At 40.9% G+C, this 144,179-nt stretch overlaps 2 protein-coding genes across 8 annotated transcripts; both read left to right on the forward strand.

The window, feature by feature from the left end:
* The first annotated feature begins 785 nt into the window (after positions 1-785).
* On the forward strand, positions 786-73,744 carry WDR35 (WD repeat domain 35). Of its 6 annotated transcripts, XM_035273138.3 has the most exons (28): positions 1,902-2,060; positions 2,762-2,879; positions 9,981-10,052; positions 11,751-11,843; positions 13,629-13,757; positions 16,801-16,934; positions 17,824-17,989; positions 18,714-18,859; positions 29,012-29,137; positions 32,024-32,209; positions 35,927-35,959; positions 37,631-37,691; positions 43,732-43,876; positions 46,340-46,409; positions 49,397-49,450; positions 51,004-51,113; positions 51,575-51,785; positions 56,417-56,497; positions 60,157-60,293; positions 60,608-60,811; positions 62,157-62,303; positions 62,709-62,841; positions 64,747-64,857; positions 65,820-65,984; positions 66,858-66,998; positions 67,707-67,863; positions 72,338-72,581; positions 72,907-73,744. In XM_035273138.3, exons 1-28 carry the CDS (start codon positions 2,037-2,039, stop codon positions 73,055-73,057), a joined length of 3,549 nt encoding a protein of 1,182 aa, XP_035129029.3. In that variant the 5' UTR covers positions 1,902-2,036; the 3' UTR covers positions 73,058-73,744. The 6 variants fall into 6 exon arrangements, with proteins under 6 accessions (XP_035129028.3, XP_035129030.3, XP_078204571.1 ...); XM_035273137.3 differs by lacking the exon at positions 2,762-2,879 and having other exon boundaries at positions 786-2,060; XM_035273140.3 differs by lacking the exon at positions 35,927-35,959.
* A 12,737-nt stretch (positions 73,745-86,481) lies between these two features.
* Positions 86,482-91,475, forward strand: TTC32 (tetratricopeptide repeat domain 32). 2 transcript variants are annotated; one of them, XM_002758008.7, is made up of 3 exons: positions 86,482-86,738; positions 90,239-90,405; positions 91,141-91,475. In XM_002758008.7, exons 1-3 carry the CDS (start codon positions 86,587-86,589, stop codon positions 91,275-91,277), a joined length of 456 nt encoding a protein of 151 aa, XP_002758054.1. In that variant the 5' UTR covers positions 86,482-86,586; the 3' UTR covers positions 91,278-91,475. The 2 variants fall into 2 exon arrangements, with proteins under 2 accessions (XP_002758054.1, XP_035129033.1); XM_035273142.3 differs by lacking the exon at positions 86,482-86,738 and adding an exon at positions 86,750-87,252.
* Positions 91,476-144,179: the final 52,704 nt, after the last annotated feature.

Genomic DNA, 144,179 nt, shown 5'->3' on the forward strand with positions numbered 1-144,179 from the left:
TTAACAATTATTTTGATATTCAACAGTTTCTTATCAAAAGACAGAAATTTGATACTCTTCCTATAGTTTAATCTCACACTCTTTAGGCTAAAAGTGTAAGTTCAGGTTCAACAGAAAGGCTTTAATATAAAATTATCTAAATTTAGTTAAATAATGATGAACTTTACATTAATACAAGCTTCTGAAAAGTACATATAATCTACTGATGTAAATATAAAATATAAACTTTAAGGAACAAAAACGAAATACACAAAGGAAATATATATTATATAAAACATATATTGTTACTTTTCAAAAGTTTTGAAAGGGCATGACATAGAGTTACAGTAGTATTTTCCATACTTGTTTGACCCCAAAATCAGTACATACATATTAATATACCACAGAGAAATGGTGGTATAAAGGAATAAATGGGAGTTCATGAGCAAGAAGGGAAAGATATTTAAAGAGAGGTGAGTTTCACTTAGCTTCAACTAATCATGTCCTGACCAGCTTATTGGAAACTCCTGGATTAGATAATACTAATTTGTCTCATGCGTCCAGTATAGGGAGCCTATGGGCAGAGGCCAATGTATCTTAAATAGATACACAGACAATGGAAAACACCGGTATTATCTGAATAGGATTGAACTAAGTTTGGAAAGAATTCCTCAGGGAGACTAATTTGTGCTGGTTGGCTAAGCACAACTCGTCTGTTAAGAGGCTAGGACCATCACTGAATATATAAAGCAGCTTGTGAAGCAGAGCCTGATGGAATTTTGCCCTGCAGAAAGCACATTGGCTTACTTAAGGTGGGGGCTCCCTTGTGAAAACATCTAGGATTGAAGGAAGATCTGATTCTGGATGGAGTTTAGATTCTCTAGGACAGGTACTAGGAACTATTGTCAGTTCTGTAATAGATTGTGCTGGGTGAGGCAAATCACCCAGGTCAAAGGATTGGAACCTTTTTTTTTTGGCCTGAGATGGGAAAAGACTCCAAGTGGGGAAATTAACTACTGATGCCTAAATTACATGCTAGATTATGGCAAAAGAGAAAACCAGAAATAAATAAAAACATGGTTGAGACCAAACAATTTCATGAGAGTGGTTCTACTTGGATTTCTGCCCTATGCCTTAGATTTTGAGGCTTTCTAACTCTCAGGCATTCAAAAAGGACAAAGGAGAACGAAGAAAGAAATAAGGTAAGAAAAATAAGAGAATATATAACAGTCGACTCTAGATGAGAAAACACCAAACGCTCAAATATTGTAAAACAGGAGGCTATGCCCAATAGCAATTGTACGCTATAATTACCTAAAGTTTATACAAATTCCTTTTAAGAGGACCCTCGGGGTTGCGGTGATAGCTTAAACTGTTAAAAAAATGTCAAAACAAGCAGAATAAACAAAATCTCCAATTCCTAAATTGCTCCAGAGGGTTCCCGAATCCCCAAAGACACAGAGGTTTGCAAGATCTCAGTACGCACATTTGCACTTTCATCCGACCCATAGCGTCAGCCTATCAAATACTGTACATGGCTTTTCTCTTTCAAGAATGCTGGAACTTTGGGGCTTACAAAATATTAAATCATTTGCTCTTATTCGAAAGGGCGCCTTTCCTCCTAGGTTTATAGTACTGACACCTGAGATGCGGCTCCATCGTAACCATCAGAGGTGTACGGCGGGAGGTAGGGCGGGAAGGGACCATGGGACAGGGCGCAGGGGGCGAGCGCACGGCAGGCGGTGATAGGTCGCCACCCAGCTTCTCGCGGAGAGCAGAAAGGCGCAGAAGTCTGGGGACGGGACGTGACAACCCCAGCTACCGCCCTGCGCCCCGCGCCCACAAACCCAACGACGTCCGCGCAGGCGCACTACGCGGGTGCCCGGTGCGAGGGCGTCACCGGAAGTGTCCCGCGGCGCCCCGGATGCAACCGGGAAGCAGAGGTTGCCAGGGCGACGGGAGCTTTCCGGAGCTGCGGCTACTCACGATTGGAGGCGTAGAACCATTACTTGTCGCGGGCTTTAGCGGCCACCGTGACCCTCTAAGGAGGTTCCACGATGTTCTTCTACCTGACCAAGAAAGTGAGTTTCCCGAGGGGTGTCATCGTTTCTCCGCTATTCCCGCAGCCTGCAGCGATTCCCGCTGCCTTCCCAAGAAGCCCTGCGGCTTCACGGAGTCCCGATCGCGGCTTCGCCATCCCGCAGCCATCCTTCCCGCCGGGTCCAGCCTCCGACCTCCTCCTGCGGTTCTCAGAGCCCGGACCAGGTCTTGGCTGAGCCTGCAGCCCAATCGCAGCACTCTCCCTGCCCCTGGCTAGGTCCTTTTGGGTGGCTCCGGGATAAATCGACACGTGCTACCCTATCTTTCCTCTTCCACTTGTTGCTGATCCACGTGATTTATAAACTCTTTGGATCACTAGGAGCCGTTGGGGAAGAGAAAAGAAGTAACAATAGGATAGCCTAAGTATTGTGTGTGTGAAAAGGAATAGGGACGGGTGGTATTTATACCCTGTCCCCACCCTGCCTTTTAAAAAATCCATCCTGTGACTCTAACGTTGGCTTCCTCCACAGTCATTAATCTTCTCTTCTGTGCACTTCTTTTCCTCTTTCCCAAATGGTAGAACCCGGGTCAGTCCAGGGGACCATGCTCATTTTCACAACAGCTCACTTTTTTGTCTGCAATGCCGTCCGTTTTTCTTCTTGGAAGATTTTCTTCAGCTTTCTGTAGACTTACTTCCCAACTCCTTCGAAAGTTGTTAGTCTGGCTGTGGTTGCTTTTACAGATAGCCATTCCCGATAAGGTGAAGCTGAAGTGTATATCCTGGAACAAAGAACAAGGGTTCATAGCATGCGGTGGTGAAGGTGGATTACTGAAGGTTTTGAAATTAGAGACACAGACAGGTAAATGAATGCAAGCGCACATATTTGAAATTGGTAGAAAATTGGCTAGTGTTATTTGTTCAGTGCGATTTACTCATGGTATCTGTCGATATGCAATTCCGATTATTTTAAAGGGAAAACCACCTAAACATTTAATGGAATTTTCCTGGAGTATGTTTGCAATAAAGTTCAGATAACGTTGAATGTAAACATCAGATGATTTTTGCTGAGTTCTTAATGGACAATGAAAAATAATGAAGAATGAAAATAAGTCACTGTGTTATGCTATGTCTAATTGGTGTACTACATTACTAGAAGTCTAATAAAAATTGTGTGAGTCAACATTGCAGTAAGAAAATCTGGCAGATTGGCTGGGCACGGTGGCTGATGCCTGTAATCCCAGAACTTTGGGAAGTTGAGGTTGGGCGGATCACGAGGTCAGGTGTTGGAGATCATCAGCCTGACCAACATGGTGAAACCACGTCTCTACTAAAAATACATCAAATTAGCTGGGCGTGGTGGTGGGCGTCTGTAATCCCAGCTACTCTGAAGACTGAGACAGGAGAATCACTCGAGCCGAGATCGCGCCACTGCACTCCAGCCTGAGTAACAGAGCGAGACTCCGTCTCAAAAAAAAAAAAAAAGAAAGAAAATTTGGCAGATTATTTACACATCTATGTCATCCTTTCTGCTTATCAGATGCATTAGTGATTATTCCCCTAGTGTCCAAAAACAGAAAATGGGATATGTTTTACGTTTTTATTAGTAGGTCTCTTGTCTATGCAGCTTGAGTTCTTTCTTTATCTAGTGCTCTGGAATCACAACAAACAGCTTCCCACTTCTCTCTCTCTCTCTCTCTCTCTCTTTTTTTTTTTTTTTGAGACGGAGTTTTGCTCTTGTTACCCAGGCTGGAGTGCAATGGCACGATCTCAGCTCACCGCAACCTCTGCCTCCTGGGTTCAGGCAATTCTCCTGAATAGCTGGGATTACAGGCACGCGCCACCATGCCCAGCTAATTTTTGTATTTTTAGTAGAGATGGGGTTTCACCATGTTGACCTGGATGGTCTCGATCTCTTGACCTCGTGATCCACCCGCCTGGGCCTCCCAAAGTGCTGGGATTACAGGCGTGAGCCACCATGCCCGGCCGCTTCCCACTTCTTTAGCCTCACTACTGCTGTGCTAGATTGAAGATCTAGATAGGGTAATTGGAGTTAAATCTCAGCTCTGCCACAGGACTACTGAGTGACTTTCAACGAGTAGCTGAGGATTTTACTACTTTTGTTTACTCTTCCTTAAAATGAAAATGTAGGGGATTAAACTGAATTACATTTTTGTATTCCTTACAACCTTGCTTCTCAAACTGTGTTAGGTATAAGAATCACTGGAAGGAGTGGTTAAGATGGATTCCGAGCTCTACCCCACAACCAAAGACCCTGAATGAGACCTGAGAATTTCCATTTTTAGTGATGCTGAGTTGCTGGTCCTTAGACCCCACTTTGAATAGCATTACCTTACAGCTTTGAATGTTATATGAGTAATAAGTACTTACTGACGGTTTTCCATATACTTGGATGTTTAACCTTCACAATCTTGTTTGACTTCACAATGAAGATCTTGAGCAGTAGGTGTTCTAGGTGAGAAAACTGAGCCTCTGAGCAGTTAATAATTGTACTAGGTCACACAGCCAGTAAGTGGTAGAGTAAGGATGTGAAACTAAGTTTGTTTCACATTCAAATCCTTGTTTTTAACCACTACATAAAGGGCTAGTAGACAGCCTAAGTAAAGAAGATAGTAATTGTTTTGCTGTGGTAGGTTAATTTTATGAAATAAAAGGCAGATTTGGAAGATAAATACTTAAGTACCAATTAAGGTTTGGCTTATGCTGTTTTATAGTTCAATCTGTCAGTGCTTTAGTTTTTAAAACTGTATTAAAAGAAAGTTTCTTAAATGTATATATATATGTGTGTGTGTGTCTGTATATACATTATGTATATTACAGTATGTAGCAAGTTTTAAAATACATTAAGAAATGCGTTCATTTTGTTTAATGTTGAAGGCTTTTTTTTAAAAAAAGCATACTGCTTTTTCTACTCTGTCCTTTTGATGAGCTGTGGCTAGAGTATTCTTTGACATTAGTGAGCAAGATGGGAAATCGGTTCTTGGGAGGTTTGGAAAATGGAGTAATGTGTTTGTTTTGGAACTTAATAATGATTATGAATTGTGCTGGAAGAGTTAGATATGAGAAATATGACTGGGAGATTCTAACAAGATCAATATATTGTATTTGATACAAATAGTGATTCAGCAGAGCCCTCCAGTAACAATCATAGATACCGCATGCCTGCTTCACCTCAAGCACTGTGTTGTGCTAGAGATGCACCATTCTAAGTATAATGTTTTATAGCTCGGCTACAGCAATATAGAACAGCAATCCTTTACATCAAGAAATCATCTTCTGGCATAATTTTAAATGTCTATTTAGTATTTCATTATATTGGTGTTAATATATTATACTTTGCTTAACCAGTTCTAGTACTGGACATTTAGATGTCTCTGCATTTTTACTATTAAAGCAGCGGTATCTTTGTATCCAAATCTTTGCATAAGTTGTTAAGACTTTCTAGGATAAATCTCTAGAAATGGCATTCACTGGATCAAAGAGTCTGTACATTTGTACAGGTTTCTAGTATGTGTAGAAGTTTGTACCAAGTTGCATTTCCAGTTTTCAGTCCCTTGCTTTAGGAGGAAAGGAGCTGGAACCAGCAGTCCGTCTTTTTATATCAGGTTTACTTCTCCCACAGGCCAGCTTCTAGTGTTTTGCTGGAACTCATCTCCCCTCACCTCCTCAGGTTACCTCTCTCTGCTAATTTATCCTCTCTTTTTCCTTTCAATATCAGTCCTCTCTCTTTTTCTCTCCCTCACCAGTGACTTTCATGTTCTAAAACTAATGGACAGCTTTTATTGACTCATCGGGATTTGACTCGAAACATTGTTTTTCAAGACAGGAGAATTCAAAATGTTTAAGTTATTGTTATGTTTAAACATACTACTTTCTCTCCTCCTTCTCTGGTCAGTCCTCAGTCTCTTTGCTAGACTTCCCTCTTCTGTTAGAATTCCTAAGAACTTGCTTCTGGGCTCTCTAGTCACTTGCTTTCTGTATTTATTCTTTTATTCTCTTGCCCTCAAATGTCATCTGTGGTATGGGGTGAAGAGCCCCACATTTATATCTCCAGTCCAGTCCCGATTTTTCAGACTTGGGTGTCTCCACTGGAGTCTTTCACAGGCATTTCATACTTAAACTGTTCAAAACTGAACTCTTGATGTTCTTCCAAATCTCTTCTTTCAGTTCTCTCCATTTCAGCAAAATGTCTCAATTTCACGCATTTGCTCAAGCTGGAAATCTTCTCTTTTCCTCCCTTAACAGCATCTGCATCAGCAATCCTGTTGCTTTTGTCTCAAAAGCATATCTTGAACCCATCCTTTCCTTTGTCTCCCATACTCTCTCTATAGCTCCAGCTACCATCATCCCTCACTTGGTCTATTGTGAGAATCAGTTTTTCTCCTTCCATTGTCTCTTGCTTACTCTTAATTGTTCTTGACACTCTAGCCAGTGTCATTTTTTTTAAAGGGACCAGATGATATCATTTCCTTGCCAAAAGGTTTTTAAAGGGCTGACAGTCTGGGTTGGAGTTGCTTGTGGTAGGGTTTAAAGGTGATGACCCTGGCTTGGAGCTGCTTGTGGTAAGGATTGAGGGTGATGACTGTGGGTTGGAGCTGCTTGTGGTAGGGTTTGAGGGTGATGACTGTGGGTTGGAGCTGCTTGTGGTAGGGATTGAGGGACAACCCTGGTTTGGAGCTGCTTGTGTTAGGGATTGAGGGTGATGACCCTGAGTTGGAGCTGCTTGCGTTAGGAATTGAGGGTGATGACCCTGGTTTGGAGCTGCTTGTGTTAGGGATTGAGGGTGATGACCCTGGGTTGGAGCTGCTTGTGTTAGGGATTGAGGGTGATGACCTTGGTTTGGAGCTGCTTGTGTTAGGAATTGAGGGTGATGACCCTGGGTTGGAGCTGCTTGTGTTAGGGATTGAGGGTGATGACCCTGGGTTGGAGCTGCTTGCATTAGGGCTTGAGGGTGATGATCCTGGTTTGGAGCTGCTTGTGTTAGGGATTGAGGGTGATGACCTTGGTTTGGAGCTGCTTGCGTTAGGATTCGAGGGTAATGACCCTGGGTTGGAGCTGCTTATGTTAGGGATTGAGGGTGATGACCCTGGGTTGGAGTTGCTGGTGGTAGGGATTGAGGGTGATGACCCTGGTTTGGAGCTGCTTATGGTAGGAATTGAGGGTGATGACCCTGGGTTGGAGTTGCTGGTGGTAGGGATTGAGGGTGATGACCCTGGTTTGGAGCTGCTTATGGTAGGAATTGAGGGTGATGACCCTGGGTTGGAGCTGCTTGTGGTAGGGTTTGAGGGTGATGTCCCTGACTAGAATTGAGCTGGCATTTCTTGCTTTTCCTGCTACGACTGCCAAGGCCTCCATTCTCTCATCCTCATGAGAGTAGAGAGCCCTGAAAGCATACATTTGCAACAGGGAAAACGTATTTCGGGCCATGCAAGCCAGCTGTAGCTGCCTGCTCAGTTTTCCAGGACCTGTGGGCAGTGACATTGCCTCAATCTTCCAGTATGCCCAGGACAACAAGATTGACCAGAAATCTCAGGTAAGGTGTCCATAGCTATACCCACGGATGCGTCCATAGTCCTTTGCAGTCAGTCATTCACACAGAGAAGCAAGGGAACCAGGTGACCCTGCCAGAGAGTCTGGAGAATATGGTACCATCTCCTCAGAATTGTATTATCCTTATGTGTTGCAAAACAGTCTTCTTTATATTTTGATTCTAGTTTTCAAGCTTATTGTGCAGCACGTAACAGGAATTTCTTTTGATATTGGGCTGCTGACAACTTCTGTGAATGCAAACAAAAGCATTGTCAGTCATGCTTTTCTAAGAGAAAGGCTCTTAGAGATTTAGTGTGCTTGGTTACTGGTGTGATTAGCAGGGTCTTCTGTTCTTCTATATCATACCTTCTACTTTCAGTCGCTTTATTACACCTTAATCTTTTAAAAGACTTCTTTGGACTTTTTGATGTTCTTTGGGTTATTGGAATAGCTGATTTCATTCTGAAATTCCTTTACATGAGTTTAAAATGCATTATATTTTGGTATCCTCTTTCAACAGGCCTTTTAAATCCAAGGGTTACTGGTATGTGCTTTTAGAAGATTTATGTCAGTATTACCAGATTTTTGTTCACATACCAGTTTGGTTTCATTACCTTATTGGCTGTCTGGAGTCTAGTAATGTAACGAATGGAATCTTGGGATATTATTGCTGGCTTTACTCTACATCATTTAAATCTTTTGGCTTTTTTATAGACATCTGAGAACTTTCAGGTGGGTTTTATGAATATTTTGTACAAGATCAAGTTATGGAGTTGCTGCCAACAAGAGACCTTTTCAGATGTGGATGATATTTGTTCAGTACATCAAACTGAATTTCAAAGCCTGTTCTTAACTGTCAGCATGTATTTTGTCAAGAGTGCCCTACCTTACAGTCCAACAGAGAGAAAACATGGGTGGTCCATTTAAATCGCATATCACCCATTTCACTTAGTTTGGTTACAGTGACACCAGAAGAATGGATTTTTCAATGCTAGAAGTTAAGAAAATTGTTTCGACCAAATATTTTAGAATATTATAATAAAGGGTGTTGTAAAATTTTTAAAAGATTAAATGAGTGAAAGAACCCTATGTTTAAAAAAATCATGTTCAGCCTCGTGTGTGTTGGCAACATTTAATCTTAATTGTTTGACAGATGATTGCATTGTTAAATTGTACGCGTGTACTCTTGGGTTAAGAAAACAACAACTGGGTAATTAAAACTAGTGATTTTAGAGGAAATGAGATATTTTTTCCTGACTGTTTTCAGAAAAAGAATATTTTTCATAATATTTTAAGATACTTGCTATGTGAAAGTAGAATTTTCTTTAGCATTGGAATAATTCCCATTCTCACAATTCTTAAAATCTTCATAAAATTTGTATTTCAAATGAAAGTTTTAAATGCTATGTTTTATGTGTAACAGATTTCTAAGCAAAGATTAATTTATTGAGATGACATTTTAACATTATGCTCTGTAGGATAATTTTTTAAGATGTCTTTAGAGGTTTTCATTACACTTTCGATAAAATCTCAAATTCTTATTGTTTTCTACAAATACTTCATCATTTTTCCTGTGCCTATCACTCCAGGCTTGTTTAATGCAATTTTCTCCCCTGTTTGTCCAAATAGGCCTTCTTAGAGTTTGTCAAGGGTTCTAAGTGCCTACCTCAGAGCCTTTGCATTGCTGTGTCCTAGCCTGAACTACTCCCCTTCTTTCTTTGCCTTTCCTGGCTATCTCCAGTTTACCAGCCCAGCTTGGGTATCAGGTCTTCTGAAAGCTTTCCCTGGTTCCCCGTCAATCTATAATTAAGTCACTTCTGTTGCTGTTTCTTATTATGCCTTCATGTTCCCAGTTTATAGTTACATTTATGGGGGTGTGAGTGTGTATTTAATATTGGTCCTTCAGACTGTAAGCTCTGAGGAGAAAGGGGAAATGACTATTTTGTTTGTCATTTTATACAGAGAACCTTTTATAATAAACATTTCACATTCAATATACATTTGTTGAATGAATGAATACATGAGTGGATATAAGATTCTGTGTAATCTAGTAAAAACTCATTTCAAATTCTATGTTGTTTTGATCCCTTGTAAGCTGTAGAGTTTTCAGTCTGTGGTCCATAAATATTTCTATTTGTGGTCTTTTGGAAAGGAATAAGAAGCAGTGATGATTATTAATATATTTAATGTATGAGTAAACAATGTTCATTTATATATTTTGTTTTATTTTACGAGAATATTTTTGCAAGAGGTATAGGTTACTGTTCATATTTGTACCATGAGAAAAATAAATCAGAATGAGATATACTTAAAAAAATGATTAATACTGCCCAAGAATACAAAAAAATGTCAAAGTCTTATACTATGTCACTTTTAGATATTTAACATAGTAGTTTGTTTTGTTTTGTTTTAGATGATACAAAATGGAGGGGTCTTGCGGCCCCAAGTAACCTTTCTATGAATCAGAATCTTGAAGGTCATAGTGGTGAGTCATGCAATTTCTTTTAAGGCATGATTGAGTGGTATTTAGGCATTTAGAAAGTACCTGCTTAATGCAGAAATATCAACATTTTAAATAATGGTCATATTTCAAGTACAGATGCTCTTTGACTTACAATGGGGATATGGTCCAATAAATCCATTGGAAGCTGAAAATGCATTTAATACACCTAACCTACTGAACATCATAGCTTGGCCTAGCTTACCTTCAATGTGCCCGGAAAACACTAGTCTGCAGTTGGGCAAAATCATCTGACATAAAGTGTATTTTATAATAAAATGTTTACTATCTCATGTAATTTATTGAATTCTGTACTGAAAGTAAAAAACAGAATGGTTGTGTGGGCACTTGATGTGCGGCTACTACTGAATGTGCATTGCATTCCCACCACCGAAAAATCATTTAAGTATTACCATTGTAAGTTGGGAGCTATTTGTAATCATTTCTGTTGAGTCTTAAGTAATATAACTTAGAGTCATTCAACTTTTACATGAGTAAACAACATCTTAAACAAATCTAGGAGAAAGTAGCTGTTATTTTATATATTGAAAATACTCCTGTCTATGAGTGTTTTATATGTATAATAATCCTTTTTAGAATCTGTCCTATGATTCCAGATTAAAGGAGACTGAAGAGACCAGGCATAGTGGCTCACATCTATAGTTCAAGCACTTTAGGAGGCCAAGGTGGGAGGATTGCCTGAGGCTAGGATTTTGGAACCACCCTGGCAACATAATGAGACCCTGTTTCTATCAAAAATAAAAAAAATTAACCAGGCGTGGTGCTGTGTGCCTGTAGTCCCAGGTACTTGGGAGGCTGAGGTGGGAGCATCCCTTGAGCCCAGGTGCTTGAGGCTGCAGTGAGCCATGGTTGTGCCACTGCATTCCAGCCTTGGTGACAGTGTAAGATCCTGTCTCAGGGGGAAAAAAGAAAGACTAAAGATTGAAGACACATAACAACTAAATGCACTGTATAATCCTAGATTGGATCTTGGAATGAGAAAAACAAGTGTCTATACAGAACATTATTTGGACAATTGGTAACATTTGAATATGGACTGTGAGTTAGATAATAATAGTGTATTAGTGTTAAACTTCCTAATTTGTAATATGATTCTGAAAGAGAATGTCTTTATTCTTAGGAAATGTACACTAAAGTATTTAGGGATTAAAAAATTAAAAGTCATCAATTATTCATGTACCCTAGAGCTTTAAGATATGCCTAAGAGTATTTTACTAATAGAATGGAAAACAGGGATGAGGGGTTGGCAGAAGAGAGATTATAGGGCATATCTACCAAAAAGGATTAACAAAAATCCCTTAAACAAGTACTTAGTATGGTGTCCTTTGGACAGCATTGTTTTTGGGAGTCAGGCCAATTGGGTAAACCATGCTTGTATTTGTTTCTGTCATTAGATATGTGGTAGTTCTTGTAGCTAGCCATGATAGGTGTCTTCACTGGCATGAAATAAGGATAGATATGAAAAATAGTATTATGCACTGTTATAGAAAAATAGTGATATCAATAACTGCATCCTATGAATATTTTTGAGGAATATAATAAAGACTAGTTAGCTGTACAGGAACCATATTGATTTTAACTTGATCTTGGTGTTCATATAAAAATATAAATTTGAAATTAATTGCAACCTTTAAGTTTCTAAATTGTTTTATAATGTTCTAGGTTCTGTTCAAGTTGTAACATGGAATGAACAGTATCAGAAGTTGACTACCAGTGATGAAAACGGGCTTATCATTGTGTGGATGTTTTATAAAGGTATACTATACTAGGAGAGCTTATTTCCTTTTTCACAAGTTGGCATCTGGATCACAGTATTTGGATGGGTAAATAACATCTCCAAAATAGACCCCTTTTACTTAGCAGGAGTGCATCCTGACTGTGCAGTGATGATATTTCTGGACTTATTGCTGCCTGCTTTTCACTTTTTATTTTTAACTTTAACCCTGTATTAAGAAAGTGAATTAGCTGACGGTTGGCTATCTCCAAAATGAACTTAGACTCTTAGCAGAAGAATAGCTTCTACTTGAGATAGCTCCTTCCCCCCACCAAGATTTCCAATAAGAATTACTTCCTAGGTAGTTCCAGTTTATAATTACATTTATGTGTGTGTGAGTGTATATTTAATATTGGTCCCTCAGTAGACTGTAAGCTCTAAGGGGAAAGGGGAAATGACTATTTGGTTCATCATTTTATATGTAGAGCCTTTTATAATGCATAGCACAGTGTACACGTTCAATAAATATTTGTTGAATGAATGAATAAGTGAGTGGCTGGAGTTAGTAGATAACAACACATTTAGTAAGAAGTCAAAGACAATAATTCATTTCTTGCATGGGCCAGTTAGCTTCCTTTTCTTTTATGGATATAGATTTTATCTCAACTCTGATTACTGGTTCACAATTTGTGCCTCTTGTCTACAAGAGAGAGGGAGAATAAAGGAAGGATTAACTTAGATATACCACTTTTACCAGAAAAACAGCTCGTAATACATGGTCTCCTGAGGCCTGTAGTCATCATCTTCAAAAGGGAAGTGTACCTTAGTTCATGTGTGCTGTTTTAAATGGTAGGGCATACCACTGAAAAAATCTTCATTAAAGATAGGCTGTAATACTTTAATTTTTTAAAAGGATGTCTGCGTTTGTGTGTGTGTAGGGGATAGAATGTTAAAGTTCAGTGGACTGGAGTAAACTTTGTCTGTTTCCAAGGTAGGTCTTCAGGTCTTCTCTGGGTCTCAGTCTTGATTCTGTTACCCTGTGCTGCCCAGTTATTCCAAATTATGTGATTATTTGCTTGGCTGCAGGTCAGAGTTCCCTATGTCAGTATGTATATAAAAAAGCCTTTAAAAAAAACAAAAACAAAACAACCTACTTTTTTTTGCCTCTAATTTGGTTGTGCTACAAGACAAGTTACATGTCATTCCTACCCTGCATATAAGTAGAATATTTTTGTCATTCAGCATTAGAGATGTGGTAGCATTAATGTAATATAAACTGATTACTAGTTTTTCAAGCAGGCTTAGAGTTTTACCTAATATGCTGTGGATTTTTTGCCCTCATTCTCTTTATGATGGTAACTAATATGTTGTATTTAATATGCTTGTAGTTAACCACTGGAGAGTTTATGTGTACGTATAAAGTTATTGTTACTTGGGTTTTTTTTCTTGGTTATGATCTGAACCATATTGTTCAAGTGGAAAAAGTTAGGGTTTCAGAAAGATTAGTAGGTTTGGCTCCGCAAAAGCAAATGAAGTTTATTTTTTAATTGACAGAAAGAGACAGGAAAGAAAGAAAGAAGAAACAAAGGAGGGGCATTTATTATGTTTTCTATGATAATCTTTGAAGCAATGATTAGTTAAGCCCAAGTTAATTTTTCATTTTGTTTTTGTTGGATTTGGAAGTTTTATAGTTTAATGTCTCAGGTTGTAGAAAACTTTGCAGTTATTTATCCCATGGTGTACTTTATGGAATGCTTTCAATTTTTAGCTACTGTTTAATAGATGTGAAAGTTTTGACTTGTAATTTCTTAAATTTGTGAAAACAGGCACTTGGATTGAGGAGATGATCAACAATCGAAATAAATCAGTTGTTCGCAGTATGAGCTGGAATGCTGATGGACAGAAGATCTGCATTGTATATGAAGATGGGGCTGTGATAGTTGGTTCAGTGGATGGTAATGTGTTGGTCAGACATAGACTTAAGATCGATATCTGGCTGACAGTTTTCTGTAGAGATTTAAGTTAATTATCAAATGTTAGCATTCTGATTGAAAAATAGACATAAAAGGGAAAATATTTGATATCCAATTCGATGACACTCAAGAACTGTTCTTTGGTTCTAACCATCTGTTTTTATATATATTCAAGGAAAGTCTATTTTTTGATTTCCTGCAGTAGCACTGAAAAAAGTGAATTAACTTTTCAGCATTATTTTAAACATATCTGCCTCATTATGTAATTTGTCTTTATATTGGTTAGTCTGTATACATATATAGACTTTAGTTTCAAAAAGTGTGTGGTCACTTTCAGTAGAACTGAACATGTCATTGTTGGTTGTAGTTTATAGCCTTAAAAACCCATATTTTTCAAATTCTAGTAATAGATAAAACTGGGTCTTCTGAGAGTCTGCACCTTTGTTTTAACTTGAAACTCTATAGAGAAATAATTTGTTTTAAAATAATTTTCATCTCTCTCTCTCTCTGTGTGTGTATGTGTGTGTGTGTGTGTGTGTGTGTGTGTGTAAAACTTTACATAGTCAACAAATGTTTCTGAGAGCCTATTCAGCAATAGGTATCATTTTATGAACTAAGGGTACAGCAATGACCAGACCTAGATCAGGAGAGATGCATAAGTAACCAAGCAATTACAGTACCCTGTGATAAGCGCTAAGATGGGGAAGACACAGGAGCATGTAGAAGTGCCACCTAATGCAGACTTGGAAGGAACAGGAAAGGCTTCCTGGAGGAAGTGATGCTGATGCTGAGGCAGTAGCCATATGGTAGGTTAGTGCATAGAACGTCTCAGCCCTAAGAAATAGCATTTGAGAAGGTCCAGAGGAGTTGCACTTAGCTATGTCTGGGCTATTGGAAAATGTGAATATCAGTAGGGTATAATACTAAAGGTGAAGAGTAGTATGTAATGAATCTAGAGAGAGAAATAGAGGCCAGATCATGCAGATTATAAATTATATTAAGGCATTTAGACTTAAGTCTAACAGCACTTGGGAGGCCAATGAAAAGTTTTAAGAATGGGAATGAGATAAGATTCTTTAGAAACACCTCTGTACTACATATAAAGAATAGAGAAAGGAAAGAAAGATAATGGGCAGCTGTATCAGGAAATTTCTCTGGCAATTCAGGGGAGAGATGACGTTGGATGGCAGCCATCCAGGTAATGACAAAGGGGATGGAAGTAAGTAGATTTTAGATATACTCAGGAGGCAGAATAGATAGGTCTGGGGATGAGAGGATGGAAGTCCCCAGGGCAGTTTCCAGATTTTTAGCATGGGCAGCTGGATGGATGGTAATGCCTTTCATTGAAATAATGTGGATATGCTGATTTTGTCATGCCATAGGCCATTCCAGCAAATATATCCAGACCATAGTTAGACATACATATCTGCAGCTCAAAAACATCTGTACTGAACACAAAATTTTGGAAACCACCAGCATATGCTTGGTAATTTAAACCTTTGGAATAGTTGAACAAAATTAAGGGCCATCTTAGAGTTAAGAATCATCAACATTTAGGCTGGGCACGGTGGCTTATGCCTATAATCCCAGAACTTTGGGAGGCCAAGGTGGGAGGATTGCTTGAGCTCGGGAGGTTAAGACCAGCCTGGACAACAAAGCAAGACCTTGTCTCTGTTAAAAATAAAAAAATTAAAAACCAAATTATTATCTGAGTGTGGTAGCACACTCCTCTAGTCCCAGTCACCTCGAAGGCCAAAGTGGGAGGATTACTTGAGCCTGGGAGGTCAAGGCTGTAGTGAGCCATGATCTTACCACTACACTCTAGCTGGGGCAACAGAGTGAGACCCTGTCTCAGGGGAAAAAAAAAGTCGGCAACATTTAAGGGATGGGCAGAAGAAGGATGTTGAAAAACAGAAGTCTTGCAGATAAAGGAGTATATGGGCTAATGGAAGCCAAAAGAGTGTCAAGAAGGAGGGACTGGTTAAAAAAAAATGTATCAGTTGGCTTTAGCAGCAGGCCATCAGTGACCTCCATGAAGGCAGTTTCTTTCTTTCTTTTTTAAACAACAGAAATTTATTTTCTCAGAGTTCTGGACCCTAGAGGTACAAGATCAAGATGTCAACAGGTTTGCTTTCTTCTTTTATGTATTATTTTTATAGGTTTAGGGGGTACAAGTGCAGGTTTGTTATGTGGATATATTGAATATTGGTGAGGTCTGGCTCTGGACTATTAGCATATAACCATCACCCAGATAGTGTATGTTGTAGGCAGTTTCAATGGAGTTGTGGGGCAGAAGCCAGATTGGGACGTGTTAAGGGTTGAGTGGGAGTTAAAGTGGAGACTGTAGGTGTGAAGAATTCTTTCATGAAGTTTGGTTGGGAAAGGAAGGGTAGAAACAGATAGGGAACTTGGTGTTAAGAAAAGTGTTTATTTTGTTTTATTTTATTTGAGATGGTGGTTTCAAAGAGAAATAGATCTGTGTGTTTAAATCCACACAAGAAAGAATGAAGAATTTAATGAGAAAGAGAAAATGAGAGTAGTCATTAAAGTGAGACCTTTGCAAAGCTAGGAAGGGATTAGATCAGAGAATACATAGAGGAATTAGCCTTAGGTAGGGATCTGCCTGGAGAAATACCTCTTCTTTTGGATTAGAGGGCAAAGCAGAAATTGTAAGCATGGATTCAGTTATGTTCTGAATGGCTGAAGATAGGAAATGAAGAATTTGTTTTTTGGGTGCTTTTATTTTCTTTCCAAAGTAGAAGATGGGTTCAACTGCTAATTAGGAGTGAGATCCAGTGTCAGAGTTTAGAAGAAAGGGGAGAAAATTTGAAAGAATTGCTATTTCAATGTCTCTTTAGGTATTTGGCACATATAGGCACTCAGTAAATGTTTATTGACCAAATAAATTGAATGAATGCATGAATGCTGTGAGGAATTTGAGAGACCTTTAGGAAAACAAAGATTTTGCAAGCAGTTGTTCGAGGGTCATGATTCTCTAACAACTTTTAATAATGTTTTGTTTTAGGCAATCGTATTTGGGGAAAAGAACTGAAGGGTATACAGCTATGCCATGTATCATGGTCTGCAGACAGTAAAGTCTTACTCTTTGGAATGGCAAATGGGGAAATACACATTTATGACAATTTCGGGAATTTTGTAGTAAGTCTGTGTATTCATCAGTCTTGTTTATACAATTTTATATGATTATTGTACATGTCATTCATGTTTGTATGCACATTTATTTGTTACAATGCTTTCTGTAATTAAAGTCTTCAATTCAGATTTTTTCTTTTCCTAATCATCTACAATTTTTTAAAATTAAAGTCTTGGTTTTCTCAAGGCAAATTAGTGCAACATGTTAGAGTGTCACTTTTAGTTCCAATTTTGTTGGTAGGTAGAAAGGACAAGACGTCAGTGCATTGAAGCAGAGGGATAATGAGTAGGACAATGTGCAGTTTAAGTTTTTTAAGTGTCTTCTGGTATCTCAAGCCAAAGTTTACATTTAGATACCAAAGTTATTTTTGTAGCAAGCTACAAAAATGGTTGTTTGTAAAAAGAATGAGAGACTTAAATTGTAAGAAAAAATCAATCCCTCGAAAGAAGGTAAAATAGAATAGGCTCAGGCAGCATAATCTGCAGAAAAATTCTGGCTTTGCAAGGTGTAGCTATAATAGATCTATGATCTACTGATGGGGCAGTTCTGTTTTTTAGCAAGGGCTAGGACACTAAGTAAATCCACTCACTGGTGGAAGAAAAATACTGAACTTTTGTATGACATTTTGCTGTTTTCAGAGTACTTTCATATACTTGTTATTTGAGTCTCATAAAAACTCAGTATTTTTTTAATCCTCATTTTTTACATGTGGGCAAAATGGGGATTTAGTTGATTTGCCCAAGGTCTGTATACTAGTGGGTGATAAGATTTTTATTTGCAACCTGATTTTTAGTTTGTGTTTTCAGTGTTCTTCCTACAGAGCTCTATTGAGTATTGTAGCTATGCTGCTCTGCTTTGAAATGTAAAGTATTAAACCTAACCAATTTTATTTAGATAAAAATGAAACTGAGTTGTTTGGTGAATGTCACTGGAGCTATCAGCATTGCTGGGATTCATTGGTACCATGGTTCAGAAGGCTACGTGGAGCCTGATTGCCCTTGCCTTGCTGTTTGCTTCGACAATGGAAGATGCCAAATAATGAGACACGAGAATGACCAAAGTAAGGAATATTTCTGCTTTAAAAAATTTTTATATTTCTAATTTTTTTTTTTTTTGAGATGGAGTATCACTCTGTTGCCCAGGCTGGAGTGCAGTGGTGCAATCTCAGCTCACTGCAACCTCTGCCTCCTGGGTTCAAGTGATTATTTTGCCTCAGCCTCCCCAGTAGCTGGGTCTATAGGTGCATGCCACCACGCCTGGCTATTTTTTTGTATTTTTAGTAGAGACCGGGTTGCACTGTGTTATCCAGGATGGTCTCGCCTTGGCCTCCCAAAGTGCTGGGATTTCAGGCGTGACCCACTGTGCCTGGTCTTAATTTCTAATTGTTAACTTTTTTTTTGGTGACAGGGTCTCACTCTGTTACCGAGGCTGGAGTACAGTGGCACGATCTTGGCTCACTGCAGCCTTGGCTTCCCGGGCTTGAGGGATCCTCCCATCTCAGCCTCCCGAGGAGCTGGGACTACAGGTGTGCACCACTACCCCTAGCTAATTTTTTATTTTTCATAGAGACAGGGTTTCGCCATGTTGCCCAGGCTGATCTTGAACTCCTGGACTAAAGTGATCTGCCTGCCTCAGCCTCCTAAAGTGTTGGGATTATAGGCGTGAGCCATGATTTTTTTTAAATGTGGAAAGTTTTAAAAATATTTAAAAATTGTTGTAAGATTATAATGTTCTCTAGGCTAAGTATTTTCCCACAGTCACCTCGTTTTTCTCTTTTTAACTAGATCCCGTTTTGATTGACACTGACATGTACGTAGTAGCCATCCAGTGGAACCACATGGGCAGCGTATTAGCTGTGGCAGGCTTCCAGAAGGCAGCCACGCAGGACAAAGATGGCAACATTGTGCGGTTTTACACTCCGTTTGGTGAGGTAAATACATTCAAATTGGATCTTCTTTCTTTCTATTTAAATGTGCAGTGAGTAGTAAGGTAGGGGAAAAAAGAACATGGTGTAAACTTGTCATATTTTCTTTTAGGGACATTTTATCTTTGTAGTATAAATCTTTGTTGTATTTTATTATGGAATTTTATAATCTTATAATTATAAAATAAAAGTTACAATTTTATACATTCAGAAAACCAGAAGTTTGACATAAGGAATCACCATGCCGTGATCTGAATAGATGCCTCTTTTCATAGCCAGCTTTTCAATAGTATTTAGTTTAATATACTTGTTTCAGATGAGTTTTTCTTTGTTTTAATGTGATATTTTAAATGTATATAGATATTAAACATACATATCTATCTATCTTTCCTCCAAACTTCTAATACTTTTAATTTGTTGCAAACTAATAAATTATTTGAAGAAAATTTAGTAATTATTCTTGGGTGATGCTACATTAAAATACAAGGATTGTTTTCATAAATGTACATACAGATATTATCTTTCTCAGTAGTATTTTTTTTAAATTTTTTATTGCATTTTAGGTTTTGGGGTACATGTGCAGAACATGCAAGACAGTTGCATAAATACACACATGGCAGTGTGTTTTGCTTCCTTTCTCCCCTTCACCCACATTTGGCATTTCTCCCCAGGCTATCCCTCCCTACCTCCCCCTCCCACTGGCCCTCCCCTTTTCCCCCCAATAGACCCCAGTGTTTAGTACTCCCCTCCCAGTGTCCATGTGTTCTCATTTTTCATCACCCGCCTATGAGTGAGAATATGCGGTGTTTCATTTTCTGTTCTTGTGTCAGTTTGCTGAGAATGATGTTCTCCAGATTCATCCATGTCCCTACAAACGACAAAAACTCATCATTTCTGATTGCTGCATAATATTCCATGGTGTATATGTGCCACATTTTCCCAGTCCAGTCTATCATCGATGGGCATTTGGGTTGATTCCAGGTCTTTGCTATTGTAAACAGTGCTGCAATGAACATTCGTGTGCATGTGTCCTTATAGTAGAACGATTTATAGTCCTTTGGATATATACCCAGTAATGGGATTGCTGGGTCAAATGGAATTTCTATTTCTAAGGCCTTGAGGAATCGCCACACTGTCTTCCACAATGGTTGAACTAATTTACACACCCACCAACAGTGTAAAAGTGTTCCTTTTTCTCCACATCCTCTCCAGCATCTGTTGTCTCCAGATTTTTTAATGATCACCATTCTAACTGGCATGAGATAGTACCTCAATGTGGTTTTGATTTGCATCTCTCTGATGACCAGTGACGATGAGCATTTTTTCATCTGATTGTTGGCCTCATATATGTCTTCTTTCGTAAAGTGTCTGTTCATATCCTTTGCCCAATTTTGAATGGGCTTGTTTTTTTCCTGTAAATCTGTTTGAGTTCTTTGTAAATTCTGGATATCAGCCCTTTGTCAGATGGGTAAACTGCAAAAATTTTTTCCCATTCTGTTGGTTGCCAATTCACTCTAGTGACTGTTTCTTTTGCCGTGCAGAAACTGTGGAGTTTCATTAGGTCCCATTTGTCTATTTTGGCTTTTGTTGCCAATGCTTTTGGTGTTTTGTTCATGAAGTCCTTGCCAACTCCGATGTCCTGGATGGTTTGGCCAAGAATTTCTTCTAGGGTTTTTATGGTGCCAGGTCTTATGTTTAAGTCTTTAATCCATCTGGAGTTAATTTTAGTGTAAGGTGTCAGGAAGGGGTCCAGTTTCTGCTTTCTGCACATGGCTAGCCAGTTTTCCCAACACCATTTGTTAAACAGGGAATCCTTTCCCCCTTGCTTGTTTTTGTCAGGTTTATCAAAGATTGTATAGTTGTAGATATGTTGTGTTGCCTCCGGTGCCTCTGTTTTTTTCCATTGGTCTATATCTCTGTTTTGGTACCAGTACCATGCTGTTTTGATTACTGTAGCCTTGTAGTATAGTTTGAAATCCAGTAGTGTGATGCCTCCCGCTGTGTTCTTTTTGCTTAGAATTGACTTGGCTATGCGGGCTCTCTTTTGGTTCCATATGAAGTTCATGGTGGTTTTTTACAGTTCTGTGAAGAAAGTCAATGGTAGCTTGATGGGTATAGCGTTGATTCTGTAAATTACTTTGGGCAGTATAGCCATTTCACGATATTAATTCTTCCTAACCATGAACATGGAATGTTTCTCCATCTGTTTGTGTCCTCTCTTATTTCGTTGAGCAGTGGTTTGTAGTTTTCCTTGAAGAGGTCCCTTACGTTCCTTGTGAGTTGTATTCCAAGGTATTTTATTTTTTTTGTAGCAATTGTGAATGGTAGTTCGTTCTTGATTTGGTTTTCTTTAAGTCTGTTATTGGTGTAGAGGAAGGCTTGTGATTTTTGCACATTGATTTTATATCCGGAGACTTGGCTGAAGTTGCTTATCAGTTTCAGGAGTTTTTGGGCTGAGGCGATGGGGTCTTCTAGGTATACTATCATGTCGTCTGCAAATAGAGACAATTTGGCTTCCACCTTTCCTATTTGAATACCCTTTATTTCTTTTTCTTGCCTGATTGCTCTGGCTAGAACTTCCAGTACTATATTGAATAGGAGTGGTGAGAGAGGGCATCCTTGTCTAGTGCCAGATTTCAAAGGGAATGCTTCCAGTTTTTGCCCATTCAGTATGATATTGGCTGTTGGTTTGTCATAAATAGCTTTTATTACTTTGAGATACGTTCCATCGATACCGAGTTTATTGAGGGTTTTTAGCATAAAGGGCTGTTGAATTTTGTCAAATGCCTTCTCTGCATCAATTGAGATAATCATGTGGTTTTTGTTTTTGGTTCTGTTTATGTGGTGAATTACGTTTATAGACTTGCGTATGTTGAACCAGCCTTGCATCCCCAGGGTGAATCCTACTTGATCATGATGAATAAGTTTTTTGATTTGCTGTTGCAATCGGCTTGCCAATATTTTATTGAAGATTTTTGCATCTATGTTCATCATGGATATTGGCCTGAAGTTTTCTTTTCTTGTTGGGTCTCTGCCAGGTTTTGGTATCAGGATGATATTGGTCTCATAAAATGATTTGGGAAGGATTCCTTCTTTTTGGATTATTTGGAATAGTTTCAGAAGGAATGGTACCAGCTCCTCTTTGTGTGTCTGGTAGAATTCAGCTGGGAACCCGTCTGGACCTGGGCTTTTTTTGTGTGGTAGGCTCTTAATTGCTGCCTCGACTTCTGCCCTTGTTATTGGTCTATTCATAGTTTCAGCTTCCTCCTGGTTTAGGCTTGGGAGGACACAGGAGTCCAGGAATTTATCCATTTCTTCCAGGTTTACTAGTTTATGTGCATAGAGTTGTTTGTAATATTCTCTGATGATGGTTTGAATTTCTGTGGAATCGGTGGTGATTTCCCCTTTATCATTTTTTATTGCATCTATTTGGTTGTTCTCTCTTTTCTTTTTAATCAATCTGGCTAGTGGTCTGTCTATTTTGTTGATCTTTTCAAAAAACCAGCTCTTGGATTTATTGATTTTTTGAAGGGTTTTTCGTGTCTCTATCTCCTTCAGTTCAGCTCTGATCTTAGTTATTTCTTGTCTTCTGCTGGGTTTTGAGTTTTTTTTATCTTGCTCCTCTAGCTCTTTCAATTTTGATGATAGGGTGTCAATTTTGGATCTCTCCATTCTTCTTATATGAGCACTTATTGCTATATACTTTCCTCTAGAGACTGCTTTAAATGTGTCCCAGAGATTCTGGCATGTTGTGTCTTCGTTCTCATTGGTTTCGAAGAACTTCTTTATTTCTGCCTTCATTTCATTTTTTTATCCAGTCAACATTCAAGAGCCAGTTGTTCAGTTTCCATGAAGCTGTGCGGTTCTGGGTTGGTTTCTGAATTCTGAGTTCTAACTTGATTGCACTATGGTCTGAGAGGCTGTTTGTTATGATTTCAGTTGTTTTGCATTTGCTGAGCAGTGCTTTACTTCCAATTATGTGGTCAATTTTAGAGTAGGTGTGATGTGGTGCTGAGAAGAATGTATATTCTGTGGATTTGGGGTGGAGAGTTCTGTAAATGTCTATCATGTTTGCTTGCTCCAGGTCTGAGTTCAAGCCCTGGATATCCTTGTTGATTTCCTGTCTGGCTGATCTGTCTAATATTGACAGTGGAGTGTTAAAGTCGCCCACTATTATTGTGTGAGAGTCTAAGTCCTTTTGTAAGTCCTTAAGAACTTGCCTTATGTATCTGGGTGCTCCTGTATTGGGTCCATATATGTTTAGGATCGTTAGCTCTTCTTGTTGTATCGATCCTTTTACCATTATGTAATGGCCTTCTTTGTCTCTTTTGATCTTTGTTGCTTTAAAGTCTATTTTATCAGAGATGAGAATTGCAACTCCTGCTTTTTTTTTGCTTTCCATTAGCTTGGTAAATCTTCCTCCATCCCTTTATTTTGAGTCTTTGTGTATCCTTGCATGTGAGATGGATTTCCTGGATACAGCACACTGATGGGTTTTGGATTTTTATCCAATTTGCCAGTCTGTGTCTTTTGATTGGTGCATTTAGTCCATTTACATTTAGGGTTAATATTGTTATGTGTGAATTTGATACTGCCATTTTGATGCTAGCTGGCTGTTTTGCCCGTTAGTTGTTGTAGATTCTTCATTATGGTGATGCTCTTTAGCATTTAGTGTGATTTTGGAATGGCTGGTACTGGTTGTTCCTTTCTATGTGTAGTGCCTCTTTCAGGAGCTCTTGTAAAGCAGGCCTCGTGGTGACAAAATCTCTGAGTACTTGCTTGTTCGCAAAGGATTTTATTTTTCCTTCACTTATGAAGCTCAGTTTGGCTGGATATGAAATTCTGGGTTGAAAGTTCTTTTCTTTAAGGATGTTGAATATTGGCCCCCACTCTCTTCTGGCTTGTAGTGTTTCTGCCGAGAGATCTGCTGTGAGTCTGATGGGCTTTTCTTTGTGGGTGACCCGACCTTTCTATCTGGCTGCCCTTAGTATTTTCTCCTTTATTTCAACCTTGTTGAATCTGATGATTATGTGCCTTGGGGTTGCTCTTCTTGCGGAATATCTTTGTGGTGTTATCTGTATTTCCTGCATTTGAGTGTTGGCTTGTCTTGCTAGGTGGGGGAAATTTTCCTGGATAATGTCCTGAAGAGTATTTTCCAGCTTGGATTCATTCTCTTCATCACATTCTGGTACGCCTATCAAACGTAGGTTAGGTCCCTTCACATAGTCCTACATTTCTTGGAGACTTTGTTCGTTCCTTTTTGCGCTTTTTTCTCTGATCTTGGTTTCTCGTTTTATTTCATTGAGTTGATCTTCGACTTCTGATATTCTTTCTTCTGCTTGGTCAGTTCGGCTATTGAAACTTGTGCACGCTTCGCGAAGTTCTCGTATTGTGTTTTTCAGCTCCTTTAATTCATTCATATTCCTCTCTAAGTTATCCATTCTTGTTATCATTTCCTCGAATCTTTTTTCAAGGTTCTTAGTTTCTTTGCATTGATTTAAAACATGTTCTTTTAGCTCACAAAAGTTTCTCATTATCCACCTTCTGAAGTCTAATTCCGTCATTTTGTCACAGTCATTCTCTGTCCAGCTTTGTTCCCTTGCTGGTGAGGAGTTTTGGTCCTTTCTAGGAGGCGAGGTGTTCTGGTTTTGGGTGTTTTCCTCCTTTTTGTGCTGGTTTCTTCCCATCTTTGTGGATTTATCCACCTGTCGTCTGTGTAGTTGCTGCCTTTTTGATTGGGTCTCTGAGTAGACACCCAGATTGTTGATGATGGAGTATTTCTGTTACTTGGTTTTCCTTCTACCAGTCTAGCCCCTTCACTGTATGACTGCTGAGGTCCACTCCAGGCCCTGCTTGTCTGGGGTGCACCTATAGCAGCTGCGGAACAGTAAGGGATGCTACCAGTTTCTTTTTCTGCTATCTTTGTCCCAGGATGATGCCAAATGTCAGTCTTTTGGATATAGAGGGGTCAGGGAGCTGCTTGAGGAGACAGTCTGTACAATTGAGCTCAATTGCTGAGCTGTGAGCTGTGTTGTTCATTCAGAGCTGTTAGGCTGCTATGTTTAATTCTGCTGCAACAGAACTCATAAAAAAACCCTTTTTTTCTCAGATGCTCTGTCTGTGGGGGTTGGGGCTTTATTTTTGAGTGTTCGTTGTGCTGTCCTGCCCAGCTAGGAGGCAGTCTAGTCACTATTTGCCTGCCGAGTCTCCGCCCTGCTGGTGTGAGGTTCGCCCTGTTGCTGCAGGCTCTGCCCTTCTGCTGCGGTCTCCGCCCTGCTGCCATGGGGTACGCCCTGTGGTGGAGTCTCTCTGTTGTAGCGGGTTGCCTCGGCAATGGCAGGCTGCGTCAGCAATGGGTGTGTACCTCAGTAGGGGCGGTTTTCCTCGGTAATGGCGAACGCCCCTCCCCCACGGAGCTGCGCTCTCAGGGAACCTCTCCACTGGGAGCGTTTGGAATGCCGTTTTGTTTGTCCCACTGCGCTACCCCAAACGCTGTGTCCCTGGAATCTCCTGGGCTGGCTCACTGTCCAAGTCCCATTCAGTCTCAAGTTCAGCCCTCTCAAGTTTCAGGTTGCCGGTTCAACAGGGCACCCAGACCAGTGCGCTTTGTGCGGAGTGCTGTGGAGTGCTGCTACAGTGCAGGCCGCCGCCGCACCGGCTGCCGGCTGCACCAGCCAAAACCTCTGCCTGGCGTCCCGCATCTTTTTTATACCTAGGAATTTCCTCGTTCTGTGGGCAACAAAGATCCATCTCGAAATGCGGCCCTGACTCACCCTCTTTGCGCATTGACCGTGAGCTTCAATCCTGGATTGTTCTCACAGCGCCATCTTGAGTCCTCCCCGCTCTCAGTAGTATTTTTAATAAATTTAATTTTAAAAGATAATTTTCAGAAGTAGCATTGGAAAATGTCAAGTAGGGGAATTAACATATTGTGAATTTTAAAGAATTTAGAACGTGAGAGCTTATTAATAACTAAGCTTAATACATTTTGAATATCTTATTTTCTAACCCAGTACTATATTTTGTCCCTTTTGGATACCCTGTTGGTTTTTATAAATTCACCAGGTGGAGAATACAGCCATCTTTAACTACAAACCAGCCAGATGTGGCAGCAGCAAGGGAAGAAAACCAACTTTGAGTAAGCTTTCACTACATGCCAGGCACTGCGCAGGCATATTCTCATTGTAATCTCCTGTAATCTTTACAACAGCAGCATGACGTACTGCCTTTATTTCTGAAAATAAGTAAACCGTGTCTCAGAGGCTAAATAACTTCTCTACATCAAACGATGCTAGATATTTAGTGTTTTTTTTTTTTTTTTTGCCGCATAAAAGCCTGTACCAGTTGTTTTAATATTATTATTTTTATGTATTTTAATAGTTTCTGTTAGGATAAGAAATGATATCGTCTGGTGCTTTTGAATCAGTTATTTGAAACTTACCCAGTAGAATATACTGTAGGAAGTAGGTGCTCTCTGTACACAGTCAACCAACTATATTTCTGGTAGATGTAAAAGTGAAGCAAAAAAAGGCATAGTTTTCAAGGTTCCTAAATAATTAAAAATCTGCATTCTAATGATTTCTCTATTTAGAGCCTCCTTCTTAATTCATGTTCTTTACTGGTTATTTTTGTTGGTTGCCATTTCCTTATTTATCATAATGTTTTATTCCTTATTTATCATAATGTTTTATCTGCTTATTTTTGTTAGTTCAGGCTTCCCCAAGTAGAAAAACATGGGTTCTAAAATCTGTTTGTTTATCTTGCAAAACAATGTGTTAAGTGTTAAACTGAAAACTGTACCTGGGTTTTGGTCCAGCTGTAACTAAAAGTATCTAGCGTAATTCCTCAGGGCATAGTAGTCAGTATTTTTTCAGTGAGTGAATATATGGGGAATTTTTTTTGGGATCTATGTTACTGTTAAGGTAGGAAAGATAACTTGGGTGGAAGTTATCTAACAATTTAAACTTAAGAAAACCTCAGAGAAGAATATGCTTCTGAATTGTGAGGGCCAGGGACTCCTGATTTTTGCACTGTGGTTTTAGCCATGGTAGGAGATTGACAGAGTACAGGGTTTATAGTCAAGTTGACCTGGCATTGAATTCATTTCCCATAGTGTAGTTTGATGTAGAGAAGTTATTTAGCCTCTGAGACACGGTTTACTTATTTTCAGAAATAAAGGTAATACGTCATGCTGCTGTTGTAAAGATTACAGGAGATCACAATGAGGAGATGCCTGCGCAGTGCCTGGCATGTAGTGAAGGCTTACTCAAAGTTGGTTTGCTTTCCTTGCTGCTGCCACAACCTGGCTGGTTTGTAGTTAAAGATAGCTGTATTCTCCTCCTATGGATGAGTTGATCCCAAGAGTACTGTAGAGAGCTTGCTGGTTCCCCTTGAATTTTATACATGTAGCAAGACAGATAGGTCACACCCTCCTGGGTTAAAACTCTGGTTTTTTTTTTTCTTCCATTGGTTTTCTTGGCAAAATGTTGCTCAGTACATTTGTCTTACTCTGTTATGTGCTGCTATAACAGAATACCACAGACCACTTAGTTTATAATGAACAGAAACTTATTGGCTCACAGTTGTGGAGGACGAGAAGTCCAGTATTGAGCTGCTGACATCTGGTGAGGGCTTTCCTGTGCATCACTGCGTGGTGGAGGGAAGAAGGGCAAAGAGAGTGCAATAGAGAGACAAGAGGGGACTAAATTCCCCTTCTTATAATGGCAGTAGTCCCAGTCATGAGTGTCCTCATACCCTGATCACTGCATAAAGGTCCCATCTCTTAATATTGTCGAAATGGCAATTACATTTCAACATGAGTTCTGTAGGGGACAGACATTCAAACTATAATAACATTAAACTTGACCCAAGAGGATATCTACTTCAGAACAAGGGGTACCAGCCAAGTTCATTGAGATTTTTGAGATTATACTATTCTGTCAAATAAAAGGCATAGATTAAAAATGTTTGTTTGTTTTATAGCCACATTAAAAAAGTATTTGCTTTCATTTATTCCCTTGTTAATTCAGTCATAAAAAGTACTATCTTAGTATATGAAACAATTAATTTGAATATATATTTATTGAAGACACTTATTGAATATCAGTTTATCAAATAATCTATTAATGGAAAGGCAAATAAATGTGAATATGATGCAGCTAGTACAATTAAGGAGCTCATTCTCTATTTTCTGGAACCATGGAGCAGAGGAAGAAGGCAGGACTCATTGAGGAAGCAGGATTTGAGCTGTATCTTGATGGATGAACAGGAGTGCGCCAGAAGGACAAGGGCCAGTAAGGTTAGGGGAGCTGTGAAGAAAGGATTCAGGCAGAAGGGATAATGTATAGGCTGAAGCTGTGGCGGTACAGTAGTTCCTTCATGAGCCGGCACACAGCAGTTACGGCTAAATAGTGGGGTATTAAGCCACATAATATGGTTTTGGACTAGATGGGAAAAGGCATTGTATGCCATGCTAAAGAATGTGATGGTGGGGAGTTACTGATTTTTAAAAATTATTAAACTTTTAAAAGAGCAGGGTGGGTTATGATCAGATCTGTGTTCCAGAAAGATAATTGTGACAGAGACTGAATTGGGAGGGCAGAGGGTGAGAATCAGGAAATAGATGAAAGCTAAGAATTGAAGTCTGGAAATTATTACCACAGTTCGATCCATTAAAAAGGTAACTGTAGAGAGTGGAAAGGGGTAAAAGCAATAGGACTTGGTGACTAGTTGGTTGTGAGGAGACGAAAGAGAAAGACCAGACGTTATGATTGAATTTACTAATACAATATCTCACTGATTCTAAGAAATACAATGCTTTACAACTCTGAAATGAGGAGGCATCTTATAATCAAAGTTGCTATATTTTAATTAGCAATGTGTTTTCTTCCTTTCCTTAGTTGTACATAAAAATAAAAATGTCAGTCTATGTCATTTTAGATTTGATGAAATTTACCATTGAATTCTTTGGATATAGTTTGTAAATTTTTCTTACATGTATGTTTTTTATTATAAAAATTCAAAAAAAGTGATTTTAAAGTGAGTAGTAACTTTTCACAAAATAATGATTATACCACTTTTAATCTCTATGAAGTGATTGGTGGTAATTTGTATTTGAGTTAATTGTTATACTTTAGGTTAAAGATAAATTTTTTTCAGCAACTGGGTACTTTGAAAGTTCCTGGAAAGGAAATATCTGCACTATCTTGGGAAGGAGGTGGATTGAAAATTGCACTAGCTGTTGATTCCTTTATATATTTTGCAAACATTCGACCTAATTATAAGGTAAGTATTAAGAGCAGCTGTAAAATAAACAGTGTTTTTTTACTAAATAATTTTGCTATAGCTCAAAGTATATTCAAAGCTATCTCATTTTAGAAGCTAGCAGAAAGGAAGCCTTTTTGTGTGGAGACCTTAGAACTAGTAAACTTTTCTAGAATACTATATATAGTTAGTAAAATCACTCCATTAGTCAAGGTCTTCGCCAGAAACAGATGGTACACTCAAAGGAGTAATTGAAGGGAGATTGATAAAAGGCTTATTACAAAGACATGGGCGGGGTTAAAGGGAACAGCAAGGGATGATAAAAAGCAGCACCCAAAGATTAGAATCATTGAGAAGCTATCACCAGCCCTGGGCCTGATGGGGCAAGACAAGGGAGTAAGGCTCCTGGAACCCATAGGAGCTGTGGCTGTGCAAGAGGGGCTGCTCTGCAGGAGCCCAGAACCTGCCAATCGGCCCGGCAGAGGGGGATTTGGGGAATGAATCTTCCAGCTCACCTCTCCACTTGCTGGTGTTTTCTATTGGCTGAACCCAACTGGGAGCCAGATGACAAGGTAGCCCAGGTGATAGAGTTCATGGAAACTGGGCTCCAAGGCTCACAGGAGGCTAGAGGGGCAGATAATAGATTAGAAGGAAAAAATGAGAATAAGCAACATTAATATATAATCAGTATTTTATCTTGAATTTAACATGTGATCTAAAACAAGCTCTGAAATACAAGATTAATCTGGTAAACTATTTGTTATAAAAAATCTTATACATTTAATTTTTAAAGGTAAAGGACCTTAGAGAAATGACTGATTCTAGGACTAGGGCAGGAAAAATACAAGGTAAGCCTGGAATAGTTTATAGTCCCAGCAAGTAAGGAAGTTCTCGGGTAACAAAAGGATGGGGGAATGTCAAAAGGACATGGCTGAAATAGCCTCCCAATGGCCAAAGCTGGAGGACTTTGAAGAATAAACTAAATGATGTAGCATTTTATTGTGACCTAAATTATAAATGCCCAAGAGTTGTGGCTGATATAAATGGATTATTTGAAAAATAAATAAATGGGAGAGAAGAAGCAAATCTTCCTTACAGAATTATTCCAGTTTGCTTAGGTATTGCCTTCTCCAGGAGGTGGAACATAGCCCCTTGTTCCCTTGGCTTGAGTGTGGCTGCACTTAGTTTCCAAAGAGTAGGGTATGGAGAGGGGGAAAAAAATAAAGTAGCTTTATATTGGAGAAACTTGGCAATCATACCTTGGACAAGTGATAAAGGTTGATATCATCAGGAATGTCATGTGCATATCATATACTCCCTGATATGGCATGATAAAAAAGTACACTTCACTTCTGTGCTGGTCTTCCTGAAAACCTGCAGTCCAATCTAAGCATGAGAAAAATATTAGACAAACTCAAATCGAGGGACAATCTACAAAATGCCTGACCAGTACTCCTCAAAACTGTCCAGATCATTAAAAAACAAGGAGACTGAGAAATTGTCATACCCCAGAGGAGCCTAAGAAGACATGACTAAATCTAAGTATCCCAAATGGGATTCTGGAATAGTAAAAGGACATTCGGGAAAAGTGAATGGAATCTAAATAAAGTATGATGTTTACTTAATAGTAATAGTAATATAGTTAATAGTGATGTTGATTTCCTAGTTATGACAAATGTACCATGGTAATGTAAAATGTTAACAATAAGGGAAATGGATGAGGGGTATATGGGAACTCTGTGTTATCTTTGCCACTTTTCTGTACATCTAAAACTATTTTAAAGTAAAAAATTTATTATAGAAAGTAATCAGGGTATAAAAAGCTAAACATGGCTTAGCTTTTTATGTGTTTGGTAAACACAATCATAATATCAACACAATATTTTTTATTCAGAATTAAACGTAAGCATGTTAGGTGAGTTAGGGGAAAGCTGTAAGTGTGTAAGTTGCATAATCGATAGGTAATGGGATATGGAAATAAATACCAGAACAGTTGCAGTTAGAGGAGTTCTGCGCGGCCATTCCAGAGAGGAAGTTTGGCAGGGGGTTCTGCATTTTGTTTTTGTTTGTTTTATATAAGCCAGATAGGACTATTTGGCCATATACGATGTAACTATGTTACTCTGATTAAAAAATATATAAAAAATATGGATGGGGGTAAAAAGGCAAAGTGACTGTTTTTCAATTCCTACTTGGGGATCCAAGATTGAAACTTTGACAGGGATCATGCCACCTGTTGTCCCCTCTTCAGCAGCTATTATTGATTATCAAAACATTTTACCATTGAAGCTTAAATCTTACCAATTAAAATAAGGACGGTTAGGCCAGGCATGGTGGCTCATGCTTGTAATCCCAGCATTTTAGGAGGCCAAGGCGGGCAGATCATGAGATCAGGAGTTTGAGACCAGCCCGGCCAATGTGGTGAAACCCCATCTCTACCAAAAATACAAAAATTAGCGGGTATGGTGGTGCGTGCCTGTCGTCTCAGCTACTCAGGAGGCTGGGCAGAAGAATCACTGAACCTGGAAGACGGAGGTTGCAGTGAGCTGAGATTGTGCCACTGCACTCTTGCCTGGGTGACAGAGTGAGACTCTGTTTAAAAAAAAAAAATAATAATAATAATAAAATGAGGAAAGTTAGACAAACTAAATTTATATTTGCAATATATTCTTTGCTTTATACATATCTTTATTATTTTTAAATATTTTTTATTTTACTGAGCAAAAGATATTAAGCTGAAGATTGAGTCCTGTCTTCTATTTCTGAAGAATATATTTTGTCAGCAGTGATAAACCATATATCTGCAATATTTCTAGAGTAAATAATAAAATAGGATTTTCCTTCCCAATGCTGAATATTTCTTCTGGTTTTCTATCTCCTTCCCTTCCTTCCTTCCTTTCCTCCTAGTGGGGTTATTGCTTAAATACTGTAGTTTATGCGTATACCAAACCTGATCGTCCAGAGTACTGTGTTGTCTTCTGGGATACGAAGAACAATGAAAAGTATGTTAAGTATGTGAAGGGTCTCATTTCTATTACTACCTGTGGCGATTTCTGCATTTTGGCTACAAAAGCTGATGAAAATCATCCTCAGGTAGGTGTTTCTTGATATTTTAAGATATAGATGGGTTAACTGCTTGGCAAAACGGGTTATAGTTATCTACCTTCTTAAGCATGGCCTCTACACTGGCAAGTACAGCAAAACAGTGGGTCTGTTGGCCCTATCGGTCTAGACCAATTTTAGAAAACTCCATGACTCCATTGATGCTGCATCCCTGATTTTTTTTTCTTCAAGCAGCTAATCACATGGCAGTATATATTAACTGGTTCAATACTGAAGCTTTTTGTCTCTGAAATATATTTACAATATCATAATCTTTTTTTCAGGCTGAAATTTTATAAGTAAAAAGGAATACCCAGATATCTACTCTGCATAAATGCTGAAGAAATTATGAATGAACACTTAAAACAGTTTGGGCAGCTTTTGACATTGAGAAATCTAATTTTATTTTGAGTGAATTGCTTTAAAAATTAATATAGTATAACAAATAATACAAATATGTCTTTTCAAAAAGTATACTGACAACTTAAGTATTTGCAGAAGTATGCAGATATTTCTGAGAAGGACTACCCATGGAAAAGTATAGAGTTTTTTGTTAAAGGTGACTCTTTGAACAGCCACGTTTGGTGGTATTCACTCTGAAACTTGCTAAAACAACAGTAAAGACATTTTTTAAGAAGTCATAAGCCCATAGAGACCAGAAAGGGAAAGGAAATGACAGCAAAATTTCGTAGATTAGAGAGTAGGTGAATTAGTGGTAATTACCTTAGCAGACCTAAGAAAGCTGAATCATAAACCATTCAGGGAGAAAACAGAGGCAACTGGTTTACATCATGGAATCCCAAGAACCACAGGACTTGGGGGTACCTGGTGGAAGAAAGAAACAAACATAAAAGCAATTTGGAAGTACCAGTGATTATGCATAAAAGAGAAAACTTTTTTTAAAAAGCCTAGGAAGAAGGAGATCCCACTCCCCTATACTGAGTCCATAGGCAGCTGCCCTTCCGCCACCTACGACTGGGGTTTACTCTCCAGAGAGGATCAAAGAGTCGCTGCACTGAAGAGCATCAAGCAGAGCTGAGAGTGGGGGATTTCTGCTGAAAATAGGACAATTAATGTTTAAAGTTTACTACTCAACGTTACGCCAGTCTTCTTTTCCCACTTGGTTCCCAGAACACTGGCAGCCAAGCATTGAGCTTTGAGGTGGGAGTTTGGAAGTCTTCTCAGGAGAATTCCACCTGTTCAAGAGAAAAGCCCTCTAAAGATACTGAGATTGGGAGCCCCCAAGGAAGTAGCCCTGCCCATCACCTTGCAGTAAAGACGCCAGTCAGTGTCAGTGAGGCTCACTTATAGACAACTCTGTTCCAAACAGCTTTCAGTGTCTGACTCTTAAATATAAGCAGTTAGACACGGTTGCCAGACATTTGAGAAAGGCATCTAAACACAAGCAGAAAAGAACTTGGAAGAAGCAGAGAGACTATGCAGGAAGGACACTTCTAAAAAACATTATTTCGAAAGAACCATCAATATCGCCTTCAGAGAGTTAAGAGATACTACATCCAAAAATAAGAAAAGGGTACTATAGAAGAGGAAGTTTTTAAAAATGAAAAATATGATGACCACAATGAAAACTGGCTGGAGGATTAGAAGATAAAATGAAGGAAAACACCTGTAAAGCGAAGCAGGACAAGGAAATGGAAATAGCGGTGAAAAGATAAAATTAAATTACTAGTAAGGGAAGCTTAGCATTTCTATCTTTCTTTTTTTTTTTTTTAAAGACAGAGTCTTGCTCTGTCGCCAGGCACCAGGCTGGAGTGCAGTGGCGTGATCTTGGCTCACTGCAGTCTCCACCTCCCGGGTTCATGCAATTCTTCTGCCTCAGCCTCTCGAGTAGCTGGGACTACAGGCGCGTGCCACCACGCCTAGCTAATTTTTGTGTTTTTTAGTAGAGATGGAATTTCACCATGTTGGCCAGGATGGTCTCGATCTCTTGACCTTGTGATCCACCTGCCTCCAGCCTCCCAATATGCTGGGATTACAGGTGTGAGCCACTGCACCCAGCCAGCATTTCAATAATATTTCTAAAAAGAATGAACAGGCAAAAATATAGGGGAATAAATATGAAAAAAAATTCAGGAAAAGTTTCCTTGAAGGTCTGGATTGGAAGTGCCTAGCTCATTGAATAAAAATATTTCCACATCAAGAAACGTCATTGTGGAATTTCAGAACATTGGGGAGAAAACAGTTTTACAAGTTTTAGAGAGGAAAAATAGATTTCATAACATCAGGGATCATAAGTGGTATTCTATTTGTCAACAGCAGTGCTTTGGAAAATTGCCTCAAAATTTGGAGGGAAAATGGTTTTCCATTTAGAATTCCATAGCTTAAGTCAACTACTAATTAGATATGGGGGTATTCCAGCACTTTGGGAGGCCAAGATGTGCAGATCACCTGAGGTCAGGAGTTTGAGACTAGCCTGGCCAACATTGCAAAACTCTGTCTCTGCTAAAAATACAAAAATTAGCCAGGTGTGGTGGCGGGTGCTTGTAATCCCAGCTACTTGGAAGGCTGAGGCAGGAGAATCACTTGAACCCTGGAGGCAGAGGTTGCAGTGAGCTGAGATGCGCCACTGCACTCCAGCCTGGGTGACAGAGCAAGACTCTGTCTCAGTAAATAAATATATAAATAAGAGGGTAAGAAAACACATTATTACATGTGTAAGTCACTAAAAATTTCCCTTCCAAGCTTCCCTATTTTAGGAAGTAACTTCACGAAATAGTCTAACAAAATGAGGAAAAAACCAAGAAAGCAGAATAAACAGGAGAGTGGGACACCAATGGGGAAGAGCGTACCAGCTGACCGTGACGCGGTATGTCCAGTGAGTCAGATGAGAGAACGTCAGAAGACTCCAAGAGAACTTCAAGGGGATGACATTAATAGACTACGTGATATATTTGAGCCCTTGCAGCAAGATACACATAATTCAAGGATAATTGGGGATTTGTGTTAGTAATAAGCCCATAGATGACTAAGCAGAGAGAAAAAATACAATTATCAACTACAGAGAAAGCAGAATATGCTTGAAAAGAAAATAAATCATGATATACTTGATGGCTGAATTGTGAATAGCATTTATATAGTCAAAATGATGTAATCATCCTTTTTTTAAAATTAAAAACCTTTTAATTGAAGTATAATAAACATACTCAACCCTAAATTCTGTTCTGACAAAATTGTATTAAAAACAGAAAGAGAAACGGATGGAAATGTGCCCCTGTGTGGTAGGGGTGGGTGGGCAAAATGAAGGAGAGAAAGCTAAGCACTTGTCATTTGTAGAGGGAGACAATAGCTAATACACTAAGTTGAAATAAAACAAGTAGCAGTATAAGCATGTTATTTAGATTTATGGAAGTAATAGCAAAAGGATTGGTTAAAGGGAGCAGGAATGGGAACTTAGGGGGAACTGCTATTTTTTAGTAAGAAGCCTTGTGGTTCTATTTGATTTTTGAAACTACTAGCATGTATAACTATGTAGAATAGTATTCTTAGTGCAAGATACAGAAACAGTAAGAAAAATGAAGTGATCACTTTAGAACAATGTGATGTAAAATGTGCATTGTGCTTATGTTCCTAATATTGATCATTGATGATTATTCGTATATAAGCCATTTTCATTAGGTTGGATCATGTCTTTTTTTAATTAACTGAATTTTTTTGAATTTCTCATGTCATTTATATACTGCTTCAAAGGAGGAGAACGAGATGGAGACTTTTGGTGCAACGGTAACAAATGAAATTAGCTCTTACATAGCTGATCATAGGAAAAAAATGACTTTTGATGTTATAGCTCATCAGAAACTTTAGAAAGATGAGGGGACTTCAGAAGGTTCATGGAAAAATGGAATTAGGAGATAAAAATAAAAATAGAAACTTTATTTTTCAACGTAAGCTCCATCAAGAACAAGACATTTTTGTAAGCAATGATACCAGACATTTAGTCCATCCCTAAAGAACCGAGGGCCTTAGGAATTTAACCATATCAACGCATTTACACTCTTAACTAAGGAAAAATGGGTACCCTTTAAGGAATTTTTAAGATTAGGAAACAAAAGGAAAGCTGGAGCCAAATCAGGACTGTAAAGTAGATGCCTAATGAATGTAAGAGTTGAAACTCTTACAAAATTGCCTTTGTTTGATGACTGGAATGAGCAGGAGCATTGTCATGGTGGAGAGAGACTCTGGCGAAGTTTTCCCAGGCATTTTTCTACTAAAGCTTTGGCTAACTTTCTCAAGACCTTCTCATAATAAGTGGATGTTATTGTCCTTTGGCCCTCCAGAAAGTCAACAAACAAAATGCTTTGAGCATCCCCCAAAACTGTCGCCGTGACATTTGCTCTTGCCAGTCTGCTTTTGCTTTTTGACTGGACCACTTCCACCACTTGGTAACCATTGCTTTGATTGTGCTTTGCATTCAGGATCATACAGGTAAAGCCATGTTTCATCTCCTGTGTGGTTTTTGAAGAAATGCCTCAGGTTCTTGATTACCCCGTTTGAAATTTCCGTTGACTGCTCTGCTTCTGTGTGCAGCTGATCTGGGTGCAATGGATTTGACCCCCATTGAGTGGAAAGTTGGCTTAACTTAAAATTTTCAGTCAGAATTGTCTGAGTTGAACCAGTTGAGATGTGTATGGTGTTAACTATTGTTTCTGCCTTTAATTGTTAGTCGTTTTCAATTAGGGCAGAAACAAGATGAGGTTAACTTTTTCCTTGCAAATTGAAATGGATGGCTTGCTCTTGCAGGTTTCATCTTTCCTTTGTCTTGTTCCTTCTTAAAGTGAGTTGTCTGTTTGTAAACTGCTGATTTCTTTGGGGCATTGTCTCCATAAACTTTTCATAAAGCATTGATGATTTCACCATTCTTCCCCCAAACTGCACCATAAATTTGATGTTTTTTCTTGCTTTAATTTTAGCAGAATTAGTATCGCTTTGACAGGGCTTTTTGTTCAAACTGCTACCATCTCCTTCTTAGTGCTTCAAACTAGATCTTGTTTAGACATCTTTTAACAAGTTAGTACACATTTATTTTGATGCAAAAAATTTTAAATCCATTCATAATTTTTTCATAATACACATTTTCCATAAACTTCTTGAAGACCCCTTGTATAAATGATGAAAAGAAACCAGAGTACTGTGTTTCTTGTGTCTTCTTAAAAACCACAGTGTTCCCCATTACACTGAGAAACCAACCTTGGTTTAGTATTAATTTATCTTTCTTTACATTTAATGCTGTCAATTGACTTTCTTTTTGTCTGCTATTTTTGTACCTAACAATTTCATCAGTTGTTTTTTAGTTAGCAATACTTGAAAAAGAGATAAACATGATATATATTAAGCATATTTCCTTTATTATTTGTAATCAGGAGTTCTGATACTTTTTGTTTTATTTGTTCGCAGTTTGTGCTAGTTCTTTGTAATTCTATTGGTACACCCTTGGATCCCAAATACGTTGATATTGGTAAGAAAATATTATTATTTATTTCTTTTCCAATCAGGTTTTATTAGTAACACGAATTTAAAAACCTAACATTGGTATTTTTAATTAGAATGGTGTTTTATAAAAGGAGGATGACGATTCTTCCTTCTTTGTCAGATGCAGAACTACTTTTTATCTGCTACCGTGGTAGAATTCTTAATACCCCATTTTACTCCGAAAAGCATCCTGGTTAAGGCAATGAGTTATAAAGTTACTGTATCTAAAATCCACTGTAATTTCACAACTGCTATAGTACCATCATTTGCTTTAAATGGGAAATATAATTGTGTAGGAATAGGTATGCAGTGTAATGATTAGTATGTAGTAAACTGGGGATTATAGTAAGAATTTTCTATTAAACCACTTTTATTATTAATAAACTGCTTGTAAATACCTCTCTTCCATAAAAACACTTTAGCTGCTTGTAAAAGTGAGTTTGCCCTTTCCAGATTTTTCTAATGAAATTAGTATTAATAAGGACAGTTAAAAAAATTCCTGACTTTTTGTTTTCAAATGACATTTGTTACTTTAGATTTACCATTCCCTGTGCCCAATAACTATGAAAGTAACCCATTAAAAATTCCAAATCTTATTCTAAGTAGATTATTAAAAATTATTAACAAGTATTTTGTTGCCATTTCGCTGTAACTTCTAAAAGTAATGATTTTCTTTTAATGTGTATGGTAGTATATTGGATATAGTATTGCAAAAATTATTAAATCTAAGAAATTAAAAACCCATTGCATGGTTTGCTGACCCTGACAACCTGAGAACTAGTCCCTTTTTTTTCAGATTGGACATTTAGTCTAAGGGATTAAATATTAATGTCTGTTGCCTTTGAGTGTTTGCATTTTGCTAAGCTCTTTGGGTGATGAAAGCAAATATGAGAAATAATGACCTCAAAGACTTTATGCTCTATGGCTTAGGGTCTTGGTAACTTACTCCCTTAAATATATTGACACATTTCGACTTCATGTCTTACATTTATTGCTACATAGGTATGTTTATATGTTTTATATGTGTATATGTTTATATGCACATGTACATAACATTAGTGTTCCTTGTTAAAAAGCTTAGCTTAGAATTACTATAAACTCTCATCACATAAATATCTCGTTTATTAGAAGCATAACAGTCTTTAAGAGGTAAATTTTGTCAGTCTTCAGATGATATGCTTTTTCTTTTAATATGTGACGTTAACATAGAATCATAATGGTGATAGGGTTAATCTCGAAGTAATTTTTATCACAAGTAGACTGTTTTTAAAAACAAAGCTAAATGCAAATCCTTCCTCTTCATAAAATGGCAAATACTCGAGGGCATGATTATTTGTATTTTAGAGTCTCAAAAAAATATTTTTTGTAGTCTCACTGGCTGAGATTTTAACAAACAGTTCTTTCATTGGCCTGCAGCGAACACAGCCAAAGACTCAACATTTTTGTTTCACACATATCCTGTAAAATTCCTTCTTAAAGTTTCTGTGTCAAATTTTTATGAGGACTGGAGACTAAAACAAAAAAATGTATATGAGTGATACTGTTCTAGAATTTATTATTTTTGTTTTGCTACCTACTCTTTCTCTTTACAATTTCTGTAGAAACTTTAAAAAAGAACTTTATAGATTATTATGGAAGTGGAGTTTATGGGACTCTGTTGCACTCTACACGTGAGTTAGGTATCCTTTTCTGGTGCTCTTTTGTTGAGTACTCATAATACCTTTGGTGTACTTCCATCCAAAATACTTCTTACCCTGCACTGTGCTTAATTTTCTTATCTGTCTTCTCCACTAGACTTTGAGCTTCTTAAAGATTTATGTCAAATTAACTTCTGTATCCCCATGACGTAACACTGCTTGGCCTGTAATAAATGTTTATTGAATGCATGGAAATTATTTATTTTCTACCATGTAAAAAATCATGATTCATTTATTGAGCAAACTATCAATGAATATATACTGTTTCAGGTACTGTACTGGTCACTGGGAATAATAAATTATGACATTTCCCTTGGGATTTCTAAACAAATAATTGAAACCTAGTTCATCCACTGAACAGTGATTTATTTCTTCCCTACTGCGTACTCGGTATTGCTCTAGGTGCCAGGTGAATGGATATTGGTGCATAAGGATGTCAGGAACACCTTTCTACTTACAGAAGGTTTCATTTGAGCTGAGTTTTAAAAGATAAGTATTTCTTTAGGTGATATTTTAAGGAAAGAAAATGGCATTTGCAGAGGAATGAAGGCATGGAAAGTAGCCCAGTTTGCCTGTGCTGCAGCCATTTTAGTGGGAGCAGCTTTCTAATGATGGTATCTAACATGTGCACTTGGCTTTCCATATATTCCAGAGACAGTTAATTTGATGAAAACATTTCAGTGAAATTTCAGTTTACCAGCACTTGAAAGGGCTGTGAAATGAAGTGAATGGGAAAGTGGGTGAACATTACAGATGTAGGCATTTATTTCAGGCCTTAGCATTGAAATATTACAAGCAGGTTTTATTTATATGTGAATTCCAAGATTGTTTTAAATTATTTTACATCCTGGCTTGGCTAGTAATGACTGCCTATTAGCATTACAAAGTTTGGTTAATAAAAGCATAATTATATTCTTAAAAATTTTTTTTCCCAAGCCATGTACAGTGGCTCATACCTGTAATCTCAGCACTTTGGAAGGCTGAGGTGCATAGATTACCTGAGGTCAGAAGTTTGAGACCAGCCTGGCCAAAATGGCAAAACCCCACTTCTACTAAAAACACAAAAATTAGCTGGGCATGGTGGCATGCATCTGTAATCCCAGCTACTCGGGAGGCTGAGGTAGGAGAATTGCTTGAACCCAGGAGGCAGAGGTTGCAGTGAGCCAAGATTGTGCCACTGCACTCCAGCCAGGGTAACACAGCGAGACTCCGACTCAAAAAACATAAAAATTCCAATAACCTTTCTTTGTTTTTTTATTTCTATTTTTTTTCTTTTGAATATTGAATAATTGAAAAGGGCATAGAGGGCTTTCATCTTGGCTGTGTTCTTTTCCTAAAACATTCTAGCTATTAAAATTTTGTTTTGCTTTTCCTAGAAACTTAGTCTGGATGGAATGAATTTTAATAAAGATCCAGCAAAATATATATAGATAGGATTATCTACCCATACGAATTTGCTGAAATTACCACCTTACTGATTCAGAAGAACATATTTTTCAGATGTATTTGTCTTTTTTGTAGGAACTGAGAATTTATATATGGTTTTATTGTAAAAACCTATGTAGATGATGAAAGTAAAAATAATAGCAACCATGTCTAATCTTCTTAATCCTTAGAGGGTCAGTCTGCTCTAGTAGTTAAGAGCAGTTTCTGGAGCCAGATTACCAGATTTGTCCAGCTCTACTACTTTCTAGCTGTGTGATATGGGCAAATTCACATGCCTCAGTGTCTGTATCTGCTAAATTGGGATCATAATGACTACCTCATAGGGCAGTTGTGAGTTAATATATGTTATATATTTAGAACACTGTCATATATTTTAAAAATTTTGATAAATACTGTCTTTTAAATTGTTACTAAGCATTTACTCTGTGCCAGGCACTGTGCTATGCTTTCTATTTGTTATCGCTCTTAAACTTTCAAATAGCTCTGTAGGGTTGGCAGTGTTAGTGTCCTCAACTTACAGTAAGTAAACTGAGGTTCACAGAGAACAAATAATTTATTCAAGGCCACGGAATTAGCAGGTGCCTGTTATTTGAATCCAAGAAGTCTGACTCTTACCTTGAACCCCTAACATTATAATTCTGAAGCAATCAGGCTAATGATAAAGTCTTGTGAGTATTTGGGATCTATCAAAAAGAAAGGAACATGAGTGTAATTTATAATTGTAGATAAACATTGGTTGGAAGAATATTTTATATACTTAGGAAAAGATAATATTTTATTAGAAAGCAGTTAAAGTCTACCTATGTAACAAACCTGCATGTTCTGCACAGGTACCCCAGAACTTAAAGCATAATAATAAAAAAGCAGTTAAGGTTTGCAGACTTGCTTCAAATCACATTAAGGGTGTAATAGTTACCAGCATTAGAGTATCTGTGGTGGAATTTACTAAACATTTAACATTTATCTTAAGATTTAGTGAAGACCAGGTTAGGGAAAGAAGAGCGAAGCCTGAGCTGGCAGGAGTGCACCCTGGAGGCTTTGCTGTCATTCTCCATGCCTGGCTTGCTGCGAAGTGTTCCTTCCAAGAAAGGCTTTGAGCTCCCTCCGGAGGTTGATAATAGTACACATTTTGAATGAAAAAATCTTGATGGTTACAGTGAAAAAAGTAAAAACAAAAATTGCTCAGTTGGACTGAGTTATTTAGCATATAAACATGATTGAATTTGAATCCCTGAGTTGTTAGCACACTCAATGAACATCATACCATCAGACTAGTTTCTAATTCTTCGTTAGTTTCTAAGTCTCTTATTGCTTCAAATTTCCTCTGTCTGCACTCTGGCAAGAACTCTATAAATGGTATCTCCTAATAACGTTATTTCTTTATTCTGGCCATATTAATGATTACATTGCTAGTATTTATAATAGAAAAATTAAGTTGTACACTGTTTTGATTGTTCATGAATTTAGAAAACAGTAGTATAACCTGCTTATGAAGGAGTTTTTTGCTTTTATGTATTTTGTATGAATGTTTAATTTTATGTTGTTTATTCTTAGTTTTTTGACCTTGGGCAAGTTGTTTTACTTTTTTAAACCTCTGTTTATTTATCCATAAGATGGATTCGATGAGACTCTCTACTTCATAAAAGGCTATACAGTATACAGTAGGAGCTCAATTAAATGTTCTCTAAGAAATGGGACAGATAAAAATAATTATTTGTTTAGGAGAATATATTTTCAATGCATATTAGAAATAATAAAAAGTATTTGTTTAGAAGAACATATTATTTAAGAAGAGACTTGGGAGATTTTTCGTTTCTAAATTAGAGTAGAAATGTAAGATGTGAGATGAGAAGAAAGGATAAAAGCCTGAACTAAGTAATAATTGGTAGTGAACATGGGAAGGAGAAGAAGTGGGATTTTGTTTTTCCATTTTTCAATTAATGTATGTTTGGGTTCTTTCTACTTTTGATTATGATAAATAATGTTGTTATTAACATCAGCATTGGAGTTTTTGTGTGGACATGTTTTTATTTCTCTTGGGTATATACCTAGGAGTGGAATTGCTGAGGCATATGGTAACTCTATATTTAACATTTTGAGGAGTTGCTGAAATGTTTTCCAAAGTGGACACACCATATTATATTCCCAGATTTCTCCAAATCCTTGTCAACACTTGTTATTGTCTGACTGTTTGATTCTAGCCATCCTAGTGGGGGTAAGGTGGCATCTCATTGTGGTTTTGATTTGCACTTCCCTGATGACTAAAGATATTGACCATCTTTTTCATGTGCTTATTTGCCATTTGTGTATCTTCATTGTAGAAATGTCTATTCATATCCATTGCTCATTTTTAAATTGGGCTATTAGTCATTATTATTGAGTTGTAAGAGTTCTTTATATTTTCTAGATACAATTTTTTTTCCGATACATGATTTGTAAATATTTTATCCTGTTCTATGGGTTGTTTTTTTACTTTCTTGATAGTGTCCTTTGAATCACAAATGTTTTTAATTTTGATGAAGTCCAACTTACCTAATTTTTCTTTTGTCATTTGTGTTTTTGGTGTCATATCTAATAAGCCAATTATTGCCTGACCTAAGGTCACAAAGATGTACTCCCAAGTTTTCTTTCAAGTGTTTATGGTTTTAGCCCTTGAATTTGAGTCTTTGATCCATTTTCAGTTAGTATTTTTGTGTGATTTTACAAGCTTTTGATTCTTTCGTGATTTCAGAGAGTTATTTGAAATGTGGGTATTTCGAGACTACATGGGGGTATATTGTCTATAAAATGAGGGTTGAATTCAGTGATTACTAAAGTCCTTTGCAGCACAAACATTCTGTGATTCTGTGTAACTGCAAATTATCTTAATGCTATTTTTAACAGTACCACTATTTGTTGCAATGACCAAAACCCATGTGATAGCAGCCTCGAAAGAAGCATTTTATACTTGGCAATATCATGTGGCAAAGAAGCTCACGGCAGTGGAAATTAATCAGATCACACGGTCTCGAAAAGAAGGAAGAGAAAGGTATGTCCTTTGATACATACTTTTTAGTAACTCAACCATATCACATTTAAGTCAGATATAGTAATCGTAAATTGTCGTGCTTGGTAACTGTAAAGTGTCTTGATTAGTAGAAAGGCTTTTTTCAATTAATTTATCTTTAAAATTATCTTTTTTCAATTAATTTATTTTTAAATATCTGTTTAAATTTATTAAAATTAAAGAGAGGTAGTATGGTGTAATTTAAAAATCCCTTAGAGATAAAGATTGCGAGGCTGTGTTTTTATTAGGAAGTGGCTGTCCTCACTCACCCTTCCCACTAGATTAGGGTTAATATGCTATACTAAAATATGATTATTCACCTGAGAGCCAAGGATCTAAGACTTTATTCCTATACCTTAGTGGTGTAAGTCTTCCCAACAGGGTCGGTGTGATTCTAATATCAGTGACTAGAAGAAAGGCAGGCCTTTAGACACACATATGGAAGAAATCTTTAGGTGGGGTGGACTGAGGACTCAGCTGCTTCTTCTTGCCCTGGATTCCAAGGAGTCTGGAGTTGGAAATAACTTTACCTCTAGTAAGTGGGGTAAAAAGGGCTCTGCCATATAGAGAGGTTAGGAGCCAGAATAGAGGATTCCTCCCAGTAAGTCTCAAAGTTATGCTAAGTTATATTGTCTCCATTACTGATACCCCATGTTTGCTGTTCTTCTGTTGTTACTCTAAGCCTGTAAGTAAAGCATTTTGTTGAATGTTTTAACCTAAGGATTCTTAATGGGGACATGGCCTGTGTTGGCAGAAGTGAGTGGTAGAGTCATGACAGAAATACTAGGTTACTTTTTCAAGTCATCATCCTCCCTCACACCCTTGAGATCTTAATGCAGACTCCCCTTGCCTGCCCTTTAAGATTCACTCATATACTAAGATAGGACATGGATCCCCAGTAAAAGTATTTTGGGCATGTGAATTCATGTAGAGCCAGGAAAAAACATGTGAATTCATGTGGAGGCAGGAAAAATGTTATATCTTGTGTTCTCAGTGGTGCTGGAAGACCAAATGTAAAGAGTCTTTGGCCTCTTTGAGGACAGCATGTGGTAGTTCTCATGCTAGTAGAACTTACCATGGCAGCAATAATAAGCAGAGGCCTGCAATCTTGTGGGAGAAGGTAGACCTTAGGACAAAGTTGGGGCAAAAAGTTTAGCCTCTCCAGAGTGTCTTCTTGTAGCTGCTTAAGAGATTCTGACTGTTGTTTAAATCAAGAAGGCAGCATTTCCTTATCTTTCTATCTGGAATATGTGTACTAGTTTGAATAACTTTGGGCAGGTTCCCCCCTAGAACTCGGTTTCCTTATCTCTAAAGTACAGTTGATGACGGTGATAACAGCTAACATTTATTGGGTACTTCTTATGTACCAGACACTTTCATAAATCTAATCAGTGCTCTTTATTCTTGTTTTGCAAAGAAGAAACAGACACATGGGCTGTTTGCCAGAGGTTACCAGTGAAAGCTAACTAATGTATACACATAAACATACAGTGTGAAATAATAGACACTGGAGACTCAGAAGGGTGGGAAGGAAGTGGGGAGTAAGAAACGAGAAATTAATGCGTACACTTGGGTCATGGTTGCACTAAAAGTGCAGATGTCACTACTGCTCAATATATCCATGTAACAGAACTGTACTTTTGTAATTCTTAAATTTATTTAAAAAATAGTGCACTTTGGGAGGCCAAGGCAGGTAAATCACGAGGTCAAGAGATCGAGACCATTCTGGTCAACATGGTGAAACCCCGTCTCTACTAAAAATACAAAAAATTAGCCAGGCATGGTGGCACGTGCCTGTAATCCCAGCTACTCAGGAGGCTGAGGCAGGAGAATTGCCTGAACCTGGGAGGCGGAGGTTGTGGTGAGCCGAGATTGTGCCATTGCACTCCAGCCTGGGTAACAAGAGTGAAACTCCATCTCAAAAAAAAAAAAAAAAAGTAATACAGGGACAGGTACTAGAGAGATAGTGGATGTCCAAAAGTGATACCTCTTCCCAATACAGGAAAGGGCAGGAAAGACTTCTTTACTTTAGAGCAGAAGTTCCATTAATTAAAACCTCCTAAATCCACTTGTTTTACTTTTATTAAACACACGATAGAAGAGAAATTACAGAGAAACAACAGAGAAAGTTAGTGAATTAGATGTTGCTCTTCACTGATGTTTAGATGGAGAGTAAGGTAAAATATCTCTCTGGGCTTAAAGAAATTCATCGGGAACATATGATTCGATGTTCAGATATGTTTTTGGTTCAGCTTTCAGGAACATATCATTCATGTAACTAGTAAATACCTAGTAGATAGTTTTTATCTTCATTAAGATTTAACTGTGTTGAGAACTCTAAAATAATCAGAATTTTATATTAAATAACAGTATTAGTTGATGTCATCCAATTATGAAATAGTATAAACTATACTGAAATTTTCCTTGAAATTCTGATCTTTGTAGAATTTATCATGTTGACGATACCCCTTCTGGATCAATGGATGGTGTGCTTGATTACAGTAAGGCCATTCAAGTAGGTGATTTTAATTTTTTCAGAAAATGTTAACATCTATAGATTTGAAAAGGCTGTAATTTTGTTTTGAAACCTGAAAAATAATTTGTTTCCAGTGAATAGGATATTATTTTAGCAATTCTTTAAAAAAATTCTCTTCTGAAAACCTTTTCCTATATCTTAAAAACTCTTAAACTAAAATAAAGGTGGTAGGTGGTGATAAGTAGTTAATAGACTACTTAGGAAAGCATAATATCTAAAAATATTAGAAAACATAACCCCTCCTTTCCTCCTCACACCTTCCCATCTGATTGGTCTGTCACCCCTGGAGTATTAGCGAGTGCACATATTTTGAAGATAATATAGTTAATTGTTCCTTTATGAAAATGTGCTTTTGTTTACAAACGAATATAATTTTATATTGCAGTAATTTTGGACATGATTTTCTCAGTATTTAAAGCAGTGCCTATTGTTTATAAAACTTTTGTCTGATTTTTTATCTGATGCTCAAAACTGTAAGTCAAGCAGCATGTCATCTTCTCTCTTATAGTTTAGAAAACTGGTAGAGAAGTTCACTGATTTACTTAGGATCATAAAATAATTAAATAACAAAGCAAAGGTGCAAGCTTAATTTTTTTGACAGCAGATCTAGTGATGTAGCTACTGGAACATGCCAGAGTTCGTCTAGTCATCTACATATCCATCCATTTTTTTCAATAAGTGTTTTTTGAATTTCTATTATGTGTGAGACATTGGAATAGATTCTGGGAATCTACTGGTGAATAAGAAACAGTTTCTTTTATTAGGGAACTTTTAGGAAATTGATTCACCATCAACCAGCTTTTTCCCTATACCTATATCTAAATTAAATTAGATGCCATCTTAAAAACGACAGAAGTTTCCATTGTCAGCCACATATCTTCTTTCAACTACTGTCCTCTCTCTTTGTCCTTTCATAGCTGAGTATTTTGAAAGACTGTTCTGTATTCATCTTTCTCCTACTGCTCATTCCATCTGCATTTCATTGCATTCTGGTTTCCAGAGGACTTTGAATTGCCAAGTCCGATAGGTCTTTTTCTGTCTTTATATTATCTGATCTACACATTACATTTAAAATTTTTAATGACCACCTTTTTCTTCTTGGCTTTCATGAAACCACACTCCTGGCTTTATCTCTAGCTGACTTTTCCGTCTCAGTCTTCTTTGTCAAGGGTTCATCTATGCATCTCTTTTTGTGGTATTCCCTAATGTCTAACCCTAAATTATCTACTTTTTTAAAAAACCTATTAATACACTCTTCTTTGTGTTCTTATTGAAATCCAACCCTTTAACCATATGCCATTGACTTTAATATGTATAGTTTCAATGTTGAGTTTTTTTGATTTCTGAATGAATATTTCTTGCAATCTGGATAGCAAGACATTGAGCAGCTCAAAAGCACCCCAAGTTTAATCTGTCTGAGGCTGAATTCAGCTTCCCTCCCATATATTCTGTTTATCAGTGGTTGGCTTCACCACCTATACAAGAATCATGAGAACTCATTTTCTTTTGCTTCCCATGTCTGATAAATCACCAAGTCCTCTTGATTCTGTCTCCTAAATTTCTCTCAAACTGGCTTTCCTCTTTCCATCCCTGTGTCAGTTACTAGTTTCTGCCTAGATCACTTTAATAGTTTTCATCCAGCACTGCCCAATAGAACTTCATGTGATAATGGAAATACTGTATATCTTTGTTATCCAGTGTGGTAGACTCTAGCCATATGTGACTACTGAGTACTTAAAATGTGGCTAGTTCAACTGAAGAAATGACTTTTAAATTGTATTTCACTTTCATTAATTGAAGTTTACATTTAAATGGTGATGTGAAGCTACTGACTACCATATTGAACAGTACAGAATAGTCTCTCTACTTTCATTTTTCCCCATCCCCACTATGGCAATCTATTTATCATACTTCTGGCCACTGGAACCTTTCTAAAATATAAATCTGGTCATATTACATATAGTTCCTTCCCTCACCAATTATAAACTTTCTGTAAGTTGCCATATTTTTCAGAATCAAGTATAAATAGCCATAACCACTCCGCCTCCCTGGCCCTCTTCTCCTCTCCAGCACATTCCTCAGATACCAGCTGTGGCAAACAACTTGAAATTTCCTGAATGTATCATGCTGGCTTAAAAAAAGTTTGTTAAAAAACATTTTATCTTGAAATGGTTGTAGGCTAATAGAAAATTGCAAAAAGAGTCCCTTCACTCAGCTTTCTTCAGTGGTGACATCTTACGTAAGTGTAGTAGAGTATCAAAACCAGGAAAATGACATTGGTGCAGTACTGTAACTAGACTGTGAGCTAATTCAGTTTTCAGCAGTTTTTACATGTGCTAATAGATGTGTGTGTAAGTTTATCTAATTTTATCACCATAAGGGATCTTATCTCATTCTTAATTTTCTCACCCACTCTCCAGCCCCATCCTTGCCCCCTGGCAACCACTAATGTGTTCTCCGTCTGTAGTGTTGTCACTTTGAGAATGTTTTATGAATAGAATCATATAGTATGTCACCTATGAGATTGCCTTTTTTTCACTAAGTGTAATGCCCTAGAGAATTGTCCAGGTTGTTGCAGTGCCATGCCTTCTTACATTTCCTCAATTTAATATGTGCTAGACCTTCTGCTGTCTGTTTCTCTTATAGGCCTGAGCTCAGGTTTTTTTCCTATCTTGGTGTAAGTGCTCCCATAACCTCTGTTTCTACCTCTTCTTTTATCATACTGTCCTGAAATGAGGTGTTTAGTTTACTGTCTTCTCCAGTAGACTTTTGAGTAATCTCTGAGGCTAAAGATTTCATCTGAGTATCTCTAGTGCTTAGTTCATTGGTTGGCACAAAGTAGGTGCTCTGTAAATAAATGTTGGCTAAGTTAATAAATATTGACTGCTTAGTGAATTACATACTACTTTGTACCAGATTTTCCATAAATGTTTGTTGAATAGTAATGACTGATTAATTTATTTTAGGGCACAAGGGATCCAATTTGTGCCATAACTGCATCAGATAAGATATTGATTGTGGTAAGTTTTGCATAAACTTATTTTATGAATAATTGTTTAAATTATAAAAATATGGTGGGAGCCAGGTATGGTGCCCCATGTCTGTAAATCACAGTTACTCAGAGGCTGAAGCAGGAGGATCACTTGAGGCCAGGAGTTGGAGACTAGACTGGGAACATAGCAAGACCCTGTCTCTAAAAAATAAAAAAAAAATTACAGTAAAGCAATGGGTGGGTTCTGGATTTGAGTATCATCTTGTGGGCACCCCAAGTTTTACTATACCTTGAATATAAATTCAGTGAAGGAAATAAGAAAGTTTTAAAGCTTTCCTCACAGATTATTAACTGTTTGCAAAAAACAGCTATTTATGAAAGCAGCAGAGTGATGACCAGCCGAGAAGACAGAGTACACTTACAGTTTCTCACACTGGCTGGAATGAGCCCTGTGGAAGACTGATGGATGTGGGGCAGATTGCATGGTGGTAGTTGGTCTTAGAAAGTTTCCTCCTTTGTGTAGCCTGATGTTTTATGTTGGAGAAAGTGCTTTGGCTCAGCTACTTTCATAACACTTAGAATGATGAGGTAGCATGTTTGCCAGCCAGTAAAACATAGAGAAGCCTATGGCAAATTTCAGTTGAATTTTTCAAATAGAATCAATGGCATAGTGTCTTTTCTTGAGCTCTGAGATGTGAAAATATTAATTTTAGAAATAAATGTTTACTTTAATACAGTAATCCTGCTGAGGTTATTGCATTTGAATTATGTAAATGAAACCTTAATAATACACTTTCTAGTTCTAGTTACATTCCTCAGCCATAAGCTAATTTTATGGGGTGGGGGAATGTCAAGAGCATAGTATTTCTATAGTATTTCCTCCTTTCTGATAAGCCCTCATGAGACTCATGCTGCAAAAGCAGTGGTTCTCTGATTAAAAAGAGGAGACTTAAAGATCAGCCGTGTGGAGCCTTCTACTCTGTCCCACTGCCATGGCCTGAGGCAGCCAAGGGTCTGAAACCCGCAGTTTTCTCATGGCATTGTACTTACTGTTGATCTGTCAGCCTCAGGATTTGCCCTGAGTTGTGTAGAAAATTACATGCTGCTTTATTTTTAAACATATTTAAATTAATACTCATGGTATCACTGCATTCAGATCATCTTTTCTTTGCTAAAAAGTAGTATGAGATAGATGACTACAGCTATTTCATATGACCTTCTGTTGATTTTTCATATACATATGTAATTTAACTCAACAAGTACTTTATGCTTTAACTTTTAATGTGTCCTGAATATTAACCTGGACAACAGATATAAATAACTTTAGATTTTTTTCCTTGTGATGTAAGAGTTCGTTTATTACCAAAGTGCTAGGTTTCTGACTCCTTTTTTGAACATTACATGAAAAAAAATTAGAATGCTTTCAGCTGTTTGAAAAAGGTTTAATTAGTAAGAACATGATTCATTATCAGAATTGAGAATTTGCTCTGGTATTAAATGTATAGACATATAAAGAGATAGTTGTAGTTTAATATTATTATGATAAACATATGCTTAAGTAATCAAAAGTAATTTCCATAGGGTCGTGAATCTGGCACCATTCAGAGATACAGTCTACCTAATGTTGGTTTGATTCAAAAATATTCCCTTAATTATCGAGCCTACCAGTTATCCTTGAACTGCAACTCTAGGTAAGCCTGAAAACTCTGCTCATGTAGATGTTAGACTTAGAAATTATCAGTTGGGATTGTTGGGCTTATATGTAATAAATGTAAAGATGGGTGTGTCTATTATGAACTTGCCTGAAAATTTAGTATGCTTTTATTTTATACTGCATTTGGCAAGTGGGCATATGGAAGTCCTAGTACAATTTTTTACTCTTAAAGCTTAAAAGTTAAAAGCATTGAGGCTATGTTATATTTCATACTAGTTGGTTTCATCTCTTTGGGTACATTTTCCTCAGAAGAGAGCAAAATGGAGAGTAGTCCATATCTTGTATCAAATTTATTTACAAAAATTTAAGCCATTTCTACTGTATTCCAGGTTTCTGGTAATCTGATTTTGAAGAAGAATGGCTATAGGTAATTATTCTCATGATTGCCGATAGTAGTTCTACGGTTTTTTTCCTTTTCTCCAACTGCATGATTTGCAGCCGTCTTGCTATCATAGACAGCTCAGGAGTTCTAACTTTCTTTGACTTGGATGCTCGAGTAACGGACAGTACAGGACAGCAAGTAGTCGGCGAGTTGTTAAAATTGGAACGAAAAGATGTCTGGGATATGAAGTGGGCCAAAGATAATCCTGATTTGTTTGCAATGATGGAGAGGACAAGAATGTATGTTTTCAGAAACTTGGATCCTGAGGTAAAAACAAGAAATGAGTGTTAACAGTCTATAAATAATGAGCCGAATATAAAAACCTGGATGATTCCCCTTTGTTTTTTTTAAGAGGTTTGTTGAACAGCAGTGCCAACATGGCTGCATGAATTTCTGAAAATAAATAGAAACATTTCTGTGGATTTAAAAAATATTTGGTCTTATATGAGAAAAGACTTACCTTTTAAATATTCTCTACTTTCTCTGAAAGGTACTTCCCAGGCATTTATTTATCTGTTCTTTTTAAAAGGTGGAACCATGGTCACTAGTCTTTTTTTTCCTTGTCAAACTTAAGAAAATCAGTAGTCTTATTTACCGGAATTTCTTAAAACAACCAAATTAAAAAAAAATACAGTTTTCAAATTGCCTTACCCATTCATTCTTTTCTGTCTCTTTGTTCACTTTATTCTCTGCTTACTTTGTCTTATTTCTATTTATGTTTACCATACCACTCACAAATCTGTGTTCTTTCTTAACCCAGCGATACTTACAAATATGCAGGTACAGGCGGTGGTCAGTCTCTCTTTTGGGTATGAGGAAGCCCCCTTTGTATGCTCTGGATTTTCTTGTCACATAATCTACTCCAGCCACCTGTCAACTGTTGTATTTAGGAAATACAAAATAAGTTGAGTGGTAACCTAATCAGAACATCATTAAGAAGATAAACCTTTTAAATGACTTTTGAATTAGTAATGCATTTTCAATTTGGAATTTTCTGTACTCTAATCTTGTAAAGAATAAGGAATAAGTGAATAAATGCTTTGTATCATTCATTTCCATTTGTTTGCATGTATAGCTTCCTTCTTGGGAAGGAATTGCATGCTTGGGCCCCTGAGCAGCCAAAGGGCTTCTGGAGTAATTTATTTAATGGTAAACTGTTTGCCCCTTTAATATCTAAGTTATTTTTACATTTCCCCATTTGAGCCCTACTCAGGAATTTTGGATTGGCAAATGCCCAAGTGCTCTCAAAGGCTCTGTTAAAGCTTTTACAAGTCTTAGGATCTTTGTGATTCTTTGACCCTGAGAAATGGTTCAAAGGAAAGGCATTCAGATTCAGGGCTGCTGCATTTGACCTGTAAGCATGGGCTTCTTTCAAGGGTCCAAGGGAAATTTAATTTTTGCCACAAAACAATTGTGAGAATTTGACAGGTAACCACAGGATAACCTTGAGGATGGGGGTAGAATACTTTTTGAATGTTAGAGTCTTTTTCTATGCTTAGCCCCACTCATTCTAACTCACAAATCTTATGCCTGGAGAAGTGAGAATGTTTGTTATATCTGGCTGCTCATAATGTGAATTTAGCACACACGATCAGTCTGGTACCAAGTGAAATCTTTGCCTGGTGAAAAGAGTTTCTTAAGTAGTTTTAATAGAACAGCCTTTTAAAAAACAGACTATTTTTTAATTTGAATTTGTTTTCTGGTTTGGCATGTAGTTCAATTTCTGTTAGATTCAGAGCTACTGTCTGGATTTCTTTATAAATGATGCTGTTCTGTTCTGTTCATTCATGAGGACACTGGCTCGGTGTGGTCACAGCTGGTTTAGCTACTCTGCTCATTTGCTCTTCTAGCTGCTTATTGACCATGTAAGAACATGATCTCTTCAAAACAGAGAACATCTGTCTGTTTTACTGGATCTTCTGAGCTGTAGTTAATAGTATGTTCCTTCAGGACATAGTACTCTGTATTATTATTTAGGAGATAAGTTAGTGTTTGACAGCTAATAACAGAATATATTTTTCTCTATTTGAGTGTTGTTAAGAAGCCTAGATTCATACCTTTATTTAAGTTGTAAATCTCATTATTTGAGAGAAAAAGATGCCATCTGTATGCAAAGTTTTAATTAACCGATAAAGCACATTTCCTTCGAGAATTAGGAGATGAATATTTAATGCTGATATTTCCTGCTTGATCACTTTCATCTCCATTGACCCTCTGAAGGTACTGATTGCACTTTTTTGTTCTTTTTCTTGGTTCTTCCTTCTCATTGGCATTGCAATTTCATATTCATGTTTCTTTCATATTTCATAATTTCATCAACCAGACTCTCATTTTTGTGTATTGGCTTATTTTTCAAACAAGGGGCTTCAAATTTTTGAATATATGCTCTTATAATAAATATTTATTTATAAATTATTTACATGACCAGCCATATTAATATATTATGAATCATGTCCCAAAATAGAAATTTTAAAAGAATGAGAAAAATAAATTTTATCAGATGACATAACTTTATTTTTATATGTCATGCTAATTGCTATGGTTCATACTACCATTAGTTAGTATATCAGCACAATGCACATTTTAGAGCAAGGTTTTGTTAACTTAGTGGATGAAAGTCTCATGTTTCAAATATTCTACTTGATGATTTTGACCTTTTAGCTGACTTTTGGTCAGACTTGATAGGATTGTCATTGTTTTCACGCTGTAATGTGACTGACACAAGGTTTGGTGCTGGGGTCAGAGAGGTGTCAGTTCTGCCTTTCCTTGTTTGTTTGTGCTTGCATTATCAATATTTCTTTCCATCTACAAGTTCTTCACAAGAAGCTTTTGAAGCCACTTGTCCAATTTGTGAGGGTTAGCTAAAATTAGGTGATATAATCCCTAAATTCACTTAGTTAGGTATATGCAAACGTCAGTATGTCACAATATGCTAAAATTGTAGGACAAATTAAGGGTACTTCAGGATACTCATTATATTGTACATGTTATGAGGCCTTCTGACTTGTGTGCTGAATAAAGGTGCCAATATTTCTCGGTATAGTATAGACTATTAAAGCTTTGGATACTTTTTTGATAAAAAGAAGTATCTTTCATACTGCTTAGGTGAGTGTACCTTGCTCGTCTGAAACTTCATATTTAAATGAAGTGTGTAGATGGATAGCTAATGAATTTTGGAAACTAAAGAAAATTGGTTAATCCAAGCAGAAGTTGAATTTTAAAAAGATGAATTACATAACTGTGTATATTTACTTATGTACTAATAATCAGATTTTTTTTTTTTAAACTCTTAGTTTTTTGATCTCTCTCTCCCTCTTTCTCCCTTTCGTTTTGGTAGTATTTCTTTTTCGATAGATAATCTTTTATGAATTTATATTTTGATTATCTTGTTTTGTTGCACTGTCTAGCGAAAAACAAAAAAAAAATTTAATGATACGCACGTTTATACAAATATATTTGGTTTACATATAGTATCAAAATAATCAAGGTACACAAAAGGTCCCTATACTCTATAAGAAATATCTTACTACATGCACTTTTTTGAATTAAATTTTGTTTTGATTCTTTGTTTTTTGCTCTTAAAGCATATTATTTACCTTTATATAATACAACCCTTTTTAAAGGTAATAAAAGGGTTTTATGAAATTTTCTTATATTACTTGACTATTTTATTTAACAATTTGCACTTTTTAAAAGAAAAACCACTTTTTTATTGTAATTTTTTTTTACAGATGGGGTTTCACTGTGTTGGCCAGGCTGGTCGCAAACTCTAGGCCTTGAATGAACCTCTTGCCTCAGCCTCCCAAAGTGCTGGGATTAAAGGCATGAGCCATGAAAAACATTTTAAAAACCCTCTAAACTCTCATAGTAGATATACAAGAGCCTCATGCTTAAACATACTGCAGTCAAACTAAATATGATTGTTTGTAACCTCTTGTTTTAATCTTTTTGCTATCTTCTTTTCATTATAATTTCTGAATTATATGTGAAGGACCAACTTTCAGAATTATAAATCTGAAATGTTATTTCATTTGGATTTTGGTTACTTTCTACTTTTTTATATATATACACACACATCGTTTTAAAAATTGCAATCTGATACTATTTCTATTACCAGACATTATTCTAATTTTTTTATAGTATTCTTAGAGGTATTAAGTATATCGGCAGTTTATTTATTTTTGTCTATATAATATTGATACCATTTTTTTCTACTGAAGATCTAGGGCAGCTACTTTACTTTATAATATGCATTTCTATTCTTTATTTCAACAAGCCTGTATAACACTAGGATAACAGACAGACATATAACAGTCTCATGCACTTTCATATTGGCAAATAAATCTTCTTATGTAGGAAATACATCAGGAATGCATTCTGGCTCATGTTAGAGGAGAGACTGTTCAGTGTGGTATGGGATTTCTTTGACAGATGGGCTTACATACAAATATAGCATTTATCAGTTTTATGAAGAATTAACTTTAATATTGAATTGCATGAATTAGAATTTTCAAGCTATATAAGACTTTATTAATTGAGAAAATTGAACTGAATATTAGATGCTATTAGATAATTAATATTAATTATGTAAGGTGTGATCATAGTAATGTGGTCATGTAAGAGAAAATTATGTTTTAAAGATATGTACTAAAGTATTTAGGGGTGAGATATCATAATGTTCATAATTTACTATATTTACTTTACAATACTTCAGCCAAGAAATTAAATGAAGCATATTTACCAAAATGTTAATTATTTAGGTTATGGGTTTATGGGTGTTAATGACATTCTCTCTTCTGTTTACCTGAAAACTCTGATAATAAAATTTAAAAGCATGATTTGTTAAAAGAGAGGAAATTTTGCATAATGAAACATAACATTTGCTTTTGTCTTTAAAGGAACCCATTCAGACCTCTGGATATATTTGTAATTTTGAGGATTTAGAAATTAAATCTATTCTTTTGGATGAGATATTAAAGGTAATTCCTAAAAAGTTAAATTTCTGTTGCTAGCTTGACTGGGGATTATGTATTTCTGGACCAGGCTGTGTAAAAATCCTTTAAAAAAAGATTTTTAAATAATCTTCTTTTAAAAAATTGGGTTTTGCCCCAGTGTATGGCCTGATTAAGTGTGGAGCCATGGGTTCCTTTCCTGTAAAATGATGATAAAAATGTATGAGTCTTAGTTATTGCCTTTATAAGATATGGATAATAATCATACTTATAGGATTGTTATTATATAAGACAATATGTGAAAAGCAATTCACACAATGCTATAATATAGCCAAGTGAGAGCTAAAAAAAAAAACGAGTGCCATTTGTTGTCATTATTTTTGCAGTAATAACAAACAGGTACTAAAGAAATATTTAAGAGTTTAGCTGTTTTCTAGTTCTAAGATATTGAGTAGCTTTTTTTTTCTTTTTTTTTTTTTGAGATGGAATTTCCTCTTATTGCCCAGGCTGGAGTGCAATGGTGCGATCTTGGCTCACTGCAACCTCTGCCTCCCGGGTTCAAGCGATTCTCCTGCCTCAGCCTCCCAAGTAGCTGGGATTACAGGCATGTGCCATCATGCCCAGATAATTTTTTATTTTAATAGAGACAGGTTTTCTCCATGTTGGTCAGGCTGGTCTCGAACACCTGACCTCGGGTGATCTGCCTGTCTCAGGCTCCCAGTGTGCTGGGATTACAGGTGTGAGCCACCGCGCCTGTCCAGTAACATATTTTTAGAGACCTATCTCCATTTTTTCCAGGTTTTATAAATAATCCTTTTTTTAAAAAAAAATTCAAGACATGATTTTGAACCCCTGCATTGGCCTTCTTTGACCATCCTCTGAGAATTTTTTTTCTTTAAGAATATACTGAGAAAGTTTTAACTTCATTTTAGCCAATGCATTAACTTTTTCTGTGTAATATAGATAGTTTTTGAATTGAGACTGTAGATTTAAAATTTCCAGCAGTTAGTTGCAATTTGGAATAGGTTTTCATATCTGGGTTTGATATGTAAATTATGGCTCTTTTATTGTGAACCCGTTTCATTTTTCTGTATTATAATCACCATGTGACAACAGGTGGGCCCCCACCCAAAATTTGGTTTGGATGTAAAGCTTGGTGATACCATAGACACACCAACAATGTATCCTCCATAATGAGGCTTTTAGGAGAGAGAAGGGCAGGCTTCCCAAGCTGTCTGAAATAGCTCCAGAGCATTTCAGAGGGAAAGGAGACTAGCTTGAGGGTGTTGCTGTTGTTGCTGTTTAGTAGTTAGGGCGTGGGTCTGGGTGAGGATTTTAATGGGTAGGGGCTTATGTGGTTTGAAACTCACTGGCCCCAAAGGAATGAGCATCTGGGCTTTCTCATCAGCTTGCCCATGTGAGGCAGAGGGGAAGAGAGAGGGGTGAAGTTTAAAAGCTGTCAGCAGCCAACCATCAAAAATGGAGTCGGGCTGTTACTACCTAGGATTACATAACCTCCAGATTTGACTATTTGACCTTTCTCGATGTGGATAGCACTTTTATTGTCCCTGTTTAAGGTATACGACTTGTAAAACTAATGAACTTATTTCATAGCCTGTTTAACTTGAATACAGTCCCACCAGATAATATTTTTTCTTTTTTCTCACATGTGAAGAAAGATGTCTTTTTTTTCTTTTTTTAAAGCAGGGTCTCTCTTTATTGCCCAGGCTGGAGTGCAGTGGTGCCATTGTGGCTCACTGTAGCCTCTGCCTCCCGGGCTCAAGTGATCCTCCCACCTCAACCTCCTGAGTAGCTGGGATCCCAGGTGCAGGTCACCATGCTTGGCTAATTTTTTGTATTTTTTTGTAGAGATAGGGTTTTGCCATGTTGCCCAAGGCTGGTCTTGAACACTTGGGCTGAAGCGAAACTCTTGTCTCCCAAAATGCTCAGATTACAGGTGCGAGCCACCATGCCCAGCCAGAAGATGTTTTTCTGCTTGTCTTCTTTCCCGAAAAATTTAGGGAGAGAAGACATTATTGTTATTATTTATTTTTGAAGATGTGGTTTTTCCAGTGCCCTTTAAGAAAACGGTCATAAGTCAGTCATAAGTGTGTAGAATCAAACTGAGGTGATTGAAATATCTTGTCTGTTTTTATATATTTAATGGTGTGATAGACAGTGAGCTTCTTGAATCCCTAACATTTAGCAAGGGTCTGATACAGAGTTGGTTTTCAGAAAGTGTTGGTTAAATCAGTGTTTTAAAATGGTTACTGTATTGCTTTAAAAAAGTGGCAGAATTATATAGAATTCAAGCAGTACAGGAAAGTACTGAAAAAAGTTAAAAAGAAAAACCCTAAATTCCATCACTCAGATATTTTAGTCACTATGGTTAAACACTGGAACATTATTCCTTACAGCTGTAAGTTATATATGGAAATACGGATTTGATAGAGTTAGATGAGTAAACAGAAGTAATTTTATAAAAATGGTATCATTGTACAATCCACTTTTTTGGTGTTAATTTAATTAGATAAGCTGAAAGTGAGTTTAAAGGAATTCTAGAGTTTTAGATAATATTTTTCTACTACAAACAATACCATTTTCCTGAGTTGAGAAGAATTATGAAAAACCAAGAAGTTATTAAACTATATTTTAATATTTAAAAGTATTGTCTTTCCACTCTAAAAGATCACATTCTTACATTTCTCTTTCTCCTTTTGTAACTATATTATTTTTACATTGTCAAGATTGAGAACATTTTAATTTTGTCTAGTAATCCTTATTTTCGGTTGTTTAGTCTTAATATATTTAAAGACTTAACATATTTAAATATTAAGACTAAACAACTGAAAATAAGAATTCAACGTTATTACCAGGCTTTTTACTACATTTTCTCTGTACATAGTTCTTTATTTTGATTAATCTTTCAGTTGGCCGGATTTCATCATTAGTAGTGTTTTTCAAGAAAGGCCCATAATTTCTGATTGCCAGAAACTCTAGAATGCTTGAAAATACCTGTGGTGGTGTTGCTCTAGTTGATGATTATATTGAATACTATGAAGTTTTTTAGGTAAAGAAGACTCTCAATGGTAAAATGATTTAATCAAAGTTCATCTATTCATTAATTCAGCAACTGTTAATTAAGAGCCAATAAGACGCAGTTCTTGGCCTCAGGTAGAGGAGTCGAAGAGATAGAAAAGTAATTCAGCAGCAGAAAAGAGTTGGGAGTGCTGTGATTCAGTCAGGATGGTATACCTGTTCCAAATCTTGCAGGAGAGCATTAGGTCATTTATGAGATGATGACTATTGAATACTGTGAATAGTACAGCTGGGCATTGTGCTGAAAATTTGAGATATATTATCCCGTTTAAGGTGAAAACCCAATTTGAGCAGAGAGAAACAGGGATGCGTAACTGTGAAGGACCCCGCCTGCCATTTTCCTCTGTCCCCCTTTCCTTATAGGCCGCCTGATTGTCTCAGGAGGGACTTTACTTGTGGGTTTTGGGTGTTTTCCAAATAACTCAAAAGACCCAAAGATGAGGATTTATCTTCCTTATTTTGCTCACAATACGATGCAGTTTTTTTTCTTGTTTTGTTTTGTTCTGGTTTTAATTATAAAAAAGAAACACATACTCTAAAGGCAAGTATTTGAATTTTTTTGTTGTTGTTTTCATCTTTACTTTTAGGATCCAGAACATCCAGTCAAGGATTACCTAGTTAACTTTGAGATTCGGTCTTTGCGAGACAGCCGAGCACTGATTGAGAAGGTTGGAATCGAAGATGCATCTCAATTCATACAGGACAATCCACACCCCCGACTTTGGTATTTATAAAAAGCAAACTCTCCCAAGATGTCAGGTGTAGGTTTTTAAAGTCCCAGCTCTGTGTCTCTGCTCCCCTGCTACCCTCCTAGTGGGAATAGACTTCCATTCTTGCTCTTCTTTTTAAAATATAGAAATTCATTTTAGATTTGGAAGTCCTCAAAATAAGCAGAATATTATTTGAAAAATGTTTGCATGAGTTACTTTTCACCACGTTTCTCTAGAAACAAAAGACATCATAATTGAATTGTGATTCAAGACTAGTTTATCAGTAATTTGCAACATACATTTAGTTTTTGTTTCTTTTAAAATAAAGGCGCCTACTGGCTGAAGCAGCTCTTCAGAAACTGGACCTACACACTGCAGAGCAAGCATTTGTGCACTGCAGAGATTACCAAGGCATTAAGTTTGTGAAGCGGTTGGGCAAACTACTGAGTGAGTCAATGAAACAGACTGAGGTTGTTGGCTACTTTGGCAGGTTTGAAGAGGCTGAAAAAATGTATCTTGAGATGGACAGAAGGTAAGTTACGAAGGTACAGGCATCCCTGAGTACTCGATCAGTTCATAATTTTATTTTTTACAAATGGGGAATATAAATAAATTGGGTTTATTAGACAGTTTCTTTTAGAAATTCATTTTAAGATGGATTACAACCTAGATATTCTACATGCCCCTCATTCATTTGTGTTTCATAGTCTGGAGGCAGTCTTCTTCTCTGTTTTTACATCTAATAATGGCTGACTATGGGAGATTTTTTTTTTCATTTGGTGGGAAAAAAATGATAGAACAGCAGAGACTGGGAGCTTTTATATTTATGACATAGCTCGTCATTCCAGTTCGTTTGTTTGTTTAGAACATTATTTAATTTTCTGTTCTCAAGAGGCATAAAATAAAAATCAGAAGTAGTTAGGGATTGAGTTTAGTTCTTTATATTTCATTTTTAATTTACATAAACTAATGTATGAATTTCGTAAATATTTCTTCTTTTAAATTAAAGAACTATAAGTCCTGTTTCCCTGGCCAGGAATCAAACCCAGGCAGCAGCTATGAAAGCAGAGAATCTTAGCCACTGAACCACAAGGTGGAGAGTCTGTCTATTTCAGCCGTAAACATTGTCATTTTTATTAATGTTATTTATACTTCCAGGAGATGTCTAACAACTTAAGTTCTGAAAAGAAATATAAAACCACATGTATTTACGCTCTGTTTTGTTTTGAAATGAACCTGATCATGTCTAAGAAGGAATGATTGTTATTTAAATCATAATTTTGCTAAATAAGTTGGAAGTCTAGGAAAATAAAGGCACAACATTGTTTGCTTTTCCCTATTCTGGTATCTTAGTCCATTTGGGCTGCTATGACAAGATACCTGAGACTGGATAATTTATAAATAACAGAAATATTTTTCTCACTGTTTTAGAGACTAGGAAGTCTAAGATTAAGGCGTCAACAGGTTTTAGTGTCTGTTGAGGCCCTGTTTCACTTCCAAGATGGTGCTTTGAATGCTATGCCTTTACAAGGTGGAAAGTGAAAGGGCAAAAGGGGCAAACACCCTGAAGACCCTTTTATAAGGGCATTAATCAACCCATAAGGGCAGATATAATGACTTCCCCAAAACCCTGCCTCTTAATACTACCACAATGGAGATTAAGTCAACATGAATTTTGGAGGGGAAACACATTCAAGCCATAACCTCCAGGTGCTCCTCATTTCCTCTTATTTAGTCAGGCTAAGTTTCTAAAATATTTGGAGAGTCACATTGTCCATTGCTCTGTAGTCTGAGCACCTAGAACTGCATCTAGCACATAGCAGGCTCTTGGTAAATATTTGTCAAAGAGAGGAATGAATGAATGCCTTTGTTTGTAGGGATCTTGCTATTGCCCTCCGGTTGAAACTGGGGGATTGGTTTAGAGTACTGCAGCTCCTGAAAACTGGATCTGGTGAAGCGGATGACAGTCTCCTGGAACAAGCCAACAATGCCACTGGAGACTATTTTGCTGATCGACAGAAGTGGTATGTAACTCACCTGGAGCACCTCCAGCATTCATGCAACACTTTGTAGCCGCCTGAGTACTGCTTAATGATGGGGAAATAGAGACCATCTTCTTTAATTCTAAAATTCAGATAGCTCTAGATTCATCTTGGAAAGCCAGAAATCCTGTGAAGTTGTAAGATGAGCACTATAAAAATTTGGAGTGTATAAACACAAAACCTGTACTTAGTTCCAGGCAGCTTTCTACTGTTGGAGACTATAGTCTATAATTCTAAGATGTTTTCTGATTTATTTCTGAACAAAGTTTAAAAAGTATTTTTATTTATTATATGTTATTTTCAGAAATCATTGGCTTTTGTTCTTTTCATTTTGAAGTATACTTATTTATGTCAGTTTTAAAAGTTTCTCCTTTTTTCTTTCTGCAGGTTGAATGCTGTACAATATTATGTACAAGGGCGGAACCAGGAACGCTTAGCTGAATGTTACTATATGTTAGAGGATTATGAGGGATTAGAGAACCTTGCCATTTCACTTCCAGAAAACCACAAGTTACTTCCAGTAGGTATTGCAAAGTTTAGCTTTTGGAATTGTTAGGTTTCTTTATAAAATTTTATGTTATAGTCAGAAAATACCTTCCACAATAAAGAAAATTAAAAATCTGTAATTTTATGGTTTCTTAGACATGGCATGATGCTTTTATTTTAATTATATAGCAATATATAAAAAATACAGAATAGTTGAAAATGGAGGGGAAAAGTCAATCACATTCCTCCTACTTTAACATGATCACAATCTTGTGTAGTCTGCTATGGTTTGTAAAACTGCTTTGTAAATGTTAGCTAAATATGTGAAAATTTAAATGATATGTTGTAGGGATTTGCCTCAAAATAATCTGAAATTGTTTGATATTTGCTATAACTTAAGTTTAAAAAGATAGCTTAGTTTTTATTATATTCGCAATAAAGTATTTAAAGTTAAAAGAGAAATCAAAAGAGTTCTCTTGCTTTCAAATGTTCTTCTAGAACCTCTTAATTAATTGTTGAATACCGTAAATATGCTTTTATTTTATTTGTTTACCATATAAATCACTGAGCTGTGCAATACTTGTAGAGCTCGCAGCTTTCAACTGCAGAGTCTGGACATATATCAGTTGTGAGTTTTACTTCAAAAATGTTGCCTGTTAGTTAATAGATAAGTATAGAATTATGGTAATTCAGTTTTCCCTATTGTGAATTTGAGCAGTTATCTCTGTAATAATGGCATTTTCACTCACCTTTATTTTCAATCCTGTGGATTTTCTTGAGTAGGAAAGAAACTGGAATTATTTAGAACCCTGGGTATAGGGAAGAATGTGTATGCTTCATTAGTTCTGTCTGTCAGATGTGTCTGATGAAGCCGAAAAACATTTTGCTGTAGGATATCCAGAAAAATAATATTCCTGAGTAAATACTAAGTAATTTTAACCATAATAACAAATAATAAAATAATAAATTTTAGATTGAGTTATAGAGGAATGTTTAATAATATGGGAAAGTATACCTAATATTTAAGTAGGAAATACAGGATACAAAATTATGTATTGTATGACCGTGTACAACACAAACCTATACATATATATTCATAGGGCAAAGATGTTAAGAAATCACCCCAGAGTATTGATAGAAGTTTCTTATGAATGGTAAGATTATGAGTAATTTCACTTTTTTGTGTTTTGTAATTCTTTTTTTACCATTAGAATGTATTTCCTTATAATCAGAAAAATATAAGCATTGTTTTAAAAAAGATAGTTGGATATAAAATATGCTTTCATACTTCCAAAAATATTGTAGAAGGGTTAGGGATGGAAAACCTCTGGCTAATTAGGTATTCTGAAAGGAAAATAATGACCTTCTGAAAATGGATAGTGCCCCTGAACAAGTAAGATTTGTGGTTGTGGTGGTGGTGGTGGTGGTTCTTCCTCACTGCCACCCCTTTCCAAGGAAGCTCTGTTTTGGGTCTAACTTCCTAAACTGATTAATGGCAGACTTCTCTAGGACATTTCTTTATAGAGGTATTTGACAACTCTGTGAGATTTCCCTTAAGTCTCTAGTTAATGGTTAACACTGATGATACCACCAATTGACGTAAAGGTTTTTTTCACCCACTGGTGGGGGATTTATTTTGGAGCTTGACATTTCTGTATACTAGCTACTGAACTGAGAGAAGAAAGGAGTGCAGTGTTTTCGGGACCTGGTTAAAAATCAGATCCACAGCCTGAGCCAGTGAAGCTCTGGTTTCATAGAAGGTGATGGATGCCTTAGTATCTGTTCTGATTTGTATCCTCTGCCCTTGTGTCTGTTTACAGAAAACTCTGTAACTACCAGTAACTTTAATACTCATGTGTCCCTAGGGAGTTTTATTAAATTAAAATATAAGTAATTTCCTTGGTCTGTGAAATCTGACAGTATTGTTTTGTTTGTACAGGAAATAGCACAGATGTTTGTCAGAGTTGGAATGTGTGAACAAGCAGTGACTGCATTTTTGAAATGTGGTCAACCAAAGGCAGCGGTAGATACCTGCGTACATCTCAACCAAGTAGGAACTGAAACTTATTGTCTGTGCGTCTTGTTGTCTTAGGAATTTTTAAGTCAAAGCAAAATTAAAGTCACCATAGTGATCTTTTAAAGATTATTGCCAATGTAAGGGTGGGAGAGCTTGACATGATTTTTATGAAAGGAGCTAAGTAGGTATTCTCTTAGTTGAGGACCAAGAAAGTTGCACTTACCTCTTAAAGTGCTACCATGAGGGGTGACCCATTCATAACCAGCTCAGTCTGGGAGCATGAACAAACCCTGTGCTTTTAGTCTGGTAAGTTTTTATCTGGAAGTAATTTCATAATTTTCTGTGTTTTATTAGGGTTGGGTTTTGTTTCCAAAGAAGGACCATTTAATGGCCAGTCATTGCCTGAGGAAGGAATTGAGTTACTTTGTCAATATTTGTTTTGGCCAATCTATTTTACTTTTCCTTTATAGAAAGCATACATTTGATATTTTAAGGGCTGAAATTAAACTAAAAGTACAGAGTTATTATAGAAACTATTGACTATCAATATATTCTTTTAATATTTTCCTTAAAGTATTTTTTTAAAACCCCATTTGCTTTATAAAAATAATTTTAAATGTCAAATCTGATAGGACATTTTCACAACTGAAGTTGCATATCTTGTTTTACTATAAAATATAAACAAGTGTATCTTTTTCTTACTTGAAGTTTTGCAAAATTAGAATTACTAGATTAGTATGATTATAAACTTTGAAACTTTCATTTTTACATGCATTTCTTAAGCAAATCAGAGTCTTAGAGATCATTTCATCATTTTGACATATGCTTAGCTTATAGAACTTATGTTGCTGTGATTTTAAATGCTATTTTAAAAATATACCAGTTTTGAATTTTGAAGCAGTGTTTTTAATTATAAAAAAGCTTTATTGTGTGAATTTTATGATATATGTAACTGTAAATACTTGGGTGACTGAATAGTGTAATTTTTCTCCTAGTGGAACAAAGCTGTTGAATTGGCTAAAAATCATAGTATGAAAGAAATTGGATCTCTGTTAGCTAGGTATGCATCTCATTTACTGGAAAAGAATAAAACGCTTGAGGCCATAGAGCTCTATCGGAAAGCCAATTACTTTCTTGATGCTGCTAAACTGATGTTTAAGGTAATGTAAAGATCTTGGAGAGTATTTGATTTGTTCCAGTCACAATTTTTTAATATATGAAAGAGCACATTCTCTATTTTCTTTGGAAACAAATATTTATTACAGCAAAACCACTCTGGTTTTATTACTACTGTATATGTTATTTTAGCATTATTGCCTTTACAAAGCTGTTTATTAATATTAGCAACTTACTAATACCTAAACAATTGTATGTTGAATGCTGGGGTTAACAAAGAGTTAAAGAAATTGCTGAGACTACAAAGTACACATTTCTACAATAGGGAATTAAATTTTGTTGATTAAATAGAGTTTTGAGTCTTTTTAAATGTACAAATTTTAAATATTATACTTTATATAATATTTATTTGGAGGGAAAATAATTAGTACAGTATTAATGCATGCACACTTTACATTCTATTTTATTCCCATTTGTTTTAATGAAAAAGGAAAAATTTATCTCAAAATTATTTAAATAAATTTCCGCTTCTGAAGGATACACCATGTTAACACCATTGTATCTTTATGTACTTGGAACATTATTTTAAAAATCTCTGTGCTTTGGGAAATACCAGTCGTTTCATCAGTACTTCCTTTATTCGGAGTTAGTCATTTAACGGCACCTCTGTTTTCCAAGATTGATCTGAGTTCCAGCGCCTAGGGCTAAATATTAAGGAAAGAACTAAATACTTATAAGTACTAATGAAAAGAAAATGAGTTTTTAAATATTTATCTTAAATAGGTGGTATATATATTTCTCCTTACTGATTTTCCTCCCTTTTTAGGGAATCAAGTTTGTTAGTTTTTGAAATGATTATATTTGTACAAATAAAGATAAGAAGTAACTTCCCTCAATTTTAAAAAATGTGTTTAAAGATTGCAGATGAAGAGGCAAAGAAAGGAACAAAACCTTTGCGTGTCAAGAAGCTGTACGTACTGTCAGCCTTACTTATAGAGCAATACCATGAACAGATGAAGAATGCCCAGCGAGGAAAAGCTAGAGGAAAAAATTCAGAGGTAAGGTAGCATGTTAAATAACATTAAACCATCAGAAGTATTTAAGAAAATAAAAGGAAACTATCAAACTTCTCTTGTGGAGAGGTCATTTCATTTGCATGTCTGCAGTTGTTTTCTTAAATGATATGAATAAAAAGAATGACTGATTTAGAATTAGTATTCACTTTTGGAAATTTCTCCTTAGAAATACTGAAATTGTTTTTCTGTAATACTTATCTATAGTCTTTGCTTTAGTGTCTTGTTTTTGTTGAAAAATTTTACTTACCTGGGAAATCCTTGTTTCTAATCAGTGAGTTTAAAAAACTTTCCTAGATATATTATTTTAATGTGTAAATGTCTTACTAACTTAAAATGTAATCAGTTCTATTTTAAAGTTTATTTATACCAGTTTAACAAACTGAATTATAATAAAAAATTAAGTCTGTTTTGGATGCAGTGGCTTTCGCCTGTAATCTCAGTGACTAGGGAGGCTTAGGTGGGAGGATCACTTGAGCCCGTGTGTTTGAGACTGCAGTGAGCTATGACCATGCCACTGCGTTCCAGCTTGGGTGGCAGAGTAACACCTCATCTTTTAAAAAGAAAGTCTGTAATCATAGTTTTGTAATGATAAAATCTGCTTGTTTAGATACCTTAGTGACTGTTGTTATTTGGGAGTTGGTACTGTGTGTGTTTGTGCTGATGAAAAGTGTGGGCTGACTCTACTTGTAGGCCACTTCTGCCTTGGCTGGTTTTCTGGAAGAAGAAGTTCTGTCTACAACAGATCGTTTCATAGACAATGCATGGAGAGGGGCTGAGGCTTACCACTTCTTCATACTTGCACAGAGGCAGCTCTATGAGGGATATGTGGACACTGCACTGAAGACAGGTGGGCCTGTTACCTGATGTGTATAGTATGTTTGAAAATTATAAATCAAATATGAAGGCCCAGCTTCTTCAATTTGCCTTTATGTGGCCTTCAGTAACATTTTTTCCTATGGATTTTTTCATATGTTTGAGATTATGCTATATATAATTTGTCCTATTCATTCCCATTTTGAAATTTTTGTTTGTTTTTTGAGACAGAGTCTTACTCTGTTGCCAAACTGAAGTGCAGTGGTGGGATCTCTACTCACTGCAGCCTCCGCCTCCCCAGTTCAAGCAACTCTCTTGCTTTAGCCTCCTGAGTAGCTGGGACTATAGGCACCGGTCACCACACCCAGCTAATTTTTGAATTTTTAGTAGAGGCAGGGTTTCACCATGTTGGCTAGGATGGTCTCAATCTCTTGACCTTGTCATCTACCTACCTCGGCCTCCCAAAGTGCTGGGATCACAGGCCTGAGCCACCGCACCTGGCTGAAGTTTTTTTTTAAATACAGAAAAAACACATAGTTCACGGAAATGTCAGAAATTTGAGATAAGCAAAAAGAATGTGTATAGCATTCATCTGGCTAGCCATTCAAAGTTAAACACTTGATAGCCACTTTCACATTTTTTGGAGAAAAATATATGTGCAGATATATATTTATAACATATCAAGATAATTTTGTTTTTTACAGTTTTGGGCATATAACACAACATACTTTTATGTACTTTTTGAAAACCATGTTTTAAAATGTTTCCATATTTTACATATATATGTCTATAGCTTTCATCTTGTGTTTCATAAAGTGATACTTATCTAATAATTTCAACCAAAACAGAAAAATATGAAAAAAAGTAAAATAATCTAATAATGTATAAAATAATCCTATCCCTCAGAGATAATCATTGCTAAGGTTTAGGTAAACTTCCTTTTAGATGTTTCTACATGCTGGCGCGTGCTTTTCCCCTTAGCAGTATATTGTAGTTCTTGCCTCATCCTTAAACACAGATCTGTGTAAATATTCTACCTAATTCTCCATGGTATTTGTGTACTGTTACTGATAGAAGATTATTTACATGTAGTATCAGGATCTCAATTTCTTAACAAAAACAGTATTCTAGAGTTTAGAGATATGAACTCCAGAGAGCATAATTCTGATAATTATGTTATAAGCCACAGCATATGGATCACTGCGTCATTACTGGTCTTTCAGCTTGGCCATGGCAAGCACTGTCGTGATCACCTCACCCTTCCTCTGTCACATTGGTGACATCATTCATTTGCTGCTCAGATCATCATCAAATGCACATCACACTCTAATCCTAATAGATCATGAATCTGTTTTCCAATGGCATGATCTTAAAAAAAAAAAAAAACTTTTAGAGAAATTCTTTTATTTGACTATTTCTGGAATTCTATAGGGATGATTTTGATTTTTAATTATTTTTATAAGAGCTCTTTAGAGACCATATGTAATAATCCTCTTTCACATACATTGATTTTCCCTAGCATTTATAAGTTATAATTACTTAATCTTTCTAAGCTTCAGTTTCTCTTTGCGTAAAGAGAGGATAATAGTATTTTCATCATGTAGTTCTTTTAATGATTGAGAAGTTCACAAAAAGAAAACTCACTTATTACGCTGCCCGCTGCCTGGACTTCGTGAGCTCTCAATAAGTGGTAGCTGCGATGATGATATGAATAGAGTATTTTTATATCGTCATATCAGTCTTTTACTTTATATTTTTCTTTCAGGAGCCATGCTTAGGAATTCCTTTAAGTTTGTTAAATATTGTTTATTATAACAGTTAAGTTATCCTGAAACCATGTATCGAGCTTATTCTTTCTTAACAGATTTGAAATTCTACCTTCATGAAACTAAATTTATACATATTCTTAATCTCTTCCTATTTTCTATTCATGTATTTCTGTGCCACTACTGGCTTCTTTACTTTTACATTTTAATATCTGGTATTTAAATGCACCTTCATTATTCCTTTTTAAAAAATATTTTTTGAATGTTGTCTTGTATTTGTTCATTTAGATCAACTTTACAGTCTTTTTTTAGGGTTGGAGAGGTTTTAATGAAGTCCTATTGGATTGGATTAGAATTGCATTAATATTAATATTGGACTTATTTTTTATTTCTTTTTCTTTTTCTTTTTTTTTTTTTTGAGAATGAGTCTTGCTCTGTCGCCCAGGCTGGAGTGCAATGGTGCAATCTTGGCTCACTGCAACCTCCGCCTCCTGAGTTCAAGCAATTCTCCTGCCTCAGCCTCCCGAGTAGCTGGGATTACAGGCACGCGCCACCGTGCCCAGCTAATTTTTTGTATTTTTAGTAGAGATGGGGTTTCACCATGTTGACCAGGATGGTCTTGATCTCTTGACCTCGTGATCCACCTGCCTCAGCCTCCGAAAGTGCTGGGATTACAGGCATGAACCATTGCATCTGGCCTATTGAACTTGTTTCTGTGTTTATAAGTTTTCTCATTCAGAAGCATCATTGAAAATTTTTTGTTTTTTATGGATACATAATTGTACATATTTATGGGGTACAGGTGATATTTTCCTACATATAATGTGTAATGCTCATATCAGGGTAAATAGGATATCTGCCATCTCTATCACCTCAAACATTTATGATTGCTTTGGGAACATTATAAATCTTCTCTTCTAGCTGGTTAGAAATATACAGTAAATTCATGTTAAATATAGTTAGCCTACTGTGCTACTGAACCCTAGAGCTTATTTCTATATCCATTAAGCAACCTCTCATCATCACCCGTACCCATCCCAGCCTCTGGTATCATCAGTCTATTCTACTTTCATGAGGTCAACCTTTTTAGATCCCACATATGAGTGAGAACATGTGATATTTGTCAGAAACATCCATTTTAAAAATCACTTGTGGCCGGGCATGGTGGCTCACGCCTGGAATCCCAGCACTTTGGGAGGCCAAGGTGGGTGGATCACGAGGTCAAGAGACCGAGACCATCCTGGTCAACATGGTGAAACCCCGTCTCTACTAAAAATACAAAAAATTAGCTGGGCATGGTGGCACGTGCCTGTAATCCCAGCTACTCAGGAGGCTGAGGCAGGAGAATTGCCTGAACCCAGGAGGCGGAGGTTGCGGTGAGCCGAGATCACGCCATTGCACTCCAGCCTGGGTAACCAGTGAAACTCCATCTCAAAAAAAAAAAAAAAATCCCTTGTGTATCTGTGTTTCTGAAGATTTGTAGCTTTCTTCTTGCAGGCTCTAAATGTTTATTTTTCAGTTTATTTCTAATTTTGTTGTCATTAACAATGAGGTTGAGGTTGTAAAGTTTTTTTCCTAATTGGTTATTAGTTATATATAAAATTATTTTTTATTTTAATGTTTATTTTATAACTTGTAACTGCTATCTGACATAAATTATACACTATTTAAAATAGTTGTATTATATACAATTTGTATACCATTTCTAGACTTAAAAGAACAATTAGATCTTTAACTTGAGATGCTTCACCTACTGGTGAAGATCTCTATTTGCCCCCCCCCTTTATTTTCTCAGTGGTAAAATGATCTGAAACAATGTACCCCCTGTAAATTATTAACCTTGAACCTATTGTCTTTTGGGTGTGAAATTAGAGGATATTGTTTATTGTAACTGAATGGTTACATTTTATATACATTTCTTCTACTAAACTTTGTTGTAAATACTTGACCCCAGACCAGTTTATAGGATTCTGATTGTAAAACACAAGAATATGTTGTTTTAAGCTTGTTTATGAAATTTTTGATATACTATAACAAAGTATTTTAAAGATTTTAAGGTCTAGAGAAGAAAAAGATTCAAATTGGTTACAAATCTAATATTAAGTCTATAGTGCATTTTAAAAAAAGATTGTATTTCCAGTATAATTGCAAAGAAGATGTTGTAACTTGAATTATCCAAACTGACAACTTGGAGACTAATTTTCACTTTTTCTCAAAATCCCTGTGTTTCTGTGGGACAAACAACAAAGCAATAATACGAAAGCAATATAATCTGTCCAAAGAAACACAAAGAAAAAAACATACGATTTTATACTGTTTTGCTTTTTTTTATTAACAAAAGGAAACATGGTATTATCTTACAGTTTATGACTGACATAGTATAATACTTGCTTTTTCTGAAGTGCCATAGAACTTTCTAACATAATCGAAGAAAAGGTGGGTGTTTTGACACCAAAATTGTTCGTGTGTGTGTGTGTGTGTGTGTGTGTATTTCTGAGTTGGCACAGGCATGTGCAGCATTTGGTGGTGGCTCTTTTCACAGGCTGCTGAGCTGTTAGCCAGCTTCACAGAACCTTGGATATCATGTAGCCTAGTTCCTCCTCCTAGTGCTCCCATCTCTCAGCACTGTTTGCTTTCAGTCTGTTAGTTCATGCAAGTTCAATGAAAACACCTTAACTGAGATTCTTCCTTATGCATATTCATAATTATTTTAAATAACCCAAATTGCCCTCTTTTTCTTAGCTTTTCACCTGAAAGACTATGAAGACATCATCCCTGCTGTGGAGATCTACTCTCTGCTAGCACTCTGCGCATGCGCCAGCAGAGCCTTCGGGACTTGCTCAAAAGCTTTCTTAAAACTTACTTCTTTAGAGACTCTCAGTTCAGAACAGAAACAGCAGTATGAAGACCTCGCTTTAGAAATCTTCACCAAGTATACTTCAACAGACAACAGAAAATCTGAATTGTACGACAGCCTTATGGAAGGGTAGGCTAATTTTAATTAGTGGATGTCATTCTGCCTTATTAGAAGCTTGGATTTCTAGATGTACAATGTTTAATGTAGGACTTAAGCACTAAATTTTGAAGCAACTTACATTAACATTATACCCTCCTTTATTCTTACAGCTGTATTTATACTTTATTGTTTCATCGTAAGAAAGTGTTTTTCTTGAGAACAGTTTTTGAAATGACAGTAATTGACATTAATCTTGAATTGTTTTATTCGTTATTTTTTAAAGTATATTAAATACATTGTTAGATTAATTAGAAGTTTTAAAGTGTAATGAATTGATTCTTGTCTTATTTTACAGTGGAGAAGGGAAACTGCCAACATGCGTTGCCACGGGAAGCCCGATCACTGAGGATCAGTTCTGGATGTGTGGTGTATGCAAGCACTGTGTCCTTGCTCAGGCAATAAGCCACTATAGCTTCTGCCCCTTATGCCACAGTCCAGTGGGATAAAGGAATGATGACCTGTATATCACTGTAAAATATATGTAGCAAACATACATAGCAAGAACTGTCTATGTAATAAGGTTTATTTCTATGAGTTTTGTATCAAAATCAGCCTCATTATTTATAGTTGAATTTTTGCACAAAATATGTTAATATAATTTTTTTTACAGAAATACAACTGTGAAATAAGGCTGATTTTCATATAAAATGTATGAAAATCAACCATATTTTCTCTCTCTTTTTCTTGTATTTGATTACATGATACCATGGGAATATTCCAAATAAATATTTTTTCTCACAGTGTCAAGATAACTTAATTCATTGAAAAATCTTAAAGGGAGTGAGAAATGGGGGAAGCATGGGAATGGGAAAAAGTTGAATTTAGAGAATTTTTATAACACATATGACTAGGAAGTTAATTGTAATAGTGAAATGAGCTCTCTCTGTAGCTGTATTTAATGAAATAAGCATCGAATGTCTTCTTTGTTATATTTTCAGAAGTGAGGTGATGGCATTTGAAGAATTTTCTTTACAGTTTGAATTGCTTCTAGTAGCCCTATTCTTCTATTTTAAAATCTGTCCTAAAAATCTCATTCAAGAGATGGCATTTGGAATTTACACTTTCATACTATTGTGCAGAAAACTTTGCTCTATTTATAATGAAAATAAACAAAAGTATCAATTTTGTAGTTATAGCTTCTGTTGAAACATTGTTACTAAGCTGGACCCTTCGTTTATACAAATATTGCTGAGGGAGTGATTCTTTCTTGATATGCATCTGTTTTCTTTCTCTTTCTTTCTTTCTTTCTTTCTTTCTTTCTTTCTTTCTTTCTTTCTTTCTTCTTTCTTATCTTTCTTTTCTTTTCTTTTTTCTTTCTTCTTGAGATGGAGTTTCGCTCTTGTTACCCAGGCTGGAATGCAATGGCGCGATCTCGGCTCACCGCAACCTCCGCCTCCTGAGTTCAAGCAGTTCTCCTGCCTCAGCCTCCCAAGTAGCTGGGACTACAGGCACGCGCCACCATGCCCAGCTAATTTTTTGTATTTTTAGTAGAGATGGGGTTTCACCATGTTGACCAGGATGGTCTTGATCTCTTGACCTCATGATCCACCCGCTTTGGCCTCCCAAAGTGCTGGGATTACAGGCATGAGCCATCGTGCCTGGCTCATTATTAATTTAAAAGATAAACAGTTGTGATCTGGAATGGATCATTTTTTATGTCTTTTATATAGCCAATAATGTTCTCTGTTTATTTGTGATGAATTCCATTTTGTGCCTAAAGATCAAACCTTTGCACTATTTCATCAAGATTATTTTATTGAGGTTTGGCTTACATTTAGTAGAGGCAATACATACAGAGAGAAATGCAGCTTTGTTATTGTAGCTATAGTACACGTCTCAATCTGATTTGTTTTTGTCTTGTAGAGACAGAGACAAGTTCAGCATGTTGCAGATTGGGAACAGTGAGCTATGAGAAGAGATTTAGAGCCTAGATGAGCTTAGGATAGATAGTGGGCTCATGGGCCTAAGTAAAAAGAGAAGATCAGAAGTCTTTGAGGTCTCTGTCTCTGTTCATGCACCTTGTGGAAAATTACCTTGGTACATGGGTAGCCTCCAAATAAACTATCTACCAGCTATACCAGAGGTCATGGAACAGAAAACCTTACGAACCAAATAAAAATTCTCAAAATACATTGGTTTGTTGAACCAATTTCCAATACACAGTGAAGAACAAGGAGAAAGCAATGATAGATTAACACTGTTAGTATAGGGTGTCAGTGGGGTAGAAAGACTGTAACACCTGAATCCTGGGTTATGTAATGTTTTTATGTCCTGATGTGCACTCTGTCATACTAGCTTTCTCCTAATAGTGGGGTTACAAAAAGGGTCAGAGTGGCTGTTTGGGCCAGAGGACTCAATCAGATGAAATGTGCCGGAGGCCAACAGTGTACACTTGCTCTATAGAAGGGTCTCAGGGGCAAGTACGGTTGGCCACAGCAATAGCTTGCCTGTTAGGCTTCTGAGCAGTTGTGAATTTTATTGTATTTCTTGGGTAAGGTCAGGCCAGAATGAGTGTCACCAGTGGGTAATTGAACCAACTTCTCATACATATTGAGGCTTTTATATGTCTTATGTATACCTAGTGTGTCATGAATATTTGGTACCTTTGTGGCTTTTCATATTTTTAGTGCTTCATGAATATTTGGTATCTCTTGCTCCTTTCATCTCTATCTGTGGTCACACATACATGCTCTATTAACTTTGTCTAACATGTCTCCTAAGTTACTAACTTATCTAAATTTAACCCAATGAATTCCATCTTTCTCATTTGTTTTCTTCTATACCAGAAAGGGAGATTTCCCCAAATCAGAAAGTCACATCCTAACAAAGAAGTCTGTCTAAGACAATATATCTCCTGTTGAAATTACTTCTTTCCACAGGACTTTGTTTCTAGGGATGAGACTATGACTTCATCAAGGAAAGAGAAATGTTCAGGGTTGTAGGGATGGCCACTTACTAGCTCTGCCTGTCTGAAAGGTTCATGCAGGATGGCTTGGTCAACGCTGCCACCGCTGCAATTCTTGGTCCATGGTCTAATGCTTGAGTATCTCTTGTTCCCCTTTCCTATCTCAGGAATCAGCTGAGAATTCATTCGATTGTCATGTCTCTTGCCCCTTACCGTGATGTGTTGGTTACACTTTCATTTGTTTTAATTCTAGAATCACCTGTTGATGCCTCAGACTTCACCTAACTTATCTTTTGGAAACTGTCTTTTGGAGCCTTCCCCTAATTTCCCCCTAATTCCATGCTGCCTGAGCCCTAGAATTTTCCCACCAACTAATTATTCCAGATAGATCCAGAGTTGCTGAATCTCGCTGATATTTCAACAATGTCTAGTTGATATTTCTAGTTCAGTTGGATCCAGAAACAAGTATCTCTGAAACAACCTCTCATACCTTGTGGACCTAATTATCATATATGTATATGTGTGTGTGTGTATGTGTGTTTGTGCATGTGTGTGTGTGTGTTTGTGCATAGGTATACAGAAAAACACATCTGTTTTACTTTTGTAAAAGCTTATGCCTCTTTGGGATCTATATCTGTGAAAGTTTTAATGATCTGCCATGATGTTTTGGGGACCTTTGTCTTGTATGTAAATGGTACTAGAGAAAAAAACCTGTATTATGAGTTGATCCCGGTGGTTTTATTCGACATGAAGGAAATGTCAAAATAACGCTGACAAACTCTCCCTTGATTAGGAGGACAAAGAAAAGCAAAACTGACCATAAGAAACAATTACCCAGTGAGAAGTGCATAAACAGAATTTGGTAGTGTATTGAAGACAGCATCATGAAACAGTTATGCTGTTCTTGCAAAAAGCATGTACTGATTCCCTTTGAGTGATGCCAAGTTGTTTTTATTATAAAACTTGCCCTGAATTACACGTTTCAAAGTGGTGTGGTGTGTGAAAGTACTGAAATGATGGAAGTGACTGATGAAGCTGTACAACTAAGCGGTGTGCCTAACGAGCAACACAGCAGCATTAGCGTGCTATAATTCACAAATGCCAATTTCATATAAATTATAAAGTACATTGATATTGAACCCAGATCCAGAACAAGTAAACTTAATAAACATTTATAGAGCTCTCCACTTTAAATACATAAAATACACATTCTTGTCAGTGCCACATCACACCTACTCATAGGTTTAAAAAAAATAAAAATAAAGTATATTTTGCTAAAATATACTTCGAAATTACTTTTCTGTATTCTAAGAGCTGAGATCTTAGATTTTATGTAGTGTTAAATGAAAAAGTATGAAAATTATAATAAACACCAAGGAAAAAATAACTTGTGTTTATCCCATGTTTTCTTTATAACTTATGGAGAACATGGTGTTTGCTTTGTCTTCATTTAAGTGTTCCGATGGGGGTTGGTTAGGAGGTATTGGGCTCCAGGGCGGAGAAGGGGAAAAGGGAGCAGGAGGTACAATAGATATACAATACCACTTTTGCAACCAAAACAAGAGGGAAAAAACCCCAGCAGTCTTCCGGAGGCACTAGGCAAATGTCAGATAATTGGAGGCTGCTGTGAACTACTCCTTAATGGTCATGCTGAGTTCTCATTTAGGAATGAAGGAAATTATGTCTTACTAGACCTATAAGAGAAAATAAAGAATACTAAATTTGATAATATTGTAGCTCCAAGTTTTTCTATAGAGTTTCAAAATAAAAATAGCAATATTATGTTGCCTCTACTGTCTACTTTAAAGACCATTTTCTCAATTCATTTTTTTCTTTAAAAAAGTAATATTTTTCAGTATAAAACCAACAAATGTTCATGGTAGAAATTTCCAAAAATACATAATAGTATAGATGAGAAAGTAAAATTAGTCTTAATAATCTTTATAAATAAATATTTTAGTTGAATTTAAGAGAAGAAAAAAAACTGAAGTGACACTGAAGAAATTTGTATAATTGTTTCTTCATACCAAGAGCTATATTTGTTCTTAAGAGATTTCTTTAAAATTAAAAGAAAAACATTAAAAGGCTTAGGGCTATTATTTAACTCATCATTTATTGTTTGGCATAAATTTTTAGTTAATAAAATTAAGAGAGATTTAGAAAAAATGAGATGCTTCTACACACTACAATGGGTAAAATTGACAAGAAAAATGTTGGGGGGGGTATAGAGCAGTTGAAACCCTCATGTATTGCTGATGAAAATGCAAAACACTACACTCACTTGGGAAAAGTTTGGACGTTTCTTCTAAATTTAAATATACACTTAACATGGAACCCAGAAATCTCACTCTTAGGAATTTACCCAGAATAAATCAAAACACATTTGCACAAAGACTTGAATGCAAATGTACATAAGTTTTATTTATGGTAGACAAAAACTGGAAAGAAGCCAAATATCCATTAATATGTAAATATATAACATAAACAAATTGTGGATTATCCACACAGTGAAATGCTACTCAGCAATAAAAAGGAATGAATCACTGACAGAAGTAACAACATAGATGAACCTCAAAAGCATTGTGCTACGTGCAAAAAGCCAGACATACAAGACAGCATACTGTATGATGTTATTTATATAAAATTCCAGAAAAGACAAAATCATAGCTATAGAAAGTAGCGCCTGAGATCAGGGAGAGGGGGAGGTGATTGACTTCAAAGGTGTACAAAGGAGCTTGGTGGGATGATAGAAGCTTGGTGGGATGATAGAAGTGTTCCTTACCTTGGTTTTGGTGGCGATTACGTGACTCCACGTTTGTTAAAACTCATTAAATTGTTCACTTAACATTGGTAGTTTTATTTTTTAATAAGATTTCTATTTTAGTTGAATTTAACAGAAGAAAAACACGTAAGACAGAATAAATTACTGTATTAGGTCATTATACTGAGAGTTATCAGCTCCTAAGATATTTCTCTGAAGTTAAGAAAATTAATGTAAATTATACCTTAAGCTGATTGAAGTCCACCCTTTCCATGCTGATAGGCAATTTATATGAAAAAAATCAAGTCCATATATGTATGTAACAGTTTCTCATTTCTTTTTCTATTCTGTTGATCTGTTTGTCTTTCTTTGGTTCAAAGCAGAATGTCTCCATTATTATGGTTTTTAAAATACGTCTGCTTTGTTTTTCTTCTGCAAAAATGTTTTGTCACTCAGTCCGTTGCACTTCTTTCTACATATACCACCATATAACCAGTGTTTACTGACAACTTTTTGTTATATACTTCTCAATCTTCATATCTTTTATTTCTTTTAAGCATTGTACTGCACTGGCTAGGATACGCAATACAATGGTGAAAAATTAAAGTGATGATATTGGCTATCCTTGTCTTATTCTTAATCTCAAAGGAAATTCTTCAATATTTTAATAAATCACTGCTTATATTTTCTGTAGATATTTTGTCAGGTTTTAATAAGTGTGTCTTCTTGTCCTAGTTTGCTAAGGAGTTGAATTTTATTAACTGCCTTTTCTACATCTGTTGAGATTTTTCTTCAATTTGCTGATGTGGTGAGTTAAATACTACAAGCAAGAATGCTTTATAATGCTAAAAGCTGGTATTCACAATGAAAATGTAATATGTAAACGTATCTGTAGACATAGATATAACACCTAATATCTATGCTCATAGCAACTACCCTTATAAAGCACAAATCACAGTGGATGCAACAAAACCAATGGATAGAAACACAGTAATCATGACTTCAGTGCAATGTTGATGTGACGATCTCTTATAGAAAACACACTTGCCACTTGATTTTTCCTTATTTTTTATATTATGAAATACACATAAAATTTACTATCTTAACCATTTATAATTTTTTTTTTAATTTAATGTTTTACAAGACATGGTCTAGCTCTGTTTCCCAGGCTGGAGTGCAGTGGCACAATCATAGCTCACTGCAGTCTCAAACTCCTGATCACAGTAATCCTCCCACCTCAGCCTCCCAAAGGGCTGGGATTACAGACATGAGCCCCTGCACCTTGCCTATCTTAACCATTTTTAAGTGTACGGTTAAAGTGGTATTAACTACATTTATTAAGTACATTCATATTGTACGTATTCCACCACTACCACCACCCCGCCCCCATCCATCTCCAGAATTCTTTATCTTGCAAAACGGAAACTGTATGCTCATTGAACAATAACTTCCTATCCCCCTACGGCTTTCCCTGGCAACCACATTCTACTTTCTGTCTCTATGAATTTGACTACTCTAGGTACCTCATAAAAATGGTCAAAACTCCTGTGCTGATCAGTAGTAGGATCGCACCTGTGAATAGCCACTGCACTCCAGCCTTGGCAACATAGTGAGACCTCGTCTCTTAAAAAAAAAAAAATGGAATCCTTTAGTCTTTTTGTGACTGGCTTAGTTCACTTCATGTAATGTCCTCAAGGTTCATCCATGTTGTAGCACGTGTCAGAATTTCTGTTCTTTTTAAGACTGAATAATATTCCATTGTATGAATATACCACATTTTGCTTGTCCACTCATCTGTTAATGGACACTTGGGTTGCTTCCACCTTTTACCTATTGCGAACAATACTGCTATGAACCTGTATGTGTAAATATCTCTTTAGGACTATGTTGTCAGTTATTTTGGGTATATACTTAGAAGTGGAATTGCTGAATCATATAGTAATTTTATTCGTAGTATTCTGTAGAAGTGTCATGCCATGTGGTTGCACCATTTTACATTCTCAACAGTAGTGCACGAAGATTCCAACTTCTTCACATCCTCACCAACACTTCTTAATAGTTTCCATCCTACTGGAATGGTGTGAAGTGGTATTGATTGTAGTTTTGATTTGCATTTCCCTAATTATTAGGGACGTTGAGCATTTTTTCACATTCTTATTGGCCATATGTGTATCTTCTTTCAAGAAAATTATATTCGAATCATTTGCCTGTTTCTGCATCAGATTGTTTTGCTTTGTTGTTGTTGTTTTTAGAAGTTCTTTATATATTCTGGGTATTAATTGCTTATCAGATACGTGTCTTGTAAATATTTTGTTTTATTCTGTGGGTTGCTTTTTTAATCTGATGGTGTCTTTTGATGCACAAAGGTTTTTAAATTCTCACCAAGCTCAATTTGTTTAGTTTTTTTCTTCTGTTGCCTGTGCTATTGGTGTCATCCACAACATCATTGCCAAGTTCAATGTTGTTAAGATTTTGTTGTATATTTTTTTCTAAGACTTTACAATTTTAGTTCTTACATTTAGGTCATGACTTATTTTGAGTTAATTTTTGTATATGGTGTAAGAGTCCAGTTTCATTCTTTTGCATGTGAACATCCAGCTTTCCTAGCACCATTTGTTTAAATAAAAAACTGTCTTTATGCCAATAACACACTTGTAGTAAGTTTTGAAATCAGGAAGTGAGTTCTTCAACTTTGTTCTTTTTCCAAAATCGTTGTGGCTATTTGAGAGCCCTTGTGATTCCACATACATCTTAGGAGGGAGTTTTCTATTGCTGCAGAAACGTCACTGAGATTCTGATAAGGATTCCATAGAATCTGAAGATTGATTTATATAACACTAACATCTAAACAATATTAAGTCTTCTAATCCATGAACATGAGATGTCTATTTATTTATGTCTTCTTTAATTTCTTTTAGCAATGTTTTATAGTTATTTTTCCAGTTATGTTAACTTTAATAGGCTGGCGGTCTCAAAAATCTTTCTAGTCTCCAGATGTTTGCAAACCTTTTGGCCTTTGAGCTTGAACCTGGAGCTTTACTCCAACTATAATATGATTTTCCTAGTGCATTCTGAAGTTCTTCTTCTGAAGAAGCCTAACCCAACCCAAACCTCTGTGATAGCCAGTCTCCTTGTCAAAAGGTAAAATACAATTTCATAGATGTCCAAACTGTGCAAAGTGTTCTCAGCTGACTGCACACTTCAGTCTAAAATTTTTCTCACAAAAGCAACCGGCTGACTGATATTTCTACACAGCACCACAGCACCTCTTGCTGCTAAGGCCGCCATCTTTAGACTCTGTTTTATAGTTTAAATTGTACAAATCTTTTACTTTCTTAGTTAATTCCTAAATATATATATTTTTGATGCCACTGTAGGTGGAATTGTTTTCTTTCTTTTCTCTCTCCTTCCTTCCTTGCTTTCTCTCTCTCTCCCTCCCCACCTTCCCTTCCTCCCCGCCCCCCGCTTCCCTCCCCGCTCCTTTCCTTTGACTGAGTCTCTCTCTCTCTCACCCAGGCTGGAGTGCAGTGGTATCGGGTGTGATCTTGGCTCACTGCAACCTCCACCTCCCAGGCTCAAGCGAGTCTCCTGCCTCAGCTTCCTGAGTAGCTGGGATTATAGGTGCCTGCCACCACACCTGGCTAATTTTTGTATTTTTAGTAGATATGGGGTTTTGCCATGTTGGCCAGGCAGGTCTTGAACTCCTGACCTCAAGTGATCCACCCAACTTGGCCTCCCAAAGTGCTGGGATTACAGGTGTGAGCCACCGTGCCTGGCTGGAACTGTTTTCTTACTTTTGGGATAGCTCTATTGTTAGTATATAAAAATGTGACTACTTTTTGTGTGATTTCATATCTCCCTACCTTGCCAAATTCATTAGTTATTACTGTTTTTAAAATGGAATTTTTAGTGTTATCTGTACGTTAAGAACGTATCATTTACGAACAGAGATAATTTTACCTCTTCCTTTCCAATGTGGATGACTTTAAAAAGATTATTTTCTTGCTTAGTTACTCTGGCTAGAACTTCCAGTGCTATGTTGAATAGGAGTACAAAAGTGAGCATCCCTGCCTTGATTCTGATTTTGTAGAATAAGCTTTCAGTTTTTCACTGTTGAGTATGATGTTCACTATGTGTTTTTTATATATGTCTTTTATTATGTTGAGGTAGATTCCTTCTATTCCCTGCTTGAGGGTTTTTGAAATGAAAGGCTTTTGAATTTTTGTCAAATGCTTTCTCTATCTAAATGGCAGTGATCAGACAGTTTTTTTTCCTCCATTCTGTTACTGTGCTGTATTACATTGCTTTTTTTCCTCTCTGCCATTGGTTGATTTTCATGTGTTGAATTATCCTTCCATTCTAGGAATAAATTCCACTAGGTCATGGTGTATAATCCTTCTAATATGCTGCTGAATTCAATTTGCTACTATTTTGTTGAAATTTTTGCATTTATGTCATAAACTGTATTGATCTGCAGTTTTCTTCTAGTTTCTGTGTTTGGCTTTGGTGTCATAGCAGTGCTGGCTTTATAGACTGACTTAGCATTTTCTTTTTAAATGTTTTAGGAGAGTATAAGAAGGATTGGTGTTGGTTCTTCCATAAATATTTAGTAGAATTCATTAGTGAAGCCAGGGTCCAGGGCTTTTGTCAAGAGGTTATTTTTAAATTACTCATTGAATCTCCATACAAGTTACAGGTTGATATAGTTTGTCTGTGTCCTCACCTAAATCTCATCTTGAATTGTAGCTCCCATAATTTCCACGTGCTGTGAGAGGGAGCTGGTGCGAGATAACTGAATCATGGGGCAGTTTCCCTCATACTGTTCTCGTGGTAGTGAATAAGTCTCACAAGATCTGGTCGTTTTATAAGGGATTTCCCCTTTCACTTGGCTCTCATTCTGTCTTTCCTGCCACCATGTAAGACATGCCTTTTGCCTTCTGCCATGATTGATTGTGAGGCCTCCCCAGCCACATGGAACTGTGAGTCCATTAAACTTCTTTTCTTTTTTTTTAAATAAATTTCCCAGTCTCAGGTATGTCTTTATAAGCAGTATGAGAGCAGAATAATACACAGGTCTATTCAGATTTTCTATTTCTTCATGATACAATCTTGGTAGGTTTTTGGTTTCTAGGCATTTGTTCCTTTCATCTAGTTTGTCCCATTTTTTGGTATACAATTGTTCATAGTACTCTCTTAAATCCTCTTTATTTCTGTAGAATTGATAATAATGTTCCCATTTTCATTTCTGATCTTAGTAATCTGAGTCTTTTATCTTAGTCAATTTAGCTCAAGTTTTATTAATTTTTGTTAATCTTTTTGAAGAACCGGCTTTTGGTTTTGTTTCTATTTTTCTATTTTGTTTTATCTATGTTTTAATCTTCTATTATTTTCTTCCTCTGCTAGCTTTTTGTTTGCACTTGTTTTTGACAGTTAATGTTAACAAAAGTATATATTTTTTCTAAATATGTTAATATTGTTTTTTAAATATAATTTCCTTTGTAGTCCTGTTTTAAATACACCTGAAAACACTGCAACGGTTTCATCACACTTGCAAAGGTGCCATAGCACAAAAAAGATTAAAAATCTTACTCCTGTCTAGAACCCCCTTTCCCAAATCCCCAAATTCCATTACATATTCTGCTATTTTCCTCTTAGATAACTGGTTTTTAGACACATAAATATCCCTGTTATTCCTTGAACAGAACAAAGCAAAACTTCTAGCCAGGTGCAGTGGCTCATGCCTGTAGTCCTAGCACTTTGGAGACTGAGGTGGGCAGATGTCTTGAACCCAGGAGTTGGAGATTAGCCTGGACAACATGGGGAAACCCATCTCTACAAAAAATACAAAAATTAGCACGGAGTGATTAACCTCAGGAGGCGGAGGTGGAAGAATCACTGAGGGACGTTGAGGCTGCAGTGAGCCTGCGCCACTGTACTCCAGTCCAGGTGACAGAGTGAGACCCTGTCTCAAAAACCTTCCACTCAGGGCTTTTACACTTGCTCTGCCCGTTATTAGTATGGCTTTCTCCCTTACTTGCTTCAGGTTTTTACTTGATGTCACTTTTCCTTTGAAGTCTCCATCCATCCGTTATGAATTAGAAACCACCTTTTCTCTATTCCCTGTACTGTTTTTTCTCCATAGCACTACTCACCATCTGGTGTGTGTATGTGTGTGTTTTGTGTGTATGTTTCTACTAGGCTAAGTTCAGAGATGGCAGGGACTCCTTTTTGTTCACTGTCATACTCCAAGGTTTTAAAATTGTGTGGCATATATATATGCTCTATAAATATCTGAGAAGAAAGTTCACATATGTTAAAGATGGCAACTGTTTTTGCAAGTTGCAAATTTCTTTCTGCCTTTTATAGTGAATTCTATCAGATGCTTTATAATCTTTTTTCCTTTCTTTTCTAGGCTTAGCAAAGCCAGCCTCTATTTAAGACTTTTCTTCTTTTTTTTTTTTCCCTTGGAGTCCATTTTTTCCCCTCCATTTAGGAGAAATACCCTCCCAATGCCCACCTTTTCTTTTTCTTTTGTTTATTGAGACGGAGTCTTGCTCTGTCTCCCAGGCTGGGATGTAGTGGAGCAATCTCAGCTCACTGCCAACCTCTGCCGCCCAGGTTCAAGCAATTCTCGCGTCTCAGCCTCCTGAATAGCTGTGATTACAGGCACCAGCCACCACGCCCAGCTAATTTTTTGTATTTTTAGTAGAGACAGGGTTTCGTCACGTTGGCCAGGCTGTTTTCGAACTCCTGACCTCCCCAAGTACTGAAATTATAGGCATGAGCCACTATGCCTGGCCATCCCCACCTTATCTGCCAAAAGGATGAACATCCCTGGCTTTATGTAGAATGGTGCATACTGCCACATCACCCTCCTCCATCTTTTTTGCAACATCTCGTCTTTGTTTTTGTTGCTTTCCCCCAGAACACACACTTGGTTTTGTTCTATCCTATACTTCGGATACGTTTATTTATTTTGTTTTCATATTGAAAAGATGACATTGCCCCAAGAGGCAAAATGGGAACTGAAAAAACGTTTTATTTTATCTTTTCATTCACCTAGAATGAATATGTCAACTGGGAGCTGAAATGCTTAAATATATTTTTCTCCAAATGGTTAACTAATCCTCCCAATAGCACTCATTTAAATAATCTGTGTTTTCCTCATGTTACATGTCTTTTACAAAATACAGCCTATTTGGGGCATGTTTCTGGGCTTTTGTTCTGTTAAGCTATCCGTTTGCTTACACCAGTAGTCATGCAATTTTTAAATTTCTACTACTGGGTTTTTATTTTACAAGAATCCACTGTATTTGTATTTTTTCAGTGGTGGTAAATGGAAAACATTAAAAATCGAATGAAAGCAGCAAAAAGCACACAATTTATGCCCTGTTAAGACTTCCGCATGCAAGTATGCTCCAAATATATTTTTTTCATCTTTAGTTTTCCTGTGGAAAGGGGCTCAAGTACTTTGGGAAGTTAAAACAGAATTGAGGGACCCGGAAAAGGCGCAGGGCAGACATGAAGGGTAGCGTGGCTACCAATTGTTCTTAATTTTAATTTTAATTAAACGTAATGTACTTTTTTTTTTCGAATAATTTAATCATCAAGTATATTAGCTGCCGGCTACTTACAACGTAATGTACTTAATTACTATTTGGATTTCCCTTCGGCATAAACAGCGAGGGAATATAACATAAAAAATCCCAGACTTTCGACACAATATACTACTGATCGTAACACAATTCTAGAGGGTCAAAAAGTTAGAAAGTTTGGACCTTGAGACAAAGACCTGGTGGAACGTCGACTCTGCGTCTCAGGGTAGCCAAAGCCTACTCAGAATTCCCTAAACGCGGAGTTTTGCTAAGTGGGGACGCTGAAAGGCTAGGGACAGACAGGAAGTCCTCAGGCGAATTCGCCATTCAGAAACAGAACCGTGACTTCTTTCACCTCCAGCGAAACAAACGGAGGTGTTACAATCCGCTGTAACAAACGGCTAGCGCCTTGCCGCATCAAACAATGGACTTGGAAATCAGTTTGCGACCACGCATCTACGCGTCTTCTGGTAAACGAGGCAGTGAGGTCCAACGGTACCAAGGACAGAATCGTATCTCTCGGGGATCACTGCAAACGCCCGCCTGCAGCGGAAGAGTTATCTCGCGAGACGACGGGTCCCCAAAAGGCACAAACCTAGCGCCAAGGTTGGCTGTGAAGGTAGATTCCAGGGTGCGGAAGTGGATTTGTGGTGCGACCTCTAACCGCTCAGAGGTCAACCCCCATTCGACACCGAAAACTAGGCCTTGCCTGCTATGGAAGGGCAGCAGGGGCAAGAAAGCCCCGCAACCCTAGCACTCGCCCAGGCTCATTTCAACAAGGGCGACTACGCGGAGGCCGAAGCGCTATACTCCGCTTACATTCGCCAGTGCGCCTGCGTGTCCTCCAGCCGCGTGAGTCCCGGGAGGTAACTATCGCGAGACCTGGGGCCGCGGCGACCCCGGGGTTGGGGTGAAGTTGCGGCCGTCTGGGCTTCCAGCTTTGGTGTTGGAGCTCACCGGCGACGTTTATAATAACCCAGCACTAGGACTGTACAGACTGACGTTCATTTTTCTAGAAAGGCCGAGGCAAGGCCTAGGACGAGGGCAGCGAAGAACGCGGGGAGGGAGCCCACCCGCGAGGAGCCATCTGCCGGGCGGTGCGGACAGCTTCCGGGAACCGAGCCCAGTACTTGGTCCTTGGGCGCGGGCCGCCCCCTCTCACCCCGCTGTCTCTTCTACGATCTATACTGCCACCCAGAGACTTAGGACAGATCGGGATTTTTCATTCGAGTTTTTAGCTGGCGGGAAATCTGCGACCTGGGAAGGGAAGGGGTCACGGCGGGTAGGGCCACCACAGTGTCACAGCCCTGGCTTTTGGTGGTGGTCTTCACTTGTTATGAAAAACAGATACAGGGAAGAGAGCATAACGAAGGAGTTTATGTAGGTGTTTATCACTTGGTTTAAGCATTATCCGTTTACCCATAGTTCTCATCCTTGGATGCTTCAGAACGAACCACGACGTCATCATCACGTAGCTACTTAATATGTGTTAATAGTCAGTGTTGGAACCTTTCTGATTAATAAGGTGATTTTTTTTCTTTGGTTCACTTTTCCCAGTTGGTTCAAGTCAGGATACACATCACGTCTTTTTAAGTCTCTTCTCCGCTTTGCCCCCGCAAGTTTTTCCTTTATTTGTTGAGGAAACGGATTCTTGTGTCCTTTGAATTTCCGTGTTTTGGACTTGCTGACTGAATGTCTTCTGTCATTTAATGTGGTTATCTGTCTCATTGCTCGTGAGTTGGTAGTTAAACCCTGAGGTTCGATCCAATTGAATTCAGATTCAATATCATGGCAAGAATACTTTCAAGGTGTGGATGTGTACTTTCATCAGGAAGCACATAATGACTGGCTGGCTTTTTTTTTTTTTTTTTTTTTTTTTTTTTTTTTTTTATGTTAGCAGCTTCACCTGCTACTATCTGCTTACCCAAAGCATCTTTTTGGCTTGTGCCTGGATGTGTAGCATTTGCTTTTACTCCCAAGTCTTGCCTTGATTGGGATTGTTGTTGGTATGGAGTGGACCAGGATGAGAAAAGAACAGAGGGGTTGGTTGAACAGCTTTTTGAACAGTTGTGAGTTGTCTGTTGTGTATTTGAGTTTTCTGGGCAGGATGCCAGCTTGTCTTTTGTATGAGGCTTAACTAAACACCAAGGACTTGATTCTTAACCTATTTCTTACACTCATATGGAATTAAAGTAGAACGATAAAATTGTCTTCTCATTTCAATAACACACCAGAATAATGAAGTTTCTGAACAGGCAATAAGATGATACCATCATCCTTTCCTCAATGCACCTCCCCCATAAAAAAGATAGTAAACATAGAAAACGAAACTATTCATGTTTCAAGCTCTAAGAATATACTTATCTAGTAGATTTCAGAAAGTATTCATCCGCACCAGGTATGCTGATGCTGTCTAGTCTTGTTATTCTTTCTTTGCACACATCTCAGCAAAGAACACATCTCAGCCTAAGAACACAAGTGTCTGTAGCAAATATAATAGCTATACTTTACCAGCACAGGAAAAGACAGTTTCTCATAGCGCAGAAGGGAGTTCATCATACCTGAATTCCAATCTTGGCGCTGCCGCATGGCTAATGTCTCGGCCTCAAGTTTCTCATCTGTAAAGTAAACTTTCAATTTCCTGATACCTCTAAAATTCTAGGAACTCATAGATTAAATTCTGCCATTTCAGCTTTTTCCCTTCAGTTTATCTTTTGGCGCTTACATTTATTTTTAAAGTGTTGGGTCACTGAATCATTTTGAAACAATATTTGCAATTTTTGAATGCCTTTCACTCTGAATGGTTTGTGACATTTTCTTTTAATAAGTATAGCTTTAGTCATAAATCTGATTTCCAAAATACTATTTTTTTGCGAAAGTTAGCAAATCCTAAAAGTCCACATTTGGATTAGGTAACTTGAATGAATTCCATTATAAGAAATACTATCATTAAAAAAATTTTAATATTACAAAAAAATTTCAGCTTCCACTGTTAGTCCATTTCTTTATAATATGAAACAAAAGTTCCACGTGAAAAATAGTCTTTTAGAATTTGATTGAATGAGATCTAATTCTAAATCTAACATTCTATGATTCTCTGAATATATTAATATATAATCATTAAAAACTTATAACAATAAGTTTGAAGCTTTGATTTAATGACCTAATGACTAAAACCTTACTGGCATTCTGAGATTTCATCGTGCGTTTTTCTTCAAACTCTCTGTTGGGAGCAGTTCAACTAGGGTCATGTCAGACATAGATGAAGGGGAGTGGTGCCCTCTTGTAATCCAGGTTTTAACAGGGGTACTTAGTGGCATCCAGAAGTATCCTTACACCCAGTCTCTATCATGGCTCATAAAATAGACATTTTCTAAAATTCCAGCAGTTCCTCTCCATCATTAGCAAACTTGGTTTGAAGGAGGCCCTTGGGCTGTGAGTGCCTCTCAGGGTTAGCAGTCGTTACAATTCCTGTCTGAAATCTCAAGGATCAAGATATTAAGAAAAGTAGCTTTTATTTACACTAACTGCAGTCACAGGTATTTTTGCAGGACTATACTTTTTACTACGGGGTACTACAAAGAAGTGACAGATGAGTTCTGTTTGGTTCTAATTTGAAAACTGCTTTGGGAAAAAAGAAAGGGAAACAGAGTCATTTCTGACTCAGAGCAGAACCACTACTGTTCTCTGTGCAGACTATTTGTCCTGTGCAGAGAAAGGTTCAGGGCAGCCAGGGTTTGTGACCTGTTGAGCTGGTGGTTGGTCAGAGCTACAGCCAGCCTGGCATTGGGGAGGATGCCAGCCGAGGTTGGACGGAGGGTAACTCTGTCCCCAGAGATCACTTCCTGGGGATCATAGCATGTTGAATTTTACCTAGCATTAACTTTAGTTCTTGATTGGTGGAAAGTAATTTCAAATCTCATTGTTTTAAGATCACTTAAAAATTTGAGAATGCAATTGATTCACATTGTGACGTGGCCATAGGAAACTTGGGCTTTGGGCTGGCTTTTCCTCTTTGTTCAGCATTTATCTTACTTGTCTTCTGTGCCTTGCTGGTGAGTGCTTAGAAAATGAACAATCATTTTAATGTTATATTCAGCAGAACAAGTTGGCAGTAAACACACTATGAAGTTAGTATGCTTTTCAGGTTGACATTGTAGTAGTTTAACCCTACAAAAGTAGATAACAGGGTTAAACAAAATTGATTTCATTTCTTTCTTTGTACGTTTTTTCTTCAGCTTGGTTTTTCAGGGTTGATGCTGCATGTTATAGGCTGTGAAGTTTGACAATACACAAAAGAGAATAAAAGTGGAAACGGGAGGAATTTGGTAACACGTTGTTTTTAATGTGAACTTTTTGTTTAAAGCAAATGCAGCCCTGAGGATTTGGCTACTGCATATAACAACAGGGGGCAAATCAAGTACTTCAGGGTTGATTTTTATGAAGCCATGGATGACTACACATCTGCCATAGAAGTCCAACCCAAATTTGAAGTTCCGTATTACAACAGAGGGTTGATACTGTATAGGCTGGGTAAGAATTTTTTTCTTTTTGGCTTTTGTCATTGACTGTATTCTGTTATTTCAGAGCTCTCAAATGTTGTAAAACTAACATGGTAATCAAGTTTTAAAGTTATGTGAAATTTAAGTTTAGAGCTTGGAACAAAGGAAGCCTCCCTGAGTTTATTTTAGGCTTTTGATAGGTGTTATAGATCACAGTAGAGCACTGGGGTGGGAATTGGACCTGGGCACAGGAGTCGGGGTGACCCCATTATTTTGTGTTTGTGCATTCCCAGCTGTGAAATGAGGGCAATTCAGAGGATCACCTGTGAAACTTTTCTGAGTTAAAATCTTCTAAGACATACAAGACAATAGAAAGTGAAGTTTAGATTCTTGGATTAAAGGGACCATAGGTACTCTTTCTCATTTAAAGTGTCAAAAAGAAAATTGGTTTCCTGTTTCTTAATTTTACTGCAATTATGTAAAACAGGCTATACAGTTTTGTTAAAATTTAAAATGACTGCTAATATTTACCTGTTAAATCTCAATAAATAAACCCATAGCTAATTTTAGGTGTCTTATTCCTTAAGGGCACACAAAACACATCTCTATATTATCATTAAGATAAAAAAATTCCTTTACTAGAAGTGATTGAAGGCTTATAAGTAAATATAAAAGCAAAAGTATGTGTACCAAAGCTTTGCCATGAATAAATGTATAGAAAGACTCAGTTTCTTTTCTCTTTTCCATTTTTTGGGTTCTGGTACAGGGTATTTTGATGATGCTTTGGAAGATTTCAAGAAGGTATTAGACTTAAATCCTGGATTTCAAGATGCTACTTTGAGCTTAAAACAGACTATTCTAGACAAAGAAGAAAAACAAAGAAGAAATGTTGAAAAAAATTGAAATGGTTAATTCCTTACATCTGCATCGTTATCAGTAATTTAAAATAGATATTGAGCTATTTTGATTTATATTTAAGAAATTAATACATTAGCACTGAAAGTTAATGTGTTTAAGGTAGTTAATTTCAGGTTTAATGGTTTTTTTATGAAGTGTAAATACCAATGTATATGTGTATATTATTAAATATTACAGTAAAAAGGAATGTGTGGTGTTTTCTTCAGTAAAACTATTTTTGTGATTTTTTTATTCTCAACTTTTTATTTTAAGAATGTTGTATCTACAGAAAAGTTGAAAGTATAATGAAATAGAAACTCTTCAATTAGATCCATTAGTTGTTAACATTGTGCCACATTTGCTTTTTCTCTATATTTAAGTATATAACTTTTTGCTGAACCCTTTGAAAATAAGGTGCAGAGATCACAGTACTTTGCCTCTAAACTTTCAGCCTACATTTTCTGCAATTGAAGACATCCTCCTTTATAACCACACCACCATTGTAATACCTAATAAAGTAAGTAATTCCGTAATGTCAGCCATTCCAGCCTGTATTCCAAAGTGTATAGATTTTTATTTGGATCTAGAGCCAATAAGTTTCATTGCATTTTTTTTTAATGTCTCTCTCAGTTCTTTTAATCTAGTTAGTCCCTGTCCATTTTCTCCGGCTTAAAAATAAACATGTCCTACAAGAGAATAATTTGAAAGAATTACACTTGATTTCCTCAAGTAATCATTGATAAAATGCTTTATGATTTAAATATTGAACATAGTTTTCTGTCTCTGGATAATGACAATTATCATCAGCATTTACTGAATACTATAAGCCAAGCACTGTTCAAATCTTTCTATAATAATTTGGTGATTGGGTAGGAATGTATAGAGAGGTGAGGAAATTACAAAAAGCACTTAGTAAATATAAAGCTTAAAAAAAAATCTCTTCTATTTGGGTGCTGCCAACAAGCAATTAGGCCCTGATGAGGCGATCAAAAACCGGGAAGAACTTGAAGAGAAAGCAAGCCAGAGCCAGCCACATGCCATCTACATGTTTTGGTGTTTATTGTTTGGTTTCCAGAGATTTAGACCATGCATCTCAGATCTCCCAAACTAGTTTTTTTTTTTTTTTTTTTTTTTTTTTAAACTCTGCCTCCCAGGTTCAAGCAATTCTCTGGCCTCACTCCCAAACTGGTTTTTTACTGCTATCGAAAAGCAGTAGAAATTACCCTACCTGTGGTAGAAATTACCCTAATCAGGAGAAAGGAAAGTGTCTGCTTTGTGTCTCCAGAGTCACTTCTGGCCTCAGATGCAATCATCATCAGCAGCCTTAAAATATTTTTTATGTGTTTGAGTGATCTCATGAAGCAGAAAAGTAATTGCCTTGTTTGAAACTCATAAGTAATATCTGGCAAAATACATGGAGAATTTGGGCTGTAGGTAAGTGAATATTAAGAGGAAATTAGGTTTGATGGCCTAGAAACAAAGTCTCATTTTCCAAAATGGTTAATCTTTCTATTTGTTGGAAATCTAAAAAAAAAAAAAAAAAATTATAAAATCGCATGAAAATGTAGAAAAATCCCTTTTAGGAAAACTTTTTTTTTTTAAAAAAGCAAGTTCCCCAGGCCTTGGGAGGGAGATCTTTAAGCCATGACACCCAGAGTAGCAAATGCTTAACTTTTATTTTTATTTTCTCTAGACTCATATTCTCTTTACTCCTGACTGGGATCAGATGGAATATAAAAAGGAAAAATTGTTTAAAATTTTCATGTGGTTTGTTAGATTTTATTCAAAATTTCTTCATCCTTTATCAGTAAAAAAAAAGTTACTGAAGTTCTGAATCAGCACTGGCTGACTGGAGACCCAGGCACTTATTTTCTCTTGTCTTGTTACTGGAAATAACTAACGAATAATTCATTTACCTTGTTGAGCTTTGACACTTTAGGCGTTATTCAGATTCTTAGTTTCTGATTGACCAAATAATACCTTTGATGTTTACTTTGAATGATATTCAATTCCCCATCTCAGTATTTCTTATTTCCTTTTTCTACTAGAAAAATATGTTTTTTTTTTTTCTCTATGGAAACAGAATTGTGGTTTGTTATTTCTCTTTCACAAAGGGAGGTAAGATAGGATAAAATGGATTTAAGTTACTTTTAAGTTTAAAAATGACTCCTAACAGTAGTTGAAAAGTGTGGAGCTGTTTTTTTCTGAAATCGAACTGAATAAAATCCACAGATTTCTTTATGATAGCAAAGCAAATATCCAAGTCAGCTTTTAGTCATTATCTTTTTGCTCTTTTGCTCTGTCTTTTTGGTTTTGTTTTTCACTGGCTTCTCTATGCCCTCAATCCTAAATGTAGTCTTGGCTCCCTGCTATTTTGCAGGCCTTAAATCTTTCTCGATGGGCATGATATAGTTCAACCCTACCTACCACTCAGAGTTTACGCTGATTCTCGTCTCACTGTCTCCCTTCCTGCCACGTCTAACTCCCTTAAAAATTTAACTCGAAAGTACAGTTTGTGTATAAGCCGTAATAGCATGGATTATTTTTTCTCTTTAGAGGCAGGGTCTCACTTTGTTGACCAGGCTGGGTTACAGTACATGATGACATCTCACTGTAGCCTTGATCTCCCTGAGCTCAGGTGATCCTCCCACCTCAATCTCCTAAGTAGCTTGGACTATAGGCATGCACCATCATGCCCCGCTAATTTTTGCACATTTTGTAGAGATGGGGTTTCATCACATTGCTTAGGCTAAGCATGAATGTTTACTACGCTAGTTTTTTGTTTTATTAAGATATAATTCACATATGTAGTTCACCCATTTAAACTGAACAGTTCAATGGTGTGAAGGTATATTCAGAGTTTCTGCACCATTTTTCAAGGTTTTTGGATATTCTGGTCTTGCATGCAAACTGCACTTAATAAAGTTATAACACAGAAAAACTTGTGTGCAAATTAATGACTAAACAGGAGAGTGCTTCAAAAACATATCAGCTCAGCCGGGCATGGTGGCTCATGCCTGTAATCCCAGCACTGGGAGGCTGAGGCAGGTGGATCATGAGGCCAGGAGATCGAGACCATCCTGGCTAACGTGGTGAAACCCCATCTTTACTAAAAATACAAAAAAATTAGCCGAGCATGGTGGCGCACAGCTGTAGTCCCAGCTACTTGGGAGGCTGAGGCAGGAGAATTGCTTGAACCTGAGAGGCAGAGTTTGCAGTGAGCCAAGATCGTACCACTGCACTCCAGCCTGGGTGGCAGAGTGAGACTCCGTCTCAAAAAACAAAAAACACAGATAAGAGTTTTAAAAGGTGCTGCTTCTGGATTCATCCAAATATGTGGCACAATTCCGGTTTGTCTCATGTGATGTTCTCTAACTACAAATGTGTTGAGTAAATCAGAGAGCTCATCTCTGCCTGAAACTGATGCTGAATTTATTTAGTGTGTAGTGTCAACAATTTGTTAAGCACAGCAATATGTTTAAGTTAACTAATACTCTGGTTTAGGTTAACATATCGCAGTGCTAAACAAATTGTTGACAAATGTGGTATAGCTTTTCAAGAGCGTAGGGAAAAGCTGCTTATTTTCTGTGTAAGCTAGGTGTGTAATTTTTAACAATTTCTGCATCAGTTCACATTGGTGTTTTCTGTATTTCTCAAAAATGTGACAGTAAATTGTGAGAATAGAATGCCCATAATTTAAAATGGTGGTTGGTAAGAGAGGGAGAGGGAGATTTGTTAAATTTCACATCTAATGTTAGGGGACCTCAAAGGACACCATTTCACTCTACAGAAAGCAAAGAAGGATGGTAAGTATAGTTATTTCTGTTTTTGGAAAAACAAAGCAATTGATACAATTAAAACACATAGTTTATCCTTTTTAAAATCACAGGAAGGTTAAAAAAAACACGTCATGGCCGGGCGCGGTGGCTCAAGCCTGTAATCCCAGCACTTTGGGAGGCCGAGGCGGGTGGATCAAGAGGTCAAGAGATCGAAACCATCCTGGTCAACATGGTGAAACCCCGTCTCTACTAAAAATACAAAAAATTAGCTGGGCATGGTGGCGCGTGCCTGTAATCCCAGCTACTCAGGAGGCTGAGGCAGGAGAATTGCCTGAACCCAGGAGGCGGAGGTCGCGGTGAGCCGAGATCGCGCCATTGCACTCCAGCCTGGGTAACAAGAGCGAAACTCCGTCTCAAAAAACAAAACAAAACAAAACAAAACAAAACACGTCATGTAGCAAGACAAATTATAAAACAAGCAACCTATAAGGAAGCACTGAAACAGATTATGAATATGCGTGTAATAGTGAAATAGCACAACAGTGTAATCCCAGGTTTATATTCAGTAACTCGTGCAAGGTTATGTCCAAAATCCATATAAATATTTAAAACTGCAATGGGTATCAATGTTTGTGCTGCTGGCATCAACTCACAGCAGATACATAGACTTTTGTTTTCTTTTTTTGGTCCTGATACAAAATTTAAATTGTTCATAAAATCTTTTAGTGCCCAGAAGAATGAGTATCAAAACAATGTTAAAGTACATTTTAATATAATGGAATAGTATTACAATGCCCACATGCTTGGTGGTCATTTTTCTCATTAAAAACAGGCACAAAAGATGATGAAAAGCAGATTAATTTTAAGAGCAAACTCCATTTGGAAACTAGAAAGCTGCAGCTGCCAATATGTAAAATTTTATCTTTTGTCAAAAAAAAAAAAAAGCATCCAATACTTAAAAATAAGGCAAAAGGATTTGCATGTCATTTCAGTATCATGCCAGCAGACCCACTCAGCAACTGTTTAATTCTCTCAGGGGGCAGTGTGTGTACCTTTCTTTGCTTTTCTATTTACCCTTGATTAGGCCCAGCCTCTGTGAGGTTGCATGTAACTTGTAGATTTTTTCCAGAGGAGATGCAATGAATTCTGTCTGGTACAAAAGATAACCCCAAAGGGTTTGACTTTATTGCCCTGAAGAACGTTAACCAGTTTTGTATTTAACCTAGCAACTTGATTCCCAAATTCTTTCTTCATGGGTCATAAGTACTCAGTTATTCTAACGCTGTTTTACCACTCTGGTGGTTCTCTATTAATGAGTTAAACATTTTTCACATTTTCATTCTATATTCTTATAAGGACCATACTTAACTTTAAAAAACATTTTGGCACTACTGCTGAAGAAACAACAAAAAACGCTTGGTATGGTTTGGCTCTGTCCCCACCCAACATCTCCTCTTGAATTGTAATCCCCATAATCCCCACGTGTCAAGGGAGCCACCAGGTGGAGGTAGTTGAATCACGGGGTTGTTCCCCCATTCTGTTCTTGTGATAGTGAGTGAGTACTCAGGAGATCTGATGGTTTTCAAGAGTTTGGCAAGTTCCTCCTTCCATCATTCTTCCTACCTTGTGAAGAAGGTGCCTTGCTGCCTCTTCCACCATGAATGTAAGTTCCCTGAGGCCTTCCCAGACATGCTGAACTGAGTCAATCACACCTCTTTCCTTTATAAATGACCCAGTCTTGGGCAGTTCTTTACAGCAGTATGAAAACGGACTAATACAACCCTTAAGAAGAATTTATTATTACATAGTCACATTATTTCTAGCAGAAATAAGAGTAAAGAAGGACTGAAAAGTTTCAATTTTTTTCTATTGCCTATTTTTTTCTTTTTTTGAGACAGAGTCTCACTCTGTTAGCCAGGCTGGAGTGCAGTGGTGTGATCTTGGCTCACTGCAGCCTCTGCCTCCCAGGTTCAAGGGATTCTCCTGCCTCAGCCTCCTGAGTAGCTGGGATTATAGGTGCATGCAACCACACCTGGCTAATTTTTATATTTTCTTTTCTTTTTTTTTTTTTTGAGACAGAGTCTCACTCTATGGCCTGGCTGGAGTGGAGTGGCATGATCCTGGCTCACTGCAACTTCCGTTTTCCAGTTTCAAGCGATTCTCCTGCCTCAGCCTCCCCAGTAGCTGGGACTACAGGCATGCAACACCACACCTGGCTAATTTTTTGTGTTTTTAGTAGAGATAGGGTTTCACTATGTTGGTCAGGCTGGTCTCCAACTCCTGACCTCATGATCCTCCTGCCTTCAAAGTGCTGGGATTACAGGCGTGAGCCACTGTGCCCGGCCCGCCTATTTCTTTAAGCTATTCAACAATTCTTGTTTGGATATGTGGAGGCTTAATTGAGCTCTGGGTGAAGCAAAGTATAAGGAAGGCCATCACATTCAATTTAAACACATGTAAAAAATACTTTTAAATGTGGCAAAACCTGCAGAATGTAAGGTAAAGAGCATTTCCTATCTATCCTTCTAGACCTTTTTCTTTGTACAAATACATGGGCACATGTATGCAGATACATGTACAGAATTAGGGTATACATATCATTATTCAGTAACAACTTACTATTTTAAACTTTTTTGTGTGTAATAACTTAGAAGTCATCTTCATTCTGCTTTGACAATTTTTAAAGCTGCATGAAAAATTATTGCCAATTTCTTGTTGTAAAATTAATACACGGCTGTGGTAATAAAACAGTACAGGAGGTAGAAATAAAAAGTAGGACTGCCCCACCTTTCGTGTTTTTCTCTAGAGCTAACCATTTTTAACCAGAATAACTGGAAACAAAGGGTTAAAAGGCTCCCTTTCCTATTGCTGCTAGTCACATCTTGAAAGAGTTACTATCAGTTCTGTTCACCGCCTGAGTGGTTCTTTTCCCTCTAGGCAATTTTGACTCCTGTGTACCAAGAATACCTTTGAATATATTCTTTTGGCACCACATTTATTTGAACCTATTTCCACTTCATTGGAAAGCTTTTTTTAAGATCACAGGGTTGATGTGCAAACTTACAGCATCCTAACGGACCTTCTGGTTCTCTCCCATTGCAGCTCTGGTGTCTAACTGTCCTGCATCTCAGGCCAGACTTGGTCCCAGTGATCCCCAGCAGCAAACACCGTGGGTTCCTACCTTGAAATGGATCCCAATTCCAGCAGTTTTCATCTCATCTGCTACCACCCAAGGCGAAGACATCAGCCCCTCTGTATTGTAAGTCTCTTGCTTTGTCAGTTTACCTCCAAAGTCAGTTTTAACACAGCCACCAGAGTGAAGGTTTGAGAGCGTGCAGTGGCGTCTCTCAGTGAGAAGTGGAGTCCACATGAAGGCTCACGCCGGGGAACTTTCACGCTGTTTTCTCCCTGCCTTACCACGTGGCCTTATCCTGGCCCTTCTCTGACCACTCTTTTTAAAATAGCAAATCCTCATCATACTTATCTCATGTTGTTGTTGTTGTTTTTCCTGTTTACTCACACCATGTTCTTATTTTATCTGTCTTTTCCCACTGGAAGGCAAGCTCTGGGAGGGCAGGGATTTTTGTCTGTTTAATTTACAGTTGCATCCTCAGCACCATGGCCTGGCTTGCAGAAGGACCTTACATGTGTTGAATGGATAAATGAATTCGTTATCACAATCTACGCAGTAACATGCTATTTAGAGCTTGCAGATTCATCACTGGCTAATAGGTGTGGGGTGGATAAGTGTTTGACCCCTTCTCAGCTGACCTTGAGAATAGGGCCTGATTTATAGTTCAGCGTTGATTTTATTTAAAATGGGTCACTATTCTAGTTTAATTTAGAGGGAAAAGCCCCCCTAAAAAACAAGGTCAAATTCAGCAGAGAATATACCTTTATATAAATGTATCTATAAATGTATCTGTTAGGAGTTGAATTGGGTCCCCCAAAAAGATATGTTGGAGTTTCAACAACCAGTACCTCAGAATGTGACCTTATTTGGGAAAAAAGTTATGACAGATCTAATTAGTTAAGAAGATGCAGGTGGAGTAGGGTGGGTCCTTATAGATGGCTCATGTGACTGATGTCCTTCGAAGAAAAAGGAAATTTGGACACAGACACTGGGGAGAACGGCTTCTGAAGACAGAGGTGGAGACTGGAGTGGTTTTGCCAAAAGCCAAGGAACACCCAGGGATGACAGAGCCTGGAAAAAGAAAGCAAGGAAGGGTTTCCAGCTCCCCAGGGGTGAGGTCCATCCCCTAGAGGCTTCGGAGGGAGCATGGCCAACACCTTGATTTTGGACTTCTCAGTCTCCAGGACTGTGAGAGAATAAATTTCTGTTGTTATAAGCCACTCAGTTTGTAGTACCTTGTTACAGCACTGCTGGGGAACCAAACAAATAGGAATTTCATTTTCAAATGACAGGCCTTTTGCACATGAACGCTCATGTTCCTGCACCTGCAAAGGCAGCGCTATTGAAGAAAAGGTGAGCCTTTTGTTAGAACAAACCTGAAAACAAAAGACTTCCAAGGCAGGGGAGGGGAAAGAGGGGGCTGTTATTCCTTTATTTGGTCATGACCCTCACTGGATCAGGAGAGGAACCCATGACTAAACACCGTACAGAACATGCTGGTTTGCTCTGGCTGCCTGCTGAGAAATTCATAACCACCCCATGTGGTTTCGAGACACTCAACGCTTGGAGAACTGAGGCTTCTCTGACTTGAGCTTGGAAATGAAAAGTGGGAGTCACTTCATGCTGCCAAACAACAAACCATTACTAACAAGCCAGGTGAAAAAATAACCCACTTGGCTGAGCAGGCAGGATTGGGAGCTGTCGGTCTGGGACTTGCAGAATAACAATTATTTCCATTATGAAGACCGGCTGCCAGTAGACTTCCTGGAACTGCACCAGCCTCTTGCCTGGGGAGGGTGGGGTGGAGGCAGATGGAGCCAGGCGCCTGCATCAAGGCCCCAACCTCGGTCTGTCACTCATGATCTGTGGCAATGGCCAGTGTCCACTCCTCTATCCTTGCTATTCTCAGTCCCACCATCCTGCCTGTGCTCCAGTTTCTCTTCCAGAATACAGCCTTTTCCTCTTCATCACTGATTTAAATCCTGCTCCTTCTTCAGGGTCCAGCCCAAGTCCTAATAACTACCATTAAACCTTCCCTACCAATAGCAACTGAAACTCATCTCATTGTCTAAGTTCCATTGCACTCTGGTCTAGATGGAGCATGCTTGCTACTGAACGGGGACCACAGATTGGCGGCATTGGCATCCCTGGGGAGCTTGTTAGAAATGCAGACCCCCAGCCCTGTATGGGATGGACTGAATCAGAGCTTACACTTTACCGAGGCCCCCAGGTTGTCCATGTGCACACTAAGGTATGGGGAGCACCGTCTGCAGCGCTGGTTCTCAGAGCATGGTCTATGGACCAGCAGCACCTAGGACCATGTTAGAAATGCAAAATTTGGACCTTACCATAAACTAAGTGAATCTAGCTCCCTGGGAGTGGCTCCCACCATCTGTGTTTTAACAAGGCCCCTGGGGAGTCTGAGGCACACTCAAGTTTGAGAACCACTTCCATATCATCCGGTCCAGCATCTAATTCCAGGATGCTCTTCCATTTCATGTGAGTGTCTCCCTCTTCAAGACGTGGACCCTGAAGGCAGGAGCCATGTTGGTTGCTTGTCTCTCTGACACTGAGAGCAGTTTCAACAAGGTGATTGACATCCCTGGGTAACTGATCAGTTTTCCTTCCCACTCTCTGCTCTATGCAAGAACAAGGGAGGCTGAAGAGAAAGAAAGAGGAGGAAAGGGCCAGTGGAAGATAACCTTTTTTTGTTTTCCTGAGTCTCTGAAGGGTTTGAGTTTTCGTGGGAGGTTGGGCCGCATTATGCTGCTTCTCTCAAATTGGAAACCATTGTTAGCATGTAATTTTATGTGGTGTCCTGATTTGATCCACAATTCTGTCTCCAATAGTTTTATGTGGGTTTTCTCCCTGGAAAATGTTTTTATTGAGATTGAGCAAATAAAGCAATGCTGGCTAAATGTTCCCTTTTCTGGATCGACATGTCTTTCATCTGGGCAAGCGGCGGTGGTCAGCTTCCCTGGCTTGCAGGAACAGCAAGGAAGATTTTCAGACGTGACTAATGTATAGGTTCTTTGGACTTCCTACTCATGAACTCTCATAAAACGCACTTTGTTCCATCATCATCAATTAACGCGGCAGCAACCAGTCCTGGGCTGGGGAGCAGCTGGTCCTCACCTTTCGTGCACTTCCTCCTCAGGCTGGCTGTGAGCTTTCAGATAGCCAGACATAATTCCTTTGGAGTTGCTTAATGGACATACAATTTTAATCAGTCAGAGGACACCTGATTTGGAAGGAACTGGAGAGATCATCTACTCCTTTGTTTTACAGGTAAAGGTTCTGGCTTAAAGGTTATGCATTGGTTAACAGAATTATGACCCATCCTGCCCTTCCAGTTCTCCATTTAAGAATAACAGTGACTTCCAGTTAGTGAAACATTCCCCAGTGTACACTTATTTTCATTAATCCTGACGGCAAACCTTAGACTTATCTGAAGATTCAATTCTGTGCCCAGGACCATCCTCCCAGATTGGAGTCCCACTGGCCCAGCCCTGTGATGAAATGTGCAAAGTCCCAGAAACCTGATTCAGAGAAGAATGCTGTGGACACTGAAGTCATGCCCCTTGAGGCAGACAGGACGCCCCACGGCACAGCTAAGTTGCAGGGAACATGTCTCAAGCTGGAGCTGTGGGAATGAAAGCTGGCGTAAAGAATTTTGGGAGAAGGGGCACAGACCTAACCACATTTCCATCTACTCAAATGCTGCTTATAATCTGACTTACAATTATGGGAAGGAGAATGGTGATTTCACTTAAAACCCCAGGTACCGAGGACAGCAACCTACCTGGAACAGGGGTGGAGAAACTGGAGAACCATCCAGCAAGGCGCCTGCCATTTCCATGTGTCCTCATTTAAGCCTCATGATTCTTTCAAGACTGACATTATTTCTATTTTACTAAAGGGACAATCAGGGAGTTAAGTTAGACTGGAGTCAAAGCTAGAGGGCTCCAGATTATTTTTCCTGCATCTAAGCTCCTTTTAGGGTGAACAACTTGCCGCAGTTGCCCAGGACTCAGTTTTGAAGCTGAAAGTCTGGCATCCTGGGAAGCCCCTCTGCTCATGGCAAGCCTCGGTCCTCCCTCTTCTTGCCCTGGAGGGAATAGGAGTTCTTGACAGGCGCCATCCTGGCCTCGCAGGGCCGGAGTTCAGTCTGTTTTGCTCAGCTGATCGGCGCCTGGCACCAGGGCAGGGCTGGCTGCTTGGTAGAGAGTGGTGGAGGGGGATGTGGCCCTCAGCCCCAGGCCGGCAGCTGATCTGCCAGCTGCTGTCACACCCCATTTTACTGTGAAACGCTGGCCGCCAACAGGAGAGTGCTGCCTGCCTGGTTCTACTCTAATTCACACCTACAAGAAGTGGAACATGAGGGAGAAAACAGGAAGACAAGTGACTCAGCCAACAGGGAAGCCAGTCCCTGCTGTTTCTGCCTTGGGCCAAATTTAGGTGCAACGGTCAAAAACTGACTCAGAATTAGCTCAAGTCAAAGGGACATTAAGGATACGAGTTTCATGGAAACAGGAGTGAGCTTCATGTCCAGGCAGTAGGAGAGTGTAGAGGGGCAGCTCGCCCACCAGTCCTCCCCAGCCAGCCTCCCTCGTTCTTGAGAGGCCTAGTAACCAGCTCTGGGTTTCGAAACCAAACAGTAATGCAGACAGGCAGATCCAGAGGGGATGCTGGGCTTCTTTGGGAATAGGACTGGGTTGCAGGATGCAGCTTAGAGGGGACACTTGGACATGATCCTGGAGGGTGTGGGCAGCGGCTGCTGCTGCCCAGGTAAGGTTTATGGTAAGAAGGAGACAGGGCTGCACATACTCTGAAAGCAGGTACCCCCACTTGTGTGAGGGGAGTGACCAAGGGGCTGAGCTATGCAGTTGTTCTTTTTCTTTAACTAACCTACAACCTACCCTCCCCCAGGCAATCAGGGAAGTCACTGTCTCAGGGTGGGGCAAAGAAAGAGAGGGAAGAGGCAGAGAGATGGTAGGAATGTCATAGCTAGTAGAGGTCCACCCACATGGCAGGAGATAGGAGTTGGGGAACAAGCATTTCTCCTCCTCCCCTGTAGTTCTTGGCCCCGGACTCCAGCTGTCATAGCCTTGACTCCTGGCTGACACCTGTACTACTGTGTGTTATGCCCTTGGCTTCTCTTGCTTATAGAGCTCTGACCTGTCGAGGTAGCTCCAGATTACAACTTCCTTACTGAAGTCTCACTCTCCTTAGAGGTGTCTTTTCTTCTCTGTGTACTTATACCCATCAGATTGTACCAAGGGCCTTTTGCTTTTTAAAGCAGTTCAAGTTCTAGTCCAGTGAGGACATGCAGATTCTATCTTATTGGGGGTCCCTTAAGGGCCTCTTCTGTTCTGCCTTTTGTTTGATGCTTTTGGTATTTCTAAAATCCTGATAATGAACTGGGGCCTGAGGTCCTCAATGGGGAGAAGCCAGCATACTGAAGCCTTCATGGCCCAGCAGGAGTCCCAGCTGGCTGTCTTCATCACCAAGGCCAATGGATACATGCCTCCAACCCACTTCCCAGCCCTTACAGCTAACCAGTACCTGATGCTCAGCTAGGTTAGCAAGAGGGACCACCCGCTTTAACAGCAAGAAACATTGCCGTTCTGAGAAGTCTCTGTGGGCCAGGAAAGAGTGTGGGCTGAGTTGAGATCTCAGTCCATTACATCATGATCTGGAAAGGAGGCAGGCTCTGTAACTGGGCTCGAGGGAGCCATTCTCACCATCCTCCTTGGTGGCTGCTTCAGGGCCTGGCCAGGAAGGGCCCCAAACAAGAGGCTTACATCTAAGACCATCAGTGTGCACACTGGAGAAGAGTCATGCCAGAGTCTCTAAGTCAGACTGTGTTATTCTGTGGACTCCCAGCGTGAAGCATTTTCTCCGGGGGGTGGAGATGGTCACATAGATGTCACTGGAAGACTTGTGTGGAGATTCTTTGGGAATAGGACTGTGTTGCAGGATGCAGCTGGGTTTGGCAAGTAGGACGAGACATAAGAAAGAGGAGGCTTTCTTATGAAAGGGAGGCTTCAGGCAGACGTGTTTCAAGTGCTCATTGAGAGCTCAGAATTCAGGCAGCACTTAGGACTGTGGTGGTACCAGGGCAATTTTCTCCTCTACTAGGTGCCTCTAGGATGCAATGACCATTCTTGCTGCTAGCTTTCTTCCTTGCTAGTAATAGGTCTGCTGGTACGTGAGAAGCCAGACAACACGGCTTGTCAGGCATCTCATTTCACTAAAATTCCAACAAGCTTCAAGGACATCTGCGGCGGACTGCCAGGAGTTGTCCTGTATTTTAGGAGGGGCACGATCATTGAAATAGAACACTTCCAACAGAGCAGCGGGGCTGACGTGTGCTGGGTTAAATGTGCTTATAGAACTGGGAATATGTTATCACATGTCATTCATGGAATGATGTACAGGTCATCTTGGACAGGACCAGCACAGCAGCCACCATGACCAGGAAGCGAGATGGCCAGCCAGGGCCACAGTCAGGATCTTCAGGCACTGTTCCTTAAGAGGGAGAGAGTTTCAGGGGCAGCAGGGGCTCATGTGACATGCTTCCCGCAGTTCCCACTATGATCTCGATATTCTGGCTTGCGGGCATGTAAGTCCTGGAGTCACTGAAACCAGACCCAGATATTCAAGTGCTCTTTCCTGGCCTGAGTTCAAGATGTGTATGGGGTGAGGGAGTCACTGAGGCAGGAAGACTAAGATCTGGGTTCATCTGACCTTTATTCTAGGACTGTCTCCTAGAAGGGTAATCAGACTTGTTAAATGTTTCATAAAACGCCTGTAAATTATCATAGCCAGACACTAGGCAAGTGTGATGGGCAAGATCCAGGCGTTTTTGGCCAAAATTGCTTTTAGAACTCACCCAGCTCTGCAGGAAAGGCTTCTTCAAGAGTTCCTCAGGCTGAGATGTGGGCATGATATGCAGAGTGCCATCCAGGGACTTCTGTGGGAGGGCGCCGTCTGGTCAGGACTTGGGGCAGCTTTCAGAAGCTTGGTTTGTTTGGAGGGATGGAGAGGGAAAGTGCAGAGGACTTTGTGGGCAGGACCTCTAGAGTAGAGCTTCTCAGTGTTGCTACTGGACACATGGCTAGGGGCCTGCTCTTACCTCCTCCTCTCTCCTCTGGACAGCACTGGCCTCCACAGTGCCCATCAGGGTCCATGTGCAGGCAGGATTGGGTCAGGTGGTGCAGATACGCCTAAGAACAGAAGCAGGTGAACAGCAGAAGACTGAGCATTAGAGCAGGACAAACTTTAAGGGGCCAAGGATCTGGAAGCTTCCACAGTATCTCGAGCTCTGTGCAGGCAGAGGCCATTTTGTTCCAGCAGGAACCGAAGTTCCCATGTCAGGGCTTCGGCAAACCAAGAGTGACCCAACACCAGTTCCTTCCCACCCACACTTTTTCCTAAGACAAAAGCCTTATGGGACCTCATCCTAACTGGGTTTAGTAAGAGGTCATGCTTTCTTCAAGGAGACAAGAGAATAGGAGGCGTTAAAGTATTAGAATGGGCTTGGCAAGATAATGAGCTTCCTCCTGCATCTAGGCATGAAGCGGAGTTATTCTGAGGGTGTTGGTCAGGAATGAGTCCGTTTCCTTTCTTATTGGGAAGTCTACATATTGGATGCTTTATCAATATTTCTGAAGTCTTCAGTGACTAACATTAATGCCATTTTGCAGAACGTGGTAAGGTTCAAAAAGGAGACATGACTTGTTCAGATCATACAGACAACAACTGTCTAAGCAGAGGACCAGCTAGGGTCCCGCTTATGCTAGGTTGCCCTCCCCCCACCCTCCATGCTTAATCTGGCTACCAGTTGCCTTCTGTCAGGCTTGACTTCTAAATGTTGGTGCCAAGTCACCAAGCAGGACATGTCACCCAGATCTCTTTATGGAAGTCTAGGAAGTACTTGTGACTTGGGGATCTCAGGGACTTTGCTCAGTTTCCCCATACTGGCCATATAACTGGGAATCTTGGTTCCCATTTGGCTCTTTCTGGTTCTCTGAGATCTCACCTCTTTGACTCTGGATGCCACAACCTTCACCAGCCTCTTGACTAATGAGGGGTATGGGACTCTCTCTCCCTGGGAGACAGGGTAAAACCTACCTCCAAAGGTTATTGTCTTTTTTGCAGCTGTCAGAAAGAATTTGGAGACAAACAAGGAGTGAGGCACTCTGGAGAAACCCTATGTCCTTTTCAATATTATCCCAGGACTGGTGAGGACTGGCTGGCCCTTTTGTACACACAAGGAAGTATGAGGAGGACTGGGGTGGGGACTTGAGGCTGTTAGAAGACAAGAGAAGTTCCTAACTGAGAAGCTTCATAGAAGTGATGGAAGTCTTTTTCAGCAGGCTCAGACGACACTCAGACCTACTGGGAGACTGGGTCCCATATTAGTCTCTTCTCACACTGCTATGAAGAAATATCTGAGACCGGGCAATTTATACAGGAAAGAGGTTTAATGGATTCACAGTTCTGCATGGCTGTAGAGGTCTCAGGAATTATGGTGGAAGACAAAGGAGAAGCAGGCACCTCCTTCACAGGGTGGCAGGACAGAGTGAGTGCAAGCAGGGGACATGTCAGTGCTTATAAAACCATCAGATCTCATGAGACTCACTATCATCAGAACAGCAGGGGAAAACTGTCCCCAAACCTCCACCCTTGGCCCCACCCTTGACACACGGGGATTGTGGGGATTATAATTCAAGATGAGATTTTGGGTGAGGACACAGCCAAACCATATCAGGTCTTCACTTTGGAGATCTTGCTCTGGCACATGAGATATTCTTACTGAATCTTGGGCTATATCTGGTAGGACTGGGGTTCTGGGTCTGCCCTCTCAGCTGCTAGCTGAGGATACGTGCCTATTTTATGATGTTCCACTGGGGGCTGCCATCAATTCTGGTGACTCTGACACCCAACACTTGTCCAGGAGTAATTCTGCTGAGGTATCTGCAAAGCTCATCAGTTCTACCTCAAAGAGTGTTGACTATGGCTGATTCACAATGGCCATCACCCCACAGTGAAACTCAGTGAACAAGTCATCTTAATAGAGGAAGGACTTGGTGAACTCACGGACAACTTTCTTCTTCTTCTGCCCCTCTTCCCCCAGAGTATACCTCAGAACACCCTTACCTTTAGCTACTCTTGCCTGGATCTCCAGTGTCTGCCCGCTCCCTCCGAGGCCCTGCTGAATGAGAGAGTGTGAAGCCTAGGGCACCCAGGCAGAAGTACTCAAAGTTCTCCCTCTGTTCCCTGGTCACCCCTTGACCTCAAACCTGGGACTGCTATACCATCGAGCCATCTTCTGGTGGCAGAACAGCTTTCTTCCTCCACCTGTCCTTGTGCCTGACTTCTTGGGCCAACGTTTCCTTAACTTAGTAGCAGAGCAGCATCAGCCTAGGACAAGCAGGGAGGCAAGAACAGCCTCACTGGTTTGTAGTCTAGGGCTCAGGTGCTGGTGTCCCATGTAGAGCTCCCAATAGGAGAGCAGTCAGTTGCTGGGATCGCTAAGTACAGGTTCTCACTGTCACAGGTGCCAATGGCCTGGGGAAGTTCTGGGAAAAGTACAGAATGGGTAAATGGGGCTCAGGTTGGGGCCTGATTCTCCTTGTTGCCCAGCTTTGGCATACCAAGAGTGAAGAGTCTTGTTGATTCTCTCCATCCATTTATCATCACTTTGGCCCTTTTGCTTTTCCACTGGAGCCCTAGTGTGAAGGCCATTAAGTGAGAAGGCTTTTATTTTTGATACAGGGTCTCACTCTCACCCAGGCTGGAATGCAGTGGTGCGATCATGGCTCCCTGCAGCCTCCATCCCCTGGGATCAAGTGATCCTCCCGCCTTAGCCTCATGAGTAGATGGGGCTACAGGCATGCACCATGCCTTGGTAATTTTTAAATTTTTTGTAGAGACAGGGTCCCACTATGTTGCCCAGGCTGGTCTTGAAACCCTGGGCTCAAGCAATCCTTCTGCCTGGGCCTCACAAAGTGCTGGGATTATAGATGTGAACTACCTTGCTCAGTCCAAGGTGCCTCCTTTTTTTGAGACAGGGTCTCACTGTGTCACCCAGGCTGGAGTGCAGGGGTGCACACAGGCTCACTGCAACCTCTGCTTCCTGGGTTCAAGTGATTCTTGTGCCTTCTGGGTTGCTGGGATTACAGGTGTATGCTCCCATGACCGGCCAATTTTTTTTTTTTTTTGTATTTTTAGTAGAGATGGGGTTTCACCATGTTGGCCAGGCTGGTCTCAAACTCCTGGTGGAGGGTGCCACCTCGGCCTCCTAAAGTGCTGAGATTACAGGTGTGAGCCACTGCACCTGGGCAAGAAGGCTCCTTTTTAAACAAAAGTCTTATCCCTTGGGAAGTCAGTAGGAGAGCCAGGGATGGGGAAGTGGTGCTGGTGCTGGATCAGCCATGGCAGTTTCTCAGGTCACAGCTGCATAAGGTCTGTGCTCACAGCCTTGGGTTCTGGAGTGTAAGCTTTCAGCAAGGACAGCTGGGAGACAGGAGACCTGGCCCAGCTCCATACCATACCAGCTGTGTTATGGAGCTTCTCTCAGAGCCTAATGCCACCTTGAGTTCTACCCATCTCGCAGAGCTGTAGGGCTCAGAGGTGAAGGACTCAATTTTTGGAAAGCATCTTGGTGTTCAATATGCCTTCACTCTTGCCTCCTTAGAGGGGGCCAGTAATTGGGGCAAATGGGGACTGGATAATGCTAAGTTCCTGGTTTGCAGTGGAACTAGGATTCAGACCCGTTAGATGGCTCCCTGAAAATGCTTTGGGGATAGAACAATGCTGTCTGTGTGGCAGCAAGCCTTCAACAGTAGAACCCTAGTGACCTGAAGAGGATGACACCTAGCAGAGATATAGGAAGGAAGACAATAAACCTGTTTTCTTACTTCCTGGAGCTGTAAAACCTATAGGCAGGCCTAGTCAGAAGCAAAAGATGACTCACCTGGAACTTCCCTGTTCTTCTAATATCCTTTCCCTGCTATCTCTACATTGGGCACTGAATGACCCTGCTGGCAAGAAGGCCATGTCTGATTTCTACCAAGGTCTCGATAGCACTGGCTACCCTTACCATGGCGTTGATGAGAGAAGTCTACTAAGGTTAACATTTCAGGGCTGGTGGCACCTGGGAGGGAAGACTGTATGGGGCACCTTGAGTCCTGTTCATGTCATTCTTGGGGTGATTTAAGTGAGGTCTCACTGCTGATGGTATGAGCAGCCACCCATTCTCTGTATTACTTCATATCTCTGGCAACACTGCTTCTATACTGGGCTTCCAATCCCAGCATGCAGACAAGCCACCCGCGAGGAGTTACTTTTGTGTAGCCCCAGTGGGAGCCCCCATGGGAGGGGCTTCCACAGCCGTTGTTTGGACAGAGCCAATGCAATTGGTTGGACATGAAGATTGTCTGAGTCCAGGACCAGCACCTCACTTGATGTATTACCAACATCCTTGAAAGTCTATTCTATCTGTGCAGGTTAGGAGAATGGTTTCCCATCTGGACCCAGGCTCAGTGTATAGTTCACATGGAGGACGCAGTGGGTTTCATTCCTGTTCATGTGCTAGAAGACATCACAGGGACAGTCTGTAAGGGATGGATAGTGTAAAAATACGTAATTAAAAAAAAAAAAGAAGTGATTCAAAGTCTAAGCTGTTAGAACCTTAACCTGGTTCTAACAAAACATTTGGGGTCTTCAGGGAATGTGATTATAGGACCTGAGTCAATAAACAGGCAGCTGTAACCTTTGTTTCTGATTACAGATTGGTCATTTTTCTTACCTGCATGTTTTGCAGAAGGTTGTAAATGACTAAAGGGTGCCAGGGAAGACCCCCTCCCTCTTAACTGTTGATCTTCATTATAGATTAACTTCTCTGTTTCCTCTTCCACTCGCAGACTTCATGACTAGCAGATTGTCTAAGATGGAATGTTAAATACTCTTAAATTGGAAAGGAAATGAAAACAAGCTGTAAAGAAAACAAGCTGTATAAAGAAAAAGCAAACTAAATTGTTGTAACTCATAAAGCAGCTTTGTATAGAAAATGATCAAATCCTACTAAATTTCTTTGTTTTCTGCCTATATAAGCAAGACCTTAACTTTTAACTTCAGAGCACTTACTCCGTTTCTCTGAAGTCTGTTTCCTGAATGGTCATTCCCAGCTTTTTGCTTGCATTAACTCTTTCAAACTGCTAAGTTCCTGGTTGCAGTTTTCAATTATTTTAGGTTTACAATAGCTTAGAGCCATGCTGGGCAAAAGGCTGCCTGAATTTACAAAGCCACTTCTGGATAGTGACCCTAGCACAGTCTCCTGCCCCTCACAGCATCTGCTCAGGCTGGACAGCATAGCAGAGTGGGCCCTGTCCTTGTGTGCCCATCACCTGATGGGGTCTTGAGACCTTGATCCAATGAAGATGTGCACTCCGGTCACGCACTCGAGTGGCTGCTGGTCTCTCCTTCACAGTCCTTCAAACTACTCCAGCCTGCCAGGCTAGATTAGATAAGACATGCTCCTGTAATTTAATGACCTGTGAGGGTGGGGTGGGCGAGAGCCCTGCCTGTGAAGTGTGTTACCTGCTTTAACACGACTTGGTAAACTATCTGCCAGGCAGAGGCTCTGTCCATACCGACAGCTTCTTACGTGGACATCAGCCCCTAGCTTACCTCTTTAATCACATTTGGCTCATTGAGGACACTTCAAGCACAAACCCTTGTGCTCCATCTGGGAGGGGAATTTCCCAAATCTTTTACCCAGGTTCCTCCACATCTGAAATAGGATAGAGCACGGTTCTGATCCCTATTGCCATCAACTGGTCACCAGGGAAGACAGCTCCAAGGTGATGTTAAAGAGTCTTGTTCCAGGAACTGTGTCTGTTGGCAGTTCTCACCTGTTGCAGGCCTGTGGTTTACTGGCAACAGACTCTCCCAGTCTCCCTTAATTAAGTCCTTAGAGTTAAGATCATCCTGTTTTCTCTTGCCCATGAGGGGACTAGAAAGGACTAGGGGTGTCTGTGTTCTTCAATAATCTTCTCCCTTTTCCCTCCAAAGATGCTCTTGCCTCTTAAAGAGTCAACCCTTCTTTAGCCAGTAACTCAAGAACAAGGCCGAGTGGGAGCCACAGAAAGGATGGGATCAGTGAGGTCCATTTTGAGAACATAAGCCCATTCATACACCTGAGGGCAACCCAGCAGCATGGGTCAAGAATTGCTAGCCATTCCTTATGCAAATAACCCCTAACATACTAGCCTTTCTATCCAGGTAAGAGTGCAATTGACCCAGCTTTGTCTCTTTTTATATTGACTTAAGTAGCAGCTGAACATTAAAAAAAAGCTTGTACGTGAGGACTAACTACTGTCTTCTTTGTGTAGATTACAGTCTGATGGAGGTCAAAAGAATCCCTACTAGTGTTGTCTTTTCTCAGGACCGAAAGTTATCCAATGAGAGTCTGAATAATAGCCTTTTTTTTTTTTTTTTTTTTGGAGACAGAGTCTCGCGCTCCATCGCCCAGGCTGGAGTGCAGTGGCATGATCTTGGCTCACTGCAAACTCCGCCTCCCTGGTTCAAGGGATTCTCTTGCCTCAGCCTTCTGAGTAGCTGGGATTACAGGTGCGTGCCACCACACCCAGCTGATTTTTGAGTTTTTAGTATAGACAGGGTTTTACCATGTTGGCCAGGTTGGTCTCGAACTCCTGACCTCAGGTGAATCACCTGTCTCAGCCTCCCAAAGTGCTGGAATTACAGGTGTGAACCACAACACCTGGCCTGAATGGTAGTTCTAAAGGAAGGTCTATATCATGTTTTTAAGCTTTAATCGGATGGTAGGCTAGAAGTTGATATTCTAAGCTTTTACTTCTAAAAATCAAGATCATGCTTTTGACAGAACTCTAAATCCACTTACCCAGCCCTTAGTTACAGCCTACAAATGATCAGAACCCAAACTGAATCAGTCTATGGGCCTATTGAGGCCTAAAGGTAGAAGCTGGCCCAGATGGGTTGGGCTGTCCTTGCAAAAACTTGAGCTCTTATGCCAAGTTAGTATCCCTGCTGTGCACACTAAGACGTACCAGGTACTCTCCACATGGTCCTCTCTGGGGCTTAGTTCACACCAAAGGATCATCCTGAGCCTGCATGCCTTCATCTGAAGCAGCAGGGAACATAACTTGATGACACTGAAACTTGTGGGGAAGAAAGGGGTTCTAACTGTTTTGACCACCATAAACTTAGTCACATGCCAATCAGCGTCTGATCACGTGTGCTCCAAGAAAGGTGGATGCTATAGCTTGCACCATAGATGTTGCTCTAGGAGAAACAAGGAGGCAGAAGACGAGAGGTGCACTGTGGATGAGGTGCTTTGCCAACTGCCTTCCCTAGAAAATCAGAGCTGGCCACAATCCCACTACTGGATATATACCCAAACAGTTATAAATTGCTCTATTATAAAGACATATGCACATGTATGTTTGTTGCAGTGCTATTTATGATAGCAAAGACCTGGAATCAATCAAAATGCTCATCAATGATAGACTGGACAAAGAAAATGTGGCACATATACCTCATGGAATACTCTGCAGCCATAAAAAATGATAAGTTCATGTCCTTTGTAGAGACATGGATGAATCTAGAAACCATCTTTCTCAACAAACTGACACAAGAACAGAAAATCAAATACCACATGTTCTCACTCATAGGTGAGTGATGAACAGTGAGAACACTTGGGCACAGGGAAGGGAACAACACTGACTGGGCTAGGTGGGGAGGTAGAGGGGAGGGGAGGGACAGCGGGGGGCAGGGCAGATGGGGAGGGATAACACTGGGAGAAACGCCTGATGTAGGTGATGGTGGCAGGGGGGTGGGCGGGAGGGGGGATGTATGTACTTATGCAACAATCTTTCAGGATTCAGGATGTGCACATGTACCCCCAGAGCCCAAAGTACAATAACAAAAATGCAAAAAAAAAAAGAAAAGAAAATCATAGCTGGCCACCCAGTTGTGGTTGAGAGAAACATCTAGCTGGAGTTACAGTTGTGATGTTATACCACCCCATGAGATCACACCTGGGTCCTACCCAGGGGCACTCTTTACAGAAACGTAGGTATCGAGTTATGTGGAAACCTAGAGAGGACGATAGAGCAGTTGTTTGAGATGAAATAAACTTCCTGTAAGTAAGACCAGATGCCTCAATCCTGAACATGTTAATCTGTTTGCTCCCTGGGACATGACCAGTTTTGGTTAGAACTGCTCATAAAGACAAAAGCAGACTTCAGCTGTTTGACCAAGCTGAGATTACTTCTGCACCAACCCAATAGTCCTCTGTGCTCAGAGCTCACAAATGTCAGTTAAAGAGCATCCTCCTGACCTGTCCCCTCTCTCACTCTCCCAAGGATTAGAGTGGGGTAGAGGAAACTCACCCAGGTGACTTCAGCCTCGTGGCTGGAGTAGGGCTAACGCAGGAACATGTGGGCCCCAGAGCTGCTGATGCCATAGTCCAGCTTGGCCACGTGGCTCACCAGCATAACCTTCTTCCCTGTGAGATGCTGGAACACCACCTGCCACAGCTTGTAAGTGGTTCCTGAGCCTGGCAGACAGGAGTGGGGTGGACAGTGCAATCAAGTTTGAGAGCTAAGGATTTGCATGCAAGGCAGGAAAGAGGCATAGGTTCTCCCTCACTTGTTCTTACAAAAGAGCAAGAGATACTTGCTTCTCTCACTTCCTCTCAAATGCAAGGCAACCAGGTATTTTACTAAGCTGAGAGGGCAGAACACCAAAAGGCCCAAAGATCAAGGCCGACCAGAATCTCCCCCTCAAAAATTCTAGACACAGGGCCACTGCTGGGAGTCGTGTTGGCTGTCGAAGCTGCGTAGCTGCACTCAGCAACCCTCACTGTCCCTCCACCCCCTGGCTTGGTATGAGCAGGGCTCAGAGGAGAGGACTGGCAGAAGAGGCTCCCAGTTGGAGGCAAGACTGTCAAAGACAGGGGCACCTTCCCAGATAGGCAAGGTGAGAGAGGTGGGGCTCCTGTCTCCAGGATCTCAGTAGGCTGCAGGGAATTTGAAGGCTGTGATGTGGGCTGGCAGACTACCTGCACACTGCATGGGAGAGTGGTGGGCAGGTCCATCTGGGCTGGCCAGGGATTGCTTGGTCAACCCTGAGTCCTACTGAGGAAGAATCTGCCAACAAGCAGGCTCTTCATGTAGAAGGCACAACAAAGGGGAGCCCCTCCAGCCCTGCCCAACAGGCTACCTGCAAGGCTGAGAGGCTTCCTCAGCTCTGTCTCCTGACTCCCCTCCCCTGCCCTCCCACAGTTAGGAGTGTCATAGCCTCTCCTTTGGGTTCCCTCCACCACATGGCTATAAATGTGATTCCCAGGACCTGGCTCAGCAGATGCCCACACAGGCCCAGTCATATCTCCTGGAGCAGGAATGCAGCCTAAGGTCATGTCATTCATAAGAATGGCCTTTCTTGCTGGGACCTAGGTTCTCCTGACATGTTGTAAGGACTCACTGCCTGGTTGGGGCACCAGCTTTGACGCTACTTCTGAGCCCAAGGCAACAGCAATGAGCCACATGCTGGGTGATGACTGTGCCGCCCACCTCCCTTTAGGCCTGTGTCTTTCCTGAACTCTCCCCTGCCGACCTAAATCAAGATTCGAAGTTTTGTTTTTAATTGACACATAATACCTGTACACATTTATGGGGTGCAGTTTACAGTGATGTTTACAACGTGTAACAATCTAATCAGGGTAGTGTGTATCCCTCACCTCAAACCTTTATCATTTCTTCATAAGAGCATTCAAAATCTTCTTATAAATACACAATATGAATATTATAAACGTGCAATACACTGTTTTAACCATAGTCACCTACGGTATAATAGAACAGAACTTACTCCTAACTGTAATTTTGTACCTTTTATCTTTCCAACACTTTCCAGCCTCCTGGAGCTATTCCATAGTCTCTACTTCTGAGATCAGCTTTTTCAGATTCCACAAACGAGTGGGGTCACATGGTATTCGTCTTTCTGTGCCCAGGTTGTTTCATTAACACAATGACCTCCAGGTTCATTCACGCTGCTGCAAGGGACAGGATTTCATTTTTTTTTAAATGGCTGAACAGTATTCCTGTGTGTGTGTGCGAGTGTGTCTCTAATATATCTATCTCACATTTTATCCATTCAGCCACTGAGGGACACTTAGGTGGATTCCATATCATTGTGAATAGTGCGGCAGTGACCACAGGAGTGCAGAGATCTCTTTGACATTCTGATTTCCTTTCAACGTAATCAAATCTTGTTTCCAGGAAAGGGTCCATTTCATGGCTAGGGCTTAAGTACTAAGGGACTTGGTTCCATGGAAATGTCAAATGTGGCTCAACTTCATGGAACAAAGGAGGTAGTTTCAGCACCAGGAGACCCAGCATTCTGGCTGGGGTGACCTGTGTTCACCTCCATGTAGTTCTCTTCAGAGAATCTCCCTGGAGGCCCATGAGAAATAGGGACGGGACAGGGTGTAGCTGTAGGGGTCTCTTCACCAGGTTCCATGAACCCGGACACCTTGATGCTCACACTGAGGGAGAACCATCTATTATCCTGGAAGAAGGGCAAGAAAGCACCAAAGTCCCAGGGAAGATGAGGCAAGAATTGAACAGAGACATTTGGCCCAGTCCCACCTGGCTCAAGGGACTTTGGTACAGGTCTCTTGTCAGTAGAGAGGTGGCTGGAGGTGTGCAGGGAGTGGATGGAGCACGATGAAATAGAGCAGGTAGAGAGGTAGAGAGGCACAGACAAGACTCAGGATTTAGCGATCTGACGCTAATCTCACCTTCCCACTAGCTCCTATACCTTTAAACCCCTAAATCCAGGCATGGCTGGGGCTCCAATCTCCCTGTCCACCTCGCAGCCAGGTTAAACCCTGCTATCCCACCTGAGGCTCCTTCTGATTGCTCACCTGCTGTTCCACCCACGCCTCACCTGAGCGCAAGGTGCCTGCAGGCTGCTTCTGCTAATCCTCCTGCCCGGCTCTGCAGTCCCCAGCTGTGTCAGTTATAGCCACCTGGAAATGCTCATGTTCTTTGTGTCCACCTTACAAAGGTACTCTATTCATTAGAGGTCAACCCCGGCAAGGCAAAGGTGGAACTGTGGTCTCTGCTCTAAGACAAAGGACGACTCAGAAGTCATGAACACAGCCTGTGCCAAGCAGAAGCATCTGCATTCAGGAGGGGACGCTGGAGTCCCCAGATGTCCTCAGTGCTGAGGGCAGGGCCAGATTTCTTCCATATGAGTTTTGTTCACCTGTTTCCTGGAACAGTTAAACGAGGGCATCTCAGAAGCTTGCTCACCTGGTTCACCACATGACAGGACAGTACAGAGGCCCTGAGGACAGGGTTTCCCAGGTGTCTTCGGACAACAGGTAGCCACAGGGGTGGGGAGGTACAGGGGTGGGGGGCATGGGGCTGGGGCAGCTGGGCATCCAGGGGTCTGCAATGGAAGGAGTATGGTCACCTGCTAGCCTGGAGGAGCCTGCGGATCCTCAGAGTCCCTGGCACCAGGATCACTTAAGGCAGAGCTGAAGGCTGATCCCAGGGAAGCAGACCCAGGGCGTCACATGCCGGGTGGGGACGGGCAGATGAGTGGGAGAATTGATGTTGGGAGGCAGGCTGTGGGGAGGCTGCTCTATTCTCTATCCTTGCTGGACACCAGGCAGGCCGTCTTGCTGGGTTGGGCGGGCTGGCAGGGAACCTGGGTGCGCTGGGGGCCAGGAGGTTGTTATGGGGACTTTGGGCCGCAAAAACCCACGAGCCCTTCCCCTGTCACCAGTAACTTCCACGCGGAAGGCTTTGTGGTCTAGATAGCCTCATCTGGAATATGCTGGCAGGGCATCTGCTCTCCACGAAGCCAGTGAAGCCCGGGTCGGTTCGGGTCAGTTAGTGAAGGCCCCTCCCTGCTGTCCCCATGGGAACTCCACGTGGGAAACGGAGGCCTTGGCGGGCACTTCCATCCCATCCTCGTTGACCTGGGGGGAGCGAGAGGGTTGCCTGGGCGACAGGGGCAGAAAGTAGAGCCCACGGAGGAGAAGCGGGCAGGTTGGGCACCGCGAGGAGGAGGAGGGAGTAGGGAGTGGGAGGACCGGGCCACAACTACCCTGCGAGCAAGGGCCTGCGGCGGGGACTCCACACCTGGGCTGGGCCGGGGCACGCGCTGCCCGGGGCTTTAACCACGAGGCCGCCCAGGACTCCACCAGGTGTGGAAGCCAGGCCAGGTGCGCTGGGCCAGGGTGAGCTGCACTTTGCCGCGGTACCCCAGCCTTGAAAGTCACCTTATGGTTCTGCGAGCCCTTCGTGGCTATGCCTTAGGTGGACTTCACATTTCTGGGACAACTTAAGAGTGTCCTAGAGTTCTTGGATTCACCTCTTAAAAAGAAAAAAAAAAACAACTTCTGTTTTTCTTAAAATATGTTTTAAGCATAAAAGTGCAGAAGGCAAATGCACAGTGGAAGGAAGTAATTCTACAGCAATCGCGTCATGTTCTTGATCACCCACAGCAGAGCACTGCTGCCCCCGCAACCTCCCTGCCTCCTCCTCAGTGGTCCTGATTTATTCAACTCGTTTTATCCATTCTGGTTTTAACATCACTTTCATGGATGCACAACGTCTGGGCAGAATCGTTCCCATTCTCTTGGATGCTTAGGTGGTTTGCACTTCTCAGATCTTATAAATAATGCTGAGACAAATGCTTGTTCCTAGGATGATTTCCTTAAGATAAATTCTCAGTACAGATGTGGAATTTTCAGCCAATGGCCAGCTTTATTTTCAAGGTTCTTGGAATATGTTGCCACAGTTTTCCCCAAAGAGAGTTTTGCCAATTTACTATCCATCAGCAAGTCCAATCAATAAGTACCTCCCCTGAGCCAGTCCCAGGGAGGAAATGGCAGATCCATGTTTAAGACTTAGTTCCATCGCATCCTTGCCTGCACTGGGTTTTAGTCTTCTCAGATTAAACACATCAAAGATTGGTTTTTGTTTGTACTTCTCTGATGTTAGCGGCAAAATGCCCATGTGTGCCTGCTTACTAATCAAAGCATCTTCCAATCGTATGTGCGAACTGTCATTTACTTGTTGGGTTGTTGATGTTGACCTGACCCACTTGGATGCATTCTTTCCGTGGTAGAGATAGTTGCCCTTTGCCATTTTCGTGTCAGTTTTTAGAGCTGAGTGAGACCTGGAATTCACTTGGTCCAAACTCCTTACCATGGGTTGAACAGTGCACCACCCCCCACTCCCCAACAACTCTGCCCCAAAGATTACCCAACTCTTAGAACCTATGAACGTGACCTTATTTGGAAAAATAGCCTTTGCAGAAGTAGTTGAGAGTTTGAGAAGAGGAGTTTCTCCTGGGTTATCTGGGTGGATCCTAAATCCAATGTAAGTGTTCTTTTTTTCTTTTTTGAGACAGAGTTTCACTCCTGTTACCCAGGCTGGAGTGCAATGGTACAATCTCAGCTCACTGCAACCTCCACCTCCTGGGTTCAAGCAATTCTCCTGCCTCAGCCTCTCGAGTAGCTGGGACTACAGGCACGTGCCACCATGCCCAGTTAATTTTTTGTATTTTTAGTAGAGACGGGGTTTCACCATGTTGACCAGGATGGTCTCGATCTCTTGACCTCGTGATCCACCCGCCTCGGCCTCCCAAAGTGCTGGGATTATAGGTGTGGGCCACCGTGCTCGGGTGTAAGTGTTCTTTTAAGGGAAAGGCAGAGGAAGACTTGGGATAGAAGAGTGGATGACAGGGGCGTGCAGACGGAGGCAGAGGCTGGAGTTCCTTTGCTGCAAGCCAAGGAACACCTGGATTCCGCAGAAGCTGGAAGAGGCCAGGAAAGACTCCCTGAGGCTCTGGAGGCCCTTTCCACATGTCAGTGTCAGATTTCTGGCCTCTGGAGCTGGGAGAGAATACATTTGTGTTGTTTTAAACTGCCAAGTTGTGATGCTTTGTTGTAGCAGGCCTAGAACAGGGCCACAGCCACCATTTCACAGGTGGGAAGGAGATGAGCGGGCAGGCTTACTCAGGGTCTTCACTGAGTCCAGAGTTGAGATCCTAACCCAGGGTTGTCTCCTAGGCCATGAGACCCAGTGGAACATTTTCCTCCAGATGCCTCTGTGGTGTGCAACTGGGCCTTCCATGTGGAACGCTGAGGCTGTAGGAAATGGAGTGGACGAATTGAGCTCACACATGATGAGCTCAAGACTGCGAGTGCAAGGACCTGCACTCTAGTTCTGGCTCTGCCACTTCCTAGCCTTGTGCTCTCAGATGAGTGAAGCGTGGGCCTCCCAGCAGTCTGAGTGGCATCCTGTTGCTGCTGCTGCTTGGTCTCTGCTTAGCGCCCTTGAGTCGTTGAGATGTGCAGACTGGCTTCACTCCGTCGATGCTTTATAAGTGTTGCCTCTTTCGGGGTCGGGGTTACATGTGCAGAAATTACACCATACTTTCATTTGTTTGGTGGCTACTTCTCTTGATGTTTTAACTGTTACTCAGACCTTTAAGTTAGCTGGAGGGACTTGGGACACACAGCCCTACAACATGAAGCCTATAGCATCTGAGTTCTTGGACAGGACCAGAAAAGGCATGGACTTCTTTCTATTTTGAGACAGAGTCTCACTCTGTTGCCCAGGCTGGAGTGCAGTGATGCAATCTTGGCTCACTGCAGCCTCTGCTTCCCAGGTTCAAGCGATTCTCTTGGCTCAGCCTCCCCAGTAGCTGGTATTACAGGCACGCATCACCATGCCTGGCTGATGTTTGTATTTATAGGAGAGACAGGGTTTCACTGTGTTGTTCAGGGTGGTCTCGAACTCCTGACCTGAGATGATCCACCCGCCTTGGCCTCGCAAAGTGCTGGAATTACAGGCATGAGCCACTGCACCTGGTTAAGATATGGATTTCTAAGTGCTATATATCTGGGTATGATCTCATTTAAGGATTATACAAAAAGATCTAGTGCTAGATTCTCCACTGACAGACATGAGCACATGCAACTATTGAACACTTGAAGTGTCACTAGTGTTCCTGAGGAACTGAATTTCTCATTTGAATTAATTTAAAGTAAAAAATACTAGCTGGTTTGGGAGGCCGAGGCAGGTGGATCACGAGGTGAAGAGATCGAGACCATCCTGGTCAACATGGTGAAACCCCATCTCTACTAATGATACAAAAAATTAGCTGGGCGTGGTGGCACGTGCCTGTAATCCCAGCTACTCAGGAGGCTGAGGCAGGAGAATTGCCTGAACCCAGGAAGTTGTGGTGAGCCGAGATTGCGCCATTGCACTCCAGCCTGGGTAACAAGAGTGAAACTCCGTCTCAAAAAAAAAAAAAGAAAAAAAAATACTAGCTGGGCACAGTGGCTCACACTTGTAATCTCAGCACTTTGGAAGGCCCAGGCAGGAGGATCACTTGAGCTCGAGTTCAAGACCAACCTGGACAACATTGTGAGACCTCATCTCTATAAAAAAATAGAAAAAAAAATTAGCTGGGCATGGTGGTGCATGCCTGTGGTCCCAGCTACTCAGGAAGCTGCGGGGTGGGAGGATCACTTGAGCCCGGAAAGTCAAGGGTGCAGTGAGCTGTGTTCTCACCACTGCACTCCAGCCTGGGTGGCAGAGCAAGACCCTCTCTCCAAAAAACAAACCCCAAACCAACAATTCAGTTACTAAAAAATGTTAAAGTAGAGCAGTGGAGTGGGCGACATGAGCTTACACCTCATGTGAGCACTTTGTTTGGAACAACAAATTCACGTTTAAAATATGCGAATCTGCCACTGCAAAGTTTATGAAATCTAAACACAGATCAAATATTTTGATGAAAATTGAGCACTCACATTGAGATGGTAAGTGTTAAATACATACCAGATTTTGAAGAGTTAGTATAACTAAAAGGATGTAAAATACCTCTAACATTTTCATTTTGTGTGTGAAGATGATAATATTTTGGATATGCTGGATTAAATAAAATAATATTAAACATAATGTCACCTGCTTACCACTTACTAGCTCAGTGGTTTTGGGCAATTCCTCTAAACCCTCCCAGCCTTATCTAAAGTCGCTGAGTCGAAAGGCTAGTCAGGCTCATCTCTGGCTGTAGCTGAGGGAGGATGAGGACACTTAGTGGGAGGAGGAGTTCTCCAGCCCACTGTAAGGCTGAGTCTTGGGAGTGGAGGGGTCACAGCCCCTAGCACAACAGGCATGCCCACCCCACCCCCAGCAGGAGGGTTCATCTTCCCAGGTCTTGAAAGTAAGATTTACTTAACACCCACTGCCTAAGCAGCCCTGAGCTTGCTCTGTTGGTTCTGTTGAAGGCAGTAACAACCACACTCTTAGCTTCTTGAACCTTCCTCTCCGAGTGCTTCTGAGCTGGGCAGGGCTAGGACCCTCCCTGTCCCCTGTCCCCTGTCCCTGGGCACCAGGGCTCTGCCTTGGACAGGCCTGCCCTGGCCTTCTCTGGACTTTCCCAGTCTTCTCCAGTCAGCTGGAGGGGTGAGAATGAGGGCAACAGGGGAGAGAAGTTTCTAGACAGATAATTTGGGTTCCAGGCTGGAGAATTGTGCTGGGGGTGGGGGATCAGTGTGAACTTGACCCTGAGGCAGTCAGCGAGGGGCCCTGGAAACTTATGTGTGTACGTGTTGGGGTGGGGGTGTGATCAGGGCTGTGTGAGATGAATGGCAGAGACTCTGCAGAACAGCAGAGGCGGGAGCTGTCTCTGATTTTGATCACTTAATTCCACATACCTGGGGCTGCCTGAGATACAGTGCAGCTGTTTGCTGTCGTTCTGACGTGCAGACCAAGCTAAATAAGAGCCCGCCATCACTGAGCACCTGTTATGGGGAGCTTTACACACCTGCCATCATTGAATTTTCATGGTAACCCAAGAGGGGAAAGGCCCCATAGAGAATTGCCCGAGGCTGCAGAGCTGGGAGCAGCAGAGATAGGATTTGAACCCAGCTCTGGTGTTCAAGGCAAGTTGCTCACCCAGGGCCAGGTGTGGTGGCTCATGCCTGTAACCCCAGCACTTTGGCAGGCCCAGCAGGCAGATCACTTGAGGCCAGGAGTTTGTGACAGTCTGGCCAACATGGTGAAACCCCCTCTCCACTAAAATTACAAAAATTAGCCTGGTGTGGTGACACCCACCTGTAATCCCAACTACTTGGGAGGCTGAAGCAGGAGAATCACTGGAACCCAGGAGGCAGAGGCTGCAGTGAGCCGGGATTGCATCACTGCACTCTAGCCCGGAGACAGAGTGAGACTCCGTCTCAAAAAATAAAACAAAACAAAACACCCCCCCCAAAACAAACGCAAAAAACAAGTTGCTCATCCTTAGCTGCACATGTCCTCAGAAGTGGTTCACTATAACCCCAATGCCCCTGGCTTCAGGGATAGGAGTCCCGGGAGGGGTGGGGTTTGTCCTCATCCTGGAGCAGAACTAGGCCTGGAGTACAGGTGGCGCTGAATTCCCTCTGCCCCTGACGCAGATCCCTGGATCCTGCGGTGTGTGTTCCCAGGGTGGGCAGGAAGGCCCTTAGAGGGTGAGCCAGGCTGTCCACAGGTGCCCAGGGGGTCTGAATGGGAGGGCCAAGCAGCCTAACTCATGCGCGGTTTGCTCTTTAAACAGCTGGGCAGGTCGTCAGATGCCTGTGAAGGTGGAGGAGGCCTTGCTGTCCCTCCTGGGACCGGGAGTCTCAACTTGAAGTCCAGAGGACGTGGGACTCAAATCGGACTCTGCCCCTCCTCCTTGCCTGAGGCTGGCGGATCAGACTCTGCGGCCACCCGCCTTTGGGCTCGAGCAGGCTATTTTCCTCATGGCCACTGGGTGTCGCCCTCGCTCCACGAGTGGACCGCCCTCCCTGCAGTTCTCGGCTCCTTGAGGGCCTACTGTGTGCTGGCTTGTGCCGCGTGGGGAGGTGGCCCCTTGGCCAGGCTCTGTCCTGAAGGCAGGTGGGCCTGACCCAGCCAGAGATGGTGCTGTTGCTCCCTGTAAACGCAAGCTGTTTGCAGACAACAACAGGATATATCTGGACTGTGTAAGAGCATGCTTCTCTGTGGATGACATGGTTTGGCTTTGTGTCCCCACCCAAATCTCATGTTGAATTGTAATCCCCGGGTGTCAGGGGAGGGACCTGGTGGGTGGTGATTGGATTGCGGGGGCAGGGGGGGTTCCCCGCTGCGGTTTGTTCTCGTGATAGTGAGTTCTCACGAGATCTGATGGTTTAAAAATGTTTGGCGGTTTCCCTTGGTCTCTTGCCTGCCACAGTGTGATGTGTGCCTGGCTTCCCGTTTGCCTTCTGCCATGATTGTAAGTTTCCTGAGGCCTCCCCAGCCATGTGGGAACTGTGAGTCAATTAAGCCTATTTTATTTGCAAATTACCCAGTCTCGGGCAGTTCTTTATAGCGGTGTGAAAACACACTAATACAGTGGAGGGCTCTGCTGTGTGTCTTGGAGGCTACCTGTTTAAGAAGTCTCCAGGCCTCTTGGTGTCGGCTGGTACTTTCATGCCCTGCAGTGCCCCAGCTGTCCCTCCCTGGGGCTTGGGAGTGTTGGTAACGAGGCCCCATGCCTTATTGAGCAGGTATGGAAGCGCCTCTGAGGTCTAGTCCTGGGAGCATTGCTGAGAGCCATGGAAAAGCCACTGCCCAGGGGCCTGCACCTACAGACACAGCGGGGTCCTTGCTGGATCTGAATGTGCTGGAGGCAGGTGGAAGGGACCATCAGCCACCATCCCCTGGCCATCTGTGCCACAGGTGAGTCAACTGAGGTCACACAGGACAGTGGCTTGCTCAGGGTTACTCGTCTGTTTGGGACTCAGGTCTCCTCTGCTGCAGTTTCACCCCAGAAAAGGTGCTGGTCACGGACTAAGTCGTGATACCCCCAAATTTACATGTTGGTGTTCTAACCCCCAGTACCTTAGAACGTGATGAAATAAGGAAACAAGGAATTTCTAATAAGGAACTACAGTGGTTGAAGATGTAGTTAGTTAAGGTGAGGTCATATTGAAGTCAAGTGGACTCCTAATCTGATGTGACAGGTGTCCTTGGAAAGTGGGGACACTGGACACAGATGAGCACACAGGGAGAATGCCATGTGAAGATGAAAGCAGAGGTTGGGGCGATGCTTCTGGGAGAAGCTGGGGGAGAGGCCCTGAGAAGGAAGCCACACCACTGACGCCTGGGCCGTGGACTTCTGCTCTGCAGGAGGTGAGAGGCCGTGCAGGTCTGCTGTTGAAGCTGCTCGGTCTGTGTGCATTGTTGCGGCAGCCCCAGTAAGCCAATCCAGTGCCCACACATGGGGGGCTGCTGCGGCCCCTGGACTCCACCCTCCTGAGCCTCCTGCTGTGACCCCCAGCCTTTCTTTGTCTTCTTGCTTGTCTCTCTGGCTGAAGAAATCTTTCTCTCCCCACTGCTTCCAAGGCTCGTATTGTGGTCAATGTTCTAAAGTGACCCAGCCTGCATCACTCCCCAAACGAACCTATTTTTTCAGAAAGTTGAATTCTAGCAGAAGGCAGCAAGAAAGCAACCTGACCAACTTGATTCACACTAAAGGGTGAATGACTAACACCTGGGTAGTGTGATTCCGGGGTGGGGTGGGGGGGATGGCCTCGCTTAGCTCTTCCAGGGCACTTCCAGGTTCAAAGAGGAGTTTGTGAATTCCTGAAGAGGCCTTTTTGCCAAATGGAGATTATTTTGTAATGTGAATGTTTGTCCTCATTACAAGTCACCCAGTTAACAGGTTAGCATGTTTTCTTTTTGTGTCTGTGCTGCTGACGTGGGGTCCCAGGACAGGCTCTGGCTTCTTCACAGGCAGGCATTCTCTTTGGAGGCCACCTCCCCACCACCGCCACCGCCAGTGCAAGCCTGAGCCCACTTTTCCACTTCCCTCTTCAATAGGAAGGACCAAGATGGGAGACCTGCCCAGCATTCCCTGCCTCTTCTCCCCACGCCTCCACAGCTCCACTCTGACCTCGTGAGAATGGGCTTGCTCACTGGCTGTGATAGGGCTGCTTTCAGCCTCCCTGACTAGACAGGTTGCCCCTAGGGCTGAATGCGTGGCCTCCAGGGAGTGGGGCTGTGTGGAAGTGGCGATGCCCAGAGGTGTGGCACGGGGCACTACACGTCTGGCTTGAATGAGCAGTGATCTATGGCCTTCAGCTGTGGAAGGCTGGTGGTATAGGGAACCGAGGAGTTCTGGGAGGAGTTTGGGGGCAAGAGGTTGCCTTTCAGGCAGGGCACAGGAGCCTTGGAGAAGGTGCTAGAAGCTGGGGTTCCTGTGCCAAGGACTGGGAAGGCAGGTGAAGTCCTGGTTGGTGGAGTCATGGGTAGGGGCTGGGCTGGGTGTGGGGCTGGATGGTTTGTGCTCCCATGCCAGCCTCCCTCTGGGTTGGTGGGACCCTCCTGAAGTCTTGGTGTGCCTGGACCTGGGTGAAGCCACACTGCAGGGACGTTCATGTGTACAAAGTGATCTTTCTTCCAGAAGAACAGTCTGCAAAGGTGTTTCTGCAAGCTTGCCAGATGCCTGTGCACACCTTGTAGTGGTCCTGAATTGATGAACTGATGGCTGAGTTGGGCGGAAGAGACTGTGTGCTGTAGAACTTAGAGCAGGAAGGAAGAAGTCCATTGTCAGTTGAGTTCAGGGAAAGCTTCCTGGAGGAGGTGGAGTTTGAGCAGGGCCATGAAGGATGGGGGCTTTGTCCTGGAGGAAGGAGAGGTGGCAGGCCCTGCAGGGAAATACCACACGTGGCATCTACTCATTCTAGGGGCCGTGTCCCCACCTCTCAACTCCCCTGCTCATCTCCAGAGCTTGCATCTGACTGAACTTCCTGCTTTTCCATCTCTACTCTAAGCCTCTCTGGCCCCTACCTTTGCCCATGCTGCCATTCTCTCCAGCTTGTGTGTGTATCTCACCCCTGTGTCTTGCTAGCTCTGTATGCTGAAATCCGGCTAGCATGTCTGGACACTTCTTGTTGCTTCTACCTCCTCCATTTCAACCTTCCTCTCTGTACCAGAATCCAGTCCATCTTCACCTCACTTGGCAATTATAGTCATTCAGTGCTCGCCACCCCCAACCCTCGTTCTTTGCCCAGCACACATCAGCAGGGCCTGCAGCTTGCTGGGTGTTGGGGGTGCACATTCTCTGCCTGCAGAAGTCCTGGGACTGGCAAGTTTCATATAGAGATGCCAGCCTGGCACCTGAAGATCTGGGGACTCTGCCCAGGCCTTGGCAAGCCTGTCTCAGCATCTCCAAGGCATTTGCCCATTCCTGCCAGGAACAGGGCAGAGGCAGAGGTGCTGGTTTCCCAAGAGCAATGGGCAAATCTGTCCTGCTTGGCTGTCATCGTTTCCTGAAGTATTAGGTCACCCAGGTTGTTAGCGAGGACCTTATTTGGAAAGCCTGGCTTCCTGGTATGAAGTGGAGAACCTAGGAGGGGCAGGCCCGCTGGTCTCAGTGGCTACGCCATCAGAAACAAAATCATGTTTCTCTTTCACCACAAGCACTGGGAATTGAAGTATGTACGGAAATACAATTCATAAATGGATGGACTTTATTTTCACTGTTCCCAGGGTTCAATTTCCAGAAACAAAATGTCAGTGTTATGGCTGAAGTTCTCTTAGTTTTAGGAAACACATCATAACCCAGAATTGTTTATGCATAGTTCATATAATATATGACGAGAACAGGTTTGAGAGTCTATGAAGGGTCAGAGGACTGTGGTTACACAGTAACAAGGCGGTCTGAGTGTGGTGAGTGTGGTGATCCAAACCCTGATCTTACATCTCCCCACCGCCCCCCTCAGGAAAATCCCAGCCAGTGGTGGTTCTTCTGGAAGCCCGCAACTGCGGGTAACCAGCTACCAGGGTGGGTCTGTCACTCACGGAGAGCCTGCATGTGTGTGCATGTGAGCATATACTTATGTGTCTGAGCATGTGAGCCTGTGTGAGTCTGTGATGCACACGTGTGGTTAGTGTGAGAAAGAACACTGGCTGAAGTAGGATAGCTGAGCCACAGTCCCGCCTACCCACTTGTCAGTTACCAGTGTGGCCGCTCCCCTGAGTCTGCAGTGTGGGCGCACGGATCCGTTCCTCAAAGGTCACCCGGCATTTCATGAGATCCGTGTATTCAGGGCAGAGGGGAAGGGGCTCTTGGGCAGCCGGGCTTCTGGAAATGCCCCCGGAGGAGCTGAAGCTTTCTGGACATGGCATGTGGGGTCTTTGGATCTTTCCAGTGGCACCATGGACCGTGGATTCCGGGTGGCTCAGGATCCAGTGGCTCTCTTACCTCCTCTTCCTTCACACTGGTTGCTGGGCCCTGGCCAGTGTGTGCAGTGCAGGCAGGTGGCAAAGGTGACAGCTGCTGCTGTCGCTGCTCCTGGCCTGTGGGAGAAAAGTCCCTCTGGGGCAACTTTTATAGCTTTTCACGATCTGAGCATCAGTTGGATCCAATATTTTTATATGGTGTCCCCCAAATAAAGATCAGCATTTGGCTCCGTTTATTTCAGCAGAGGGCTCAGCTTTGTTTGCTCTCTGCGTAAGGAGGGTCAGACAGGGAGCATCACTTCTAGGACAGCTCTGGCTACTGCCTCTCAGGAATCCTGGCCTGGGCAGCCTGACGGGGCTACCAGCTTCCCTCCCAGGATCTGTTGGTGGCTCACACCAGGTAGGTCTAGGGGTGAGGGCTGGGCATACCTGGCCAGGGCACTCCCCAAGTTCAGAGCCCTTGGTCCATCTTGAAATCCCCACATTTCCGCTTCTGCCCCATTTCAAACTCCAAACAATATCTTCAGATGGCAGAAACAGAAGCTTGAAGAACAACTTAGATAATCTGCACTTAGTGTTTGCTCTCAGCTAACAGAGCCCTGAGGCTGCCTTCCTCAGGGAGCTTCGCCCATGTCTCTGAAGAGTGTGCAGGGCACCTTTCCAGAGGACAGAGCCCGCAGTTCCAGAACCTGGCTTTCAGAGGATGCTCTTGGCTCCCGTGTGTGTGTGTGTGTGTGTGTGTGTGTGTGTGCGCCCTGCTTCTGGTTAAGTGTCTTTCTGCTACATAAACAGATCAGGGACTGAACCCTGCAGAGACTGGAGAGGAGATCTTACAGTGGTGAGAATCCACCTTGCCTCTGGCAAAGTTGCTTTGGATGGGGCTGATTGAGAATGTCCCACCTCTCCTACATCCATGCCCATCCCTTGGAACCAGGGGCCCAGCAGGTGCTGCTTGCTGGGACAGATAAGGAAAGGGTCAAGCCCCTTCCGAGACCCACCCTGCTAGACTCACATTGGAAGGAACAGAACTTTGAGCCCCCTCATCTGTAGCAGAACTAGTGTGAGAAGGAAGGCCAGGAGGAAGGGAAACTCCAGGGCTGCTCCTCTGCCAGCCCCATCGGCCTCACTCTTGGAGATGCGGGGATGATTCACTGCTCTGACAAGCAGGTCATGAGGACCGTCCTTGTATGCACAGCTGATGGGGAAGCTTCCCTGCTCAGGCACTGCTGCCTTCATGAGCAGAACAGAGGACCATCCTCACAGAGAGGCTTGCTTCACCTGTCCTGTGCAGCCCTGGGACTCTGGAAGTCACTAGTGTTGTGGTGGGGGCCACTGTCCTTATGTGGCAGAGGACACAGGAGGCACGCTCCTCCTGTGAGGAATTGCGGTGCGTTACATGGCACAGGAGACTCCAGCGCAGTTCTGAAGACGCCACTCCATGCTTGGGTTGTTTTGATTTACTGTTAATTTGGGAGTCTGGCCACCCCGTGAAAGGCATAAAATGTGCAGTTTTTAATAATTGCAATCCAACCCCTTGCCATGATACGGGCTTTCCGGTTTCCTGGACACTGGGCAGCAGGAGTTTGGGGTTGGGAGATATTTACTCTGCAAAACATTTTCCCAAATGTTCTTTAAGCTGATGCCCCCAGACTTTCGTCAGGAGCCGGAGTATCGCCTCCCCTCCCCAACTTGTTCTCCTGAGATCTGATGGAAGGAGATGGGGTCTGGAGGCCGGCAGGGGCAGGGAGGCTTGTTTTACTGCATGGGAATGCTGCTGAGTCTATCTTCCTGATGTTGTTCTTATATTATTTCCTCTGGTTGGAGTGAATAGGGAAGTGGGGGCACATCTGTGTTCTATGAAAACTGACCCAGAGCTCCCCACGCAGTGGGGGCCACCTTGACTTCCCTTTTGCGGTTGGAGTTGATAAAATGGGTTATTGAGTCGTCCTTGTGATGGGGCCCGTGTTGTCGGATCCTGTCCAGGGGCCAGGAGGTGAAATGAGACAGGATGCATGCTTTACTCTATTTGATTGATTATGTAAACGGGGGCTATGCAAATTGAGAAGACGTCAATATCAGGGGCTGCAGGTTTTTAGGCAAAATTGTTTGGGGAGTAAAGTGAGCCTGAAGAGCCAATATTTTGAAAAGTTAATGCTAGGAGAAGAGACAGATGAAGAAAAGAATTGTTTTTACATTTTCCTTTAACGGTAATTTGAAAAAAAAATTTCCCTTTGAAGTGTTGCCAGCAGTGAATGAGGGAAAGCCAGTGAAAGTTCAAAGGTGAGAGCCCTACTCTGGTTTCAAATCAGGTACTTAACGATCCTTTCCCATCGTTCAGCAGGAACACATATCCACAAAATTTATCTAAAATTTGAGTTTGTTCTCCATTTTAAGGGGGGAAATGTATTGTGAACACTCTGAACCTGGTTCCCCAGTCGTCAACAATTCTCATGAAACCAACACAGAAGAATTGGATTTTCAAAGCTGCCTTCAGAGGGTCCTTGGTGTGGGCTTCTGGGAGGAGGGTGGGGAAGAGCTGCCTACAAATGAATGCACATATAATTGATATTTAAGTCTCTCTCTGGAAATTTCTACTTTGATAGTTTACAACTCTGCTTAATAACACATTAAATCATTTCATAACCCTTAACAACTGTTTAATCTTTTCATTGTTGAAAAATGAGGTAATTGATCTAAACTGTGTTCGACTATGCCAGGAAAAACTTATTTAGAGGTACCACCCTTCACCGTGGCATTCAGAGGGTTCTGGGGACCCATTTGGGTTTTAGGGTGTTCCACCTCCCCCACGATGGGGTGTCACCCTGCGTGAGGTCATAAGGCTGGGGAGCCTGGAGTTCTGGGAAGTTTGGAGCCTGTCCTCTGACCCTTTTGCTTCGGTGTTGCTGCCATCTAGGATTTTGGCTCCTAAATGGACACCGTTGAAAACATGCTTCTTTGGCCGACAGCGCGTTCTATGATTTCTCACTGTGTTCAGCATGGCTGTTTGTGTACAATCACAATTAGAATGCTCACGACTGGGAGAGGGAGGGAGGGAGATCAAGTAAAAGCAAGCGAGAGAGCAAGTAAGTGCTTGCTATTCCAAAAACAAGTATGCCTTCTCCTTGGGAATGACACCAAAGAATACCTTCTAAATGAAGTATGTTTCCCTTCAGAGATTACAGCATCAGATGATCAAAGTCCCCTGGAAATAGCTTTTGGCAACCCCGAGTTTCTCCGTAACTCTTCTTTGACTCAAGTGGGGCGGCCCGGTGCTGGGAGCAGCAGCTGTCTTGCCTTTGGAGGCCTGAAGAACCAGGTGTGGGGACCGAGAGGCATCCTGCGTCTCTGCTGACTGCTTTGCAAACCCTGTGGCCTCATGCTAGTTTGGGGCATTGGAGGTGGCTTTGTTTCTCTGGAAAACTGATTGTGGTACACAGGCTGGTGTCCTCTATTCGAGTAATGCAGTGCAGGCATCTTCTCAACTTAAGCAGGGCTTTGGCATTCCTGGTGAAATGTATTGTCGTCAGCTACGTGTCCTGACGTCCTCCATAGAGTTGAGGAATGTTTGGACCTCAGCCCTTGAGCCCTTTCTGGTTTAAGTTTAACGAAAGTCGGGCAATCCAAATGTCTACCTGGCAGCAGGGAAGAGACCCTTCATGTTAATTATTGCTAAGCTAAACTGTCTCCTTCCACGGGCTACACATTTGTATACATTTTATATGGTCTATTTCCATTATAAATTGTCCATAAATTAAATGCAGATTTTCTTGGGAACATCTTAAAAAAAAGGGAAAAGATCTGTGTGATACATGTTTCTGGTATTGGAGGTGACATGAATTACAAGTGGGGAGGGCAGCCCAGAGCGCCAGCTCCCTAACATGGAGGTCAGGCGTCTGGGTTAAGGCAACCTGAGTTGTGTGTGAACGGATGTGTGGCGTGCCTTTTCTCCATCGTTCATGCTGTGGGCTGAACATCATGATTTGGAAAAGGATGGAGATGGATGGGTTGACCTAGACAAGCAAGAGCAGGCTGGAGCGGGACAAGGGGGACAGTGCGGGGTGTGAGTGTTTCTCCTCTTCCCCAGAGAACATCCTCTGGCTGGGGCTGGGTGCATTTGTCTATAGGACAGCTGCTTTCAGTCACTGTGTGGCAATGCACTGGGGACTTTTTTTCATTGTGAGGTGTGTTGCTGGCATCATTTCTTGCTAATGATAAAGAACTAGTGCATTTTAAGAAGTCAGAGCAGTTACAGGGCCAGGCACAATGGCTCACACCTGTAATCCCAGCACTTTAGGAGGCCAAGATGGGTGGATCACTTGAGGTCAGGAGTTTGAGATCAATCTGGTCAACATAGTCTGTACTAAAAATACAAAAATTAGCTGGGTATGGAGGCATGTGCCTGTTATCCCAGCTACTCAGGAGGCTGAGGCAGGAGAGTCACTTGAACCCGGGAGGCGGAGATTGCAGGAGGTGGAGCTTGCAGGGAGCTGAGATTGCACCATTTCACTCCAGACTAAGTAACAGAGTGAAACTTCGTCAAAAAAAAAAAAAAAAAAAAGAAATCAGAGCAGATACAAGGTTCATCTTTGCAACGTCTCCTCATTGCTGTGCAGTCCCAGCTCTTTCTAGGGTGGCGAGCTAAGGGTGGAGTTTCAGTTGAACTCCATAGAATTGTGCCCCACCTGAAGCCCATTCCATTTGTGCCCGGCTTTGCTGCCTTGGGGCCTTTGCACTCCCTGCTCCCGCTGCTTGGCTTGCTCTTCTCCCTGATGTCCGCATGGCTGGCTGGGTCCCTCCTCTTTCATGCCTTTGCTAACGAGACCTTCTGGCCTCCTCTGTAGACACAGGTATCCTAAGTACTCCCCTGTCTCATCCCTGCCTTATTTATATTTAAACTTATCTCTACTTGACATGCTGTATATTTTACTTCTTATTATTAACAATAATAAATGTAGCATTCAGGAAGCAGGAGGTTTTGTCTCTTTGCTATTCTACTCTGCTCCAGTGCCTGCACCTAGTAGATGTTCAATAAAACTTGATGAATAAATAATGCATGAACAGAGGCCTGCAGATATGCAGTTGTGGGTCACCAGTTACATGTTACAGAAGAAAAGAATGTTGTAAAAACTGCCTTAGGAGACTGGACTTTGGCCAGTCAGCAGTAATTACAAAAAGACGGGTTTTTAACCTAAATAAGAAAAATTTAAAGGAATACCCTTTCCAACTAAAGACGGTGCTGACTTCCAGGGGAGTGGATGCCCATGAAGGGAGTATTTAAGGTAGGTGAGGATTGGTGCTTGCCAGGGATGCTGCTGAGTGGCCTCTTGCCTGGGACGTGGAGAAGTTTAGGTCATAGATAACCTTTCTCCCCTCCTCTATGATTTTGTTTAAGGCGATAACAGTTTCTCTTCTGAGCTCTCCTAAAATTCACTATCCTACAATTCTGGGTGCTTCTGGTGGTTCAGATGATCCCACGGCTTGTCCCAGATTGCACAGCTTTGGCAAGGGGCAGGCCAAGATGGCGCAGGGTTCTCATTCAGAATGTGAGCCTTCGGGACACTGTCAACTGCCATGCTGGGGCAGCCTCTGCATCTCCAGCAGGGGGCCTGGCCTTGGTGGTCCCCAGGCTACCTCTGTCAGGGTCAGCTGGATGTTTTCCCCAGGTCTGAGTGGTGTGGCAATTTTTTCTTGTCCGCAAATGAGGTATTCATTTCTCTTTCCTCCAGTCAATCAACCTTTATGTGCTGTGCTTTGCCCTTGAGTCTGTTCTGGTTGTAGGGGCAGGCCCCATCTCCCAGACATCAGACTGGAAACCTTCTCCCCTTCCCTTTCCACCATTGCATCAGCCCTAGCTCAGATTCTTGGAGGCTTAAACATTATCTACAGATGTGCGTTCAGCATGCCAGATAGGGTGCCCGATCTGGGTTCCGTAGCTGAAGAGCTTTAGGGATGAATGAAAACCTTTCTAGGAGGGCTTCACTGGGGAAGCTTGGGAAGAGCTCAGCAGGAATGACACTTGGGGAAAGTGAAGTGAGCTTCACATGGAGCAAAGAACCTATTGGTGGATGTGGTGTCAGACACCAGGCCCCGCAGGTGCAAAGTAAGGGCCAAAACCAAAACCCACCTCTTTTCCAAGTTTCTTTCTCCTTTTTAAAAAATAAAAAATAAAAAATAGAGACAGTATCTTTCTCACCCAGGCTGGAGTGCAGTGATATAATGATACCTCACTGTAGCCTTAAGCTCCTGGGCTCAGGCGATCCTCCCACGCTAACCTTCTGTGTAGCTGGGACTATAGGCATGCGCCATTACACTTAGGGTTTGTGTATACACACACACACACAAACACACACATATTTATATACTTTTTTTTTGTAAAGAAAGAGTCTCACTGTATTTCCCTGGCTGGTGTCAAATTCTTGGGCACAAGTGATCCTCTGATCTAGGCATCCCAAAATGTTAGGACTGTAGGCGTGACCCATGGCACCCGCTTCTATTTTTCTTCAGTGTGGGCCATACCTCAGGGCTTGTGTCGGGTTCAGGAGCAGTCCAGGGACACTTTGGATCTCCCAGCACTAGGACACAGAGTGAACTAAATGCTGTCTGGTGGGAACAGTTGACTTGGGTGGTCAGAGGCCCTGAGCTCCATTGAAGATCAGTTTTGGACAAGCCACCCCACCTTTCTTCCAGTGGTAGAGTGGGGACTCTGCCTTCTCTTAGGTAAGTCTTTTAATGTTAGTTGGTGGACTTTTTCTTTTCATTGTACAACTTTCTGTGCTATTTGACTTTTTAATTCTGTGGAGGCATCACCTTGTTTATCATAATATAGATATTTGGACATAATTTATGAAATACTGTAGATCATATCACTCTTGGCTCTGTGATGGGGTGGTGATTGGTGATAAATGGCTTTGGGGGCACTGAACTTCTGCCAAGTCTTTGTTCTCAGGCTGTGCCACTCTGGCCTGCATAGGAGGCCTGCCCAGCAGTGAAGCAGCCCCTTTGAGCTGGAGCCTATTCCAGCCTGGGGCCTGTGGGCATTTGGCTGTGGATGAAGTCTTTCCCACTGGGCTTTATAAATTGTTCTGTGGGGTCCATGAGAGCTGGGTGGGGAGCAAGAGTGATTTTACGGGCAATTTCCACATACTCTTTGTGCGAGACCCCACACGTTGCCAGCTAGACAGTGGTTTGCTTGCTGCTTCCACGGCCAAGTCCCAGACTGGGGCAGCCCCCACCATGTGAGATCACACCACAGTGGCGTGACACTCCCAGTGACCTGTGGCTGGGCAGAGAGGCCCTAGAATCTCACAAGGAGGTTGACTCCAGAAACGCCGGGAAAGAGGTAAAGTGATGCATTCCCATCCCTCCATGTGTTCTCAGAAGGACTTGAACGTCCATGCCCGAAAGTCAACATAACTTGTTCTGTCAGGAAGAATCATGGTGTTAGAACCAGCAGTGCCTTTGCCAACCCAACTTTGGGTTTTACTTTAGAAGAAACAGGCTCTGAGAGAGGAGTGTCTTTCGAGGGTCACACAGTGGGTCAATGCTGGGGTGAGATCCCTGACTTCATGCGGCCTCTTTGAACAAAGGAGAGGAGGAGCCAGGGTGGGGAGGGATTGGTGTCAGGCAAAAGGGCAGCTTCCCAGAGACCTGGTGCTTACAGGGTACCTGAGTCATTGGTGGTCTTCCTAGCTGTGACCTACCTCTTCCCTCCCTGCAGCACTGAGCCTGTGTTGCTGAGATGCCCTAGTGCCTCCTTGGGGGCTGCGGGGTGGGGGTAGTTGGTGGCTGTGAGGGGACAGACTGCCTGGTGCTGACCCACCTGGGCATCATTCTCACGCTCTGTGGATAGCTGCAGCAGCTGGGTGAGGGATGCTGGATCTGAAGCTCACACCTGGACCTCCTTAGCCATCAAAGTTCTGAGGTCCTGGCTGCAGCATCCCTGGTGGCCCTTCCAATGTGGGATGACGGCTGGCCTTACCTGGGAGGTGAATCGGTGCTACTCACTGGTATCATGAGCTTGAGAAAGTCTTTTCTTAAGTGGAGCTTCTCTTGGAACCATTGCTTTGCCTGGGGGCATTTCAGGAACAGAGTGCTGTGGTTCATCCCTGATCACAGAGACCCCACGTGATGTTCCCACTCCTGCCCGTGTCTCTGTCTTGCTGCCCTGATTTGTGGGCATCCATGCTTGAAAGAGGCTGGGACTTTTGCCATCTTGAAATTCTTAGTAAGTTTTGAACAAGAAGACCCACATTTTCTTCTTGCATTGGGTCTCTTCAGTGATGTAGCTGGTCCTGTCCTTAGCCCCAACTAGTCTTCTCCACCACCCTATGTTCCTAATAGATGACTGGGGTGGGATAGGATGGGGGCAGAGCAGAGGGCACCTCAGCACGGTGGGGATAGTTGGTAGCTGGGAGGGGACAGGGTGGATTCTGGTCACCAGAGACTGTGAACGTGGCAAAGCTTTCCTTGGCTGCCCCCAGGCCCTGGTTTATGCAGCTTTTCCCTGGGTTCTTCATTCAGACTCTTCACATTCTGCCAATTTCTCTTTTGAGACAGGTTCTGTGGGGCTGGCCATTATAGTACTCAAGATAGGCTAGGTTAGGGAGCAAACTAATACAGCAATACCAGTGGCCTTATATAAACTTCATGGGCTATGGAAAAGCAGGCTGCAGTCACCTTTTTGCCATTTTTCTTTGCCCGACACTGTGTGGTCCATTTGGGAAAGAGCAGCTCCTCAGGCAACACTCAGAATGGGGACCCCACTGTGGCTCACGAGAGATACCCAGTGCCCAGAGCCATGGTCCCATGAGGCAAGTCCCTCATCCCAACAGTGATGGTGGATCTTCTCCCTTGTTTTCAAGACACTGCATTCCAGACCCCTGGTCTGACCCCTCTGGTTTGGGGAACATGCTGGCTGCCAGTCCATGGCCACTTGTTTGGGGTACTCGCCTGTCTGCTTGTCTATTCCTGCCGACTCTCAGGGGCACTAGCCTTCAGCCACGAGGCAGCCAGAACATTTGTGAATTATCTCATTTTGTTCACATTTAAGTGACCAAAGCCTGTTGTAGACAAAACACCAATAAAAGCCCAGGCACTGGGAAACCCAGGGCTGCAGAGCAGAGGAAGCAGGGTTGTTTTCATGGCCCAAAACTTGTGTCTTTTTTTTCCTTTTTTGGCAAAAGAGAAAACGAAATAACTTTAAAAACAATGTACAGTCCACATCTGATGGCTGTAGAATATGTACAGCCTTCAGCTGCTTCCAGAAAATTATTCATGATCTATTTGAGCACTTGCTAGGCGCTGACACCATGTCTCCTCCTCACACTGACTCAGCCGCTACCTGGGGCCCTGCCCAGGGCTTTCTGGCCTGGGATCGTTGAAGGATCCCATACCTGGGCCAAGTAACTGTGTTTAGGATAAACTCTATGCTCAATTCCACAGGTGGGCCTGGGGCAGTAAGGCATTAGCAGGGCCTGGTAGTGGGCTCCGAAGCTGGGCTTGATGATGTGGGTCATCAGTCGTCCTGGAGACGATCCAGCAGAGGTACCTCTCCAGATCTCAGCTGTCCTGGCCAAGCCTGGACTGTGTGGTTTCCATCTATGGAAAAGCCCTCTATTTGCATATATTATGGTTCACAATTAGGAAATAATTGCCATTCATTTTCACCCTGAACTCCTTTTCAGGATTCCTGTGTAGCACCTTTTACCCTTAAGGAGTCCTGAGCTTTGCTGAATTAGATGAAAAGAACTCTGGTGACAGCACCAACCCATTCCGTGGCCTTCGCCAATAACCTTCTCTCTGTGGGTCCCGGTTTCATTTTCTGTTTTAAAAAGCAATGGCATTTGAAAAGATCACAGGGGACTTTCTTCAAACAAGAAGTCTCACATTTAGTATAGATAAACTCCGAGCTGCTCTTTTGGCAGGCAGGGCTATGGAGAAGACACTGATGCCTCTGGCTATAGCTTGCCCTGTCCCTGTAATCCTCTCCCCAGCATCCTTTAAAGGGCTCTGTGCACTCCCCGGGGCTTCATCAAACATTGTTTGAAAACTACCAGGGTGGGTCACATGTAAGGACATCACGATGTATGGCAATTTCATTCTTACCCCATCCCTACCTGAGCAAAATAAAATAAACCCAAAATGGCACCAGAGCTCCCCTAAGACCCAAGAACAAAGAAAGGAGATGCACCAGCATCTTCACGGAAGCTTCCTCTCTCTCCTCTGTGGTTGAAACACTGGTGTTGACCATGTGATGACCTCCATTCCCTGAGCTTTCCCTTCTCAGCCAAGTGGACTTGTTCAGGCCTTTGGGAGACCCATTCTCTTCAGGTCACCCCTTCATTGATCTAGGGCAGCTGTGGTCTGGCAGGGCCCTGGTCCTCAAACATCTCATGATCAACACTTTGGGGTGTGTTCTGAAGGTCTACCAACTCTTCTGCAGAGTCCCACCAAGCCATTCCACAGCAGAAGAAACTGAAGGAGATGAAGGTAAAGGGACAGAGGGAGGCACCTACAGGCATTGGGGATTCAGGAGGCCTTCGTTGTTCTATTAAAATTCTAGACTGATTGGGCAGGGGCCATGTCTGCTTAGATGATTAATATTTGTGAGTAAATGAAGGTACGGTGGGGGAAAATAGAAGGCAGATTTCAACATAATGGAGGAACATTTCTGAATTGCAGTCATTCATGAGTCCTGGTCTCTGGCAGTGTCAATTCCATGATCTCTGCTCCTGCTACAGGGAAGCCCAAGCATCAAAGTGCCGGATGGGGCCCTGGACTAGAACGGCCCCGAGTGTCCCTCCTCACCTTGTGACATCTCTCTCTCTCTTTTTTTTTTTTTTTTTGCTTTTTTCTTTTTGAGACGGAGTTTCACTCTTGTTACCCAGGCTGGAGTGCAATGGTGCAATCTCGGCTCATCACAACCTCCGCCTCCTGGGTTCAGGCAATTCTCCTGCCTCAGCCTCCTGAGTAGCTAGGACTACAGGCACGTGCCACCATGCCCAGCTAATTTTTTGTATTTTTAGTAGAGAAGGGGTTTCACCATGTTGACCAGGATGGTCTCGATCTCTTGACCTCATGATCCACCCGCCTCGGCCTCCCAAAGTGCTGGGATTACAGGTGTGAGCCACCGTGCCACACCCTATCTCTCTTTTAATAGAGAAAGGGTCTTGCTCCTTTGCCAAGGCTGGAGTGCAGTGGCATGATTACAGCTGACTACAGATGCAAACTCCTAGCTTCAAGTGATCCTCCTGCCTTGGCCTCCCAGGGTGCTGGGATTACAAGCATGAGCCACACACCCAGCCCAGCCTTGACCTCTTTATATACACCTCCCCAGCCCTGCCATAAAGGTCTTAGAATCTAGAGAAGAAAGATGGCCTACTTTGGCTATGTCAAGTTCCCCGGGCGAAGTGACTTTCTTTGTCTTTGGAAAGCCAACTTCCTTCTGCCCAGTGAACCTGGTGAGGATCAGCCTGGGGAAATCTGTGCTTGTTAATGGTGTGGAGACTGAGCGGACAGAGATGTGTGTATCCTGGGAGGCTCAGCCTGGAATGCTTCACTTGCGGGCGCCAATCGCAGGTAGCCCCCCACTGGGTGGCCTAGTTTCCTCACTGGGTCAGTGCTGTAGGTCTTGCTCTGTTGGGCTCACATTGCAAGTTTGTTTTCAATTTCTGGGTTGGGGAAGGAGGCCTGGAATTTTAGCTTGACTCTTCCTACCTGGGGTGTTGCAGCTAAACTGTCGGACACATCTGACCAAAAGAAAGTAGGTGTCTTTTCTGAACTCCATAGAAGCAACTAGCCTCTTATGTGATCTTTAGGGTTGTCCATTTAGTCCCCTAAACTTTTGATAGAGTTGGATTCTGACCCTCTGATGGCCTCACAGACACTTGGGTCTGGGAGGGATCTCCAAGCCACCACCTACCCTTACCCACTGGGGGAATTCTTAGTGTGGTCTTAAGCAGGTGGTCATCCTCTGCTAGGATTGCTCTTGAAGTCACCGCCTTTTGAGATGTCCCACTACACCCTGAGCTGAGAAGATAGACATGGAAGCATTTTGCAACCTGAGAAGCAGTGCAGATGTGGCAGTGCGATACCCCGGTAACCTGATGATAGCCGGTACTGCTTGGGTCCTGGCTCTGCCTTCTGGGACCACAGAGCCTGTGTGCTCCCCCTAGCCCTACAGAGTTCTTCAGGATCTGCAGCCAGCAAGCCACACCTGGGGCTGCATGATGCTGTGAATCAGGATGCTTTTTCCTCTACTCGGGGAGGGCCACCAAGGCCACCACATGAGGAAGAGTCTTCAGTCTTAATACCACTGTTCTGTCAGGATCAGAGTGCAAGGGGGAGAGAGAAATAGGCTCTGTGCTCTACCTGGTGGTCGTGAGTTTTTCTGCAGTCTGGGGAATATTGGGCTCTACCTGGCCTTGGTCCATAAGGGGCTGAGCTGCCATGCTTCCATCCTCTGGAGCCACCTTTTCAGTTTGGACCAGATCTCTAAAGCGTCATCTAGTCAAGCACTCAAAAAGCAGCCAAAGCTGTGCTCAGACGGGTAGAAGAACATGAGAGTGAGAAGGGGCAGAGACCAGCATTTATTAAGCTCCTATTGCATACTGGCTTCTTTTATGTAGTGTGTCATTTAATTCTCACTTAACTCCATGAGTTAGTGGTATTCTTGTCAATAAGGATTCTAGTCCTGGATAAGTAGGTGTTAAGTCCTGGCTACATGGAGTTTAGATTGACCTCAGCTATGTGTTCTGAAAGCCTGTGCTCTCAGTTGCTGGCCTAACCTGGCTTCATGGCCCAGCTCTGCACTGCTTTGAACAGGACTGCTTTCTCCTCTCTGGGCCTCCATTTCCCATTCAGAGCCATCATCCATGAATCTCACCCATGAGTTTTTATGAGAGTTAATGAAGCTGGGAGGTGTTTAGGGAGGCAGCGAGCCCTTTCTGACTGGATAGCAGCATATTCTAGAGCTTCTTGCCTGGGAAACAATCAGTTGCTGTGTTTGACTGTTTCTGCTGTCACCATCAGTGTGTTTCCCAATCAGAGAAAGAACTGCAGCTTCTCTGTTGGAATGGCACTTCCTCCCTAAGCAAGGTGTCTCTGGGGAATGCCTTGGTTGGCTTACCCTTTGGTGCTCACAATGTGGGGTATTGACTGAGCCCCACAGAGCCCTAGGAATCCTTTGCCAGCCAGGCTGTGTCCCCAGGACAGAGCTGATGTGCTGATTTGCAGCCTGTGAGTGGAATTGTGCTAGGCTGGGTACATGGGGTGCAGGCACTCCTGCCTGGGACAGAAGACATACTCAGGCAGGTCTCTGCCAGAACCCAGGAAATATGGCCTCTCATGAGTTCTCAGAAAAGAATATTCTTATGAAGATCCTTTAGTGGAAAATACATTTTGGTGCTAGATTCCAGTGGGTTTATGCCTTTGCTGTCTTTCCGTGTGAGTAGCAAGCGCCTGTGCATAGATTCAACAGGGAGTTTGGAAGTCCAAGATGTTCTAGCTGTGGGCAGAGACTGATCTCTCTGAATGTGCCTCTCCAGCATGCAGGGACCATTGCCTCTGTGTGTGTGTGTGTGTGTGTGCGTGCACACGCGCATGTGCGCACACGTGCATGTGTACATGAGCACAAGTGTGGCTGTGTGGGGAGATGACACCCATAGGGGGCTCATTGTGTGTGGTCCTGCCCACATTCTCATCTATATCCTTGGGCACACGTGTGTATCCATCATGCCTGGGTTCAGTGCCAAGACTTACATTTGGACTTTGGAGTCATGTGTGACCACATCTGTACCATGTGTGCTCCTCAGTAGAGCTTTCTTCTGGTTCACTGGGGAGATTGTTACCTAGCAGGAACATCCCCTTGGGGGTGGGTACACAAGTGGTTTTGCTCTGGGGCCTCCCTCCTGGCCCCCTGCCAGCCCCAGTATGGAGAGGAAGGGGCTTTGTAAAGCCTCTCGCCTCTTGGCTGTCCAATACGCTTGAAAGGATAGCAGCCTGATGAGTGAAGTTTTAGTAAATCAAGACCATGTGGTCAGCTCCCACTTGAGATGCTCCTAGTTTAAGAAATTGGAGGGTGGGAAACATTTTTGGCAATCAGCCCTGAAACTTCTCTCATATCCTCTTTCTCTTTGCTCTTCAATCCCCAAATCCGAAAGAGTCATGTGGTTTATTTTAAAAACAGAAACAGCCCTGGACTGCCCGATCTTCAGGGCAAGAACATCTCTTCCCATCATTCAGGTCTAACCTGGGAGCAGGATGCAGCCCTGGTGTGAGAGACAGAGGCTTGGGGTCAGGGGCGGTGAAAGAGGGGGCATCTTTTGTGCTCATAGGGGCCAGATGACATGGGGAATCCTGGCATTTGCCTTCAGTGCCTTGGGAAGAGCAAGCTGGAGCCCAGAGCTGTGTGGGAATTGGCTCAAGGTCATCCAAGGAGGCAGCACCAGGGTCAGCTCCTTCCCCCAGGCCTCCTGCTTCCAATTTGGGGCTCTTTTTATTGAGAAGTCTCAGGTTTGAACATTGGGATGGGGTTTGAAGAAGTAAAAGAGAAAGAAGAGGAAAGACCTTAGGTTATAGAAATGAGCTAGGGAATTCCAGGATGATGGGAGAGAGGAGCAGGGGAATGAGCTTATCAAGAAAGAGAGAACTGCATGATCGGAGCCTATAGGACATGGCGTTGGTGTGGCAAGTCAGGATTGTTTGCATCAAGCCTGCCCCATATTGTAATTTCATAGAGTGGCTGTTTCTGAGGGTAAGAAGTCTGCAGGAGTCTAGGCCAGTGTTCTGTGGCAGTTTATATTGCAGGGAACCTTGGGGGCTGGCGCTCAGGTTGGGGGGAGTTGGTGTTGTCAGACAGATCTTGCCTTTGCTCCCCATCCAGGAATACACTTGAACTTGACTGTGGATTGGGCAGAACTGGCAGTGTGAACTTGCATACATTCCTGACATGTGCTAAACTGTGCATGGCTCTCCAGCAAAGGTGGGGGTGAGCAGGCGGAGCACCCTGGACCCCTGGGCTCGAGGCTGAGACCCATCACCTCCTCACCTAGTGACTGCTGGCACATTTGTTCCCTCCCCCAGCCCTTCCTGTTCTCATCGGTGGGTGGTCACAGTGCTCCTTGCCCTTCTACCCATGGCGGGCCCCCTTGTTTGTCTGCTCAGCTCTCTCTTCTCTGTTCTTCTGGTAACAGTGCTCCCTTCTTCTCTATGGATGGCCTGTCTTCTATGTGAACTGAGTGCTTCTCATGGAGGCTGCCAGCTGTACTCACTCTCCTCTGAGCCCTACCCATGATCAGAATGAGGTTGATATCTTATCCCACTCCTCTGGCCACAGTCATTTTCCAAGAGAATGTCAGAAAAGAACGTGACCAAAATTATTCCTGAACATATAAGACACCCGTTGGGAAAATCCTCACCAATGAATGAGTGAGAGAGACTTGGAGGGGTGCTGAGTCCCTCTGTAGTGTGTGGAAGCTAAGAGCTGCCATTGTGCTGTTAATGTGACCAGATGTCAACCTCCAGGCTGGTGGGGACTGAGCAGCTATTGAGCTACAATAGGGTTATATCTACTTGGGAACTTTTGCTCTTCAGGGGCAGAAATCTCAGCACAAACTAGCAAAAAGAGAACTTATCAACTCACTTCTCTTAAAAGGCAGAGGTTGGGTGGGTTTCAGCCTCACTCAGTCAGTGTCACCGGGGTCCAGCCTCTCTCTCATCTCTTCCTCTTCCTCATCTTCCACACCACTTCCTTTGGGTCGATGCCATTTAGAAGTCAGATCCATCTCTCAGGGCACTAAATGGCAGCCTTAGTTCCCAACCTGATATTGCTTCAGATTCAGGTCCTGTAGGAAATATTAATAGCAGCAGTCTCTTTCCCAGAAAATTCTGCCAGTGTCTCATTGCCTCTCATTGTCTCTGACTGGTCCCAAATTAATTGTTGTGACTGGGGAGCTGCGATAATCTAGTTGGTTTTTAGGCTTATGTTACAGGCTCCAGGCCTTCTTTGGCAAGAAGCTCCACCAAAACCCAGGATCTGAGATTGGAGGAGAGGATACACTTATCAGCAGAAGGGCAAGTAGATCCTGGGAGGCAGAGGTCGCAGGGGCTTCTCTCAGAGACCTTCAGCACTCAGCAAGCTGCCCACACCTCAGAGCCACTGTCACTTTCTCTGTTCATCATCATGGACACTGTAACTGCTATGAGGTGCTTCAACACTTGCTTCCTGTGGGAAACAGAATGACCACTAAAGAATTCCAAAAGCTATTGCTGGAGACAGCTGTGTAGAGAAACTGAGTGGGTTAAGAAAATGAGTGTTTGAAGTTTTGGACAAATTAGAAGGAGGAATGTGGAATTCACCAGGGACTTGCTCCAGTGGTGTAAATGAATTTGCCAGGAGTTCTATATGAAAACAACTCCAGGCATCTCCTGAAGCCATTTCAAGAGCTTCTCTAATGGTTCGGAATGGCTCACCAAGGGGGAGAAAACTAAGGGAAGTTGGAAAAGCAGTTACCTGGGGTTCAAGAGAAAGCCTGCATCTGGTACACACATTCGTATCCCCTTGACTCTATAGTTCATAGATAACTAAGAGTGCATCATCTATGGAAGCTAAGGGCCCACCCTTCCTTCTGTCATTTCTGCTGCAGAAGCAGTCTTGGTATCACACAGGAACATAGTAGACTGT

The sequence above is a fragment of the Callithrix jacchus genome, chromosome 14, assembly GCF_049354715.1.
Source record: "Callithrix jacchus isolate 240 chromosome 14, calJac240_pri, whole genome shotgun sequence".
Classification (NCBI taxonomy): domain Eukaryota; kingdom Metazoa; phylum Chordata; class Mammalia; order Primates; family Cebidae; genus Callithrix; species Callithrix jacchus.

What these genes read in the sequence shown, in the direction of transcription:
- TTC32 (XM_002758008.7), top strand. Translation starts at nt 86,587, where the DNA reads ATGGAAGGGCAGCAGGGGCAAGAAAGCCCCGCAACCCTAGCACTCGCC. An exon ending in AGCCGCGTGAGTCCCGGGAG is followed by an intron (nt 86,739 to 90,238) that starts GTAACTATCGCG and finishes TTTTGTTTAAAG; the next exon opens with CAAATGCAGCCCTGAGGATT. An exon ending in GTTGATACTGTATAGGCTGG is followed by an intron (nt 90,406 to 91,140) that starts GTAAGAATTTTT and finishes GTTCTGGTACAG; the next exon opens with GGTATTTTGATGATGCTTTG.
- WDR35 (XM_035273137.3), top strand. Translation starts at nt 1,685, where the DNA reads ATGGGACAGGGCGCAGGGGGCGAGCGCACGGCAGGCGGTGATAGGTCG. An exon ending in CTGATGAAAATCATCCTCAG is followed by an intron (nt 32,210 to 35,926) that starts GTAGGTGTTTCT and finishes ACTGCTTCAAAG; the next exon opens with GAGGAGAACGAGATGGAGAC. An exon ending in AAAACCACAAGTTACTTCCA is followed by an intron (nt 62,842 to 64,746) that starts GTAGGTATTGCA and finishes TTGTTTGTACAG; the next exon opens with GAAATAGCACAGATGTTTGT.